This window comes from Schistocerca piceifrons, chromosome 8 (genome assembly GCF_021461385.2).
Source record: "Schistocerca piceifrons isolate TAMUIC-IGC-003096 chromosome 8, iqSchPice1.1, whole genome shotgun sequence".
In the NCBI taxonomy this organism is placed as follows: Eukaryota; Metazoa; Arthropoda; class Insecta; order Orthoptera; family Acrididae; genus Schistocerca; species Schistocerca piceifrons.
Window position 1 is genome coordinate 156,845,616 of NC_060145.1, and position 144,179 is coordinate 156,989,794.

Sequence of the window (144,179 nt, forward strand, 5' to 3'; positions counted from 1 at the left end):
CACTTTTGCTAAAGAAACGTACTGTACAAAGATACACCATTTCTATCATAAAAAAGATAGTCTGAGTTAAAGGAAGATCAAACTGTACTTTTCAGCTCTGTTCAACACCGAACTTTTCCGCTGCTATGGCCAGTTAGAGAATACGTTGCAGTTTCAATTTCTTCTCACCTGTTTTCACCTTTTCCCCTTTTCCCATCTTTTCTCTTACTGCTCCTACCTTGGAATCAGCCTGATTTCAATACTTTCCTTCAGAAAACAGTTCTTTCTGGTAGTTTTCTCGTGTATGTTGTGTATTCCAAATTATTTTTCAACTTCTAAGATCCGGTTAGATGTTAATTTCTTGTTCCAGAGAAACCTGAAGATAGGTTCTGTTACTTATTTACACTATTTCTCTGTGAATGCCCAAAAAATATAATTATTTTCTTTATCGTTTCACAAGGGGAGGCCGCCAATTGTGAAATTCAGATTCGATTCATACTGCGCATAATAAAAGCTCATGCCCAGAGGTGTAATGTGGCAAAGCACCAAGATGCACTTCTCAGCCGTTGTCGAGAAAATCGACAGTTAAAAGAAACCGTTGCGGTGAAATACTCTCTACGGTTAATAAATTTCCACAGCGTCGTGGCGCAGCGGTAAGCGCTCGGGTTCGTAATCCGAAAGTCGGCGGATCGAATCTCGCGCCATGCAACTTTTTTTTTTTAGTATTTGTTGTTTGTAATTCATATATATATATATATATATATATATATATATATATATATATATATATATATATATATATAATTCCCGGCAATCAGTTGCAACAATTATGCATATAATAAGTCGTTTGTCGTGGAAAAACTGACGACTTCGAACATCATTATGTTTTCCGCAAACAAAGTTGTATTTCACAAATGTTATTAATTGTCTTCATAATGTTAACCACGTATAGTTAACGGAAGACGTAGAAACGGTATCCCGAAACGAATACTATAGCGTAAGTCAAACGTTCGAATTAGAATAGAGACCCCACGAACACAAATTTGCTGCGGCAGGTATAAAATATAAACTCCGTTACTCGCTCGTTACACTTGAAGGACAGATGTTGAATGGGCCGAAACGAGCCGCCGCATAACAGCGTAGTTGCCTGCTACCTTCGAAAGAAGGTAGATGCGGTCCCTAGCGCAACTTATAACATCGTCGAATATCAGTGCGAACGGGAGAGCTTTGGTACACCCCGTTAAACAAAAGGAAAAATGGAGGCGGTACAAATGGAGAGCGATCCGCCTTCACCAACATGCATAAGCAATTCATTAATAGTTTATATATATCCCGTTTCTACGTCTTCCGTTGAGTGAAAATAACTTACAGAAATGTTTGATAAATCACTGAAAGCAGTAACAGTCATCTTGGAATCGTATAACGGTGCGGAGCGTGCATAGTGTTGTTCATGGTCTCATGAATCGAAATCCGATACTACAGTTCACAGACAATTCAGGACTAAATATCGCAAGCCACCACATCAAAGACAAACTGTTTTTAATTGGTACTACCATCTCACCGAATCTGACTGTGTGTATCACATAGGACGGTGGGTCAGGGTCAGCCAGCAGTCAGTGATGCAGCAATTGAACCAGTTCGTCAATCTCACATTAGCAGTCCAGTTAATCAACGAGACGTGCCAGCTTAGAACTGAATGTGCCTAGTGTTAAAAGTGCGGGAGGTATTGCGGAAATACCTGCCACTCAAAACCTACAAATTGGAGCGATTGTAAACTTTGAGAAAAAGTGACAATGAAAACTCGCTGATTTTTGTGTAGAAATGTTTAACAAAATGCAGACTGAAGACGAATTTCTTAATAAAACGTGTCCAGTGACGAAGTCACCATCCGCACATGTGGTCAAGTGAATCGGCATAATGTTCTGATATGGTGCGATCAGAAACTATGTCACTTAATCCAACATGTTCGGGACTTGCTTAAGGTAAATGTGTTTTGCACTGCAAACTTTAACGAGATTTGCGGAACTTTCTTTGCTTTCTGAGGCAACTGTTACTAGCATATCGTACTGGGTTATGCTTGAATATTATCTAATGTCTCAGTTACAACAGGATATGAGCACGGAATTTATTTTGCAGCAAGATGACTAGCCACCACATTATCGTCGTGAAGTTGCCACGTGCCTCTGAAGCAATGTTCCGCCTTGGATTGGTCGTGGTGGAACAATATCCTGGCGACCACGATGCCGGCCGCGGTGGTCTCGCGGTTCTAGGCGTGCAGTCCGGAACCGCGCGGCTGCTACGGTCGCAGGCTCGAATCCTGCCTCGGGCATGGATGTGTGTGATGTCCTTAGGTTAGTTAGGTTTAAGTAGTTCTAAGTTCTAGGGGACTGATGACCACAGCTGTTAAGTCCCATAGTGCTCAGAGCCATTTGAACCATTTGAGCGACCACGATCAGCTGATTCCCCAATGGACTTCCTTGTTAGGGGTTACATTAAAAACATGTTTGTTCCTCCATTTCCAGTAAGTGTCGACGATCTGTGACAATGGATAACACAAGCAGTTGCCACCATACATCAAGACTTGCTACATAGGATTTGGCACGAAACTGATTACAAATGGGACATTTATAGTGTTAAAAAATGGTAGTCACAGTGAACATTTGTAGATAAAACTTGAAGATATACTGCATTCAGTGCTTGATCAAACATTTCTGTAACCTATGTATCCTTACATAATTAAGGGTTACTTTTGTATAATTAATTTATAAACACTCTGTAATTTCCAGATGATAATTACAACTTTACGATACCCCCCATAAGTACCGGGTGATCAAAAAGTCAGTATAAATTTGAAAACTTAATAAGCCACTGAATAATGTGGATAGAGAGATAAAAATTGACACACATGCTTGGAATGACATGGGGTTTTATTAGAACAAAAAAAAGTTCACAAAATGTCCGACAGATGGCGCTGGATAGCAAAACGTCAGTTACTCCGCATGACAATCGTGTATAAAAGGAGCTGTAATGAGAGAGAGAATCAGATGCGCCAGCAGTCGCAGCATGTTGACGTTACCTGAAAAGGCGCGTTTAGTGAAGCTGTATTATCAGAATGGGGAATGTGCTGGCTCAGCGTTGCGATCCTATCGCCATAGGAAGGGGATTCGAACGGGCAAAGGTCCGTAGACAAATACAGCTGTGGCAACAATGATTTCGAAGTTCGAAGCCACGGGCCGACCGAGCACAAGGCGTAATGCTGCTGAGACAGTTCAGGAAGAAATGGAGACTGTAGCGGGTTCGTCTATCCACGGGGAAGTCAGCGCTCGTGCAGTCGCTCGTCGCACCGGCATTCCATACACTACTGTTTGGTTGGCACTGAGGTGTACCCTCCGATGCTATCCGTGCAAAATCCATCGGCATCATGAGCTGTTACCTGGCGATTTAGTGAAGCGGAGGGCATTTGCGGTGTGGGCGTTTCAAAAGATGGCGGAAGATGACGATTGGTTGAGTAACGTATTGTGGACCGACGAAGCTCATTTCACTCTCCGAGGGTCTGTCAACGCCCACAACTGCAGAATTTGGGCTACCAAAATCCTAGAACTGACGTGGAATCTCCATTGCATGACGAGAAAGTCACGGTATGGGTTGTATTTACCACACCTACCGTTATCGGGCCTTTTTTCTTCGAGGAAATGCGTGATTCTGGTTTTGTAACTGCTACCGTGACGGGTGAGAGGTACGCCGATATGTTGCAGAATCGCATCATCCCCAGCCTGGCTGATAAACACCTGCTGGAACGTACGATGTTTATGCAGGATGGCGTTCCACCACATATTGCTAGACGCGTGAAAGTTCTCTTGCGCGCGTCGTTTGGTGATGATCGTGTGCTCAGCCGCCACTTTCGTCATGCTTGACCTCCCAGTTCCCCAGACCTCAGTCCGTGCGATTATTGGCTTTGGGGTTACCTGAAGTCGCAAGTGTATCGTGATCGACCGACATCTCTAGGGATGCTGAAAGACAACATCCGACCCCAATGCCTCACCATAACTCCGGACATGCTTTACAGTGCTGTTCACAACATTATTCCTCGACTACAGCTATTGTTGAGGAATGATGGTGGACATATTGAGCATTTCCTGTAAAGAACATCATCTTTTCTCTGTCTTACTTTGCTATGCTAATTATTGCTATTCTGATCAGATGAAGCGCCATCTGTCGGACATTTTTTAAACTTTTGTATTTTTTGGTTCTAATAAAACTCCATATCATTACAAGCATGTATGTCAATTTGTACCTCTCTATCTACATTATTCCGTGATTTATTCAGTTTTCAAATTTATACTGACTTTTTGATCACCCGATGTTATTGCCTCTTTATCACACATCTAGCCCTATTGTGACGAAACAAATATTCGTACCTCGCAAAGACTGTCTTGTAAAACTGAATGAATGTTCTCGAAACACCCTGTACTAAAGCCAAAGAATGCTACCAAAGAACTTGGCCCCGTAAATACGGTACGCTTGCAGGAGATCTATTGGTAGTTTCAGAGGCAGCAGCCTCTGCTGGCGGCCGGACCTCGGCGTTCCGGCCGTACGAAAGGAGACCGTCGGCGTCTGAGTGCGGAGGCAGCGGCTCGTCGCCCGGCGGCGGTGGCGGCGAAGTGGCGGAGCTGCCGGTGATCGGCGGGTTGCTGTCCTCGCAGGGGCGCCCGTCCCTGGCCGACGCAGCGGAGGAGCGACTGCAGCAACACGTTGAGGCGGTCGCCACCAGCCTGGGACGCGCGACGGCCGCGCCGGGACACCTCTGCGTCTACTGCGGGAAGCTCTACTCGCGCAAGTACGGCCTCAAGATACACATCAGGTGAGGCGGGCGTCCCAAATGGTATCTGTAGCTCCCTGAAGTCGTCGACACACGGGGAAAGTTAGCTAGCGCTGACGTGGCGCTCTACGAATTTTCTGACGTCACTTCTTGCTACTTCTCGTTAAGGAGCCATTTCGTCACGTGAAACACAACGTAAGTTCTGCGATATTTCGGCGACTTGCCACGTAAGATAGAAACTATAGGAAGCAAGAGTGCTCTATGTTGTTGTAACTGCGACCGGAACGGTCGCGGGGTGGCCGAGAGAGTTCGGCGGGAGCAAACGGAGAGCGGCCCGCGAACAAACGAACGAACGGAGAAGACGGACGCGAAACAACGACAACGATCGAGAGAGACCTTACGACGACAACGGGGTGACAGAGACAACCAAACGAATCCAAGCCGTCCACTAGTAATGAAAACAAAGAACGGTAAACAAGCTGTCTGTTGTCGAGGCGATATGTCAAGACGCACGCAACGATTAGACTCACTGGCTGAGCTTCCTTTTTTTTTTTTTTTTTTTTTTTTTTTTTTTTTTTTTTTTTTTTTTTTTTTTTTGCCCCGAAGGGGTCGGGCTGGCAGCAGCGTAGTATGCCGCTCTTCAGCCTACAGACTTTGTTTTAAAAAGGCGAAGATAATATACAATAAAAAACAGGCGATAAAATCGAATACTTAAAGGGTAACATGGCGAAAAAAATCGTGGAACTTAAAACATAGAACAAAGGGATGATGATGCTAACAAAAATACATACGAAGCAGACAGGTAAAATAATAGACAGACAATTAAAAAAACACGGCGACAGTCTGTTCGCAAATGACATAAAATTCACACCCAGCAACAGCATGGTTTCTGTTCACAACACAGGAAAAGATGAAACAACACTGAACATTCACAGGACATACCACAGCCGAGAGCACGTGGGGGGAAACTGGACGGATGAGGGGAAGATAAAAAAGGGGGGACAGTGAGGAAAAGCGAAAGGGGGAGGGGGGAAAGGAGCCAATGGAGGATGAGGACCCATAAGAGGGGTGGGGGGTGCTGGGCAGACGCGACAGGGAGTGGGGAAGGCAGAGGACGGGAATACAAAGGGACTCGGGGGGGGGGGGGAGGGGGAGAAGGAAGGTAGGGAGAGGTTAGGCAGGGAGAAATACAGGATGGAAGGGGGGAAGAGGGAGCCCAGGAAAAGGATGGAGGAAAGGAGAGGGGGTGAGGATCAGAGTTGATAGGAGGGATAAATGGAGGGAGAGAGGGCATCATCCGGGAGGGGGAGTTGATGGAAGCCACCTTGGGAAAGGAGATGTAGGGTGTAGAGATGGAGGGTAGGGGGGACACAACAGTGAAGATGTGGCAGGGGGCGGGGATGGGAGAGGAGAGGAGCAACCAGGGGGTGAGGGGGATCATGGCGGCGGGAGGTGTAGAGTATGCGGATATGTTCAAGGCACAGGAGCAGATGGGGGAAATGAATGAGATCATAGAGGATTCGCGTGAGGGACCGGAGGCGTATATGGAAGGTGAGGCGGAGTGCATGACGCTGAAGGATCTGGAGGGACTTATAGAATTTGGGGGGGGGGGGGGGGAAACCGGGCGGGATTGGCATAACAGAGGATGGGATGGATTAAGGATTTGTAGGTGTGGAGGATGGTAGAGGGGTGCAACCCCCACTGGCTGAGCGAGAGGCAGGGGCTTAAATACATGATCGGGGGCGCCGCTATTGGTCGCTGGGGCCACGTGTTCCACTGTGGCGCCCTCACATAACTTGGGCCAGGAGGCACGCGCCGCCACGGCTTAAGGCGCGATGGTGCAGAGACCTCTTGGGGTCTTCCGACGTCCATGCCGTCTGGCGCGTATTCCAAATCCGCGTCGCGCGCTACCAGATATGTCACAAACAGAAACTTAAGGCCAGCAGCAAGCAAGACCCATTTCGTATTTTCGTGCAGTAATAGACGATATGTGATAGTTTTAATGTCATACCTTACACTCCATGGATATGTGCTCTTTCTAAGCACCATTACATTGAATGTCTCGAGAAAGAAATGTTAATGGTACGATTTGCCGCAATCGAACGACGGGAAACGTCATATTTGGTGGTTACAGAATTTTCTTATTAGTTATTATAGTGTTATAACTTCTTGTTGTGAGATTCACGAAAAACGCCTCGTTTTGGTTAGGATTTGTTATAATTAGGTACACTGAAGAGCCAAACAAACGAGCCAAACAAGCTGGTACACCTGCCTAATATCGGTAGGACCCGAGCGAGCACGCAGCAGTGCCGCAACACGACGTGGCATAGCCTCGACTAATGTCTGAAGTAGTGCTGGAGGGAACTGACACCATGAATTCTGCTGTTCTGTCCGTAAGATTACGAGGGGGTGGAGATCTCTTCTGAACAGCTCGTTGCAAGGCATCACAGATATGGTCAATAATGTTCATGTCTGGCGAGTTTGGTGGCCAGCAGAAGTGTCTAACTTCAGAAGACTGTTTAAATTCAAAGTAGTGTTCCTGGAGCCACTCTGTAGCAATTCTGGACGTGTGGGATGTCGCATTGTCCTGCTGGAATTGCCCAAGTCAATCGCAATGCACAATGGATACGAATGAATGCAGATGATCAGACAGGATGCTTACGTACGTGTCACCTGTCAGAGTTGTATCTAGACGTATCAGGGGTCCCATATCACTCCAACTTCACCTGCCCCACACCATTACAGATCCTCCACTAGCTTGAACAGTCCCCTGCTGACATGCAGGGTCATTGGAATCATGAAGTTGTCTCCATACCCGTACACGTCCATCCGCTCGATGGAATTTGAAACGAGACTCGTCCAACCAGGCAACATGTTTCCAGTCATCAACCGCCCAATGTCGTTGTTAACGGGCCCAGGCGAGGAGTAAAGCTTTGTGTCGTACAGTCATCAAGGGTAAACGAGTGGACCTTGCACTCTGAAAGCACATATCGATGATGTTTCGTTGAATTGTTCATACGCTGTTACTTGTTGATGGCCCAGCATTGAACTCTGCAGCAGTTGCGGAAGGGATGCACTTCTGTCATGTTGAACGTTTATCTGCAGTCTTCGTTGGTCTCGTTCTTACAGGATCTTTTCCCGGCCGCAGCGATGCCGGAGATTTGATGTTTTACCGGATTCCTGATATTCATGGTACACTCGTGAAATGGAAAATCCCCACTTCATTCCTCCCTCGGAGGTGCTGTGTCGCATCGCTCGCGCGCCGACTGTAACACCACGTTCGAACTCACTTAAATCTTGATAACCTGCCATTATAGCAGCAGTTACCGATCTAATAACTGCGCCGGACACTTTTTGTCTTAATTAGGCCTTGCCGACCGCAGCGCCTTATTTTGCCTGTTTACATATCTCTGTATTTGAATCCGTATACCTATACCAGTTTCTTTCGCGCTTCAGTGTATAAACTTATAACATTTCGGGGATTAAGCCTTTTAGAAGACTATAGCATAAAACATATAGTCGCTCATGGGGAATGTTTTGTAAACCCTCGTCGCCAGTTTAGTAAAGGCCTCGTAGCTACTGCTGTGGAGGCCGAGTCTGTGCGTGAAACTGCTTCTGGTGCAATACACCGCTAAGACAATTTCTCCCACCCACTATTACACAGCTATGCTCAAGGGTCAGGATAGGAGAAGGAAGGTTCTACAACACTCCAACAAATTAGTAAGAAAGTCACATAAGTGAGTTAAGAGGTTTACTCATCTTTGTGACTTGTTGAATAATGAAGTGTGCAACGCTGCTTGTAATATAACACAAAAATGGCCCTCAATGGCAAAGTGCTAATAGTCTTAGGTAAACTTCACAGTACACAGCAGATGAAATTTACAACAACTGTCTTTTCACTTGTACAGGGTGTTTCAGAAAATGACCGGTATATTTGAAACGGCAATAAAAACTAAACGAGCAGCGATAGAAATACACCGTTTGTTGCAATATGCTTGGGACAACAGTACATTTTCAGGCGGACAAACTTTCGAAATTACAGTAGTTACAATTTTCAACAACAGATGGCGCTGCAAGTGATGTGAAAGATATAGAAGACAACGCAGTCTGTGGGTGCGCCATTCTGTACGTCGTCTTTCTGCTGTAAGCGTGTGCTGTTCACAACGTGTAAGTGTGCTGTGGACAACATGGTTTATTCCTTAGAACAGAGGATTTTTCTGGTGTTGGAATTCCACCGCCTGGAACACAGTGTTGTTGCAACAAGACGAAGTTTTCAACGGAGGTTTAATGTAACCAAAGGACTGAAAAGCGATACAATAAAGGATCTGTTTGAAAAATTTCAACGGACTGGGAACGTGACGGATGAACGTGCTGGAAAGGTAGGGCGACCGCGTACGGTTACCACAGAGGGCAACGCGCAGCTAGTGCAGCAGGTGATCCAACAGCGGCCTCCGGTTTCCGTTCGCCGTGTTGCAGCTGCGGTCCAAATGACGCCAACGTCCACGTATCGTCTCATGCGCCAGAGTTTACACCTCTATCCATACAAAATTCAAACGCGGCAACCCCTCAGCGCCGCTACCATTGCTGCACGAGAGACATTCGCTAACGATATAGTGCACAGGATTGATGACGGCGATATGCATGCGGGCAGCATTTGGTTTACTGACGAAGCTTATTTTTACCTGGACGGCTTCGTCAATAAACAGAACTGGCGCATAAGGGGGACCGAAAAGCCCCATGTTGCAGTCCCATCGTCCCTGCATCCTCAAAAAGTACTGGTCTGGGCCGCCATTTCTTCCAAAGGAATCATTGGCCCATTTTTCAGATCCGAAACGATTACTGCATCACGCTATCTGGACATTCTTCGTGAATATGTGGCGGTACAAACTGCCTTAGACGACGCTGCGAACACCTCGTGGTTTATGCAAGATGGTGCCCGGCCACATCGCACGGCCGACGTCTTTAGTTTCCTGAATGAATATTTCGATGATCGTGTGATTGCTTTGGGCTATCCGAAACATACAGGAGGCGGCGTGGATTGGCCTCCCTATTCGCCAGACATGAACCCCTGTGACTTCTTTCTGTGGGGACACTTGAAAGACCAGGTGTACCGCCAGAATCCAGAAACAATTGAACAGCTGAAGCAGTACATCTCATCTGCATGTGAAGCCATTCCGCCAGACACGTTGTCAAAGGTTTCGGGTAATTTCGTTCAGAGACTACGCCATATTATTGCTACGCATGGTGGATATGTGGAAAATATCGTACTATAGAGTTTCCCAGACCGCAGCGCCATCTGTTGTTGACAATTGTAACTACTGTAATTTCGAAAGTTTGTCTCCCTGAAAATGTACTGTTGTCCCAAGCATATTGCAACAAACGGTGTATTTCTATCGCTGCTCGTTTAGTATTTATTACCGTTTCAAATATACCGGTCATTTTTGAAACACCCTGTAAGAGTTTATGAAACGACGTTCCCTGTCCTAGTCAGCCCTGGACGATGATCTATAACCAAGAGGGCTGGAGGTGCTGTTGTAACTTCCGGGTAGGCTTCTATCCGTTTTCGTCCGGTCATTGACGCTTTGTACTCGGCCGGCAATTGGCCGAGGCGAAGTCGATATCTTCATCCTCAGCGTCGCCCGTGGGGCTGGTTGAACTCGCGCAATTGGCGATTCTCTATGGCACTAGCACCTGCTCGCATTTTTACGCCTTGGTGCTTTTGCACTGGCTGTGTCTTGTTCGGACGACAAAGCAGAAGTTACGGCGAAAAATCAATAAATGAATAAGACGAAGTGAGTAGAGGCACCATGTTACAGAACAGAGCGTAAGACCGTAGCAGGATTTAGCCCTGCTGCGGATGATTTTTTTTTTCACCTTCACATTTTATAAAAGTTTTTGTGACTTTCTTACGAAATTAATAGGAATAATTTAGGTAATTCTTGATGTAATGTAAATAAAAGTGTATTCTGTGTCAGAAGTGAGTTTATTCAAATTGGTGAATTTGTTTAAGCTCATGTCCTTACTGACTGGAGATGTATGTTTCCTTTTTGTCTTATTACATGCTCACAGATATTGAAGTTTTTATGTATGTATCCCACAGATACAACATTATAAGTAGCGCATGAACAAGGAAGGAAATGCGCGTCTTAACGGAGCCAACACAGGAATTTTTCGTGTGCCCATTTCCATGAACAATCTGTATTGTCTGCAATCCATATAAAGCCGACAACTCCCGCTGATGAGCACGAAATCACTTTAACCCTCTGCTGAAAGCGCTCTCTCTCGTAAGGTCAGATGTCCTATTCGTGTGCACCTCAAATATAGCTGCCTCGTCCCGTGTGACGACTGCTTTACGCCCTGTACGCGTAACTCACAACCAAAAGAAATTCAGATCGTCTGTTACAACTGCCAACAGCACCCAAGGAATTTTTAACCTGCAATTCAACTTAACTGCAACAGGTATGGATGTATTACCTAAAGCGACATACGAAAATTTGTTCCTACTGGGACTCGAACCCGCATTTCCCGCTAAATCGTGAGCGGTCGGCTTGCCACTTAGGCTACCCAAGCACGCTCGTCGGACCGACCCAAGTTTCGTATGTCACACACTTATCAATTTTTTTCTCCTATATTATTAATTCAGTTACCTACACTCGCACATCTCATGATTCCTGCGCAGGTTTTAGAAACAGGACAACGAGAAGACATAGACTATCGTTATCACTTTCGTCACAGGCCTGTCTTCGCCTTATACAGGGTGGTCCATTGATAGTGACCGGGCCAAATGTCTCACGAAATAAGCATCAAACGAAAAAACTACAAATAACGAAACTCGTCTAGCTTGAAGTGGGAAACCAGATGGCGCTATGGCTGGCCCGCTAGATGGCGCTGCCATAGGTCAAACGGATATCAACTGCGTTTTTTAAAATAGGAACCCCCATTTTTTATTACATATTCGTGTAGTACGTAAAGAAATATGAATGTTTTAGTTGACCACTTTTTTCGCTTTGTCATAGATTGCGCTGTAATAGTCACAAACATATGACTCACAATTTTAGACGAACAGTTGGTAACAGGTAGCTTTTTTAAATTAAAATACAGAACGTAGGTACGTTTGAACATTTTATTTCGGTTGTTCCAATGTGATACATGTACCTTTGTGAACTTACCATTTCTGAGAACGCATGCTGTTACAGCGTGATTACCTGTAAATACCACATTAATGCAATAAATGCTCAAAATGATGTCCGTCAACCTTAATGCATTTGGCAATACGTGTAACGACATTCCTCTCAACAGCGAGGAGTTCGCCTTCCGTAATGTTCGCACATGCATTAACAATGCACTGACGCATGTTGTCAGGCATTGTCGGTGGATCACGATAGCAAATATCATTCAACATTCCCCACAGAAAGAAATCCGGGGACGTCAGATCCGGTGAACGTGCGGGCCACGGTATAGTGCTTCGACGACCAATCCACCTGTCATGAAACATGCTATTCAATACCGCTTCAACCGCACGCAAGCTATGTGCCGGACATCCATCATGTTGGAAGTACATCGACATTCTGTCATGCAGTGAAACATCTTGTAGTAACATCGGTAGAACATTACGTAGGAAATCTGCATACATTGCACCATTTAGATTAACATCGATAAAATGGGGGCCAATTATCATTCCTCCCATAATGCCGCACCATACATTAACCCGCCAAGGTCGCTGATGTTCCACTTGTCGCAGCCATTGTGGATTTTCCGTTGCCCAATTGTGCATATTATGCCAGTTTACGTTACCACTATTGGTGAATGACGCTTCGTCGCTAAACAGAACACGTGCAAAAAATGTCATCGTCCAGTAATTTCTCTTGTGCCCAGTGGCAGAACTGTACACGACGTTCAAAGTCGTCGCCATGCAATTCGTGGTGCGTAGAAATATGGTACGGTGCAATCGATGTTGATGTAGCATTCTCAACACCGACGTTTTTGGGATTCCCGATTCTCACGCAATTTGTCTGTTACTGATGTACGGATTAGCCACCACAGCAGCTAAAACACCTACCTGGGCATCCTCATTTGTTGCAGGTCGTGGTTGACGTTTCACATGTGGCTGAACACTCCCTGTTTCCTTAAATAACGTAGCTATCCGGCGAACGGTTCGGACACTTGGATAATGTCGTCCAGGATACCGAGCAGCATACATAGCACACGCCCGTTGGACATTTTGATCACAATAGCCATACATCAACTCGATATCGACCTTTTCCGCAATTGGTAAACGGTCCATTTTAATACGGGTAATGTATCACGAAGCAAATACCGTCCGCACTGGCGGAATGTTACGTGATACCATGCACTTGTACGTTTGTGACTATTACAGCGCCATCTATCACAAAGCGAAAAAAGTAGCAGCATGTACACAACGACAAATTTCATCATTGACACGCCATACTCACTCATCTGAAATGATGCTAATCATGAGGTGCACGCCAGTGAACGCTTGCCTCAAAATGGCAGAGGTGGAGAAGCATACAGTCTGCCTCGGGCATGGATGTGTGTGGTGTCCTTAGCTTAGTTAGGTTTAATTAGTTCTAAGTCTAGGGGACTCATGACCTCAGATGTTACGTCCCATAGTGTTTAGAGCCATTTGCACCATTTTGAACGCATACAGTAAACAGACAAGTAACCTCAGTGAATTTGTCAGCATGGTTTCTATAAGAACACAAAGTATTTCCTGCCCCATCCCCATCGTCTCCTAACCTACAGTCTTTCTATTGTTCCAGGACTCACACAGGGTACAAGCCACTCAAATGCAAGGTATGCCTGCGAGCATTCGGTGATCCGAGTAACCTCAATAAGCATGTCAGACTCCACGCCGAAGGCCAGACACCATACAGGTGAGTTGTATTTGTAACTACTTTAGTACACATATTTCGCTTAATCACTCAGACAATCTCTTAATTACATATGAAAGCGATTTCATCAACATAATCATCGTTCCTTTTCCGGTAAATATTAGGCAAAAGATATATGCATGCGCCGAAGTGTCTTTTTTCATGGAGCATAACAATTGTGTTTTGTGTTTTGATTGGTTGGTTGCTGGGAAGGGACCAAACAGCGACATCATTGATCCCATCTTATTAGGGGAGGTTGGTGAAGGAAGTCGGCCGTGCCCTTTCAAAGGAACCATCTCGGCATTTGGCTGAAGCGATTTAGGGAAACCACAGAAAACCTAAATCAGGATGGCCGGACGCGGGTTTGAACCGTTGACCTCGCGAATGCGAGTCCAGTGTGCTAACCACTGCGCCACCCCGCTCGGTGTGTTGATTGTTTTTAGCGTTTGCTCAAAATGGATCAAAAGCACTATGGGACTCAACTTCTGAGGTCATTAGTCCCCTAGAACTTAGAACTAGTTAAACCTAACTAACCTAAGGACATCACACACATCCATGCCCTAGGCAGGATTCGAACCTGCGACCGTAGCGGTCTCGTGGTTCCAGACTGCAGCGCCTAGAACCGCACGGCCACTTCGGCCGGCTTAGCGTTTGTCACCCAATGCTTTGTCATAACAAAGTTCAAGAAGAGACTGCCTGAACAGTAATAAAACAAACAATGATTTACCACTATTTAATATTATAAAAAAGAACTAAGAGCTGGTGACCTGGACAAAATTACAAAAGTTAGTTTTGACTGGTCCCCAGTCACTGTATTAAAGTTTCTTGTAGCCGCGCGGCTTGACGCGTCTTGTCACGGTCCGCGTGGCCCCCATCGCCCCCCCCCCCCCCCCCTCCCCCGGGGGTTTGAGTCCTGCCTCGGGCATGGGAGTGTGTGTCGTCCTTAGCGTAAGTTAGGTTAAACCAAAAAAATGGCTCTGAGAACTATGGGACTTAACATCTTAGGTCATCAGTCCCCTAAAACTTTGAACTACTTAAACCTAAGGACACCACACACATCCATGCCCGAGGCAGGATTCGAACCTGCGACCGTGGCAGTCGCGCGGTTCCGGACTGAAGCGCCTAGAACCGCTCGTCCACCGCGGCCTGCCAGGTTAAATAGTGTGTACGCTTAGGGACCGATGACCTCAGCAGTTTGATCCCATAAGACCTTACCACAAATTTCCAAAAAGTGCCTTGTACGAGGGGCGTTGAGCAAGTAATGCAACACATTTTTTTCCTTAGCCAATTACGATTGAAAAATGCGGAATTTTTTGCGGGACATCGTGCAATATTCCTACTCAGCCCCTACAATTTCATTAAGTTCCAAAAGGGGCGGCGCAACGGAGGTGCGTTCCAAGCAGAGACATGCAATTAAGTTTCTTCTGGCGGAAAACCAGAGCATTGCAAATATTCATAGGCGCTTGCAGAATGTCTACGAAGACATGGCAGTAAACAAAAGCACGGTGAGGCGAGACGTCTGTCATCCTCGCAACAAGGTCGCGCAAACCCGTCTGATCTCACGCGTACCGGCTGGCCGCACACAGCTGTCACTCCTGCAATGTTGGAGCGGGAGGACACACTCGTTCGAGGTTTATTTTATTTTAATCGTATCGTGATTTTATACAATATACATATGATATAAGACAAGATTAATCCTTAAAGTCCGTGTTTTTCAACCAATTAATTAATTAAGCTGGGTGTGAGAGTCAACAAGCCGTCGGGAATTCCAGGGTATGAAGGAAGTGGACAGCGTTGGACAAGATGTTCAATTGTCTGCTCTTCTTGATTACATTCACACATAGGTGAACTGATCCATCCCCATTTGTACCTGAAGTAGCTACAACAACCAGGTCCAGTCCTTAAACTGTTGAGGCGGCACCAGAGGTTCCTCGGTAGGTTAAAACCTTTTGGCTTCTTTGTGGGTCAAGGTGATGGGCTCTTATTCTCATTGTTATTGTTGACCATTCATGCTTCCAGCTTTCATTTAGGTCAAAACCATCCGCCAGGAGTTGCCCTGCAGTAACACCTGCTGGTCTTCTTGATCGCAATCGTTGCTGTGGCGGATAACAGAATTCCTGGTGCGATGGTAGAGAGGGTGATGCAGAGATTTTCTTGGCCTCCCTCAGTAGAGCTTGTTTCCGCCTTAAGTGAGGTGGAGGGATGTGACTCAATACAGGTAACCAGTGGCACTGTGTTGTTTTGATGCAACTAGTAATGCAGCGCATTGTGTCGTTCAGTTTTGTGTCTACCTTCTTCACATGTACACTTTCCAACCAGACAGGTGCACAAGACGGATGCCAGTTAAACGCAGACAGTCAACAGAGGTTCCCCAGGTGGTACCACTGAGCTTATGTAGTATGTTGTTCCTTGCAGCAACTTTATGAGAAAGCTTGGTGATGTGCTCTTTGTAACTCAGGGTTCTATCTAGAGTGATTCCGAGATATTTTGGGAAAGGATTGTACCCCAACATTTGTCCATTGAGCAGAACTCTTGGTCTGTAGTTCGCAGCACGATTCGCTAGATGGAAACAAGATACTTCAGTTTTTGATGTGCTTGGGACCAATCTACAGGTCTTAAAGAAAGTTGACATCTTCTCCAGATCTTCCGTAAGAATTCGTTCACCATCTTCGAAATTACTACTTGTGCTGCCAGTGTGATGTCATCAGCATACATGAATTTAGTTGATGTTGGGGTTGGTAAATCATTAAAGTACAAATTGAATAGTGATGGGGCTAAAACAGATCCCTGTGGTAGTCCATAATTTAGTTTCCGTTTGTGGCTTTTAGAGCTGCCTAGAAACACTTCGAATTGTCTTTCACTAAGCAATCTGGATATTAGATCCACCATTTCTCGACTTGGTACAACTTGCAGTAGCTTGTAGATCAGTCCCTGTCGCCAGACAGTGTCATACGCAGCTATCAGGTCAATGAAGACAGCTGTTGATTTCAGATGGCCTTGAAAACCTGTTTCGATATGGGTAGTTAGGGCAAGAACTTGATTGGTGCAGCTGCATCCTTGTCTGTAGCCAGCTTGTTCAGGAGGGGTAGCAGCCTCGACAAACGGTATTTTCTGGTTAGGATGATTCGTTCCAGAAGTTTGAATGTACAACTTAGCAGTGCTATAGGGCGGTAGCTTTCAGGGCTGTCTTCAGGCTTGCCAGGTTTGAGAGTGGCTATAACTTTCGATAGTTTGAATTGTCTGGGAAGTTTATTCTCTTTGAGTGTGTAAGTGAAGAGCGAAGTGAGCCAGCTTAAGCACTGTGGGCCCATTTTCTTAATAAATTCATTATAGATGTTGTTATGGCCAGTAGCCGTACCGACTTTCAGTTGCTTGACAGCACTTTCTACTTCTGCTATGGAGAAGGGCCTGGAAAGGTGATCAATGTGATCACAGATGACAATCAAACAACTCGCTGCTCAACTGGACATTCTGTTGGTAGTGCTGACACACTCGTCCACCATTTGTGGTACTCAAGAGTGTGAGCCCGTTGGGTTTCTCGCCGCCTACCAGAAGACCATAAAGAGCAGGACTGCTTTTGTGTTACGAGACTGATCTTGAGAATTTTTGGTCAAACTTCGTAACAGGTGATTAAACGTGGATTCATCACTTCAAACTGGAAACAAAACGGCAGTCCATGGAGTGGCGCCAAGTTCAAAGCTGCACCCTCAGCCAGCAAAGTCATGGGGACAATCTTCTGGGACTCTTCCTCCCTCATGTTGCAACGATCAACTCAAGTGTGTTGTGCTACCCTTAGGAAATTGACGAAATGGCTTCAGTGTGTTTGTCACCAGAAAAATGCAAACAAACTTCCCCTTCTCCATGGCCATGGCCATGAAAGGCTTCAAGAATGTCTTTGCACCCAAAGGAGCTCACAAAACTTCGTTGGACTGTTCTTGCTCATCCACCCTACAGCCCAGATCTCGCACCTTTTGACTTCCATCTGTTTGTCCCAAAGAAGGATGCACTCCACAGGTAGCAGTACGTGGAGGTTATTTATGCAGCCAGATGTTGGCCCTGATGTCGACCAGTAAAGTGGTACCATGTTAGCATACAGGCCCGCCCAGTATGGCAGCACAAGGCTGTGGCATTTAACAGGGAGTGTGTTGAAAAATAGGGTTTTGTAGCCAAAAGTGTGGGGAATAATATGGTAAATTGCAATCCTGAACAAAACCAACTTGCTTTCAGACAAAAGTGTGTTGCATTACTTGCTGAACACATCTTGTAATAGTTCTGTACATCATTGGAATAGAGGGAAAATTTCATTGTAGTATGTCTCCTATGGCAAGTAAGAAAAAGAAACTGTTGCAAATTAGCACTGAATCGATCCTCTGCCCCGTTACATAGAAAGCATGCAGGCTGAATATTTACGTAGAATGATAACCAAGAAAATTTCTAATAACAGCAATTTTATTTTCTGAAAGGACTCATCTCCTCTTTGAATAGATCTAAAATACAGACAGAACTCAACATAATTTGGAAAAATGGCATGTTGGATTTCAGCCACATCAGTGCTGTACTTCCACTTTTTTGAGCTGACAAGTGTACATGGCATCCAACATTCAATGATTTTATTGATGGTATTGGTATCACTCCCTCCCACTTGTGGCTGCTTTCATCCCTAGACACTATGCTGTGAGCTATTGCTATGTCTTGCAAACTCTACATGTACCTATGCACAGCTAGGCAAAACTAAGTATGTCCATTGTATTTTCGGATACTATCTGTCACATCCCACTGAGATTACTGTTTAAAGATTATGATACTGAAGCTCTTGTAGAGTTAATTTATTTAATTAGTAACACATCTTCTGGCATTCACACCATTTGTATTATTGTGATAATGTAATAACCATAGTGAAATTTTATTTCAGATGCGACTTGTGTGGGAAAGTCCTAGTTAGACGCAGAGACTTGGAAAGGCATCTTAAATCTAGGCACTGTACCTGGGGCAGACATGACACCTCATGTGATGAAGTAACACAAAGAACACAGTTCAGAGTAGCAGAATTATGCTGACACCACTGCAGCCTATAAATATAGTTAACTATTAGCATTGAACAGAAAGTAATGAAAAAGTAACATCAGCTATAGAGTGACTGTACAATCTCCTGTCTGTATTTCTGAAGCACAATTAAAAACATTTATTGCCATGTGTTGAGAAAAACATCCTTCAAAATAAACCTTTGTATATATTGTAAAAGAACATTAAATTGTTTCATATTTATTTATTGTAATTTTTGTGTTGCACCCTAAAAATAAAACTGACCATCAGCTATCAATAATATAAATTAATGATCTCTGTCCCATATTTAGCCATAGTTACTAAATTTAGTTTCATTTCCCAGAATGGAAACATGAAACCTATCCTTAACATACAGCATTAGTTTCTTTAATCAGCACATATGAAACTTAAACCACTTAAAAGATAAAGTAAAACGTGTTTACTAAAAGTTAATTTGTTAAAATTCCAGCTTAAATTTTCAGAAATAGATGTAAAGTTACAGGAGCTTGCATACTTTCAATACACAATGTCACATGTAGGGACCTGAAAAAACACACATTTGCAATAAATACAAATATAGATGGTAATTCCAATTCAGAAGACTTTGTAGCAAATTGTTCCCAAATGAAATATTTCACCATTAAATGTTTCACATGCCTTTTCTCCTGCACATAAATATCAACTAAGTAACCAACTTTTGGTTGGGTGTTTGCATGAGAGACAGATACTGGCACAACTTCAATGAGCTCCAGGTTATGCTCCAGTGTAAAGTCAACTGTTGGATGGGGTTAAAAGTCTCGTACAAGATATACAACACAGGACTTGGCAGTGGCGTCTGGCATTGTACAACAGAGAAATGTGCAAAATTCACTTTGGTTCTTATCTTACAATTCCCTGATGTGTCTAAATAGGTCCTATTAACCCAAACAATCTTTTACCCAAGTTGCACCACAAACTTGTTTTCTCACCAATTCTATTCAGTTCCTTGTCATTGGCTACCCATCTAATTTTCAGCATTCTTCTGCAGCACCGTATTCCAATTGTTTTTATTCTTTTATTGTCAGAACTGCTTATCAACAATATTTCACTTCTGTACTGACCCACTCTCCAGAGAAATGCCCTCAGAAAAGATTTCCCAACTTTTAAATTTATATTCAATGTCACTAAATTTCTCTTCTTCAGAAACTCTTTCCTTACTATTTATATATTTACTATTTATTACCAGTCTATACTTTATATCCCCCTCCCCCTCCCCCCCACTATGGCCATCATGTTATATTGCTATCCAAATAGCAAAACTCATCTACTATATTTGTGTCTCATTTTCTAATCTAATTCCCCCAGCATCACCTTATTTAATTCGATTGCATTCCACTGCGCTTGTTCTGCTTTTGTTAATGTACACATCACATTATTTCAAGACAATGTTCATTCTGTTCAACTGCACTCCCAATTCCTTTGCTGTCTCTAGCAGAATTACAATATCATTGGCAAACCTTGCACTTCTTTTCTTCTCCCCAAACTTTAAATTCCTTTCCAAATTTCTCCTTGGCTTCCTTCACTGCTTGCTCGATTAACAGACTGAATAACACCGGCGACAGGATACAACCCTGTGTCGCTCCCTTCTCAACCACAGTTTCCCTTTAATGACCTTCAATTCATAATTGCAGTCTGGTTTTTGCACAAGTTGTATATGACCTTTTGCTCCCTATATTTTAGCCCCTATACCTCCAGAATTTCAAATAGAGTATTCCCAGTCAATGCTGTCAAAAGCTTTCTGTAAGTACACAGAAGATATACATGTAGGTGTAACCTTTCAACCATCCAAGTTAAATCACAGGGTCAATATTGCCTCGAATGATCCAACATTTCTCCAAAACCCAAACCACCTTTCCCGAGATTGGTCTATTAGTTTTTCTATCCTTCTGAAAATAATTTGTCTCAGTGTTTTGCAACCACAACTTATTAAATTGACAGTTCCATACTATTCACACTTGTCAGCACTGCTTCCTTTCTTTGAAATTTGTATGTACTTTGAGTCTGAGGGTATTTCCCCATTTCATATCTTGCACACTACATGGAATAGTTCTGTCATTGGCCGCTCTCCAAAAGATATCAATAGTTCTGGGGAAATATCACCTACTCCAGGAACCTTGTTTCAGCTTAGGTCATTCAGTATCTAGCAAATTCTTCCCATAGTATCTTATCTCCCATCTCATCTTCCTCTTCCACTTCTACTTCTTTCTTGCCTTCATTTCCCTTGTCCAGCTCCTCTGTATATTCCTCCTGGCTTTTCCTTCTTCGCTAGAAAGTGGTTTTCCATCTAACACTATTCACTGATGAGAAAATGATGCTGGTTCTTAACAGAAACAATCATCTTCCATGATTAAATAGTATTACAGGAAAGCAAGACCAAGATGGATTTCAGAGAGTGTTAGCTTTTCCAAGAACTTCAAAACCTGAGAAACAACATTATGCCTGTTGATTCCTGAATTATTGAACACAGATATCCATGTGTGAGAACTCAGCATTGGAAATATTTGCAAGCTTGGAAATTTGGGTCTGTCAGCAATAAGAAAAATAGGCCTCAGGTCCAGTTTGGTTACTTGTAGAACCCAAGTTTATTGGAAACAAACAATATCACATTTGCAGACCTTCAGTAGCGAATGAAATTGCTGACTTACTTTGCAGTGATTCTTTAATTCCACAAAAGGAATTATCCAAATAAATACATCAAACTTGCAGGTTTCTACACTTGTGAACACATTAATTTTAGGACAGGTATATCACAGTGATTCTTCTAGTGCCCCATTTTTTAAATTAGTTTCCATAAAAATGAGGACACTTATCAGTACAACAAAGTTTTTGTATATCCTGCCTGGCTAGTATACTAACTTTCAAATTATTTGATGGAAACTTTTTCGGCTGCACCACATTTCACCATGCATTATCTATGAAGTAACACATTGTGCAAAAAAGGCATTTTCCAGAAATACAATTGGTGCCCCCAACATGTCTATTAGAAGGGCTTCTTTTTTTTTTAACAATTTCAGTCTGGAAACATCCCCAAGGCTGTGCCTAACCCATGTCTCCAAAATATCCTTTCTTCCAGGAGTGCTAGTTCTGGAAGGTCTGCAGGAGAGCTTCTGTGGAGTTTGGAAGGTAGTTGATAAGATACTGGCAGAATTATAGCTGTGAGGACGGGTCGTGAGTTGTGCTTGGGTACCTCAGATGATAGAGCACTTGCCTGCGAAAGGCAAAGGTCCAGAGTTAGAGTCTTGGTCCAGCACACAGTTTTAATCTGCCAGGAAGTTTCATATCAGTGCACACGCCACTGCAGAGTGAAAATTTCATTCTAGGTAACAATATTTTGTCCCAGCCAATGCACTATGACCATCATACATAGTGTGAGACACCGGATAGTTGTGACTAATGAAAATATACAAAATTTTACCATTACTATTTGATCTTGCTATACAGATTCTTGCAAATATGAAGGCTATTATACTTACAGAATTTTTAGATGTCTTGTGCAGAACTCATTCTCACACCACCAGCTCTGAAATTCTGTAACTAGAATTATTTGACATATTTGTCATAATCTATGGACACCGGGCATGGTGGTGTAGCAGTTAAGCACACATCTGGAAACCAAGGGGTAACTAGATTGGAAAATTTCAGTTGCTAGAATGAAAATAAATCTGCCTTTAACCTTGCCTTCAACCCTCTAAATCTGAAGACTTAGCACCAGTGATGTGTTTGGATAACACAAACTGCAGGTTTTCGTTCTCTGGTAGGATTATTGGAGTGGAAGCCACTGAGCCACACAGAATCACTACAGGACAATGACAGTCAGGAAAATTTTGCATTTTTACTTTATAGTGAAATTACCGGACTTAATACCTCATACACTGCAAGCAGCAAACTTAAGATCTAAAAATACAACACACTTGAAAGTACCAAATGCTAACCAAAACACCCAAGAATTTCATTCTAAAAACCAGAAAATTATACTTAGTTCAAATGTCCTTCGACGCCTTCAAAGTAGTCACCTTGGCCATGTATGCAACGTTTTTCTAATCTTTGGAAGCACTCAAGCCAGGGTGAAGGGTGTTTGGCACCTGCTGTGATTTCCCTTGCATGTCTTTGATCAAGTCAAAACATCGCCCTTTCAACACGATTTTCATCTTCTGGAACAGGTAATAAGTAACACAGGACGAGATCTGGCGAGTAGAGAGGGTAGAGGACCTTTGCCATGGATCTGGTCAGGAATTCTTTCATAATGAGCAAGGTGTCCACAGGCGCATTGTCATGGTGCACCAACCAGTCTTTTTTCCACAAGGCTGAACATTTTCCCCAAATTGCCTCAGAATGTTGCATTAAAACTGCCCATCGACAGTCTGACCAGGTGTAACAAACTCTTTCTGCACTATTCCACAAAAGTTAAAAAATAAAATCAACACTGACTTCACATTGTTGTGAACCTGTAATGCATTTTTCAGCCTCTGAGAAGATGGCGTTTTCCATCATGATTATTGCTGCTTTGTTTCAAGTTCATAGCTGTAGACCCACGATTCATCACCTGTTATGACTCTAGACAAGAATTTGGGACACACTCTTTGTTGCACCTCAGTGCATATCTGAAACTTGAGGTCTCGTTGATCGATGCTGAGAAAGCGAAAGACATACTTCGCTGCATTTCATATCGTGTTCAGTACATTAGCTACAATTTGTTGACATGTTCAGTACGACAGCCCAAGTCTGTTACAAAAATCATGATTTATATGCCTTCAGTCTTCATTAATAATGCCAAGCATTTTAATGATACTACTAGTGTTGTGTATACTGACAGTCAAAAAGAATATAATGTTCCATAGTCTCAACCTGCCTTGAAACGCTTAACCACTCAAATGTTCTTGCTGGACTATCACTCGCATCAAATACCTCCGTCAGCAAGTACTGCACTTCAGCTGCAGTTTTACTCAACTTGAAATAGAATTTGATGCAAATCCATTTCTCCTTCACATTATTCATTTCACAGTTCACAAGCACTGAAACACTTCCTGACAAGCACCACCACAATTTTCAACTTCATATGTCCCAGATGACGCAACTTTGTACAGCAATACCTGAGACATGTACCTTGAAACATATAGTGACAGAATGTCGTACCAACCAGTACAATGAAATTCTCCGATGCTTTGTGTAGCACCTTTATATAAAAATAATCACAGATTTTACAATTGCAGGCATTCAATTAAATTGTAAAATTTATATCTAAATAATCTACCACTCAAACTAATTTCTAATTGAATCCACTGTGATAAGTCTGACTTATGACAATTATGAATATTTGATTTAGTATCCTGTTGTCTTTGAATGCAAAAAATTCACCAGGTAAGCTATAGCTGGAAGGGAGATAAAGAGTCTTGTACGATGAACACACACACACACACACACACACACACACACACACACACACAGAGAGAGAGAGAGAGAGAGAGAGAGAGAGAGAGAGAGAGAGAACACAATGATTATGATAAGCCTTTTCATGTGCCAGATTCAGGAGAGTGACAGTTATTTCCAGTTGTTGCGAAATTCTTAATATTAAATATATGTCAACAAAAAGGTGTCATATGATTCTGTAATGTGCAAGTAACACTGATCCGTACATTGTACGTCATTACAAAAATTCAGAAGTCATCATTTGGAATCATGTGATCCATATCCTGTGTTCGTTACACATTGTCATTGGAATATGATTGACAACTATTGTCAGATTTAAATGAAGGAATAATTGTAAAGTCAATCTTCTCCAACAGTGGAACTAAATGTAAGCACCAAATGGTTATTATTAAAATGCAGCTATCATATGTCCAATGTGGACTGTGATTATATGGCTGTGAAACTTCATAGATATTCTAATGCATTAATGTGAAATCTAGTCAAGCTAGGAAAAAATTTGTTCCAATTTTGGCCACCAGATGCAAATCTTGCACTGAATGCAAGAAAGTTCTATTGAAATTTTTCCGCATATAATGGATTACGAATGGGACATGGGCAGAGTAGGTTAAACAAGTGAGACAGACAATGTTGATTTTATTATTAACTGCCACACACAATTTGCTCATTGTGGGCACCAGAGACATCAACGAGATGCTGTACAACACCAGATTTGCACCTGGTGGCTAACACTGGAATGAATTCTTTTCCGGCGCAAATATGTTCCCCATTAATGCATTGGCATATCTGCCACATTTCACTGCTGTATGATAATTACAGCCCACACTGGACCTCTGCAAGTAGCTCCAGTTTAATATAAGCACCCAATATACGAGGGTTATTCCAAAAGTAAGGTCCGATCGGTCGCGAAATGGAAACGACTATGAAAATCCGATAAAGCTTTGCACAGATGTGTTGGGTAGTGTCTCTAGTATAACCCCAGTTAGCATCACGTCGCTCTTCTCATTTCTGAGCTCGCAGTGAGTGCGTAAAGATGTCTAGAAAATAGTGTCTGCCGCCAAGTACGAGGGCCTGGTGAGAAATTTCGCCTGAAGCTATGCAGCCAACATTACATAACTGTCGTGCTGTTTCGTCTTCACGACAATTCTCAGCCGCATTCTGCAGGGGCAATGAAGATGCTCCTGCATCGTTTTCAAATGGAAATGTTAGATTACCCACAATACAGTCCGCAATTGTCTCCCCCTAAGTTTCATCTCTGGTCACATGAACCGCTGTCTTTGAAGACAACATTTTGACACAGACAACGAGGTGTAGGCCAGCGTGGAGAATTGGCGGAAAGCACTGGCGGCTGCCTTCTATGATGAGGCTATTGAAAAGTTGGTACAACGCTATGACAAAAGTCTAAGTCAGAACGGCGACTACGTAGAGAAGTAGCTGAAAGGTGTAGCTAATTGTTACAAGTAAAACATTTCTGATGTTCACTGTGGTTTCAATTTGGCAATCAATCGGACCTTACTTTTGGAATAACCCTCGTATTTTATAACTGAACAGAAAGATTTAAAGGACAATTTTTTTTTACCATTGCCTAGAATTAGTTGGTGAAACAGTTGGTTTGAAACTGTTCTATTTGGAGAGTTACTTCCACAATAAATCAAGTTTTAAGTTGCCAAACAGACTAATTACTGTTCTGTTAGTTTGCAACTTAAGACGTGTGAACAGGATTTAAACCCATACAGGTTTTGTGAACGATCCTACCAACCAGCTATCTATCTAATTCTGCAAAGAGCTTGCTATACTGAAAAGGTAGGCTCCCATCTGTAAAGGAATTGTGGCATCAGCTAAGACATTTTATCCAAGGTATGTCATTGTAATGACAAAAAAACAGCACACATTGAGGAACTTGCACGTTTTCTACATGTAACACTGTATGTAGTGTCTACTTATTACTCAATTCAATAATCAAGTTTAAGCACAGCTGAAAGTAAACAAAGTTACTGTGGTAACTGTCTTGCCTCCCTTTCTCACTGAACATTGAGTATTTGACAAACCTTACTTGGGTTTATTGTGCACACCAACAATGTTGAGTCTGCAAATTTTTGCCTCACTGCAATACTGTAAAGATTGGATGAGTACCTTCAAAAATGTAATGCTGAGATGTGCACAATACTATTCATTAACACACTGACTGCCTTGTGGCTAGAGCAGATCCTCTCACCTAGCGCTGTAACAGCCATCACTAAGACTACAGCAAGCAGAATGTTAATGTGAAAGTATATTCCAAAAGTTAGTCCTAAATGATATTTTTGTTTCTTTCATCAAAGAAACACATGAAACTAGTTGTTAATGAAGCAATTGCCAACCACAAGATGTACCATTCACCAGTAACAGGGAGAATTCATGTCATTTTAAATTTATATGCAAGATGCACCAGCACACCTACGCAGGGTGTGTACATGAACAAGAAAAAAGAATTCCCAGATTTTTCCCACATTTCCCGGATAAAAATTCACTTTTTCCCATGTGAACACACACTTCTTCCAAGGTGGAAAACACACTTTTTCCATGATAAGTGACAGTATACTTTCCCCTGGAGGTGTAAAAATATCAATACTTTGAATGGTAAAGGTTTTATACACCAGTGTGGAACTTCAGAGAACAGAAAACTCGCCAAAAAGTTTTGGAAACCTCTGATGTGCAGCAACATTTACACTGCATATTTTCATATTACAATACACTGCATATTTTGGTATTCGTATTACGATAGTACAGGATCGAAACAGCACTTTAGTTACCTAAGCATTGAAATCGAGATTGAAATGCGCTTTTGTAAGCCAGTCGTAGCTCGTGTCAGGTGACCTCGCCAGCCAATGACAGCAGATGTTCAGAGCATAGGACACATGACAGTCAGGTAATAGCAACATCACTGTTAAGTAGAGTGAACACACACATAGGAAAAGTTAATGGTTTAAATTAATGCACATAGTGTATCTACAAGGAAAGTTAAGCTTTCACATACAATATTGGTCTTGAGGATTAACAAGCTACAAGAAAAACTAAGATTTCACACATAATATTGGCCTTGTTTGCATGTGTTATTTTGATACATCACACAAATGTGCCAGCGAAATTTTAAATGATGACAATGTATGGTCTTTTGGGTTCAAAAGTTTTAAATGAAAATCAAACGCTCTTTGATTTCAGAAATTCATTGCACATTCGCAGAAGTAACATAATACATCTTGCGTAACAGGAAATTTACTTCACAATGAAGCAGGCCCCAACCAGATATTAATATTTCAGTGCGGTTCTCAGGATGCAAATTTTCTTGGAGTACTAGTACTGTATTATCTCATGTTTGGTTCTTTCTTTGGTGCAATTGAAATCCAGTGAACAGTTGAAATTAGCCAATAGAGCGGAATGAAACAATTTGTTTCTAATAAATTGATGGCCTCTGGGGAAAGACTAATAAAAGCCACATTTATTTAGCAAACCGACAAAAATAACTTCATTGTTCTGCAAGGCAACTGACTGTCAAAAACATGGAAATAAAATCAGAAAACAAACTAATAACACATTAGCCTTCCGTAATTATGTGAATGTATTTTAATTCACATGATAGCTTCCTACCACATATACCTGTTTTGTTTTCATTTGACGTGAGACGTGTAAACAGAAACAGCAAAAATCACTATATGTAAACACAGCTTACATGGAGACTAACCCCCTCCCCACTACAACCCAGAGTACTACACGCATACGGCTATCTGACAGTCTGGGCACACCAGAAAAAATTTTCCAGATAGCATATGGATGCTTGTTGCTACTGCTGATACAGCTTACAGCCACATGTAAAGTACCCAGAACCTGGAGGAGGTAACTACCCATATGCAAATCCACCGCGCATGCGCGGGAGCCCACGGGCAACAGCTAAAACGAACTTAAACGTAAACAGTTATGACAGCACACTCGTCAGCAGCAGTTAATTGCTATTAAGTATTAAATAGTCTTTGTCCTAAAGCCTTTGACATTTTGCTGTGTATCAGTTCTTACCAGTCAAAATTACAAAAATTTAAAGTAAGTCAATAACAATGAAAAATTCCCAGAATTCTAAAAAATTCTAAGGTTTTTCTCCTGGATGAAAAAAATCCCTGGGTTTTTCCTGGATTTCCCGTAGCATATACATCCTGCTAAGGCACTCTGACCAAAGTGGAACAGAAGCAGTGTTGACTTGTGTACTCTCCGTTACTGGCCTGCACAACCAAGGAAAGAAGCACATGGTCTACAAGGGTGCCTTACACAGCAGAAAGCTTGTGTACTGAAGTTGTGACTGCTGAGCACAGAGGACAGGCCTAAGCTGAGCACACTGAATGCAAGCTGTTTGCCACTTCTTGGTGCCGCACAAGGACAGCATCTACATGGATGTGTGAAGCAAAATGCTTTGGCTGTTGGCCCCTCATTACCTTGATTCTGTTTACTGAATAAGGGCACTAGGGTCACCAGCAAGAAGTGTTAACAGGGTTTATACGCAGACAAGGAAAAAAAATTCCCAGATTTCTCCTGGATTTCCTGGTTAAAAATACACTTTCTCCCGTGTGGGAAAAATAGTTTTTCCCTGTTAATTGACAGTATATTTTCTCTTGGAACTGTGTTAACTTTTCAATCCTTTGCATGGTTATGGTTTTATACATGGGCGTAGAATTTCCCGGCACTTTAGAAAATGAAACTCGGGGGAAAAAACACCTTTTGGAAAGATGTTTGATGTGCAGTAACATGTACACTGCAGATTTTTGTATTACGAATTCCGCCAAACACCGCATGTTACTTTCCGAAGCATTGGAATCGAGATTGCGATGCGTATTTGTAAGCCAGTCATAGCTCATGTCACGTGATCTCACCAGCCGATGACAGCGGATATTCAGAGCTCCAGACATGTGGTGTAGTCAGCCAATTGCAACTTCTCTTAAGTACCGTGAACACACAAACAGGAAAAGTTAATGGTTTAAATTAATATATATAATGTTGCTACAAGGCAAACAAAGCTTTCACACATAACATTGGTCTCTAAGGCCAATACGCTGCAAGAGAAGCTAAGCTTTCACATATAATGTTGGTCTTTTATGCACGTATTACATTTTAAGATATATCACACAAATGTGCCAGTAAATATTTTAACAACATAAAAGTGTGATCTTCTGGACTATAAATTCTTCTACATGGCTCGTCATGAAAGAGCTGATTTTTAAAAGAGTCCCAGATTCCCAGTGAAGTAGGCATCAAACTGATATTAAGCTTTCCAATGTGGTTACAGGATGTAAATTTCCTTGGGTACCAGTACTTTGTCATCTCATGTCTGGTTCTTTGTTATGGCACAATGCCATACGTGCTAGAAGATGAAAACGTACACTGGAAATGCACTGGACAGTTGAAACTAGCCAATAGTTTGAAATTAAACTCTTTGTTTCAAATATATTGACTGCCTCAGCAGAAAAGATTAATAAAAGAAAATTTCTTCAGCAAACCGATAAAAATTATTTCTTTGTTCTGCATGGCAATTAATGTTCAACTGTCAGAAAGGTGGAAAGAAAATAAAATCTGAAACTAATAAACATATTTTAGCCTTCCATAATTATGTGAATGTATTTTAATTCACATGACAGCTCCCAGCCAAAGAAATCAATTTTGTTTTCATTTGACGTGAGTGCAGTAGACAAAGAGGAAACTGCAAAATCACTAAATGTAAACACAGATCACATGTAGACTACCCACTTCCCTATTATAACGCAGACTGCTCTGGGCATCAGACCTGTTTCCGAGGAATTAAAAGACATGTTATTTGATCTTAACCCTAGGATGCCTAAGAGGGGGTTTGTTGAACCCACAATTTTATTTATGTCTCCTGCTTTTGCCCAAGTAGCTTTCATACTACATATTCCCTTTGAGTTATTGTTTGTTCGCTATTTTATGAAACATTAGTGTCAATACATTTTATAGAAAATTCCTGCTTTGAAAGAAAAATAAATAAACTTATTATGGATCCAACAACCCCCCCCCCTCCTAGGCTTCCATGGTATAGAAAATTGCCCTTAGTAGGATTTCATATTTCTCACCTCTACAACAGTGCAAGTTAGTTTCTTGTTTGCTGGTATTCTTGATATTCACAACAATCGGTTTACTTTCAGAGGAAGTGATTGTTGATGTCAGCTGTTATTTATCTTGTAAACTTGCAGTGAGTTAGTGCAGTTCCCTACTGTTCACACCCAGACTTAGAAATGACTAAACGAAAACGTGACTTGTCTATAGAAAGAGTTCTGAATGAAATTTTAGATGAAGATTCTGACTCAGGGCGTGAAAGTGAATATGAGGATGGAAAGTGATGTGGATGTTAGAGAAGATGAAGATAGCACAGCTTCAGGCAGTGACCATAAGGATGTTATTGTGGCCCAGTCTGGATGAAGGTACGTAACCACACAGCCTAGAATTCCTCGGAGGTCTGTTGCTAATATAGTAAGAGAGCAGGCAGGAGTAACTCCAGCTGGTGTTTGCCATTCACCTGGAGAAGCCTTGAAGTTACTTCTTACACCTGACATCATGGAAGTTATAGTAAAACATTCAAATGAAGAGGCAGTTAGGTGAAATGTTACTTTGACTAATGAGAAAGAATTGTATGCTTTTGTAGGAATCCTGATACTTATGGAGGCAAATAAGGACAATTGTACATGATCTTTGGTCAGACCTAGTGCGTCAGCCAATTTGCAAGGGTATTATGGCAAGAGAATGTTTCAAGGAACTTATTGCAATCATAAGGTTTGATGACAAAAGTAGCCGCCAGCTAAGAAGGGAAGAAGACAAGTTCACAGCAATCCGTGATGTTTTCAACAAAGTGAATGATAGGTTTACACTACTGTATAAACCGGGGGTCCACCTCACCATTGATGAGATGCTCAGCTTGTTTTGAGGGCGATACCCCTTCAAAGTATTTGTGATGGATAAACTGGGCAAGTATGGCATCCTTATACGCATGATGTCCAATGCAGTTGACAGATACGTCTAGAATATGGAACCCTATGCAGGTAATGTTCAGAATTTGTCGAAAGAAGAACACCTTTTGCTGCTGGCAGACACTTGTATGAGCACTATGTTTTGTTGCTGTATATGGCGCATTTCCTTTGCAATTAAAGTTTTATTTCAGTTTTTTCTGTCGTTCATGTTTTATTGCTGCAGTATTATTCTGCAGTAGCAGGATACAGTAATATCCTTTGTTAGGGTATTTGTTCTCATGAGTTAAAATTTTGTAATTTTAACTGAGAACAAAAACGATGAAAAATTCCTGGAATTCAAATAAATTCCCAGTTTTCTCCCAGACGAAAAAATTACTGAGTTTTTCCCAGATCACCCGGTTGTCCCGGGTCGTAGACACCCTGGTTAAGCTGTCGTGTGGAGAGGGCAAGAGCGGGACAGCATGGTGATCAGCTGAGGCTGCAAGAGGTCTATGTCAGTCATTAAGGGTCATATGGCACAGTTTTTTCCTGTATCTTATGTCATGCTGATATTGTTCTGGGTTGTGTTAAGTGTTTCCTGCCATGCAAGAGTCATTGTTCTTGTTAAAAGTTGTGAGTTTGCTGGTCTCTTGTATAAGAGAGGGGGCCTGCCGAGCCATGCTTCCTTCTCGTTCCTTCCCATTTGTTAAAATTAGTGTTAAGTATGGGTTGTCATTTGTTTTGTATGCATTTGTTAACCATGCACTTTAAGTGCTACAGAAAAGTCACACTTTACTGAGATATTTGGTTGTGAAGCTTCCGAGTGTTCCAGTACCTTTATTACGCTGACAGTGCTGAGGTTATGTACCATAGTTTGGTACCTGCTGTTGATTCCAGGATGTCACCATTTGATTCTGTGAAGTTTAGTTCATCAGTTGTGCCAATGTATGTAAAGATTGGGATGTGTCTTCAAATTGACTGATATAACTGCAATTTATGTTCTTTCATATAAAATTTTGCATGAATATGATAAAAGAATTTGTTTATCAGCTGTAAAGATCTTTCATGATTCACAGGGAAAAGGTACCACTGATTCCAAAGATGCTGTTATTGAGAATTTAAATATTCATCGTAATATTTTGGGTTTAATATTTGTCATCAGCACTTGTCAACTTTTGTGAATTACTGTGCGTTAATGTTTGTATGTGTGCAAGTTTGTTCGCTTTCTAATACAATGTGCATGAAAGGCTCCCATCATGTATTTTGCTGCCAGCTGCCAGGTCAAAGACTTGTTATATCACAGCCAAATACAGGCTGGGCTGTTATCAACCAGGGTGAATCACAATACCGTATTTACTCAAATCTTAGCTGCACTCGAATCTAAGCCGCACCTGAATAATGAGACTCGAAAACATGGGGAAAAAAATTTCCCGAATCTAAGCCGCACCTGAAATTTGAGACTCGAAATTCAAGGGAAGAGAAAAGTTTTAGCCCGCACCTCCAAATACAAACAAAGTTGGTCGATTGTAATATGAGACACAATTAGGTCGAATGAATGACGATACAGCTACAGTAGTTTGGTTCGAATCGTAAGCTTAGCAGTTAAGCTTTACCAGGTAACCATTGCTATGAGTCAGGCATTCCGTCCATATTTATACCCTTTATACCCTTCCATTTTCACGTGCTTCATCTGGTTTGAATTGATTGCTTCTTTTTCTTTGATCTGGTAAGTGCAGTTCTCTTTATTATAGGTGTTTACGTCACTCTAAGCTGAAAATGCAGTACTGTACTGTCATGCATTGTTTGTCGCATTCTGGTAATGAGTGTTTACGGCCTGTCGACGCTCACGGCATGGCTTGCTTTTGCGCACGCTACCGCCACTTACAATTTAAAAAGAAAGAGTAATCGTCTCATTAGCGAAACAATGGCAAGAGACTGCTATTTGTTGTTACTTACACTGCTGCTTTCTTTGATAATGATCAACAAGAACCAAACAATAGACTGCATATGATAGATGATGTTCTGAATGAGAGTCAAGCGAAAATTTTTCTCCATTTGAAAATCTTTGCAGACACCTCTTTAGTACATTACATTCTGCACAGAAATTACAGTCGTCTTAGATTTAAAAATCTAGTCAATTGCTGTGCTTCATTTCTGACTGTATCACTATCAGGCATAAGAATAATACAAATATAAGCAAGACATGATACGTATATTCTTCAGCGTTTGTTGTTGTCGTCTCACTCTAGTTTGGTAGTTTATTAGGCAGACAGGATTTAAATGAGATAGCAGCAAACACGAAAGAATACATGGCAAAATGTTTATATTCATATTATTCATATGGTGAAGAGAATACTGCATGTGGTTCACAATTCATAAAAATTCCTATTAGCAACCATCTCTTCTCACGGGTAGGAAAGAATTCAGAAAGTAGAGTTGGCCATATTGACAAACATCCCAGTCTTGCCAGTCGGATTTTCGTAGTACATTGAAATGCTGCTACATTCGAAGATGAACAATACGGTATTTGCATTTACTTCGTTGGATAATGTATGAGAATGCACTGGTCAAAACTCGGGGCGGAGAAAAAAGCTCGTCTTCCACCTTTTTTTTTTTTAATTTATTCACTGACGAAGAGGTTTTGGCGCCAGTATTTATCTTTGTAGCTTTGCTTGTGTAGCGCTACACATATTCGACGGCAGAAGTTAGTTCTGGTGGCATCTACCAACATTATTCAGAACATCCGCTTACTTTGCACTCCATTCTAAGCCACAGGCGGTTTTTTGGATCAGCAAAACCGGAAAAAAGTGCAGGTTAGATTCGAGTAAATATGGTAAGTGAAATTCGAATTTTGGTTTCTATTAACAGATGATGAAATGGAATTTGTCGCAAAAACAATTCTCTTAGAACTCATTTCACTGGAATACCCGAGGAAGTGAAATATGTGATTAATTACAAGCTACAAAAAACAACTTTTTTCTGATGGATTTTTATTAATTAAACAGCATTTTCCACAGAACTATTACATTATCCAGATGCTGCCTTTGCAGCTAGTCTCTTATCACGTTCTTCTGCAATACTCAGTTTCACTCCCTTGCCTCTAGGCAATGAGACATATGGCTTGGTTGCCTTTCCAATGATGAATACATTATTCAACCTGAAACAATTAAGTTGGCTGTTACTATGACATATTTGAAAAAATAATTATATTTACACATCACTGTTTTTCACATTTATTCACAAAGATGCAACAGTTTTAGTTTGTTTACGAAAAAATTATATTACATATGTGCGACTATGACATTAGAACATTAAAAGATGTCTTCCCGTTTAATAATTTTACAAATGACTGATACACCCAGCAGAATTACTAAACTCGGAAGGCAGTACCTTTTCTCAGTGATTAACACTTCCTCCTGAAATAAAAGCTGAAGTGCAACTGAATTAATAAATCTAGCTTCAATGGAACAACGTATTCAAGAAAGAGCTTTGGAGCAACACCACCACAAAAAACAAGGCATAGCAGAGAATTTTGGATTAATAGACCACCAGCTGATAGAATACCCTGATTCTCAGAATGAGTTGAAAACTGACCATGTGGGATACTCAACATCACGAGCCACAATTGAATACATGAGAAAAATGGTTTGGTGTGTGTGTGTGTGTGTGTGTGTGTGTGTGTGTGTGTGTGTACCTGTCCTTTTTTCCCCCCTAAGGTAAGTCTTTCTGCTCCCGGAATTGGAATGACTCCTTACCCTCCCCCTTAAAACCCACATCCTTTCGTCTTTTCCTCTCCTTCCCTCTTTCCTGATGAAGCAACCGTTGGTTGCGAAAGCTTGAATTTTGTGTGTATGTTTGTGTGTCTATCAACATGTCAACGCTTTCGTTTGGTAAGTCACATATCCAAAAACAAAGATGATGTGACTTACCAAATGAAAGTGCTGGCAGGTCGATAAACACACAAACACAAACATACACACAAAATTCAAGCTTTCGCAACCAACGGTTGCTTCGTCAGGAAAGAGGGAAGGAGAGGGAAAGACGAAAGGATGTGGGTTTTAAGGGAGAGGGTAAGGAGTCATTCCAATCCCGGGAGCGGAAAGACTTACCTTAGGGGGGAAAAAAGGACAGGTACACACACACACACACACACACACACACACACAAGCAGACATTTGTAAAGGCAAAGAGTTTGGGCAGAGATGTCAGTCGAGGCGGAAGTACAGAGGCAAAGATGTTGAAAGACAGGTGAGGTATGAGCAGCGGCAAATTGAAATTAGCGGAGATTGAGGCCTGGCGGATAACGAGAAGAGAGGATATACTGAAGGGCAAGTTCCCATCTCTGGAGTTCTGACTGGTTGGTGTTAGTGGGAAGTATCCAGATAACCCGGACGGTGTAACACTGTGCCAAGATGTACTGGCCGTGCACCAAGGCATGTTTAGCCACAGGGTGATCCTCGTTACCAACAAACACTGTCTGCCTGTGTCCGTTCACGTGGATGGACAGTTTGTTGCTGGTCATTCCCACATAGAAAGCTTCACAGTGAAGGCAGGTCAGTTGGCTAATCACGTGGGTGCTTTCACACGTGGCTCTGCCTTTGATCGTGTACACCTTCCGGGTTACAGGACTGGAGTAGGTGGTGGTGGGAGGGTGCATGGGACAGGTTTTACACTGGGGGCGGTTACAAGGATAGGAGCCAGAGGGTAGGGAAGGTGGTTTGGGGATTTCATAGGGATGAACTAAGAGTTTACGAAGGTTAGGTGGACGGCGGAAAGACACTCTTGGTGGAGTGGAGAGGATTTCATGAAGGATGGATCTCATTTCAGGGCAGAATTTGAGGAAGTCGTATCCCTGCTGGAGAGCCACATTCAGAGTCTGATCCAGTCCCAGAAGGTATCCTGTCACAAGTGGGGCACTTTTGGGGTTCTTCTGTGGGAGGTTCTGGGTTTGAGGAGATGAGGAAGTGGCTCTGGTTATTTGCTTCTGTACCAGTCGGGAGGGTAGTTGCAGGATGCACACTAAAGAAAAATCATCAATACTTTCAGTAACTGCCTCTTGCCACTCAAGTGATCGCACCTTTAAAACAAGGCATTTCAGAGGTACTATAAAATGCCTGGAAAATTGCAGCAGGTGACAGGAGTGTTATCGGGCACCAAATCTGTAGCCTGAACTACTAGTACTGGTTCATTAGCACAGTAATAAGTAGACAGCTGCTGGAAGGACTTTATTATAGTAGAGTCCTCAAAAAAAGATGCCCAATAGCTGTAGCAGATTTCATGCGGCTGCTTCATACACCTACCTCACGCGGCTGCTTCATGCAATTTTGTATGTGCCTCTACACAACATGTGTAATGGTGTTACAGTTCTAACTCTTTTTCCACCTGCTGCTGTCTGCACTTCATAGGTGGTAGTTGCAGCACTGTTAGCAGTTATCAGAGGTCTTTTGCACACTACTATAGTTGTGTGCATGCATACAGGGCAATTCCTCTTACCGTTCCCTCATTCCTCTCAGCGGGCATCAATGCAACCATAGTAAATATTGGTCATTTATATGCTGCACACAACTCAATACTTCAAATGCAACTCTCAGTAGCATTGCAAAATTTTGGAAGTTTCACTGTATCTAACTGTCAGTTATTCTGACAGTTCAGGTACGGAGGTTTTTCTGATCATTAGCTGTAACTCTACCAGGAAATAATTTAGCCCTGCCCTTTTAAAGGATTCACTTACACTATTCTGTTCCACTACATTCCCTCCACATAAAATAACATGAATGAAATTCTTATTACTGGTCTTACTTTGTTTCTGATACAAACTTAATGCAGTGTCCCAACAAATAACTTGTGTAAAATACTTTGCGTTGCTTGTTAGCAATCTTAAACCTTGTCTGAACTAAGTATCATATAAGGTGTGGTCCCATACAATGGATGTTTTCTTTTTGATTCACCTCAGTCCAATTATAAACAGAACTAGTTATGTTTCAAGTCCAAACTTACTGCTAATTGAGTTTTCAGACATACTATTTTCAAACATGAAAACACAGCTAACCCTTTCACTGCTATGCCCACACACACACACACACACACACACACACACACACACACACACACACACACACACACACGGGTTCACTGTTTAATTTCGTATGTCACGCTCGTTTTAAATCTGTTTCTTATATTGCTTTATCTTGTTAAGTACTGTTCTGCTAGGTCTGTTTACTTCACTTTAAGCTTAAAAATTGTACTGCGTCATTCATGTTGCTTTTTCCAACAGGGCATAAATAGTTTAGTCTACACTTCAGCCACAACATCTGTAATACTACGATTGTGATTGGGCAGGTGTGCCTCTTGCCTGATATTTCCATCTCGGCCTTTCCCACCTGCGGAAATTCTAATTCTGAATCAGCAGATAAACTTCTTCAGGTCTCCATATTATAATCCTTTTTATAATACATTCATTTAAAAACTTTTCCACCAAAGAATACATGTCACAGAAGTTACTCTTACCTGTTCTACATTTAAATAGTCAGATTTGCCTGCCTTCTGTTTATACTGTAGCACTGTTATGAGCCTCGCAGCCTTCAAAATTCAGCAACAAGGCACTTTACAGTGCATTTACCCACTCAGTAATCCCACCAACTATACAAACTACCATTGTAACTTATCATCCTTATATCAATCAAGAAATTTAAATAGCAACCTCCTGCAAAAAAAACTTCAACAAGAACAATTTAGCCAAATAGAAATAGCGAACAGGTTGAGTATTGAGTATAGTAAGTTCAACTGATGACAACATCCTTTAGAGAAAAGAAAAGCTTACCCAATAAATTGCCTACAAACAAGGTAAGTAGAGTGAGACTGATGCTTAGATCACTACATGAAAGAAAAAGACTTATTGTCATTTAGTCGTAGTTTGATAGATGTAACTAAAAAAGTGCAAGCGCACTGTGTGTGTGTGTGTGTGTGTGTGTGTGTGTGTGTGTGTGTGTGTAGAGCATTTTTAGAACAATGGGCATCACAAAACTGGAGGCAGCAAATTCTATCAAGCTGTGTAGTTAATTCCCATCTGGAAATACAGTACAACTTGCTTAAATTGTCATGTGTATGATTCGGAAATCTGCCCAAACCGTACGAGTATTTCAGTCACGACACATTCAGTGCACTTTTATATGCTGATGTTTTGTATGAAGTGGAACGTGCCTAATGTGGAAAATACTTAATAATTCACTGTATAATGTGGAAAAGAGCCTACGCGGTTCTACTGTATTAGAGTTCGTGAGTTATTCATTACTCTACAAGGACGTTATTTCTAACCTCTTAAGCAGCACAAAACCATGGAAAGAGGTCCAGTGCAGCACAGAGCTGCTAGTGGGGACCTAAAACCATGCCACTCTGTACAACAATGGATAAGTTGCCCTCAGTGTCAGTACAGTACAGCACAGGAATCTGTTCGTTCATCACACTCTATCGGCTTTTTCGTTTTCCTCATGATTGACGCACACCGGCACATACAGGAACATTGCTGCAATGTGCGCAGTGAAAGAGGTGGGTATTGTTCCGTTAAACAATGGATTTACCTGGCAAGGTCATTATTTTCTGCCAGTTCCAGTTGACTAGTAGCACTTCAAGAGATACAGTAACATGATGTTGAACAAACGGTGTATGTCGTTAAATGTTAACGAAAAGATTAATGCATTCAAGGCAACTAAGAAAGAAACTCCACACGAAATTAAGTTACGTTTCAACTGCAGTAAAACAAATTTATGAGACTTTAAGAAACAAGGATAAGATTTGGGATGAATGGACAAAATGGGCAGACGGAAAGAAAGGCGTGGAAGACCGGAAATGAAGAAATTAACAAAATACTGTGGGAGCATACTATCTGAAAGAGTGCAGACCAGCTAGTACTTAAGAGGTCATAGTGGTGATTATCAGTACCAAGTGGTCACACACAGCAGACAGGATCTGGAATGACTAGACAATGCATGCCTGTTCTGCCAGTTACTACTGGGGTCCTTTTCATTTATGTTAAAAATTTGTGCACACAATAATATACATACTTAAGTGTAGGGAACAAGTATTTACATTATTACACAGATACACCATCTCTGTGTCTATTTACATGCCTTTTGCGGTCCTACAGAGAAACTGTAGATCTTTACTAAATTTATGTAGGTTACAAGAGTATTTTACAGTACACTATTTATTAGTCCTGTAGTGTGATGTCTCACACCTCTACCAGAGTCCTCAGGAAACATAATGACAATGTTATTGCTGCAATTTACAGCATTGCATTTAACTTTTTGTAGGAACCATGTTATACACCAATATAAAGAATATTATTTACATTCATTGTACACTGCATTTGACATTGTAATACACTAATATAAACAATAAACAATGCTATCCACATTCATTGGTCGCTGTATTTGGCAGTGTAACTTACTGGCTGCTATTGCAGTGTATAACAAAAATGAGTAGGCCGTACTGTGTATTAGGCTGTGGTACTAAAGATTAATGCTCCCCATCCCCAAGCATTCACTTAAATACTTAACATACAATTTGAAAACAGAGGTGTAATAAAACTGAAATGACATGTCAATGGTATTCAGTCAACAAACCGTAACCCAATTCTTAAAATGACCTACTGTGCAACTACTGTAACAAGCAATATTACAATCCCCAGCATACCACTTCTTTTGCAGCTACATCAAATAAAGTGACAGTCCTAACCACATAAAATAACTATTTAACAGCAGAAGTCTGTACATACTAACCTTGTAGCGAAAGTGTGACCATTGGCGTCCTTTATATGCACAATGTCAAAGGATCCTGGATGTCGTTCCCTGTTCACAACAGTCCCAACTCGACCCAAGTTACGGCCTCCAGTGATCATGCACAGATTTCCTGTGTGGCAGGAAATACTTATCTTAAAATAACTGCCACAAGGGTTATTTGAACATTAACTGAGCTTCACAAAGATATTATAAAGGTGTGACACACACACACACACACCTTTCTAAGCATAACTAAGTTTACATGAACATCAGAAGAAAAGTATTCATTTTAAGAACATGAAATAATTAATCAGAAATAATGAGGAAAAAATGTGAACATAAATATAACGGGCACGACATTTCTTCTCACTGAAGGATATAAGACATTGGGCTAGAAATGCATGCTGAATAACGAAGTGTTGGCCAATAAAGTGTTTCAAAAGGAACATAGGTATTACAAAGCACCATGGCTTGGTTATAGTAGAAACAAATACATTGTCTATTTTATATTCATGGCCACTAGATTCTGTTTTCTTGTTTGCTCTGTTACTGCCATGTTGAAAAATGACAACTCCACAGGAGAAATAATTGTTTTCACAAGATTGCAAAATATAATTGCCTCACTGATGTGCAAAGATGTTCTGGGCTGAGGTAGCAAACCAATCCTCCAAATAGATGGAACATTGACAATTTGTAGACACAGGAAGTGTATGTAAGGAAAAGCATACTGGACACCCTCGTGTTTCCAACAAGTGTTATGTGAATTCAAACCATATTTCAACAAAGTCCTACAAAATCAATATGTGCCAGTTGGGAGTTAAAACCCTCAGCAATAATAATTTAACTTGTTTTAAGATGTCAGCTGGTTACATGGCCATGAAAGTTTTAGCCGTCACAGGCCTTACATCATGACAACAAATGTAAACATGCAGCATTTTCTAGAATACTATTGGGGTTGGGGTTGGGTTGTTTGGGGAAGACCGGACAGTGAGGCCATTGGTCTCATCAGATTAGGGAAGGACGGGGAAGGAAGTCGGCTGTGGCCTTTCAAAGGAACCATCCCAGCATTTGCCTGGAACAATTTAGGGAAATCACGGAAGACCTAAATCAGGATGGCCAGACGTGGGAGTGAACTAGAATGCTACTGACAATTATTTTTGCACAACACATGTTCAGTGCTGAGGCGACTTTCCACCTTAAGTAGAAAGTGGGAAGCAGGCAATTTTGAATTTGGGACCAACAAAACACACATGCACACTGAACACGTCCAAGATTCCCCCAAGTTGTGTGTTCTGTGAAATATCCCACTCATCTGTTTATGGACCATTTATCTTTTATGGAAACAGCAGTATCTTTCTATGTCACACAACTGGTTTTTCCGAGGTTGAGCGAAGACGACATTTAACAAAATTGAGCACCCACAACCCCTCACTGCAGTCACTAAGTGCATAAATATCTGAATGAAACTAACAAGCCGCTGCAATTGTTGTCAAATAGCCTGCAGCTTAGCACTAATCAGCTGGCCTCCACAGTCACCGGATATGTCATCCTGTGACTTCTTCTGCAGGATTTCATTAAGGACAATGTTTATGCAGCAATACCACCATGGTAGCTAGAAGAGTTGAACTTGATCCATACTGCCATAACATCAGTGATGATGGACATGCTTACCAGAGTATGGGGAGGAATTCTAGTGCCTGTGCGATATTAATTGTGGCACAGGTGGAAAACATAATTAACATCTTTAGGCTTCAGAGATTCGCAAAGGCATGCCCTATGTTTCATAGGTTTATGTCTTACAGGTTAATAAATATATGCCTTTGAAATACATGTATTTTGGAAATCCGCTGTCTATTGGTAAATGTGACCACAGACTACCAGTTTTACCCCCCCCCCCCCCCCGCCCACACACACACACACACACACACACACACACCACGAAGTTACTAATTTACTTTGTCGTTTTCTGATGAAGCAAATTATTAATAACCAGACAGATTGTGTAACTTCATTGCTACCAAATCCTGGTCTAGTATCTAAGTTGCACTAGCAGGTCATGCCATCACAATGTTCAAAAATCTGAACTTCAGTCTTGCCAATGTGAACAGTAAATACCTCTTTCACCCACCAACTGACTGATATTAGTGGTCTACACATGAACCATGGACTTTGCCATTGGTGGGGAAGCTTGCGTGCCTCAGCAACACAGATGGCCATATCGTAGGTGCAACCACAACGGAGGGGTATTTGTTGAGAGGCCAGATAAACGTGTGGTTCCTGAAGAGGGGCAGCAGCCTTTTCAGTAGTTGCAGGGGCAACAGTCTGGATGATTGACTGATCTGGCCTTTTAACACTAACCAAAATGGCCTTGCTGTGCTGGTACTGTTAACAGCTGAAAGCAATGGGAAACTACAGCCGTAATTTTTCCTGAGGGCATGCAGCTTTACTGTATGGTTAAATGATGAGCATGGAGAGCTGCAACAAACCAGTCTCAGGACTGAAGACCACAACATCCACAACAACAACAACAACACACAGAAATATTAAAAGGTTTACAGTGCCACTGTGGAGGCTTATGACAAAAAGTTGGCAACTGTCGCATTAAAACGGCATCTTCCAAACATGTAATAGAGAATGTGTGTAATCTTTGCACATGTTATTAGTTTTATGCCACACTGGTGCTGCTACTACATGGTTAAGGTTCTATACAAGTATCCGATTATATCATGGGGTTCACTTTGGTACACATCCTATCCAACTGTCTTTCCTTTGCATTAGTCATAACTATGTCTTCAACTCCATTTTTCTGATCCATTTCAGGTCTTTCCTAGAAATTACTAATATTTATCCAATTCACTAATTTCCTGTTTTCTAATAAATCATTTTATGCTTAGTTTCAAACCTGCTCTATTGAATTACACCAACTGAAGTTCAGTGTACAAATAAAAGCAAACGGTAAATTGTTAACATACAAGGAGGGTTCTGGTACATTCCATTGACCAGTATTCCTTTCAGTTTAGGAGCTATGAACACTCCTCTAGCAATCAGAAAAATTGTGGTTCTCAAGGTTTGTTAGCACAGGCTGTTTAAACTGCACAACAGTTCTCAACATGTACAAAACCCAGTCAATGTGAAATTAATAGCCGGCCGATGTGGCCGAGCGGTTCTAGGCGCTACAGTCTGGAACCGCACGACTGCTACGGTCGCAGGTTCGAATCCTGCCTCGGGCATGGATGTGTGTGATGTCCTTAGGTTAGTTAGGTTTAAGTAGTTCTAAGTTCTAGGGGACTGATGACCACAGATGTTAAGTCCCACAGTGCTCACAAGGGAACCGCCCCATCGCACCCCCCTCAGATTTAGTTATACGTTGGCACAGTGGATAGGCCTTGAGAAACTGAACACAGATCAATCGAGAAAACAGGAAGAAGTTGTGTGGAACTATGAAAAAATTAGCAAAATATACAAATTGAGTAGTCCATGTGCAAGATAGGCAACATCAAGGACAATATTATTCCACGTGCACAGTGGTCCCGTGGTTAGCGTGAGCAACTGTGGAACGAGAGGTCCTTGGTTCAAGTCTTCCCTCAAGTGAAAACTTTCATTTTTTATTTTCAGTTTATGTGACAAACTTATGTTTTCATCATTTTTTTGGGAATGATTATCACATCCACAAGAAAACCTAAATCAGGCAAGGCAGAAGAATCTTTATACCCATTCGCCAAGTGTACAAGTTAGGTGGGTCGACAACATATTCCTGTCATGTGACGCACATGCCGCCACCAGTGTCGTATAGAATATATCAGACGTGTTTTCCCGTGGAGGAATCGGTTGACCTATGACCTTGCGATCAAATGTTTTAGGTTCCCATTGGAGACGCACGTCCTTTCGTCTACTAATCGCACGGTTTTGCGGTGCGGTCGCAAAACAGACACTAAACTTATTGCAGTGGACAGAGATGTCAATGAACGAACCGACAGATCTTAACTTTGCGAAAATAAAGAAAGTAAACTTTCAGTTAAGGGAAGACTTGAACCAAGGACCTCTCGTTCTGTAGCTACTCACGCTAACCACGGCGCTCCTGAGCTCACTTTTACCTTTATGTTGCCTTTCTTGCACATGGACTACTCAGTTTGTATATTTTACTAATTTTTTTCACGGTTCCACACAACTTCTTCCTGTTTTCTCGATTGATCTGTTTTCAGTTTTTCAAGGCCTATCCACTGAGCCAACTTATAACTAAATCTGAGGGGGGGGGGGGGGGGGGGGGGGTGCGATGGGGAGGTTCCCTTGTCAGAGCCATTTGAACCATTTGGAATTCATACTTTTCAATCTTTTCTTTAGTTTTGTTTGTGACCTGAAAATGGGCCACTGTGCTACTTGTGAACCCAGACTGTTTGTTTGCTATATTAAAATCCAATGTTTTGTTTCTTAGTGGGTGGTGATATCTTTTGTGAATACTTTTACATTAAAAAGGAAGCAGACATTTTTCTTGCGAAGTAGGAAAATTTCAGAATTTTTGCAGAATGAGAGGTCAATTGCACCGACGAATCTGAGGACTGAAGCTTTTGCCATATTTACTTGCACTTATTTCTTCACATACAGAAAAATTATCCGTGTACTGAATCTGAGCCAGGCACTTTCATCATGGTGTATATTGAAAAACTCTGAAGATTAAACTCTGTAACAAGTCATTACCTGTCACTATTCCGACGAATATTGCTAATCACTGAAGTTACCAAACAATACTGAGTTATATTACTACGATTAATTCTCACCTGAGTCAAATTTTATGAAGTCCATTATTTTTCCTGAAGCAATATCCAGCTGAACTGTGTCATTAACTTTTATAACAGGGTCTGGGTACCTGATGGTACGTCCATCATGGGTCACCAAGAATGGGATACCTTTAGGACCAGTCTGCACCCTCTTCACTTTGCACAATTTATACTGAAAATGAAAATGACATTTAGCAAAAATAATTACTGAAATATTACAAATTTAAGTTCTACTTTTTCTCAGATGAGTAAGTGCACTTTCACAAAAGTTCAAAGCGGTGCCTGTAGTATCCTCATTGATATAACAGGATGGATTAAATGAGCTCATTTTGAGTAGCAGAATCTAAACTGCATACCCATAAGCTTTTGAATTTTTTTTTTTTTTTTTTTTGCACTGCAGGTAGTAAGTTTTACAACAGAAAATTACACTCATTTACTTTTCCTAATTTATTGAACAGTTTATGGCATGTTCTGAAGCAACTAATCACTGAGTAAACTATGTTTCATGCAATAAGGATATTAAATGGCACCCACTCAACCTCAGAACAGCTCTTTAAATGGTTGAACAGCCTCATGATAGATTTACTCCCTTATTAACTTTATTCACAACATCTAATGGAATACTGTCCATCCCCAAGTCCGTATGTGACACAAAAAATAGTAAGGTATTTAGCCATAAAAAACTGACCACTTGCCTAGTGATGAGTTCATTATCTGGAGTTCAGTTCCTAGAGATTTTGTGAAATTTCAAGAATTTTCATCCTGAAGATCTCTGTACCAATAATCCGCCATTTACAATGCCAACAAAGCACACTGAGCACATTTGGTAAGCAGTGAACATGTGTACCTCTTCCCCTGTCAAATTTTTATATGACTGGATTAGAGTCACATGCATAACTTGTTGAAATGATTGGATAGTTAAGGACAATAACTTTCTTCAAAACACATCTAATACAATGTGTACTCCTGACATGCTATATACTACTGCACAGAACATTTAAAACTGGTTTCTTCCTTTCTCTTCTCATACCAGCAGTTTTAATCAGGCAATGAACCTGTCATCTTTTCTTGTACAAATATATTTTTTGAACTATGTGCCTAGAATGAATGGCCAGTCTTAATGGTGCCCACCTATCACCCATCCCTCAAATGAGAGGTTAAACGAAGAAAAGAGGTGTATATCATTTCAGTGATGTCATTAGAGATACAAAATTAGTCTTAAGAATCACATTTAAAATTCTGATTGAGTATTTCTTTCAACCTCTTACTTCAATGCACCACTGCACTTCAAACCTGCACACAATGCATTAAATATTCTTTTATCCTGGGATAATATTTTTAATGTGCTGGAGGATAAAGTGACACTGTTACACTACTTGGTAACTTTCAATGGTAGTTCATTAGGGTAACAGAATCTTAAAATATACTTAGAAACTGGTCAAACAACTGAACTCAATTCTGTTAATAACGTACCTTTGCCTCCTCAGGTGTTATTCTGTGAATTGTGAAACGGCCCTTTACATCATAAATTAGACGGAAAAACTCTCCAGTCTTTTCAATTGTCACCACATCTGAAAACGTTTGAAATCCATGTAAATATAAGTTTATTCAACAATTATTAGCAGTTAAGGCATTATCTCCAGTTAATAACACTGTCGAAGTTGCTACATTATAACTGTCTTTTTAAAGCACTGGTGATAAAGCTAATCAACAATGTGAAGGTAATTCTTAAATACAGGGTGAGCACAAAGTCTTGCCCTGATTATAACAATTTATTACAGAATAACCATTTGACATAATATTTTACATTTGATGCTGCTTTATACGTAGTGTTACTAATTTTTTAAGACCACTTACATTAGTAACCCTCAATGAGTGCTCCCTTGGTAGCTCAGAGGATCTATTCCAGTTCACGCCAGGTGTTTTGTAACGTGTTCTGTCAAAGTACCCACAGCAGCTTGTATCCTAGCCCTCAGTTTGTCAACATCAGCAACTGGTGTGACAAAGACTTTGTCCCTGATATAGCCCCAGAAGGGGCATAATGTCTGGAGACCGGGCTACCCAGGGTGTTGGAGCATTTCTTCCAATCCACCGATGCAGAAATGTTTCAACCAGGAAATCACGCACTATCAAAGCCCAGTGTGTGTGTGTGTGTGTGTGTGTGTGTGTGTGTGTGTGTGTGTGTGTGTGTGTGTGTGGGGGGGGGGGGGGGGAGATAAAGTGACACTGTTACACTAATTGGTAATTTTCAATGGTAGTTCATTAGGGTAACAGAATCTTAAAATATACTGTAGAAACTGGCCAAACAACTGAACTCAATTCTGTTAATAACGTACCTTTGCCTCCTCAGGTGTCGCAATTGATGGAAAATTATCCATGGTCGATATTCTTCTAACTGTGGGCCAATGAACTGTCGCAAAATGTCTAAGTAAATGTTAGCGGTAATGAATTTTTCCGCAAAGAAAAACGGACCAAAAACCTTGCTGTGCATGTGGCTGCACCAAACATTCACTTTTTCGCTGTCTCGCTGTAAGTGTACAGTAGACGTGGAGACTGAACCCTATATATGGACATTACACCTATTTACCATTCCACTGACACAAAAGGTGGACTCATCGGTAAAGCATATGCAATTTAAATAATCGTTAATGCTATCAATCCTGTTGAGAATCTCAGTCACAAATTCAGCATGTGACGGCAAATCATTCAGTTGCAAGCCCTGCACGATTTGCACTTTGTAAGCACGCAACCTAAGACTTTCATGAAGAATCTTCACCACACTTGCTTGCGGTATTTGAAGTTCACGAGTTTATTTAGACTGACTCCATTGAAATGATTACAGAACAAGATTAACAGTTGCATCACTCACACGAGGCCTGCCACTTAGAGGGCAACAAATCCACGCCATCGTCTTCGCTGTCTAACGTAGACTAATCTGACTACGCAAGATTTATGACAAATGGTTCCATAATCAAGTCCCTGCCAATTTCCCTGTTGTAACCTACACATTGCAGCTTTTCTGTGTGTCTTAAGCAAGCTGCCCATGCAGATGTTGAGATGTTGTCTATTGCATCATGCGCAAGTCTCTCACATCTGCAATTTTGTATTTATTATTCTTTTCCGCAATATATGCTTTGAACCGAGCCCATACCAACTTAACTGGGTTGTAATAGCAATGGTCTGGGAGTAATCTAATGATACAGTGTCCATACCACTTTGCAATTTTATCTACCTCAAACTATGTCTGCAGGCTTGCATTGTTAAGAACCAGAAATTCTGCTCAGGCATGTGACAAGTTACAAAGTATTCCATTAGATGACAACCATGCAACAATGTCTGTCTTTTTGGAGTGCATATTTGGAGGTTTGTTCACTTTCACCAAGTGGTTGCTCGCATTGTCCACAACTATAACTGGAGACACAGGAATATGCGGCAACAACTGTTGAGTAAACCACCTTTTGAAGACGCTGTACGGCATTTCAGAGCGGTAATCTTCAGAAGTCTTAGCCTTTAAGACCTTAACAATCAGATTATCCTGGGGAATAAAGCCAGTATCTGCTGATCCGACATGAAGAACTATAATTCTATTACCCTTACCAACAGGAACTTTTACCCCACCATAGCCATCACTCATTTTCCAGCACATAGCCCTGGTGTGGTTCTGATTAACGAAAGTTTTATCTCAGTAATAAATTTGTGATTTGCCACCTTCTCTGATCTCCTGCATTGTTCTAAAAAACACAGTCCCTGCAGCAACAATATCATTTCGTTTCATTAATGATTTCCTACCATCATTGTTTTCTGATACCTGAACCCCCATGTCTTTCAGAATCCTCAACATGGTCCATTTCCTTTTGTTAAAATTTTCAGCTTCTTTCGTATGCGGAACTAGTTTCTCTGCTGTTGGATACTCGTCTTAGCATACATGCAGAACACCATGTGCCACGAAACATTTTTCGCAAAATCGTCTAGCTCACCCACTTCTTTTCTGCAGTTGTGTTGCTTCCCTGGTGATTTGAAAACAGCTGAGCCGCAGGCATGCACAGACGTCTCAGCTTCGCTGGACATTCCCTGGACATTCCCTGAACATTCCTCAAACCAACACCACAGGTCTCAGCTGTCTGCTCCTGGAATTTGGCAACGGCACGACCCATGCCCTGCGCCAGTGTGGATTCAGTGGAAGACTGTCTCAAAGTATCGCTACATAGGGAACACTATTTTTCTTGCTTGTTTGTGCAGCACTTGGCATGATTGCTTACCATCACTCATAATGAACAATATGAAGGCAGTCACCACTCAGCACGCAACACTGACTGCAATGAACAGAACTTCCGAGCACAGCATGACCCACATGCAACGAAGACAAGAATGTCATTGGTGCATGATTGGCCGAGTGTCACATGGTACAACGGTTTTTGCGCATCTGACCCTGACCTGCCTCTAGGTGCTCTCCGCTCAATCTCATGGAACGTGCTTCGCATCGTGATTTGCATAATTAACTATATAAAACAAATGTCTCCACTCAGCTTAAAGTTATTTTAGGTGAAGGCATTTTGTGCTTCACCCCATAAATGTAAAAGAACACACTTTAAAGAGCTTTTTAAGAACAATATAAAATTAAAATATTAATCCAGGGAAGCAGAAAATACTCCCATCCGATTGCACCTACAAGATCTTTTTCCACAGTGAAATTTGGAATGGGATCATATTTACACTTTTTGTCAATTGCAGGCAGGAGGCAGTTTTTAATTTAAAGAACTCTGCTACATACTACATAATTGTAGTCTTTCTGGGATTCTCAGTGAAATTTATGATTTACAAGTTTCTGCATTTGCAGTGAGATCACTTCAATAACTTCCCAAGCTGTCTTGTCAGGCACACTCATTTCTTGCTGTTACAACTAACCAAACACTGATCACCGTGACTTCTCCCTCAATATTTTTCTTGGTGTTGCCCAACAATAAAAGTTTGCAGAAATTCAAATGCATTATTGTTCAACAGCATTGGAAAACTTTGGTGACAATTTACAGTTCTCTATTTGATTGGAGACTGAATAGTGAGTAAGGATATTTGCACTTGACATTTGATCAGCATAACTAGGGAAGTTGTTGAAATTATGTACAGAGAAAGTGACAACTTGTGATATACCTAAAAACCACAACCATATCACAATGAGCACAATTACAACATATACAATGAATCTCCTCAGTCACAGTTTTGTTGCCAAGTGATTTTGGAACAGGAAAGATTATCACATACACTCCTTCCAACATAGGGAAATACAGAAGCGTCCGATCCCACCCGTCTGCTTTGACCCATGACGTCACAAATATGGCGGAAACAAAAACACACACACACACACACACACACACACACACACACTTTCCACAAGACGCCTAATGACACTAACGGGACAAGCGCGGGAAATGGGGTGTTTTGGGTGGGGGGCAAACTAAATATAAACAAATTTAGACGCCTTGCGTAGCTACAACGTGTAAGTGAAGACAGCCATGCATGAATACCCACCCACCTCCCCAGGGGTCCCCCTGCAACCCATAGAAGATAAAGATGCTTCAGTAGCTGATTAGTGTTTTTTGTCTTTAAAAAAAAAAAAATCTCATGGGACAGAATGAACAGATCAGAAAGATAAATATAATAAACTAAAACAGAAATTCGAGGAAACAGATAATTAAAATAAGTAATAAGTGTTTTTAAATTTAAAAAAATCTCACGAGATAGAACGAACAGATCAGAAAAGTAAATAAAATAAGATAAAACAGAACTGGAGACAGCCACACTCAAACCAAACTCCGCGCCGTCATGACGTCACACACGACAACACCCTTACGTCACGGGTCAAAGCCGACGCATGGGATCGGACGCTTCTGTCTACCCCAACATAGCATGTTACATATGAAGAACTATCAAACTGACAGTCACAGGAAACCAATAAATCTTTACAACCTTTGTATTCATAAATGATTAAAAATCACTGAAAATTCAACTGCAGAAGACACTGAAGTTTCCTTAAACTATGAAGAAAACTGCTTGACAAATTAATTTTTGTTTTCATCCCTGGGTAATACTGACATGATACAATCACCAAATCAGTGACCAATGGGAGAAATTTTTATATTGGCCATGTTTTGACTGCCATCTGACATTAAAATTCAAATGCAGCTTCGACCAGGCCTATTGCAACACTTTTTTGCTAACTTGTAACAAGACTTATTTCAACACAGCATACCACACTAAGGCCAGGGGATCTCAAATTGCCAACCAATGGAGTCCATTTTTGACTTCAAAGAAGGCCCAATTTTTGCCCATTTCTGAGAAAACATCAGCTGATGTTCATCATACCCAATTAAATAGGAACTTTTACTCCTAAAAATCAAGCCCCGTTCGAGGAAAGTACTAACAGCCAATGGCTGGGAAGCCGAAAACCTATGCAATTACTACATGCATTCTGTAGGTTTCTTCATATGCTGGCAAAAATAAATTTAGTAATCTATGGCTAAACATTTATGAAAGTGCAAGTTTGTTCTATTTTCAGTACTTACAGTGCACTGCCTTGTGGTATATGCATCAAACCTGTTCCTACAATGTAAATTATCAAGCTATCAAGCAGATAAATTGCTAAAGAAGACTTTCCAAAATAAACACACACACACACACACACACACACACACACACACACACACACACACACACACACAATCCTCAATACGATTAAACTGAGGACTGCTGATTTGATTTTATCAAAGTACAACAGACAGCTGTTATTGAAGGCTTTGTAACAGCAACTTGCTTTTGGAAACCAACAGGAATTGTGTAACCAAGTTGACAATTATAGACCACAGCATCAGTCAAACTTTTAGCACCCATTTTTTCAGCAGCTTATGAAGGGTAGGCATCAAAATTAATTCCCAAAACGAAATTTTAAAATTTAAAGAACTAGTTGCTTAAGAACTGCATTCATTGCATCTTCTTGGTGCTGTACATTTATTTTCTCCTGACATTTACACGCTAAGTACTATTAATCCAGATGTTCGAAGGAATGTGAAGGTATGTTAAGAGCGAGACTGAGAAGCAACCAGGATTAAAATAGTCAATAACTACTGGTGTTTAGAACTTTATCTACCTCCTTGTTATTCTTATAAATAATTTACAAGTCATGGAGACACGTCATCAAATACCAGGTGCAAAAGAAAGAATGAAAACTTTGCTATCTCTCAAAAACAATCCGTGTACCATTGGCAGTGCGTGCGCACATGCATGCACTCTAACACTGATATCTTCAGAAATCTAGCAAAGCTTTCATTCTTTTTTTGTATGCCCGTCAAAAACTACTGTTCATTGTGTGGCCTCATTTACTCCTAAATTATTCACATTCAGCCAGAACTTCCATTACTGTACTTGTTATTCTTCCATATTGAAATCTCTCCTCCTCCTGGTCCCTACAGTGGAAACACTTTTTCACCATCAAACCTACCAATCAGACTCAACCAAAGACCAATGTAGCACCCTGCCTAACACCGTTCACTTCTCCACCCAACTGTGATCTACCCCCACTGCCTCCAAACCACCCCTGTTAACTTTCCAGAATTTCTTAACGACGAACCTTGCCTCACCATCATTCCCCAAGTCCATCAACATGCAAACCAACAAGAATCACAGTCCATCTAAAAACTGATCCCAACCTTATAATCCTACCTGAAGACAAAGGCTCCACCACTTGTTTTGAACCACAAGGATTACCTGGAAGAAGGACTGCCAGTTGTCAGATACATCCACCTACAAACTTTGCCACAGTGACCCCATTCCAGAAGTTCAACAGAATCTCCAGTCACTGCTCAAATCCTTGGGCCCATACCAAAACCTCTCCCCAGAGTCCACCTCTCTACTCATCCCCATCGGCATGCAAGTCGCTGAAGTGGCGTCAAATCTAAAGACTTTCACCAGGCAAGCGGTCTACCCGACGGGAGGCCCTCGTCACACGACATTATTGTTATTATACCGCTATTGAACACAACTTACCACAATGCCCGATGGATTCCAAACCAACAACCTCCTTTCTAGTCGCCATGACCAACTATATCCTCAACCACAATTTCTTCTCCTTTGAAGGCATTACCTACTAACAAACCTGGGGTACAGCTATAGGCACCATCCTATGCTAACCTATTCATGAGCCATCGAGAGGAATCCTTCCCATACACATCGAATCTAAACCACTCACTTAGTTCAGATTCATTGACGACATCTTTGCAATCTGGATTAAGAGTTAGAACACCCATTTACTTCACCTGGTCCTTCTCAACCCAACAAGCCACCTTCCTGGATGTTTACCACCTCAAAGATAGCTACAATAGTACCACCATCCATATCAAATCTAGCCACCAGCAATACCTTCACTTTGATGGCTGCCACCTGCTCCATACAGAGAAGTTCCGTCCATACAGCCTAGCCACCCGTGGTCGTCACATCTGCAGTGACGAGCGGTCTCTCTCGAAATATACCAAGGGTCTTCCTGAGGTCTTCACAGACTAATTATCCTCCTATAGTGAGTTTAAAATAAGTTGCAACCTTTGACAGTTCAGCACAAAGCAAGTGGAGAGAAGCGTAGTTGCTAGTGTGTCCTGGACACATCAGCAAGTGACCACAGTATAATGCCAGGCCTTGCTAGGTGTGGGACCTGTCAGGCTCCCAAGACAGAGTGAACAGAAAGCCGCGCAAGCTGATAAATCTGCAATCTTTCTCAAACTTTTTACAGAAACTATTCGGTAATAAACTGATTCTCGCACATCTTACAGTTTAATTCGCCAGCTTCAGGATGAACTGGCTATCATTTCGTTAATTGTCAAAACTACTGCGAGAACTTCTTAGTTAGCAGCGAAAAATAGGTATTGCTATGAATTGGTGTTTGGTGTGTGATGGGTTACATGTTGCTTCATATTAAGTGTGGATGATATATTGAATTATTCTTTAAACTTTTAAGTAATCACTGCATTTTCAATTTCAAGAAAAATTAATGTATTCAAAGCACCCTGTGACAAACTCCTGAGTCAGGGAAAAAATTATAATAAAATATTCATTACTCCCTCATATCTCATAAATAGTCTGAGATATCCAAACAAGATTTTGTCAAATGATAGCACGCAAAGATGAGAGTGTTTCGCCATATCATTGATATGATAGACTTCCATATCTACCGCAATAAACGACTACAGATCTTTTGAATGAAGTAATGTAATTATTGAGAGCCATTGCTAGCTGGTGAAATGAGAAATGCTATTGGTTTTGTGACAATATAAGTTAAGAAATTAAAATTTTATTTCTATACTAAGAATGGGCTGTTTCATAAGCTACTGACCAGACTAGCACTCACTTGTTAGTGTAATAATACACCATTTCAGGATTATGTTGCAATTTCAAATGCAATGGAGTGTTGACCAGACTAGCACTCACTTGTTAGTGTAATAATACACCATTTCAGGATTATGTTGCAATTTCAAATGCAATGGAGTGTTAATGAGATGAATATTTCTGAACTCTGTTGCATTTGGACAAAAGAAGCAGATTTTAACATGGCAAGAAGAGAAGTTACGTATTCGTCAAAACTCATCAGTCCTCCATGAATCAATGTCTCCTGAACTGTAGACTCGGTATGACTGACATATCAAGACCAGTCCTGTTGTGCAAGATTTACAGTGGCTTCTTTGGTCAGCATTTCAACCTCACTGAGCGTAAACTACTGTTTGTTTTCTGCCACATTACTTTTCACCTAGGCCCATATACTCTGTGGGATTTTAATGAACATGATACAGAGGAAGCCTGATTCAACTATTCCGTTTACTGTTAGCCAGTTCATCTACCCTATAGTGTGATGTTTTGGCTACAGCACTACAAGTTTCATTACCTTCGCCTTATACATGCTAGGTTCACCTTTATCTGCTGGAACATTTCTTTGTACTCACTAATTCTACTGTCCTTCAATGCATTGTAGGAGCTTTATGCATCACAACAGAGCGGTAATGCGTTTTATCCATTACTACCGTAGAATTCCAAGGAATATTTTGCAGCAGAACTTTATCTTCCCAGCCCACGAACCTGTTCTCGGACAATACTCTTATTGAAAACCTCTTATTCAGATGTACTGCACTGTTATTAATGTAATGCCAACACACATTACAACGGGAGCTGACGAACATCGATGCATCTAACGTATGCCGTTTATTCATGGTCTGGCAAAAGGGGCTCGTTACCAGCCGATCCGCTGGCGGCGTGGTAGGGAGATCTGGCTCGCCACTGGTGTTACCTGGGCAACAGGGTCATGTCCCTATCCAGTCAGCAAAACATCAGAAGTCGCAACTAATTTTAAATGCACTATAACCATGTAGAAAAACGAATATCTCGTACCTTGTCTTTCCTATCTCCCACCACCTCCCCAAGCTCCACCGTCCAGCCACAGAGGAGCATTTCTCTTTTAACTCTGTACTCAGTACCATCCAGGATCGGAGCAGCTGAATTACATTCTCCGCCAAGGTTTCAACTACCTCTCATTGTACCCTGAAACGAGATACGTCCTGCCCTCCCACAATGGTATTCCGCTGTCCCCCAAACCTACACAATATATTTGTCCATCTCTACACAATGCCTGCTCCCAACACTGACCTCATGGTTCATACCCTGTAATAGACCTAAATGCAAGACCTGTCTCATACATCCTCCCACCACCACCTACTCCAGTCTGGTCAGGAACATCACCTGTCCCATCAAAGGCAGGGCTACCTGCGAAACCAGTCATGTGATCTACAAGTTAAGCTGCAACGACTGTGGTGCATTCTATGTGGGCGTGACAACCAACAAGCTGTCTGCATGAATGGCCACCAACAAACAGGCCAAGAAACTAGTGGACCACCCGGTTGCTGAGCATGCTGCCAACATGACATTTTACCGACTGTTTCAGAGCCTGAACCATATGGATCTTTCCCACCAACACCAGCTTTCTGAATTGCACAGGTGGGAACTTTCCCTGTAACATATCCTACATTCCTGTAACCCTCCTGGTCTCAATCTTCATTGGTCATCGTCCTCACCCATCCAACCTCCCTGCTCCCATTCCAGCTGTATATAGCCCTCATTCAACTATCACACCCAGTCTATTTCTCTCCTTTTTCCACTGCCCCTCTCCCCTCCCCTCCCCTATGTCTAACCTCCCAACTGGACATAACTGCACTATCCTCTCCACCTCATCCCTGCACACTCCCTAGCAGCACTACACTGTCTGCCACCCCTACACCCTACTATCCCTCCCCCTCCACACCCCAGTCAGTTCCTTACCCCCACTCCAATCACGCACTTGTGCTGCTGCTAGTAGTGTGGCTGGTTGGTTGGTTGGTTTAAAGGCGGGAGAAGGGACCAAACTATACAAGGTCATCGGTCCCTTGTTCCTAATGAAACAATGCCACAAGTGTGAGAATAAAACTGACGAAACATATAACACAAAACGAAAAGAAGGGAAAAACCACAACAACGAACGGAAGGCAACGAACGCTAAAAGGGACAAAAGAGGACAAGAAAACAACAGAGACACTAGAAACATAAAAGAGTAAAACATGAAAGCAGATTATGGTGGTTGGCCAATCACGAGAATAAAAACGGAAAGCCAGCCACTCTGCAACATATTAAAACCTCCACCCCATAAGGACTAGGGTGGAGGACACGGACAAAGGACATGTGCTAAAACCTACAGAGAAGTATAAAACCATCTCTCACAGATAAAAAGTAAAACTAAAGCTGCTGTGGAGGCATTGTCGCCAAACACTGAAGGCAGGGTGCTGGGAAAGTTAAAAAATCTGCCGCAGAGCGGCTAAAAGTGGGCAGTCCAGCAAGAGGTGGACGACTGTCATTTGGGAGCCACAGCAACACCGAGGTGGGTTCTCGCAACTGAGGAGGTAACCATTGTGAGCCACAGATGGCCAAAGCGGAGCAGACAAAGGACAACTGATTCCCTGTGGGAAGCCCACAGGGAAGACTTGCACACATTCGCAGTCTCCTTAATGACATGCAGTTTAGTGTGCATACTGTTATGCCATTCCTTGCTGCGTAAGAAAGAATGCAGGTCAGTTTCAGAGATGCTCATCTCCAGGAGCAGTTTCCATGTATCCTGTTTGGCCAGCCTGCCAGCAAGTTCATTGCCTTGGATTCCAACATGTGGGGTCCAAACGAACACCATTGTATGACAGGACTATTCCAGGGCAGAGATGGATTCCTGGATGTTCGCTACCAAAGGACGGCGATGGTAGCACTGGTCGATAGCTTGTAAGCTGCTCAGGGAGTCAGAACAGAGAAGAAACGACTCACCAGAACAGGAACTGATGTACTGAAGTGCACGAGATATGGCCACAAACTCTGCAGTGAATACACTGCAGGAATGCTGTTCAATATGGCCTCTGTGGACATGGGCGATACCAACATTACCATCAACCATCGAGCCATCAGTCTAAACAACTTCAGAGCCACGGAAAACGTCACGAATCGAGAGAAAGTGACAGCGAAGAGCAGCAGGGTTAACTGAGTCCTTAGGGCCATGTGAAAGGTCAAGGCGAAGCTTTGACCGAGGTGTACGTGAATGGACCTCAAGTAGAGGCGGTAAAGGGAAGGACTTCAGTTCGGAAAGAAGGGATCGCACGCAAACCGCAATCGTGAGCCCTGACCTGGGCTGCCGATGCGGGAGATGAACTGCCATGAGTTGAAAAATGAGACGGTAATTCGGATGCTTCTGAGAACTACGACTGTGTGCAACGTAACTGGCGAGCAGTAGTGCAAGTCGGATCTGCAATGAAGGGACTCTGGCCTCCACCAGGACTCTGGTCACCAGAGTCATTCTAAAAACTCCAGTCGCTAGGCGAATGTCACAGTCGTGCACGGAGTCGAGCAAACACAATGCTGACAGTGCCGCTGAACCATAAACCAGACTCCCATAGTCAAGGCAGGATTAAACAAGGGCTCTGTAGAGCTGCAGCAGTGTAGAGCAATCTGCAGCCCAGTTTGTGTTGCTCAACCAGCAGAGAGCATTGAGGTGCTGCCAGTACATCCGCTTAAGCTGACGAAGGTGAGGTAGCGAACTTAACTGGGCGTCAAAAACCAGTCCTAAGAATCGATATGTCTACATTACAGTGAGTTGATCATCATTAGAGTAAAGTTCAGGTTCCAGATGAACTCTGCGACACCGACAGAAGTGCATGAGAGACAACTTCGCAGCTGAAAACTGTGGGCTAGAGCCTTGTGAATGGCTCCCTGTAGGCACTGCTCCCAACACCAGTACTGGAGGAGCAGTACGAATGGCAGAAGTCATCCGCATACAGAGAAGGGGAGACTGACGGCCCTACAGCTGCTGCTAGGCCGTCAATGGCCACTAAAATTAGAGATGCACTCAATACAGAGCTCTGCAGAATGCCATTCTCCTGCATACAGGAACTATGGGAGGCACCAACTTGGACACAGAAAGTACACAGTGACAGGAAGTTTTGGATAAAAATCGGGAGCAGGCCCTGGAGACCCCACTCATAAGATGTGGCAAGGATATGTCACCAGGGCATGCCGTATGCTTTACACAAGTAAAGAAAGACTGCAATCAGGTGTTGGTGTCTGGAAAAGGCTGTTCGGATGGCAGACTCCAGGGACACAAGATTATCAACGGTAGGGCAATCCTGGCTGAGGCCGCCCTGACATAGAGCCAGTAGGCCATGTGACTCCAGGACCCAACCCATCCAACGCACCAGAAGTTCCAGCAGCTTACAGAGAACGTTGGTGAGGTTAATGGGCCGATAGCTATCCGCATCCAGTGGATTTTTATCAGGTTTTGGCACCAGAATGATGGTGCTCTCCCACCACCGCAATGGAAAGACTCCATCGCACCAGATCCGGTTGAAGATGACAGAGGTATCACTTGTAGTCAGACGAAAGATGTTTAATCATCAGACCGTGGATCGGAACCTTATTTGGAACAGTCTTTTTATTGTGCCTATCTGCGACTCAGCATCTCCACTATTGGTGAGTAGCAACTTTCCTTTTTATAATATTGTTACATTCCATCCTCGATTTTCCATTGTTTGATTTGATTATTCACCACATTAATCCTCCTATTGGAAAAATCATATAAAAATACCAAAACACATGCATAAATGCAGCAGTTCTACCTTCTCTGGCAAGTTAACTGTTGCTCAGCCAGCACAGTTTTCTGCAATGGCTTTAAGCTGATACGTACACGAGTGGCAGTCTTACTTTTTTCTATTTCTCAGGAAAATTAGCATATATGGACCCCATGACTATCAGCCCCATCAAACATGAACTTTAGGGACGGTTTTCACATAAATTAGATAGGGTGTACAGAGGTTAGTTATCTTATTATTAGATTTTAGGTGGTGTGCCAAATTTGAACATAACTGGTTGGCCATGTTTGAGATGCTCCCCTTGTAGGAGTGTTCAAATGTTAGTGCAGAAAACTACTTAACCTACAAGTTCATAAAAGCTATTGCTTAGAACTATGTTTTTCCTAATAATCTAAACAATAATTTCACAGGAAACCAACATTAGTTTTTCAGTAATTTTGACATTTGTGCACAAACTCACAAGCACTCAAAAACTTGTCAGAAGTAACTATGGAAGTCACTATCATGAAAGAAATATTGTATTCTGTAACGAAATCAACATTTTGTCTTCATCCCTGGGTAATACTGATATGGTACAATCACCAAATCAGTGACCAATGAGAGAACTTTAATATTGGCCATGTTTTGACTGCAGTTAAACATTAACAGTGGAACGCAGCTTCGACCAGGCCTTTTTTTTGAAACCTGCGCAGTAATAATTTCTACTGATCTGCAATACAGAAGTAACTTGCACAATTTGTAGTGGAACTACGTACTAAGGTTATAACATTAGAAGCCAGCAAGTTTCTGGATATAAATGTCCTTCCAGCAAAAGGAGCCTAACTACACATTTAGTAAATATTAGTTGCATTAAGTATCTTTATAGCCAATTCTGGAAGAAAAATTTAGCACCTTCTGTCTCCAGACTGCAGTCAACAGTACATCACAGCCAACTTACACATCCACACGTAAATGGTGGAATATAGGCTAAATAATGGAAGGTGGCAGGGGTAAAATACAAGGAGCGAAAGGCTATTTACAATTTGTACAGAAACCAGATGGCAGTTATAAGAGTCGAGGGGCACGAAAGGGAAGCAGTGGTTGGGAAAGGAGTGAGACAGGGTTGTAGCCTCTCCCTGATGTTATTCAACCTGTATATTGAGCAAGCAGTGAAGGAAACAAAAGAAAAATTCGGAGTAGGTATTAAAATGAATGGAGAAGAAATAAAAACTTTGAGGTTCGCCGATGACATTGTAATTCTGTCAGAGACAGCAAAGGACTAGGAAGAGCAGTTGAACGGAATGGACAGTGTCTTGAAAGGAGGATATAAGATGAACATCAACAAAAGCAAAATAAGGACAATGGAATGTGGTCAAATTAAATCGGGTGATGATGAGGGGATTAGATTAGGAAATGGGACACTTAAAGTAGTAAAGGAGTTTTGCTATTTAGGGAGTAAAATAACTGATGATGGTCGAAGTAGAGAGGATATAGAATGTAGACTGGCAATGGCAAGGAAAGCGTTTCTGAAGAAGAGAAATTTGTTAACTTCGAGTATAGATTTAAGTGTCAGGAAGTCATTTCTGAAAGTATTGATATGGAGTGTAGCCATGTATGGAAGTGAAACATGGACGATAACTGGTTTGGAAAGAAGACAATAGAAGCTTTCGAAATGTGGTGCTACAGAAGAATGCTGAAGATAAGGTGGGTAGATCACGTAACTAATGAGGAGGTACTGAATAGGATTGGGGAGAAGAGAAGTTTGTGGCACAACTTGACTAGAAGAAGGGATCGGTTGGTAGGACATGTTTTGAGGCATCAAGGGATCACAAGTTTAGCATTGGAGGGCAGCGTAGAGGGAGACCAAGAGATCAATACACTAAGCAGATTCAGAAGGATGTAGGTTGCAGTAGGTACTGGGAGATGAAGCTTGCACAGGATAGAGTAGCATGGAGAGCTGCATCAAACCAGTCTCAGGACTGAAGACCACAACAACAACAACAACAACAATGGAAGGAGTAAAGTTTGTAACTCTGTATAACTGGGGTGTTTGATCCCTGATAGACACATGAATAAGACTAAACATTCCTAAGCTACCGGACAACCTTAAGTTTTCGTATGATTGCCCTTCAAATCTGAACAGCTGTTTAAAAGCAAGTGGAACTGCTCAAGATTTGAAGTTAGTACATTTCTTTAAAATTATTAAAAGAATGCAAACAAGAATGCCACAGCCAAAGTCCACTTATGGTGTCAGTGGCTCTTGCACTGCATGCTGATGTTAGGAATTTGTTTAGTCATCGCCAACTGTGTAAGTATACAGTAGCCAATTAGGATCACTGAATAATGATTCCTTTTGAGATAAGATACAAGTTGGAGAAAGCTGTTTCCAGTATGACCTGGTTATGATTTTTTAAAGTTTGTTACTAATTTTCATATTTATTCGGCAAATGGAAAAGATTAGATGCACTGACAGACCTGTAATATGGCATGAAGCCTAGATTAGATTGCATTTCAACAATCAGTTTGCAAGTTGGCGATTCCAATGAATCTATGCAAAAATATGATTGCACAAATAGACTAACGCATAGTATAGCCTAAGAAATACATTCATCACTGCACTAAGCCACTTTTATACCTTATTTTTTTCCAATTTTGCCAAAATGTGACAATGTGATTGCATTTTAATCTATTAAAACAGCAAAACTCTAAGAACCATAAAAAATTATGGATCATCATTCTGATTAACTACCAACAACCCATTGCAGATCACATTTCTGAGCTCCATTCGTTAATCGTATGAATTGTTACCAATGATGGCACATTATGCTATAGCCACTAAGTGTTACTTAACCAAATATCACAGAGCATTTCTGAGATACACTCAGGGCCAAATGTACATGGAATCTGACCTTATATTAACAAAAATGACCTCATATCAAGGTTAACTTTGAAATCTTGTCTAAACAGCAATACCAGAGTACATCACCATGAAGTAGGATATTATTTGACAGGCAAAAATTTGAAGATCAAAGACAAGTTCAACTGTAATTGTCAGTTTACGAAGTGATGAGATTCTTAAACAATGCTTTTGTTTTAAGCAAGTACAAATTAGAATACTAAAGAACATGTCTTATGAATAAAAAATTACTAAAATTTGTGAATACACCACTCCCACATTGCTGAAGCTATTTTTCGATCTATACGATAACTTCTTGTTGGCAACTCAATTTATGTAATTCGTTTAAAGGCTTTTTACAGACACTTAGCAGAAGAGTAAGATAGTAAAATCAGCATCAGAATACACTCACCAACATATGAGTGGCACACAGCTGTTCCTCAGTTTGCACTTGAGACAACCAATACGACTGTCTCTACGAAGGATCACACGCTGCTGGTGAAGCTCTTTTACAATAACAGTGACTGTCAGTAGCTCTGAAGAAGTTCCAGACATGTTATGAAAAAGAGCATGGGCCTGATATCACAAAATTCAAAAAGAAAGGTTCTTTTTGAGAGCAATGTGGCAGAGGGAGGAAAGCAGTCTATTCCATATCGGTCAAAGGTGTGGCCACAGCATTACAGGAGGGGTGGAGTGGCAGTTAGCAAACGTGCACTGTGCAGCGAATTGCAAGAATGCTAGTCATTTCTGCAAGAATGGTGCATAAAAATCTACAAAAGTCCTGCAGTGCTGTCTATACATAATCACCTGTGGTCAGGTGTTTCTTACTGCTGACTCGCCAATGAGACAAATGTTCGTTCTGCAATTTCTTGCTCGCATGGAAGTGGACAATGAATGGACAAGGAAAATTCTCTGGACAATTCCCATTTCTATATCTTAGGACATGTCAATACACGTAATTTCAGAATATGGGCAACAGAAAATCCACATGTACATCAAGCAGTACTACATTCTGCAAAGGTGACCGTGTGGTGCAGGTTAATGCCACTGTTTGTTGTATGACCAGAAGATTTTGAAAGGATGAGTCCTGCAGTTCCTGTTGCCTATACAGTCAATGTTAAGCACTATGAGAGTCTTTTGCACACCCAAGTCTTTCCAACCTTTCCACAGGTGGATGTGTAGGTACGACCATTTTTATGCAAGGCTGCATTACTTCACACATTGCACAGCCAATGAAATAGCTACAGCAGTCATTTTGGAAATGCCAGCATTATTTACGATCATTTCCCTACAGCCTGGCTGTCCATATCACATCTTAATCCACTTGACTTATGGCTGTTGGGTGATCTGAAAGGTGTGTTCAACCCTTGAATTACCAACATAGCTGAAATGAAGTCGCACACTGTGCAACATTCTAAACATGACCCTCAAGACACTTCAATCTGTCTTGTGACATGCTGTTTCTCGATTTCAACTTGCAAAAAGTATGAACTGCATACTACACAGGTCTTGCACCAGTCTCTCGATAATTAGAAACCGATGTTTTGCTTTTTATGTGATTTCTGGCCCATGACAAGTAGAAACCAATGTCATTCTTTTTACACAGTTTTTGGCCTCAGGACAATTAAAAACCACTTCTTCCCATCCAACATTGTACAACCTTGGTGGAAAGGCTTACGTAACAGTACCACTACTGTTGATGATCGAACTTTTACACACACACACACACACACACACACACACACACACACACACACACACACACACTAGTAGGAAGGTGTAAAGTGCAATTCAAACCATAGTCATCATATTGCGAATCACCTGTCATTTGTAACTGATCCCCATATACATTAAAGACACTTACAGCATCATCAATTGGTAAAATTTTTATTGAATTTATTTTAGTTCCATGAAGTTTCCCCAGCATCAGTAATATGTCATTCAAATTTGACTTTCTGATCAGCGGTTCAATTTCTAGTGTTTTGAAACTTAACTATGGACACATTGCATATGGATTTTAACAGCATCCAATAATGATTGTACATCCCTCAAATGTTCTCTTGGCTCAACTATAAAATCCGTATCAAATTTTTAACCACCAAACACATGCTTTAGAGATCTAGATATGTGTTTATCAATAAAACATATGCAAGCATTAATGTATCATTTAGCAAAGTGATATTCATCAGAGTGATTATACAATGGTACCGGTTGGTAGGTTCAGGGAGGGGAACAGAGAGGTCATCGGTCTATCAGATCAGAGAAGGATGGGGAAGGAAGTCAGCCATGCTCTTTACAGAAACTGTCCCAGGAAAAAATTGAGGGAATTCATGGAAAACCTAAATCAGGATAGCTGGAAGCGGGTTTGAACCGTTGTCCTCCTGAATGCGCCCCTGTGCTAACCACTGCACCGCATCGCTCGATAATGGTACCAGTAGCTCAGTTGCGTGAAAAACAGGGGACCTCAGATTTGAAAAAAGATCAGTTCTCAGGATTTTTCCATTTGATACTACTTTATGGTATCAGTCATGAAAATACTTACAACAGTACATACTTTCCATTTTCCAAATCATCTGGGTCACTGCAGTGGACAACATTTGTGAGCAAACACCTACATGATGTGACGTACTGTTTCCTTTCTTTTTGAGTAAATCTATGTAAACTGAGGACAACAATTCTAAAGAACTCACCACACATTCCGTGAAAGGGTGAACCAATTCTTCAAATAAAATGATAAATCATTCAAGCTAAGGTTTCACTTGGATACAAATACTGTGCAGCAGTTGAGGTTGAGAATGAATCTGCTGAAATCAACCAGCCACTAAATCCAATGTGCATGTTACTTTTAGCATGCAAATTTTGTGCTACACGACATTTTTCAAGTGGTGGTTGTTTAACGCAGATATAGCAACAGCTTGCACAGATTTGTCCATAAGATATCAGCATGCTTTGCGTCATTGAAGAAAGATTGATCAAAATGTCTATGGAAGAAAATGAAGTAAGAAACAGCACAACTTTTTATCAAGTAGTGCATTTACCTGGTGGTTCAGGCACTACAGACTGTACCCATATACCCACCAAATCATCTTGTGCGAAAAGTGCAACGATTTAGGAGTCATCACTGGTGGTTTTCGTTAAACAAGACATCTCAGATGCTGAGCGGGGACATTTAAATATGGCATAGGTAGGATCTGCCCACCACAGCAACATTTTCAGAAATTCATGTACAAGCCAAGTTGGAAATGGAGAGATTCTAAAAGGTGTCTGTCTAGAAGACAGTGGCTATCAGTATTGGAGGTATCATGGCACTGCTATTTGCATGAGAAACAGCAGCTTAGCAAACCTACAATAGGGTCTGTAAGCCAGATCAGCAGTCTTAAGAATGTTGAGTTCGCAAAAATAATTTCCCTGTTTGAAGTTAAAGGCCAAACTGTGTGGTACTTAGTTGCAAAATTTGTCTTTCACAAATTAGCTGCCAATCCATCTGTGTGGAGGAGAGTATGAAGAAATTCCAGTAGCTGTAATATTTCCAGCAACAAATTATCATATAGAGAGAAGTTTGAAGGTCACTACTTTTTCCTCCCTTATGACATGACACCTATGATAAATACTGTGTATCCAAGATGTACAGCAGAACCTCATCCAGTTGATTCAAGTCTTGATATGCTTGAGTGTGTCAAATTTGACATCCAGTCCATGTTTATAAACAATCTGCCTTCAACAAGTACTACATGAGGTATGAAGGATGTCACTATTGTCAAACAATATAATCAATGTAAATAACCAAAATCATTTACATCACCTATGTACAGTTCATTTACTAAACTAATTCAATGTTTTTCAGACACAATACCCCCGTCTATATACATTGTTTCAATTCAAGATACGCTGCATAGCTAGAAATAAGTAATCACACGCAGACTAATTGCAATTGTATGCGTGCATGAACATTTCTGCACACTACCTGGTGTTCTACATATGGGCTCAACCTAGTCAAAAACCAATCAAAATTTAAAACAATTCTAACCATTACCATTACTTCGCTCTCACCCAGTGACAAGTACCTAGCGATATGTAACAATATCCAGAAACTTTTTGTTAACTGACTGGCTGCAGAAGGAATTATAGTTGACATTAACAGCAAACTCTCAACTACAACGAAAATCAAGCCATTTTATAAAGGATACAATTAAGATTTTCAAGATCTGTGTTTACTAAAGAAGTGTCTAACCATCTCTCACAATTTGGCCACCCCACTAACACACTGAAGATACAAGTTGGAACAGGAAATATACAGTTGCAGTTAGAGTGCGATAATGGACACCACCTGAAGATTCAGCTGTTCTAACAGATCCGATACCGATTGTACATAGTAATGAAGAATTACACTTTAAGGGACTCACCCATGAATCCTGCTGGGTAGTTCGGATCTGTACGGACTTTTCCATCGACTTTTATTAGCCGCTGCATAACTATCTTTGTCACTTCACTGTTTGTCAGCGCATACTTGAGTCTGTTTCGAAGGAAGATGACCAAAGGCAGTGACTCTCTAAGCTTGTGAGGGCCAGTGCTGGGTCTTGGCGCATAAACACCACCAAGTTTGTCCAACATCCATGCCTTCGGTGCATTTAGACGCTTCAAATGTTTCTTGGGCCCGCGAGCCTGAAAATAAAGAGTGCATTATTCTCCATTCACAAATATTTCTACTATGAAATAACATACCATCTGTGCCTCCATCCATAACCTCAAGTGTTTTTCAGCGTCCTCTTATAGGAATAAGCAGTAACGGTACCAAATTGCTACAATAGTCAGGTAATTATATTTCTTCCCAATTCTGAACTCTTTAGAGTTTTCTAGCTTCGCAGTGAGGCGGAAAAAGAAAAATCACAAAACGAGTCCTAAACCAACTCACATGTTAAATAAACTACGATACACAAATTTCGTAAGATTTCGAATCGCAATAATTTCCAAACATTCGGGGAGTTGAAAAACTAAAAATATCAAAATGCAAGCAAATCTTATAACTTCGATGATTATTGATATGTTGCAGTTTAGTTATTTCACACTCACCATTGCTGCTACTGTACCGGAAAAGGATGGCCACTACCAAGGATTGTATAATTGGCTGGGTTACAAAGATTCTTATATCGTCGTGCTGCTGATGTTAACAATCTCTGACTTGATCAAACAAAAACCTAATACCAAAATGCTCTAACTTTAGACATATGATTCAGTTCATAAGTTTTACCAACACTTATTTATCATTTTTACCCCAATATGTACTTGTTCGTAATTCGCGAGTTGCAATATTCATCTGAAGTTAGTTACATTATCGATAGCAAAGGGGGGAGTGTCAGTTAAACATGGCTACATGGGCAGACGACAGGTTTGGAATGGATGATGCAGACAAATCCGATACATCGCTGGATAACATATTATTGTCCGATGACATACAGGAGTGTATTAATGATTTTGACATCCCAGTCATGGGCAAAGTATTTGAACAACTGCCAGTATATACGACTTCCAAACTGTCAGATGAAAATACTCCGGAGTCCTCTACTTACCTCGGCCAGTTACACTCAAACGATGAAAACGCTGGGTATGAAGGGTTGTTTGTTTTTGTTCACGTGTTCCTGCGTGGTGTTTACAGTGATATGGTTCATCTGAATTTACACGTATCATTTTATTCTTTAGTTACATTTGCTGCTGGGACTTGACAATAATTATTCGTGCGAGAATTAACAATTCAAATGAGAGATAATCTGTCTAATTCCTTCTGGATGTACGACACAATCTGTTCATAGACAATGACTAACAACACTGCGTAGTACTAACAACGATTATGTTCGTTAATGTTTGACCAACAACAAAAATCAGGAAACATTGTTAATAGTTTGAAACAATTTATGCAGGTATATTCATCATACCATCAGCTCTGATCAAATATACATGCATATCAACCCAGGAAATTCCGGAAAAATGCCAGAGCATCCATCTCATGCTACTATAACAATAGAATCCACAGATCCTGCCACAAACAGGAGAGAAATTAAAAGGTATCATTGCGAATATGACGGTTGTAGCCGTACATATAGTACTGTTGGGAACCTCCGTACTCATATGAAAACTCACAAAGGTAACCTGTGCAGTTTGACTTGTTAATACGTTAGAACCATAGTGTTGTGTATTGGCACAGATTGACAATGTCTCATTTTTAGGGGAGTACAGATTCAAATGTTCAGAGCCTAGTTGTGGAAAGGCTTTCCTTACATCCTATAGTTTGAAGATACATATTCGTGTACACACAAAGATAAAACCATTTGAATGTAATCATGATGGCTGTGAAAAAGCTTTCAATACTCTATACAGGTAAGCAGACTTGAAGAAGAATACGTTTTATTTATCCATAGCTTGCCATATTTTGAATATTTGTTTCATATTGTATGTAGACTGAAAGCACACCAAAGACTCCACAGTGGAAATACCTTTAATTGTGGCAGTGAAGGTTGCCTAAAATTCTTCACCACCTTAAGCGACCTTAAAAAACATGTACGGACGCATACACAGGAACGGCCATACAAGTAAGTAGTACATAATTCAGGCAATAGCAGTGTGAGTATTTGATGTGAGAGTCAGCTGTCTGAAGTCTCATGATGTCAAGAATTGAATGATAAAATATGGATGTGGTTGACAGTAATGATTATCTGAGATTCGAAATTCTTTCTATGCACTAGGTCGTTTGACTTTTGTTTTTCCTATTGTATGGCTGTTTGAATGTGTGCTGCAGAAAAAACTGTTGTTGGGTTTTCAGTGGCTTCTGTTCTCAAAATCTAAAAGTGGAAAAAACAAAGAAAACATTGTATGGTTTTCTCTGTGAACTCTATGGTAGACACTTTTATGATGTTTGAAAACTATGAACCTAAAGCAGCTTAGGTCACCAACTTTTACTCATTTTTGTTTTTTCTCCCGAAAGCAAGTCAATAAATCATATATTTCAGTCATTTTTGTTTACTAATGCCATATAGAATAATAAAACAATGGTAACCTGCCTCACAGAAATATCATAAAATTTCATGACAGCAGTCATTAGCAGCCTTAATTAATGTAATGAAATCATTCTGAAAAAAATGCTTTAACACACAATCTCTTAATTCCATTGATGAGCCAATAAAAAAATTGAGTTTTTTTGCTACAGTTTTTCATTAACTTTCAGAGATAATTTTCAGTGCACAAAGCAAGTGTGATAAGAATATTGTGTAATGTTCATTCGGGATTGTTTTCTTGGAACGTCTTCATGTGGCAGTTGACAAAAAAAACTTTTCACTGAAAATGACTGTACATTTTGCACAACTGCATGAGATGCAAGCGGATTCTTGGTGATACAGTCCACTGATGTACAGCTGATTTTCGGTGTCTAACACCAACATCAAATGTTCTGACAAAGTGACCAACACAACTTAATTACCTCCCACCTTCCGTCTGTCCTACATCTCTAGAATAAAATTCGGTATGCTATAATGTCTACATGCATATCTGCCAAATCACTGGTAGTGTTTGTTGCAGAGGTAGTTTCACTGGCATAGCTGTTGACAATCCGCCTGTCTTCTGAAAGAAGCTGTCCAAATATGAACCAAGGATCTACTGTTAAATCACGAGTGCACCTAGTCAGTTAGTTAGCTAGCTAGCTAGTTAGTACATTCTCAACAAGGTCGGGGAACGTGTCCTCAGTATGATTTAAGAGAAGAATGTGGTATTCAGCAACCACAATGAGATGAATTCCAATGCTATACAGCTATAGTCTGTAAACTCAAGAGCAAGCAGCGCTCGTGGTGGGGAAAGTGGCCCTCCCTTTAAAAATGCAGCCACTGTCCTACAGGAGCACCCAAAATCAGTTGTCCATTACCTGTCTAGCGGTTAGATCGGCATGTAGTGATAGACATTGTTTCTGTTCGTGGGATCTTAGTTGCCCGTGTCAGTCAGTTAACTTTGTATACTCACTGATATACTTTGGTATCCAGAAGTGATGGATAATCACCCTGCATTGTAAGAAAATGTGCGGAATACGAAGAAGAGGAGGTATTTGTGGAGTAACAAACGTTTGATCGTCTCTAATGTTAAGGAGGCCACACAAAAGAACTGTCTGCTGATATTACCAGTCCCAATCAAAGGGCTGCGATTTATGCAAATGTCAGCCTCGCCACAATAGGACACGTAAGGAAGGATGCAAAAATAAGCTGCATGGTTTATTGGAGTCGCCATGAAGGGAAACTGATAATTTTGGGAGGAAACCCATCATTATAGACAGTTCACAAAATCGGTCATTCGACAAACAATGGAGAACTGTTACATAAACCAAGAAAATAGTGTCAATATTATGGAAATTATTTACTGCCGTGAAACAAAAAATACATTTTCCTTGGCAGTATGTCACCACAGATTTAAAGTGCATTCCGCGGCGGGGATGGCACTACCTTCTGAAACAGCTTATAGTAGTGCCTTGTGACGTAGATGTGTAGGTAGAGTGGAGACTCGCTCGCTCTTCAGTTTACTGACAGACTATATGCTCCCGTTACTGCCTGTACAGCCACTGTGCCAAACATGAACACTGACTTGGCCAGTGCTCTCCTTCAGGCGTGGAAGGTGTACAGAATGCTGACCGAGAAACAAGGAGGGTATATAAGCTACTTGCATCCACTGTCGCCCTCCCCCTCCCCCCCATCATCCCTTTAGGATGTCGTTTTATCAGCTTGATGAAGGCGACAGGTTTGCTCACTTAAATATCTTGCCCATTGAACATGGAGAACTGACTGTACACAAGTGGACTCCCCTCTCAACAATTAGGCTTCAAAAAGTTAAAGTTGGATTTACAATGGTTCCTTCTGTACCACAAAAACATTTCAATATATATACTTTTTTATATTATACATATATATTATTTTATGTTTGTAGCATACACAAACACAAAAAAAATTCTGCTGTTATTGAAATAAAACATTTTTCGCTGTTGTGTGTTTGTAGGTGTAAACCATGTGCCCATTTCTAGAAATGAATTGTGTTAAACTTCATTCCATATAAGTTGAGATCTGTCATGTGATCAATCTGTGGAATATTCAACTCTCAAACTATCAAGAAGTAGTAATTCGCACCCCACCTCATCCCACACTTTATTGCCAGTCAAGTTTCAAAAGACCATTCATGATTGAAGCTGTGAAATGCCTACACCCTGTATTAAAATAGTGATATTATTTGGAGAATTATTAAACAGGGAGTCATCAGTCAAACCTAACACAAATTAAATTCACCAGTTTGACACTATGTGTAAGACATGCGAATATTGAATGAAATCATTGAACAACATATTCAGTAGCTGCTTCATAATTGCAGAAGTCATTGGTCTAAAAATTAAATATGCTTAAGCTTACTCTGATAGTATGCCTATGGCAAAATAGGTTATAGTTGCCAGGGACATGTTCATTCATTCACACATAAGGTTCCAGAAAATCCTATCTTGAAGATCCTTCATGCATGTCAAATGAGTCAAGTTATACTAACAGGTAGAAGCAGCCACTGCTGGCTACTCCTGTAAAATATGCCAACAACAAATTATGACTAGTGTCAGTGCATTGGCACTGATAATTATGAGTTTCTTCAGATCACACAGACACCTTACAAGTCACAGACATCATTAGGTTACCGGTATTTAGTAGTTCTTGTTTCTAAGACAATGGGCCCGCTTTCAAGATGGCTCTTAAACCCCAGTAAGCCTTATTGACACAATCTTTTCTGTTAGTCCACCACACCTGATCCATTTTCTGTATCTAGTCTCACCTGATCCACTACTTTGATTAACTTTCCTATCTGTTCAGGAATTGAGTGCCATGCCCTTTCAAATCCTGTTTGCTGGGCACTGATGACCACGCAGTTGAGCGCCCCACAAACCAATTGTCATCATCAAATCCTGTTTGCTGTAGTGCTACTGATTGCATTTTTAAAATGTGTGTACACAAGCAGAGGTTGAACTGCAGTCAAGACGAATACTCAGTATGCATTGTCGGCTTTGACCGGTGACATAATGTTTGCCTGCTGTCACGTCGTGCGTCGTGTGTGTGTGTGTGTGTGTGTGTGTGTGTGTGTGTGTGTGTGTGTTATAGTCATCATGTTGTTTAAAGCATTTAATAGTTTCTCACGTTTCCTATGCCACTGGTGAAAATCAATGATTCATCATGTAGAATATACATTTTTTCTGTTGAACTGTATATTTAAATGTATGTATTTGTCAGTCCCATTACATTGTTTGTATTCTGGTAGCTGGTAATTGGGTGTGCCTTTTCTGCTATGAATGTTGTTAATAGTCTTTTTATCTACTTTAATTTTGAATGAAAGAAGTTGCTTGTAGATTAATACAGCATGACAGTCCACCTTTTGGAAAAGAAATTGATACCTTTTCTTTATTAATTTCTTATAATGAGCCCTGCACAAACATGAAATAGTGGAATTTGGACATTCCGTTATTTCAATTATAAGTGGTTTAGACTCATGTAGCATGAGTCCTGATTTAGAAGTAGCTCATTTTTTCTTAATTTTTTGTTGATTTGCATGTTTTACATTCAAAACTGTGGAAATTGTTTCTTGCAACTCTGCAAAGTTATTCAGTATTTTTTCTTAGATACCACAGTACAGATGAATAGCTCTCAAAAAGACCTTCATTAGTCACTGTCCTCTCTATCCAGCCTCTTCCCTGTTCCCATTCCAGCACTACACAGCCATCATTCCACCACCACAGCCAGTCTTTTTATTTTTCTCCTTTTCCGCTATTCCCCCCCCCCCCCCTCTCCCCACCTCTCCCCTGTCCTCAGTCTAACCTGCAGCACTTCGCTGTCTGCCATTCCCACCATACTATCCGTTCGCCCGCCCGTTCAGCTTCTTCCTTACCCCCACCCAGTCGCCACTTCCATCTACTCGCAGTGTGGTTTCAGTTGCCTGAGACTGCAGGTGTGTGTGTGTGTGTGTGTGTGTGTGTGTGTGTGTGTGTGTGTTTGTGTGTGTGTGTGTGTTGTTGACAAAGGCCTTAATGGCTGAAAGCTATAATTGTGAGAGTCCTTTTGTTGTGCCTCCCTGCGACTCGGCATCTCCGCTATATGGTGGGTAGCCACTTTCCTTCTCATAATATTGTAACTAAAGAGGTGTGGAGCTCCACAGATTTGAACCACAGCTTTAGATTGTTACAAAATATATTTTGTGTTCTCACGTGAATAACTCAGTTTATTTATAGACCTGCATTTTCTTCCATATAAGATGATACAAATATAACGTGTTTTAAAATTATGTACATTTCTTAGAGTGCCTCTAAATTGATGAGATGAATGGAGATTGCTTATTCATTGCTTGTAAGAGTGGATACCTTGACATTTTGATTGCAGACGTGTAAATTTTATTTATGTACGGTTAAATCATTCCATTGTTACAGGTGCCCTGAGGATGGATGCGGAAAGGCATTCACAGCAAGTCATCACCTTAAAACTCACAGTCGCACCCACAGTGGGGAACGTCCATATGCATGTGAACAGTGGGATTGTGGTCGTGCATTCTCCACTCCGCATAGCCTGAAGTCACATTCTAGGACTCATGTGCAGCAACGATGGGAAATTGACACTGGTGAAGGGAATAGGAACAAAGACTGTAACAACAACCAGGTCAGTGTATGCAGGTGTAGTATTTTGGTGTGAGACAAGGAATAGTTGCGCACATGCTTATGAGTTGAATTGACAAATATCAGTTGTGCCCCCTAACATAATGTTCTTGTATGTAACACCACACGTGGGCAAACAGAGGGAGAACAGAGCACCTTTGATAATTGTTTTGTTTCATTTCTGTATTATTTTCTTAAATGTTGATTTGATGATAGACTTACCTGTAGCTTAGCTCAACCTATAGGCTAGGTTGGAAAGTGACAGTTTTATTGTGAGATGACTTTTATTTACTTACATATTTATTTCACGTTCCATGGATCTTGTTCGCAAGCCAATTGAAAGGATATAGAATGTGTCAGATTGTACATAGTTTAGATGTAACGCGCATAAATAAAATAAGACACAATGTAAATAAAATATACCCAGTTAACAGAAAGTTTTGGTACACTGAGTAAGGATCAATAATACAGACAGTAAGCAAAGTTAAGCTATGCATTACAATCAGTAAATAAATATGTGAATATTGAATACCGAAATTTTGAATGCCTAAAACAGTGCTAAAAATAAGTATTTGTAAAACAGTAGTGGTGGTATTCATTTTCTCTCAAAAATTCATCAGCTACATTAAAAGATTTCTATATTAGGTACTCTTTCAGAATTTGAATGTTGGCAGTTCTTTACGAAGGGATTTGATATGTGGTGGGAATGCTTAATGCTGCAGTAATCAACTCCTTTTCGAACCAGATGTAGACTTTGCATGTCAGTGTGCAAACGGTTTTTGGTACTAGTCTTGTAGCCATATTATTTGCTGTTGTCTTTGTAGAGAGAAAAGTTATTACAGACAAAGGTCAACAGGGAAAAAAAATTACTGTTAGGGGGTGGTAAGGATACCCATCTTTCAAAACAAGTATCTAGAAGAGTGTCTGTGATGGACACAATTCTATATTCTGATAGCTTTTTCAGGCAGTGAATGTATTTATTTATTTTGCAATAGGTTGTTTCCTCCAGAATATAACAGTATATAATAGCCAACGAATGTGATGTGAAGCGAATATGCATAATTCTTGTTATGACGCATATCTTGCCTATAATCTAATTGCATCAAATATTTCTTTTGTTTGTTAATTTGGTAGCTGAATAACTTGTGTAAATATTGCAGGCTACAAACAATGAAAGAAGTAGTGATCTGATGGGAGAAATGTCTACCACAGACGAGAGTAATCAGAATGCAATCTCTGTGGCCAATGAGGCAGAAAGTGATAGTAAGTAAAAAATAAAAAAACTCTGTTATGGTTCTTAGCACTATTTGTATTTCCTTAAAGGTCCTGTAAATTCTGATTTTGTACATAGTTTGCACATACGGTGTAGTAACAAGTCAGTGTTAAGATAGTAAATACAATTCATACATGCACTGAATTTGAAATAATTAGTCAAGTGTATACATGTTGCATATTGGTAACATACATTTGAAAAGTCCGTGCAAAAATGAAACCTACTTACGTGTTTGGGGTAAATCTTTTTTATTTTTCGACATAGTCTCCTTTTAGACTTATACACTTTGTCCAATGCTGTTCTAATTTGTTGATCCCTTCCAAATAATAGGAATTGTCCAAGTCTGCAAAATAGCTATTAGTTGCTGCAATCACCTTGAATAAAATCTTTGTCCCGCCAGCCATTTCTTCAAATTGGGGAACCAAGTCTGGAGAATAGGGGGGATGTGAAAAGCCGATTTGCTACGAAATAATTTCTCCAAAAACATTCGTACTGGTAACATAGGAAAATATAGTTTTGTAAGCGTCCAAAAATTGTCTTAAATAACCTGGTTCTCAGGTAATTATACAGTGTAATTAGAGAATGACTGTTCTGAACAACGATGGGCCTACTTTTCTCAAAAATTTTAAAAGAGCACAACTACGTTTAAGCTAGGGAATGGGATCAGTAATCAGGATATAGAAAATTTAATTCCTGTATATGTCATAGTTCGTACATACTTAACCTGACACTGTGTCCGTACAGAATGAAGTATAACAAAGAAATGACTAAAATAAAGTTAAGATGGAGGCTCGGCAGAGCACTTAGAGTTCACAGATATTAAGTTTCATGGTCGATACAAACTATCGACGCCACAAAGTGCCCCCCCCCCCCCCTTTTCCCTGCAGTACGGAGTACTACAGATGTCCAAGGGTGAGGGCATGCGGGCATCGACGTCTGTGAAAATCGTGCGCGTAGGCAGTGTACCACAGATACTTCCATCTCGAACAAGGTGGGTTGTGCAGGCGGAGCGGCGAGAGGCGGGTCCACTTAGTAGCCAATCAGCTATCATGGGCGGATGAGACATCAGCCGGCCTGGGTGTAAGGGGGCGGGGCAGTCGACGGTGTGGTGGAGGTGTGTGTGGCCCTTAAGTGGATTGAGCCGTCCGTAGTAATGAAACCACATAGAGATGCTCGATCACACTCATGCGAGAGTGTGAGGTTGTGTGCAGTGTTGACGTGTATGGGACCGTCTGATGGTGGGACCTCGGTATCTGACAAAAGAATGAGCACTCGGTCGTCGAACGTCACTATAGAAACGTCGTTCACTCGGTGTGGCGGCACGCTGCAGGACAAACTGATAGTAGGTGTGTGTGTCTCCGACGTTGGAGGTGAGGGTGCGAAATCTATGCAAGGTGAAGCGGGGTGAGGTCGGGAAACCATTGAACAGTCTTCGGTGGAGGAGTTGTGCGGTGAGGTTGATGGTAGCAAGTCTTCATTCTCGATCAAGGATGGATCGTCTGCAGAGTCCTACTGCAGCGGTGTGAGACCATCAGGGTCAATGAGAGCCAGTTTCAGGTGATGCAGAGAAACTGTCTGTGTGCAGTCTTTAATCATGATATTAAAAGTCATGTCCCAGTGCCGCAGGACCTTGTGAGGTCCAAGATAAGGAGGTTGAAGAAGCTGCCTAACCGCATCATTACGTAGCATGACGTGGGAGCAGTCAGAGAGTGCAGTGGGAACATAAGCCTCAGGCGGTGAGTGACTGATGGATGAGCGCAAACGCTTTTGTTGAAAATGCTTGTGCATCCGGCTAATTGAATCTGGCAAGGGAGGAAGATCCTTGCTAACCTGGGGAAGAATAAGTTCCATCAGTAGGAACAGTTTCTCGCCGAAAACAAATTCGGATATAGTCCCTTGTAGGTCAGGTTTATAGGTCGAGCGTAGACTGAGTAGCACCCACGGAAGAGCCTCCAACCAGAGACGAAAGGCGAAAACGGAGGATTCGAACTGTCGAACCTTATCAGTGGTGATAGTGGTCAGGCACCCGAAACGAGCGATCCAGGAGCCAATGAAAGCCTTGGCTACCATCTCGGCAGTAATGTTAGGGAGAGGGACAGCCTCGACCCAGCGAGACAAACGGTCGATAGTTGATAAGATATATCTATGCCCGTCCGAAGGAGGAAGATGCCCGATCAGATCAATATGTACGTGGCGGAATCGTCCTGCGGGACTGTCGAACTTGCCCAGAGGCAAGAGACGCAGCTGCATGCCCAGGTTTGACAGTCCCGTTTGATATTCTTCCAAACAAAACGTTCTGATATGAGATGTTTGGTGGCTCGAACGCCTGGGTTATGCAGGGCGTCGAAAACCTTTCAGCGCAACCCGGGTGGGAGTAAAGGGCATAGGGTGCCGGTCGAAGAATCACACCACACCTCAATGGAAATGCCAGGAAATTTAGCCTTTTTGAAAACAAGTGATGTTTGTGGGTCTCTTAGGAGAGACCGAAACTTCGTCAGAAGCTTGGAGGGAGGCCAGATCAGAAAGCTCAACAATGCGGGAAACAGCACTGATCTGCGAGAAGAAATCCGCAGCAACTTTATCTGCACTCTTGATGTAACGGATATCCGTTGTGAATTGAGAAACCAGGTCAAAGTGGTGGTAACGTCGAAGGGGTGGGTCCTCAGGTGGTTTGCAGAATGCTTCTGCCAGTGGTTTGTGAGGATGAAAAATGAACGTCCCTCGACGTTGGAGTGGAAATGTTTGATTGCCTCGTAAACAGCAAGGAGCTCTCTATCGAATGCAGAATATTTTCTCTGAGCCATAGATAGTTTCTTGGAGAAGAAATGAAGGGAAGAAAACGTGTCACCCTTGCATTGTTGCAACACTGTCCCACCGCGATGTTGCTGGCGTCCATAGTGATAAATAACTCGGCCAAGGGGTCGGGGTGAGCGAGGGTCACAGCATGAGCTAAAGAAGTCTTCAGAGCCTTGAAGGCCACTAGCATCAGAGCAGTCCAAGAGACGGGTTTGATACCGGACGTTTGTTTGCCTGATAGCGCATCCGTCAGGGTGCCTGAACAGCGGCGGCAGAAGGCAGTTGGTGACGATAGTAATTGATGGTGCCAAGGAAGTGGCATAGCTCTTTGCAAGTAGCTGGGGGCGGCAGAGTCGTGATAGCCTGCACACAAGATTTGGGAGGCTATATTCCATCAGCGGAGATGGTGTAACCTAGGAAGGAGACTGGCACTTGGCGCAACTAAAACTTGTCTTTGTTGACCTCGACACCATTGGAGTTAGAGGTATGGAGGACCATAGACAGATGATTTTCATGTTGTTCTGCTAAACTGCTGAAAACGAGAATGTCGTCCAGATAAGCAAAGCAAAACTTGAACTGTTGCAAGATAAAGTCAATGAAACGCTGCCACATTTGCACCGCGTTCTTTAGGCCGAACGGCATGAAGTGGTATTGGAATAAACCGAGCGGCGTGATAATAGCCGTTTTAGGAATGTATTCCGGTGCCATGGGAATCTGGTGGTAAGTGCGTTTACAGTCAATAGCACTGAAAACTGTGGCGCCAGAAAACATATGAGTGAAGTCATTGATGTTTGGCACTGGGTAATCATCCATGACGGTACGAGCGTTTAAGTGTCTGTAATCGCCGCACATTGGAAAAGATCCGTCATGTTTGGGGACGAGGTAGATTGGTAAAGACCAGTTGCTATCTGAAGGTTGCAGAATACCTACTGCCAAAAGTTGATTAATCTGCTGCCAAGCCGCGCGCAACTTGGTAAGTTGAGGCGTCGGACCTTATGCCTAATAGTAGGGCCGGCAGTGGTAACTATCTTGAGTGTCGTTCCATCAGTGACGGAAGAAACTGAGAACTGCACATGAGATTGGTTAACATCCTGGTGCTGAGTGCTCAGACGAGTAGGGCGCAATACGGCAAAGCCGTTAGCGCAAGTGGGGAAAGATAGCACGAAAGTCGCATGTCTCTTATGGGAGAGCGGCAGGCACTTGTGTGGAAGGAGTGGGTGTGCGCGCAGCGCCAAGTAAAGGGGAACGGGTGGCGACTGTCCGCTATTCACCTTGCACATGTGGGGCCTCAATGGCTGCTGTGTCATGTGGTTGGTGAGAGAGAGAGGGGGAATGTTTATTAACACGCGTGGTAGCTGTCAGAGAGGTGGGCATGGTCGCAACACGTGCGTGACTGTCACTAGCAGCACTGTTTGAAACACGTGGCCCTAGATGAGGCGCGCGCGACGTGGGGGGGGGGGGGGGGGGGGTTGGAATTTCACACGCAAGTAAAGTTTGTGGACTAACCTGATGAGAGTTCGAGCTAGGCTCGGTCGAGCAATCTTGTTTAGGTGGCGGCGCCGTGGACTGCAGTTGCAGAAGATAGGTACAAGCCATGATGAGCATGCTGTAAGTGGATGCAATGTGTTGTTTCAGCTTGTCGTTGTCCTGGCAGAGTTGCGTCACCAAGTCGTATTCTGGCAGTAGGTTGGTAATGCAGGTCACAATGTTGCCCTCGAGGGCAGAACACTCGTGTATGATATCATATGTTGCGGTGGAAACAGAGCGTTGGACATATGTGCGGGTGCACGGTATGTGAGTATTCGTAGGATGGTGGAGCACTGAACCCTGTACGACATTCAGAGATAGTTCGTAATGAGCGAAAAAATCCATACCGAGGATCGGTTCATCGATGTTGGAAATGTAGAACATCCACGGAAAACGTAGAGGAGGAGATGGGGTCACCGTAACCTTTACTGAGCCTGAGGTAGGTAACATCGACACATTGACAGCTCGTAGAAGTGGCATCGTCAGAAGAAGCGGGTGGAGCCATCGAAGTAGGTATGATCAATACGTCAGCACCAGTGTCGACCAGAAAAGCTAGACTTGATGTAATGTCAGTCACATAGACACGACCACTCGGCCGGGCAGATAAGTGAACAGAGTGTAATGTAAGAGGACGCCTGTTACGTTCCTCGCAGGACTCGGCGTCTCTTAGTTCCTGCGATCAGTGTTTGGGAGGAGTGGAGACTGCGACAGTGGGGGGGGCTTGTCCTCGCTGATTTGTTCTGGTAAATAGACCAGTACATAAGGTGCATGGGCGATCCTGGAGTGCTCAGACAGCAGAGAGAGTAAGCAGATGCTGCCAGGAGAAGTAGACGAGGTGATGGCGAAGCGAGCCCTGCCTCTACCGGCCAAAGGTCGGTATGCATTGGCTGCTGTTCCGACGAACGGAGTGGAATGAACAGGCTGATGTTGCCGCAGCAGCGAATGCAACTGGTCACCGATGTGTAGGCAGGAGCCAATGGATTCGAACGAATGTGGTAACAAATGGATTTGTAGATCGGTAGGTAGTTAGGCAGATCACACAGCCCATAGCGTGGCATCGTGCATGGTATGCTCATTCACGAGCAATCGGAGGCGGCGCCAGAGTTGTGAGGGGGTGTGTTCCCCCGGGTGCTCCTCGTAGAGAATCTTGATTATTAACTCTTGTGGCAAGCAGGCAAGTTGTTCCATTATAGTCTTCTTTACAAACTGGTATTTTGGTGCACGTGGTGGTGAAAGGAGCAGGTCCCAAATCAAATCCGAATGGTTGTGGAGGTGTGTGACGAGGCAGAGAAACTTTGACTTGTCATCAGACACATGATGTAACTCGAACAGATGCTCGACGAGCACAAACCACCATGCCGGGTTGTCCTCCTATAAGGGAGGTAGTTTCGGCAGGTGGCCAGGAGGGGGGTGATGACAGCGGCTTCGACATCTCCTGGGGTAGAAGCAGAACTGAGGTTATGTCATAGGCTGGCGCAGTAGGCCTGGATGTAAACCAGACGAGTGAATCCGTAGTAGCGGCAGCTGGCATAGTAGACTGCATGTCACAAAAACACGGCGCGGCAGGCACGGACGGTACTGTGGAAACAGGCGGATGAACTGCACATGAAGGGCCCCCAAAAACTGGACCATGAGTGATGAGTGCTGGACGGAAGCAACCCACTTCCGGAACAGGGCTTGAGACCAGTGCGGCAGACACAGGTGGTGCTGTGGGAGTGGCAGGCGGTTGAGCGACAGGAAACAGGGGCCCTCCACAAGTGACGGGGGGGTGGGGGGATTGAGAATGCCACCCGCGTGGAAACTATCTGATGCACAACATGCCTGTAATGCATGTGGCAGGCCGCTGAGGCGAGGTAAGGGGTCCATGTTACGCGAAACACTGAATTGTGCATGTAAATTGGACACAACTGGAACACCACGTGCACGGAATGGATCTGCCGCAGTTTGTAGTAATGGCGGCATTGCACACGGCCTGACAGTAACTGATGTAGCATGCCGATGGGTGGCTAAACACATGGTCGGATGGGGATCACTTTGTTCTTGAAACACTCAATTTGAGGAGAGAGAATTCAAAATATTATTCAGTTCACATTTCACTATCAGACGAGCATAATCCGGTGATGTGAAGTTTGAGTCCATTGTTAGTTCTAACAGCATAGTTGTTGACCGTTGAAAACTAATGAGGTTAGCACACAGCGTTGGTTGAGAACGCGAATCACTGCGCGTAAATGATGAATACGTCGTTGGCGAAGAAACGACGAACCTCGGTGAGCGGAGTTGTGCATCCACATCTTCGAACAAGGCAGTGTTTGGCGTGGTCATTGCATAGTGCATATAATCTATTGCATAAACACCAGCGCAGAAGACACAAAACACAAACGAACTGCCTATGAAGTTTCATGGTCGATACAAACTATCGACGCCTCAAAGCCAACAATAAACAATAACAATAGGAGTTTATCATGCCACTTGTGGATGTTCGAAATTTCACAATATATTGCAATACAAATGGGTATTCATACAGTCAATGAAATATTATGCACAACTGTCGTGAACAGTAATATACACTAATCTAGACTCTCAAATCAGCACATGAATTTTGCACAAGTGGTCTCCCTCAAAGGAAAAGTCTGAAGTCGATTTTTACATATAAACAAACTTGTGAATTGCTTGGATTTTTCATTTAGCTGTTGTTGTGCTAGCTTCTACACTAGTGTGCTGAAGGAGAACACTGCAGCATGAGTTTATCTCTCTCAAAATATATAAAAATTACAGCAACAACAAAGCATGTATTCTGTCTGTTGCAGCTACGAATGTCACGCCTGTCAGCCATTCAACCTGTCAACTATGAGGCCACTTGTTACCATTACTTCCATTATTTATATTCTACTGAGTACTTCCCCTTACTGTAAGAGTCTGATGAAAATAAGACAGGAATTTGTATCAGATACATGCCACTCATGATGATTGTAAGATGGCAGGTTGCATAGTACCTAACAAGAAAGAGAAGATTATAGATGTATTTGACGATTTCTTTAAATTTTTACATTTTTCAGAGATGAATCAGAAATGTAGTTCATTAAAAATTAAAATAGCATGAAAGTTGTACCAGGTGAGGCATGAAAAAAGTTAATGCACCTAAAGGTATTTTAGTGGAACTGGTTATACCTGATGAAAATTTATCCAAAAGGAACTTTAAAAATTGGTTACATGATGTCTGCCAAAGTAGAAAATGTCCGAGGACTGGAACAGTGCTGTTAACATTCAGTTTCACAAGAAAGGAGGCAAATTGATTAATTCCAAGTGAAATAAAAATAAAAATGGTCTAGATTGGTTTATGGTAAACTGTAAATGATCCTCAAAATTAAATTTCCGTATTATCTAAACAGGAATGTTTGCAATCAAAGTGTGTGTGTTTTTGACTTACTACAGGGCGGTGTGAACTTTCAGTACACAAAGCATTGAAAAACAGTGGTTTTCAGTGAGCTATGGATAGATAGATGTTGGGGATAGCTAGGAGAAATGGGAAAACAACAAAATGATCAAGGCACACACAGCTGTGCCCATATCAAAAATTAAAATTGGGTAAGAATAGCTTATAGCCAGGGAGATAGCCGTAAGATACACCAATGAAGTTCTTTGCTGGTTTCAGACTAAGGTGATGAAATAATGGAAGGTTTGTAAATGATATTAGAGAAAATGCAGGAGCATTAAAGAGGCATACACATTTTTTGAGCCAAAACATAATCATGCCCACTGTGAAATGGAATGCCACCTGGTGGCATTGCAGGCATGTGATGCGGTAAGAAAAGTATATTAAGAGAGCAGAGATGAATGAATAATCATTCTAGCAGTAATAGGGCTGGATATGGGGACATCCACTGACAAATATGGCTTTGACAAAGGGCAGATTGTTGTAGTCCTGCACATGGAAACGAGTATCTCAAAAATGGCAAAAGTGGTTGATTGTTAGCTTGCTAGTTTCATCAAGATTGGACCCTGGAATTGTGTCATATGGTTGGATGAATTAGATTTCTTGTTACTAGATCACTGATCGTGTTCGGATACGCAGTTCTTCAGGCAAATGACTGGTCAAAATATACTACGCACTGCAGATGCAAGGCAGTGAGGGCAGGATCATGCTATGGGAGGCAGTCACCTCAGCTTCCATGGGGCCTGTGGTAATAATCAAAGGCACCATGACAGCTGTGGAGTACGCAAACATTATTGCAGACCATTTACATCTCTTCACACTTGATCTACATGTACGTGATTACTCTGCTATTCACAATAAAGTGCCTGGCAGAGGGTTCAAAGAACCACCTTCAAGCTGTCTCTCTACTATTCCACTCTCGAATGGCACGCGGGAAAAACGAGCATTTAAATTTTTCTGTGCGAGCCCTAATTTCTCTTATTTTATCAAGATGATCATTGCCCCCTGTGTAGGTGGGTGTCAACAGAATGTTTTCGCAATCGGAGAAGAAACTGGTGATTGAGATTTCATGAAAAGATCCTGTTGCAAGGAAAAAAGCCTTTGTTTTAATGATTGCCACTCCAATTCACATATCATGTCTGTGGCATTATCTCCCATATTTCGTGATAATACAAAACGAGCCACCCTTCTTTGTACTTTTTCGATGTCATCCATCAGTCCCACCCGATGAGGATCCCACACCGCACAGCAATACTCCAGAATAGGCCGGACAAGCGTGGTGTAAGCAGTCTCTTTAGCAAACCTGTTGCACCTTCTAAGTGTTTTGCCAGTGAATCGTAGTCTTTGGTTTGCTCTACCCACAATATTATCTATGTGATCATTCCAGTTTAGTATAATTGTAATTGTAATCCCTAAGTATTTAGTTGAATTTACAGCCCTCAGATTTGTGTGACTTATCGCGTAATCGAAATTTAGCTGATTTCTTATAGTACTCATGTGAATAACTTCACACTTTTCTTTATTCAGGGTCAATTGCCACTTTTTGCACCATACAGATATCATATGTAAATCATTTTGCAAGTTGTTTTGATCATCTGATGACTTTACATGACGGTAAATGACAGCATCATCTGCAAACAATCTAAGACGCCTACTCAGATTGTCTCCTATGTCGTTAATATAGATCATGAACAATAGATGGCCTATAACACTTCCTTGGGGAACGCCGGATATTACTTCTGTTTTACTTTCCGTCTATTACTACGAGCTGTGACCTTTCTGACAGGAAATCACGAATCCAGTCGCACAACTGAGGCGATACTCCGTAGGCACGCAGTTTGATTAGAAGATGCTTGTGAGGAACGGTGTTGAAAGCCTTCTGGAAATCTAAAAATATGGAATCAATTTGACATCCCCTGTTGATAGCACTTATTACTTCATGAGTATAAAGAACTAGTTGTGTTTCACAAGAGCAATATTTTCTGAAACCGTGCTGACTATGTCTCAATAAATCGTTTTCTTTGAGGTTCTTCATAATGTTTGAATACAATATATGTTCCAAAACCCTATTGCAAATCGACGTTAGTAATATAGGCCTGTAATTCAGTGGATTACTCCTACTTCCCTTTTTGGGTATTGGTGTGACTTAGCACTTTTCCAGTCTTTAGGTATGTATCTTTCTGTGAGGGAGTGGTCATATATAATTGCTAAATATGGAGATATTTTATCAGCATACTCTGAGAGGAACTGGTATACAATCTGGACCGGAGGCCTTGCCTTTATTAAGTGATGTAAGCTGCTTTGTCACACCGAGGATATCTACTTCCATGTTTCTCAACTTGGCTGTTGTTCTTAATTGGAATTCAGGAATATTTACTTCGTCTTCTTTGGTGAAGGAGTTTCGGAAAACCGTGTTTAATAACTCTGCTTTAGTGGTGCTGTCATCAGTTACTTCACCGTTGTTATCACACAGTGAAGGCATTGATTGTGTCTTGGCACTGGTGTGCTTTATGTATGACCAGAATCTCTTTGGGTTTTCTGCCAGATTTTGAGACAGAATTTCGTTGTGGAAATTATTAAAAGCATCTCGCATTGAAGTACGCGCTATATTTGAACTTCTGTAAAACTTGGCCAATCTTGGAGATTTTGCGTTCTTTTAAATTTGGCATGCTTTTTTTGTTGCTTCTGCAACAACGATGTGACCCCTTTTGTGTACTGTGGGGGATCAGTACCATCACTTATTAATTTATGTGGTATATATCTCTCAATTGCTGTTGATACTATCTTTGAAAACATTCCACAACTTTTCTACACTTACATGATCAGATCAGAAGGAGTGAAGACTGTCTCTTAAAAAGATGTTAAGAGCATTTTTATCAGCTTTTTTAAATAGATATACTTTGCGTTTCTTTTTGATGGTTGTAGGTGTTACGGTATTCAGCCTAGCAGCAATTGCCTTGTTGTTGCTAATCCCTGTATTCATCTCAACACTCAGTATTTGTCCAGGATTATTTGTTGCTAAAAGGTCAAGTACGCTTTCACAACCATTTATGCTTCGAGTGGGCTCATCAACTAATTATTCAAAATAATTTTCTGAGAAAGCATTCAGTACAATTTCGGATGATGTTTTATGCCTGACACTGGCTTTAAACGTATAATTTTTCCAGCATATCGAGGGTAGGTTGAAGTCACCAATGACTATAATTGTATGAGTGCAGTACTTATTTAAAATGAGACTCAAGTTTTCTTTGAACTGTTCAGCAACTATGTCTTCTGAGTTGGGGGCCGGTAAAATGATCCAATTAATAGTTTAGTCCGATTGTCAGGTATAATCTGTACCCATACTATTTCACATGACTTATTTACTTCAATTTTGCTACAAGGCAAACTACCTCTGACAGCAGTAAATACTCCACCACCAAATGTATTTAATCTATCCTTTCTGAACACTGTTAGATCGTTTGATAAAATTTTGGCTGAACTTATTTCCGGCTTTAGCCAGCTCCCTGTACCTAAAACTAATGTGGCATCTTTCAGCATGATAATTGTCCAAGTCACCAGGCAAGAATCATGTTACAGTGGTTTGGGGGACATGACAGTGAACTTGCACTGATGTCTTGGTAACCTGTCTGAATCCAAATTAACACATCTAGGACACTGTCAGGCACTAGCTCCCCAGCCACAACCAGCCAGCCCGCAATTTGCCAGTCCATTAATACTTGTTTCTGTGCACCTTATTTTCGCTTCTTTGTAACTATGACTACATTGACATGTTTCTTGGTTAAGCAATTTTGTAACACAAAAGATAGTATCTTTGCCTATTATTATGATCATCATCATCATCATCATCATCTTTTCATCTCTCATTTTTTCCTATGGATAGGAAACACAGAAACTGTGTAAAATATGTTGAAAATTTTGAATTGGTAATGTTACATACTGCCAAGTATTGTCAATTTGACTGAAGTTATTCATAACTACTAGAGCTTAGAATACCACCATGATTTTAACTGTTGTATTGCAATGTAGTTACATGAACTTAAAAAACTGTTCCATACCCTCTTAAAAAGGAGGAGGAGGAAGTGTTAAAACCTTTGCTGCCATCTGCACTGTTCACTGACATTTATTCACAACCTTCTTTGTTCTGTTCATTCTGCTTTTTTAGTGCTTACAATTCAAGTTGCAGTAGAAAACCCCTAACTTCCTCCTATCTTTCTCAATACCACAAATTGTGCCTTATATTCACTAGCTGTTTTACATTTTCATCACACATTGTTTGAAAACTTAATGACATTTCTGTACAGGACTACTCAAGTTCCACCATACTGGCAGTGAGCGAATGGAAATTCAACCTTCTCAGGAATGCAGTAGTAGTACCAGTTCACTAAAAGTACCAGGTGTAATTCACAGTGAAGATCAGACCATACCTGCAATCATCAGTGTGTCGTCTACTGGTCATCTAGAAGGAATACAGCTTACTGGTTGGAGCACAAGTTCTGAACATTTGCGCCAAATGGAGCGTACACAGCAACTGACTGTGTTTCCATTTACCGCATCACAAAATGAAGTGACAGTACTTGATAGTGAAAATGGTGTACCACTAGCAACATTTGAGCCCTGTCCTACAGTTGACAACATTGGCAAACCAGATTCTGCAATAGTCCCTGCAGACACTCTTGAATGCACAGACAACACACCAGCAGTTTCAACATCTTCTCAAAATGACACACAGTGTCAGAATGTTTCTGACTTAAACTCCTCTAAGGATAAAGACAATCCCCAAACTTGGATAGATATTATGGAGTGCTCATCTCTCGTTTCGTCTGTAACAAATAATCCTACAGAAACTGAACAATTTTCAGAAAATTTATCAGGGCCTGTCTGGTCCACAAATGTTGTAACAGAAGCAGACTCATCTGTTAACATGATTGATGTGAATCATAGTACAAATTTTTCTTCAGATGTTGAGAAAACAACAGGTGGTTCAGCCAGAAATATACTGAAAGACATTGCTGCGGGGGCTGATATTTGCAAATGTAACCCCTGTAGGTGTGACCCATCTGTACAGGAATGTCAGAACTGTGCATCTGAAGCTGACAGTTCCAGTTTGAATCCTTGTTGTGATACTGATAAGGAAAATTGGCTTACTGGCGACCTAGGAAACAGCCATTCTGCTGACATTAATCTCACCCCATTTGCCAATAGAACTTCAGATGACAATAGAGTTACATCCGATCTGCCAAATGAGCAAATTACTACTGATGGGAACGAAATATTCCAAGACCCATCCCGAGGTGATTTTGCAAACTTTTTGGAAGGAGCTTCAGAGAATTGTGAAAATGACACAGAAGACAACTGCACACACACGGACGATCATATTGAAAATTCTGAAATTGAGCAATCAGTGTCTGTCAGTGCAGCAGCAACAGACACTTCAGTCCTAAATAGCAACAGTGTTTCTTCAAACTTTGACATAGAGAACATCATCTCTGAAGCCACATCAACAGGAGTTGAAGACTGGCAGACTACGGTGATGCCAGAAAGTCATCCAGCAGTCCTCAGTATTGATGACCTTGTGCCAGACAGTGGGGTCACACATACTGTAGAAAATCAGTGGCAGCATGGACCTGAACAAACAGCCACTTCTAGTGCTGAAGCCAGCAGATTGTTGCCAACCACCAGTAATGAGAAAGATAAAACTCAGCTTGAGAATGACCCTGCTCACTATAATGGTAAGTGTGCTTTACTTGAAGTGTTATTTAAGTGTTTACCAGTAATGAAATTTGATTTTAATACTAATAAATGTATTTATATTCATCTCCTGCTCCTACCTTAACTTATGTTTCAGCTGTTTCTGCTCAGTGTCCATAGTTGATAAGTAGATACTTTAAATAATGTGTCTTGTTCATGTACAACAAATTACTAGTGATCTGAATGACGAAAATTTTTTTGTTAAATAAAACCAGTCTTCACTTCGAAAGTAAAATGTGCTTAAATGTCATTCTAATGACATTGATTTAGAAAACAAGGCGTATCATCTGTTTAAAATAACTTAGTGACTGAGAACTATAGACATAGAGGGAGAAGAATTGTCAGTCATTGTGTAGTATGCTACCATCTACATATTCTCATTGTTGTGTATAGGTATATGAAAAAACAAGTACATGGAAAAACAATTGACAAGCATTTGAACTGGATTGAAGATCCCCCAGTAGATGATGACTAGTCTTCATTACTTGACTCATTGAACTATCACAGGATCATTATAACTGAACTATAAGATGCTAGACTAGTATCTCAGAAAAAATATGTATGAATCACTGTTGTTTCAACCTGATCTAAGATTTCTGTAACTCACTTTCTGAAAGTGTCGGAATGGTTTTATTACTGGCTTTAACCATATGTAATTGAATTAATGCTCCAATTCTAATTAGCTGAATATCAGTGAGAGAGTAAACACTAACAAATATTATGGATGTGGCATATCAAATAATATCATATCATGAAAATTATTTTGAAGTATTGTCATACACATTTCGGCTGTACGAGTTCTTGCATTGCTTTGCATTCAATAACTCAATGTTTTTTGTTAATTGCTGGTGCTCTGAAAGAAAAGTTGCAGCATATTATTAAACTACCTACCAGAAGTTATGGTTTTGTGGAAAAAGATCAGTCCAGTTATTCATGTCGCACTGATTATACTCTACACTCCTGTTTTCACATCATGCATAGGTGCTTGATGTAACTAATGAGGATTTTCAGAACTCCAGCATTTGTTGTTTTAATAGTCCATGTTCCCTGAGAAATGCAACCACACCTCACCATAAAATAAGGGCATTTCAGTATCAGGCTCACCATCATGAACAGATTCCAACAACCAGTTGCAGTATTGATGAGGAACAACAGTATCTGAATTGGTCAGTGTACTGCCATTACTTTGCAAAGTTTCAGAATGAGTGTGTGCAAAGCTCTGTCAGCAGATGCTGCTGACACTCCAGTCAGAAGTGCTAAATTTTCTCAGCCTTCTTTCCAATGCTGTTCCCAGCTCATGTAATTTATTGTTGGATAAAACTGATACAGTGTCTGCCATACTGCAGGAACACAGTCTGAACTGCCGTATGGTAAATGGGAGCTTTCTGCTGGGGTACTAGTTCCCAATCAATGACAGCACTTCAATAATATGTGAAACACTGTATAATTAATATATTAAAAATAACATAGTACACAATTTAAATTTCTAGGAGAAATCACCCAGTTCTCTGGATTAAATTGTGAGGCAAACAAAGAGAGACTCATTAAATTATATAAAAAGCTTTGTCAGGCAAACAAAAAGAGAATCATTAAATTATAAAAAGCTTATAGAATAACTCGAAGTAGGTACAGTGAAAATTAATATCTCATAACATTGCATCAGAGCACTCAGACCTAAAGCATTGTATGTGGCACAGACTGTAATGTTTATCAGTAGATCATTAACTAAAGACTTAGCAAAAGAAGAAGAAAATATTAGGTTGATGAAGTTCATAGTGTTTTTCCATAAGTTTAATAAACACAACTGAAACTTCAATCATCAATAATATATTCTTCTTCACTATTTACAACAGTCTGCCAGTGCTTGGGTAACATTTTGATTCCATGACTGTACAAATAATGTGGTTTTGAGTTGATGAACTCGTCCAGCCATGTTTAGAGCACATTTCGATCTGGAAAGGCAGTCCCATGGAGGTTGTTCGATAGAGTGTGGAAAAGGTGAAAACTGAGGGCACGAGATCACGTGAATAAGGTGAATATGGTATGACTCCCCAACCCAACTCCTGTATAATGTTTTTGTCAATCTAGTAGAATGCAGGCAGGTGTTATCGTGGAGTAGCATCACTTCACACAGTCTTTCTGATCATTGTTCATGGATTATGTCTGCTAGACGTTTCAGCTGTTGACAGTAAATGTTCACAATGATAGTTACACCTCAGAGGAGCAATTTGTAGTACACCACACCATCACCATTTCACTAGATGCATAGCATTATCGTTCGTGGATGTGCACAGTTCTGTATATGGGGAGTTGTGGCTTTGTTTAGGCTCAACCATTCCTTTCTTTTCCCTATGTCAGCATAAAGATATCATTTCTCATCACCAGTAAGGACGCCGGATAAGAATGTCGTTGTTGTTCGCAAGATGACAAGCAAGCAGAGATAGCCACCTGCAAATTTGTATTTTGGCTTAGAGCAAGTGGTACTCATACACCTGATTTTTGAGCTGTCCCTATTGCACAAAAATGTCTCACAATGATGGGATGATCACAGTTCATCACGTTTGCCAGTTTGCAAGTACACTGAGGTGGATCATTGTGGGTTAATGCATTTAAACAATCTTCATCATACCTCAAAGGTCTTCCGGAATGTGGAGAGTCACTAATGTCAAAACAATTATCTTCAAAATGAGAAAACAATTTTCTTGCAGTGGTCTGCCCATTGGAATTATCCCCATACATGGTGCAAATGTTTCTGACTGCCTCCACTACTGTCACTTCTCAATTGAACTCGAACAGAAGAATATGTCAGAAATGTTCTGATTTCTCCACTTTGCTCTCCATTTTCTAGCATCCACAGCTCCACTCACTATTTCCAAATGACAAAATGCAAATGTGTAAATTCAGATAGTAAAAGCAAATACAGATAAAAAATGATAAATGTTAAATAAACCAATTCTGGTTGCTATACCAAAATACCAACATGCGAAATGAAAATGCTATGAACTTGTGCACCAACCTAACACCTAGGAACGTTTTTGGTCAGGTCTGTGTTGAGGGAATCTGTCCACATTCCCAGAGTGAACAATGATAGACCAACCAAAAGGATTTCCTACTGTGCTCTCTCAAGAAAAATTTAAAACAATTGGATACTTGATATTGAAATGGATCTTCAGGAAATAAGAGTTACAAATAAAATTCTGCAGGACAGAGTTGTATTCAGAACTTTAACTGACAAGCATCAGTTTAAAGCTAAACCAAGTTTTAAAGTGTTACATATAAAAGAACATGGACAGAATAACGTAAGAAAAGTCACAGTGAGGAAATGAAGAGATTTTTGGGTAAAGCGGAAGAATCAGTGAAATAAGTTCAGTGGTGCTCCACTGCTGAGTGTAATGATTTAAAAAAATGTACAGATTATCAATGAAGATGTAGAAACCATTGATGAGCTTATGGATGTAGGGCAGTTGAAGACAACTGGCTGGGCAGGAAAAGAAGTAAGCAGAAGAATAAAAATGGCATGGACTGCTTTTGGCAAAGTAAGCAGAGTTTTCTATACTTCTGAAACAGGAATTTTATAATCAGTTTATGTTGGCAGTTGTGACTCATGAAAATGACACATGGACTTTAATGGAAAAATGTTTCAAAAACTGGTTAACTGTAAGAGGTTCAAGAAGAACAAACAGTTGCATTAGGTAATGGCCTGAAGTGGAAGATGTGATTATGATTGCAGTAAATGGAGAGGCCATGCAACCAGGCAAATGGATGTTATGTAGACAAAGAAAGTTGCAAGTTAGATTTTGCGAGATAATAAAAAGCTAAGATGATGCTCTAAGGGAAGGTGAGTAAATAATATGTAAGAGAAGTTCAGGTGCATGTAACTGACTGATTGTATGTGTGTGTGTGTGTGTGTGTGTTTTGTCATGTCAATAAATATTCTAATTTGTTCTTTCCTTCTTCTCAAAGACAATGCAATATTGGTCAGCAGTGACGGGCTGGAAGAATTGAACTTTCTCTTGGAGCATGCTGGTCATAATTTGGGTCTTGATGATGCACATCATCACGTATCATCAACAGCTGAACAATGCAATGCAGAAGCAGTTCAAACAGGTACAAAAAACCTTGAGAATTTTACAGTAAGTTAAAATTTTGAGTTGATGTATACAGTGGCTCTGAAGTTGTTTCTATCAGTCCAGTTCTGGATTAAGATGATGAGTTGGTGAAAGGAAATGTGAATATTGTTCTGTTGTTGTTGTTTTATTGGTTTTGTGTAGTTAAGACTACATGAAGGAGCTTACGTCCTCTTTCTTTTCTTCTTTCATTATTTCCAGCAGTTTTTCATTCTTTCCTTATGTTTTCTCTTCTTCCTTTTGTCCATATTGCACCTTTCTTTTTCTTTGTTTTCAGTTTCTCTCAAAAAAAGTTCTTTTTGTTATTCTATTTTCACCTAACTCTTTTAGATGTGTACAGAATACAAATCTTCTGTTCCTAATTGTCTGATATTGGTTCATTTTTTCATAAACTTCTTTATTGCATCTTAATTTCCATTTCGGGTTCTCATATTTTGATCGCAATACTTTCCTGACTGTTTTTCTTCCCTTCTTTTCTCTTTCACCTTATTGTTTAGCTGTATTTAATGAAAGGCATTCTGAAGTTTAAAGGTATTCTGGTTTAGTACACTGTTGTGCTTGAGCTTTCCATTTATGGAAATAGGTTTCCTGTTATACAGGGTTTTTGTTAGTTGTTAGAAGCTACCTCCATTTTCCTTGTCCCTGCTAAGTTAGCTTCTTTGTCAGAATCATTTGGTTGTATTATTTCACCTGCGTATTTAAATTCTGTAGTCTTTTTTATTCATCAGTAATCAATTTCCATATATTTTGGTGCATCCTGCACATCTCTCATACACTCTTGTTTTTTTCAAAAGGTATACATAGGCCTGCTTTTTAAACTGTCTCTTGTAGGACATTTATTTGCACTACTGCATCGTCTATAGATTCAGCTAAGATGGCAGGATTGTCTGCAAAAGCCACAGTGAAAACTTAGATAATCCTCTTTCTCCTAGTTGTGATTCTTTAAATTCCTTCTCATGTCCTTTTCCTCGATTTCTCTTATTACCTTTTCTAGCACATAATTGAACAGCAGTGGGGACAATTCATCTTCTTATCTTACCCAAATTTTGATCTCAAAAACCTTGGAGGTTTCACCTAAAACTTTAATTTTGGATCCTGTATGTGTTACTGTGTCATATACAATAGCCAATGGTGTATCGTCAGCTCCAAACTCTCTTAAGGTTTTGAATAATATTTTCTTGTCAGTTGGATCACATGCTTTTTTGAAATCTACAAATGCTTTCTTCAGTACCTGATTGTAAATTGTAGATTTAAAATTTATTCCACACAGTATCATCCTTTTCCAAACTCTCATTCATACTGTCCTAACTAGTGATCTAGTTGTCTTTCCAGTCTGTTTTGTAGCACTTTTGAAAGAATTTTGTAAGTTATTGGGGCCAATTTTATCTCCTCCTTTGTGGACTGTATGAATTAATGTTGTTGTTGTTATTATTATTATTGCCAATATTATGAAGAGGATAGTTGCTACTCACCATATAGAGGAGGTGCTGAGTCGCAGATACACACAACAAAAAGACTGTCAAACAAAATTAGACAAAAACCACACACACACACACACACACACACTCCACTCAACTCACACACAACCACAGTCTCTGGCCTCGGCAGCCAGAGACTGTGGTCATTGTGTGTGTGTGTGTGTGTGTGTGGGAGTGTGTGTGTGTGTGTGTGTGTGTGTGTGTGTGTGTGTGTGTGTCAGTCTTTTTCTTGTGCCTATCTGTGACTCAGCACCTTCACTTAAGGATGAGTAGCAACTGCCCTTTTTATAATATTGCCATGATTCCATCCTGGACTTTCGATTGTTTTATTATTATTATTATTATTATTATTAGTAGTAGTAGTAGTAGTAGTAGTAGTAGTAGTAGTATTTAAAGTAATGTAGAAAAATAGACTATCCACAGAAACATTACTGGAGTCGTAGAAGTCAGATATAGACACATCTGAGAGTACAGCAAAGGTACTACGTGAAAATAATATATAAAAATAGAATGTTGGAAGTACTTTTAAGAAATTGCAACCAACCTTGAAAAGTGAAGATGAGTACAGACTTTTTATGAATGTTGTGATTGTTATTTTTCTTCTCTACAATCCCTTTTTGAAATATTATAGTAGTGATTTGTGGATAATTGATTAATAAAAAAGATAATTAGGAAGTGATTAATGTGAGAGATGTTCCACTGCTCCTTTGTCTACAGTGCTATATTTGTTTCCCTACCCAATCTGTTTATAGAAGTTGTGGTTCAATAAGCATGCATGTTAGGAATGAAGAATTGTTTTAGAGAAAAAAAATTGAAACATAATTTCCTTTTAGGGATATATGTTTTATATGTATTTGCCCAATGATGACATGATTTGAGCAGAAATGTTTAATTATGAACTATGACTTCATCTTTGGGAACAAGAAAAAGTAGCTGAGTTAGGGGCTAGAGGTTGGGGGGGTGGGGGGGGGGGTGGAGGTAGCAAATCATAATACAAGCCATGCAGTTTACGCTTTTGTGGATACATTTCCAAATGAATGTGTTGACACATTGCTCTTTAGAAACAGCACAGATGGCATCTCGGGATACATATGTATGTAAGCAACTGGTACCGCCATTTAATAAAATATAAAACTCGCTTAAATTTCTCTAAAAACAGCTTTAAAGTTGAAAGCTACACCCAGCTGCTGTATACCATCAGCAATTGTGGCACTCGGTAGACTATCAGTTATCTTATCAACAACTTATCATTTAAAATATTAATTGTCTTTCCCGTTGATGCACCTATGGGCTCTATTACTTCACACACTTTTGGGCAGCAATCAGTGATATCCATTTTATGGACTCATTCATTAATTTCTACAGTAACGTCATCTGCCAGGCGTCCTGAGCAGTCCCCATCATAATTAGATGTTGCCCATGTTTAAATTCATCAAAATTATTGCTGTTGTCATTGGGAATTGCGTAGCATAACTTACTGAAATGGCTACAAAGTTATGAATCGGAGTCATTTTTATTTCAGCATTGTCTAACAAATTGTGGCAAATTATGGTTAACACTAGCTTGTGTTAGTAATGAAATTTGTCTTCAGACTTGAGTTCTCATTGGACTGATAGATTTTGTGCACAAAGAATGACTGTGTTTATACCTACATCTAATCTACATCTGTACTGCGCAAGCCACCTTATGGTACAGGGCTGAGGATACCTTTTGTACCACTATCAATTCCTCCTTTCCCTGTTCCAGTCGCAGGTGGTTAGCAGGAAGAATGATTACCTGTAAGCCTCCATGTGAGCTTGAATCTCTCTAATTTTATCTTTATGGTCATTTGCAAGATGTACATTGGAGGAAGCAATATATTTGTTGACTCTTCTAGGAATGTACCTTCTCAGAACTTCAACAGTAAACAATGCTGTGATGCAGAATGCCTCTCTTGCAGCATGTGCCACTGGGGTTGGTTTATCATCTCTGTGATGCTTTCATACTTACTAAATGAACTTGCAACAAAATGCACTGCTCTTCATTGGATCTTCTTTCTTTTCTGTATAAATCCTGTGTGGAATGGATCCCATGCTGATGAACAATACTTAAGTATCGGTCAAGTGAAGGTTTTGCAAGCTACCTCCTTCGTTGACAGGCTACATTTCCAGGGCATCTTCCAATTAATCTCTCTGGCTTCTGCCTTTCCTGTGATTAGTTTTATGTGGTCATTCCACTTAAAATTGCTCCTTACTCATACTTCCAGACATTTTATGGAAGTAGCTGCATCTAGTGATTGCTCTGCAGTTGTGTAATCCTCCAGTATGAGTCATTTTGTATATGTGTGTGCAATGCATTACATTTGTTTATGTGGAGGGTCAATTGCCACTCCCTGCACTAAGTGGTGATCCACTATAGGTCTTCCTGCATTTTGTTGCAATTTTCTTACATTGTGACTTATCTGTATACAGCAATGTAATCTGCAAAAAGCCTTATAGAAATTCCATTGTTGTCCACTATGTCATTTACATATGTTGCGATAGGTAATATAGGAGATACAATCCCTTGCAATATTCTCCAAATTATTTTTACATTTGGACGCTTTTTTCTGTTGAGAATGACATGCTGTGTTCTGTTTGCTAGAAATTCTTGTGTTTTATTCATTAGGCAGCAGTGCAGAACTGTATAGAATGCCTTACAGAAGTCAAGGAACACCGCATCTACCTTGCCACCCATATCCTACCAACTTCTGGGTCTCATGGACAAACAGAGCAATCTGTAATTCACATGATAGTTGCTTTCGGAACCCATCTTGATTCCTAAAGAGGAGATTTTTCAGACTCCAAAAATGTCGTACTATGCAAGCATAAAACATGTTCCAAAAATGCACGACAGATTTCTATCAGAGATAGAGGCCTGTAGTTTTGTGTGTCTGTTGGAGGGCATTTTTGAAAATGGGAATGACCTCTTCTTTTTTCCAATCAACAGCAAAAATTTGCTCCACGAGAAACATACGGTTTACTGCTTCTAGAAGAGGGGCAAGTTCTTTTGTATACTCTATGTAGAATCATATTGGTATCCTGTCAGGTCTAGTGGCTCTCCCTTTGTTGAACTATTTCAGATGGGACAGTCAGCAGTCATTTATTTCAATGTCAGCCATTTTGTCATTCATGCGATTATTTAAAGGTTGTGTTTCCTTGGTCTTTATTTCCCTAATGATGGTATTAGGGCTAGGCTGTTGAAACAGTCCAGTAGTCAATCCCTAGCTTCCGTATCTTTCTAGGTTTCTTGCTTTTCTTACTTTTTCTCCTGCCTGCCATTCAATACTAATGTTGCAAGGATACTGCTATTCAGCACCCTTGAACCATGACACAGCTTCTCCCCTTGTGGACTTCGACCCATTGTGAAAGATGCTGAGAGAGACGTTTCTAGTTTCAGTGGAATAACACACTCATCGAAGTTGAACTTAATGTATTTTCTATAATACATAACTCTAATTTTTCTTAATGATCAACTACAGATGCATTACATTCCAGCTAGATGTTGTTAAATGTCTGTATCGCAAGAAACTCAGAACAATAGTACAATAAAATCTGAACATTCCATGATGGTTTCTTCGGCATTATGAAGGTCACCTGTGCTCATTGTCTTTTCCTCATGGCCCCATGGAGGAAACAACTCCACCCAACTGGTAGAAACACCAGTCTGCGGCCCGCTTCGCAGATAGCAAAGGATTGGTACATTTCAGATCTGCACAAGCCATCAAAAACCTCCTGAAAGAGGGGTGCTTTCTACTTGTTAACCACCTTAACACATGAACATCTTTCATCAGCCAGTGGATATCAGGGATGTGGAACATCTCATTCTATCAATGACATGTTACACCTCACTGCATGACAACCTACCTCTGTGAAACAGTTCAGTAAAAAGCTGTTTATGTATGGTATCCTCCATTTCAGTGCTGTTACATCCACAGAGTGCATTCAGCATAAGACCGTAAATTCTTAGGATTTTCCGTCAAATTTGTGGACAGAATTTTATTTTCGACTTCTTGAATTCTTCACACAAAGCTCTCCTTATGCTAATTTTGGCTTCGTTTAGTTTTTGTCTGTGAGGCTTTGGGTATGTTTAAATTTGCAGCGAAGCTCCCTTTACTTTTGTAATACCTTTCTAACATGGATATCAAACCATTGCGGGTCTTAATGTTTCTTGTCATTCTTGTGAAGCAGAAGGATCTTCGTACCTTTCTTTCTATTCCTATTTACAATCTTTTGATCACTGATTTCCTGTTCTACACGAACAGGGCCAAAAAGTTCAGGTCTGTTTTGTCACCAGCAGCTCAAAGGTACTACCATCACAAATCAGTCCTCTGATTAACTGCTCAAGGTCATTTTCAGATAATGACTTTAAAACAATTTTCACATGATTCCCTGTCCCTAATATCCACCCGAATCACTTGAGTCTCCCAGTCTGTTGTTGATAAGCTCAAATCTCCATGTTTGCCCCATCTTTAACGCATGTCACCACCCAAGTTATTTCGCATTTGGAATCTGTATTGAGATGAAATGAATTCATTTCAGTATTAATCTAATCTGTACTAATCTCACTAGATGATGTCATATTTTTATGGCTATAAACACACCTCCACCACTAACGTTCAACCCATCTTTGTGATATACACTCCAGTTGGAATTTCATTGCTATTGACACCTGGTTCCAGACAGTATTCTGATCCTAGTACTGTATGGGAACTGTTAACTGCTTATAAGCAAGCATAGTTCCGGAGCATTTCCATAGATGCCCCTGCACTTAACTAATACTGAATCAACATCTTATTTCTCTGAACTGTTATGACAAATGACTACCCTGTCTGGAATCAGAGCACATCTTATTAATCCTATTGAGGGATTTCTCTATCCTAAAAAACTCACAGGTGCATACCACAGGTACTTCACTGTCACAGTAGCCACTCCTCTGTATAGTGTACACTTGACCTATTAAGGAGGCCCCACAATTATCCACCAGATAGCAAAGATTGAGAAATCTACATTCAAGATCTTCGTGGAATCATCTGAGCCTCTGGCTTAAGCCTTCCCAATAGGCCCCAAACCAGGGGAACACGATCAGTTCTGGGAATGATGCAGCAAAGTAATAGCTCTCCTTCCACCCCAAAAGTGAGGGTAACTGTCTTCACCAAATATGAATTGATAATGGCTCTGAACCCGGGCAGCAGGTGTCATTTGTATCTGTGAGAGCTGTTATTTGCACCTAGTGCACTCAACTGCTGCCAGGAAAGCCTTCTCTGCAACTCAGATGAGATCTCCTGGCACTTAAACAGAAAGGACACTGGCCTTGTTTCCCAACCTGCCCACTCTTTCCCTGAGGTGTTCCATCACTCACTTACCATTGAAGCTCCCAGTGACAAACCATCCCACCCTCTGCTCTTGTCCAGACCTCTCAGGAAGATCAGCGACAGTTCCATCAGGCAAAGCGTCCCCTGCTAGCTCATGTGTACTTCCAGCTGTAGGCAATACTCAAGCCTGTTTTAACACATAATGGGACAGCTGTGTAGCCAGTACCAACTTTCGCCATCTGCCCAGAGATTCACAACCCCACCACCATTCGCCAGTCACAGAAGAAGGTGCAGCACTATCAGGGGACTACCGTATTTACTCGAATCTAAGCCGCACCTGAAAAATGAGACTCGAAATCGAGGAAAAAACTTTTCCCGAATCTAAGCCGCACCTGAAATTTGAGACTCGAAATTCAAGGGGAGAGAAAAGTTTAGGCCGCACCTCCAAATTGAAACAAAGTTGGTCCATTGTAATATGAGACACAATTTAGGTCAAATGAATGATGATATAGCTACAGTAGTTTGGTTCGAGTCATAAACTTAGCAGTTAAGCTTTACCAGGTAGCCATTGCTATGTGTCAGGCGCTCCATCCTTATTTATACGGGTATCCTTCCTTTTTCACGTGCTTCATCTGGTTTGAATTGATTGCTTATTTTTCTTTGATCTGATAAGTGCTGTTCTCTTTGTTATAGGTGTTTACGTCACTCTAAGCTGAAAATTGTACTGTGTCATGCATTGTTTGTCGCATTCTGATAATGAGTGTTTACGGCCTGTCGCCACTCGTGGCATGGCTTGCTTTTGCGCACACTACCGCCGCTTACAACTTGAGAGAGAGAGGGAGAGAGAGAGAGAGAGAGAGAGAGAGAGAGAGAGGGGCATCGTCTCATTAGCTACAATGGCAAGAGACTGCTATTTGTTGTTACTTACACTGCTGCTTTCTTTGATAATGATCAACAAGAATCAAATAATAGACTGTGTATGATAGATGATGTTCTGAATGAGAGTTTAGCGAAAAATTTTCTCCGTTTGAAAATCTTTGCAGACGCCTCTTTAGTACATTACATTCTGCACAGAAATTAGTCATCTTAGATTTAAAAATCTAGTCAATTGCCGTGCTTAATTTCCTGTGTTTGCTGTTGTCTCACTCTAGTTTCGTAGTTTATTAGGCAGACAGGATTTAAATGAGATAGCAGCAAACACGAAAGAATACATGGCAAAATGTTTATATTCGTATTATTCTTATGGTGAAGAGAATACTGCATGTGATTCACAATTCGTAAAAGTTCCTATTAGCAACCATCTCTTCTCACAGGTAGGAAAAATTCAGAATATAGCGTTGGCCATATTGACAAACATCCCAAACAGTCTTGCCATTCAGATTTTCGTAATACATTGAAATGCTGCTACATTCGAAGATGAACAATACGGAATTAGTATTTACTTCATTGAATAATGTATGAAAATGCAGTGATCGAACCTCGGGGCGGAGAAAAAAGCTCATCTTCGACTTTTTTTTTTTTACCGCAGATGGTGTAACACCATCCCAAGAAGTGGAACTCACTCAATACAAATGATCAAAAAGTACACAAGCTGCCTCTTATAATAAAATCTCTACTGTCTCTCATTTCATATGTAGAATATGTTGGTGTAAGAGGTATAGGGAGAGTTCATATTTTAAGAGCAGTATTTCAAATGCTGGATGACTACTTTTTAGTAAGGATTTGAATTTGTGTGCTTAGTTTTATGCACTGATATCACCCAAACACCCCTTTTGCGTAGCAGTTTCTTTGAAATTTATTTTTTCTGCTGACTGGACGCAATACATATCCCAAACTATCAAATGGGGTACCTTCCTTCATGGTGATCTTTTTCCATTTTCCAATCTGTATTTGTGCTGTGAAAGAGGTGATTGAGAGTACCCGTGTTGAAAACCACATACCTTACAAATACAGCTTCAGAAATCTAGAAATTTTTACACTCAGTTCCTAGCACATTTACTTCTCAGTTGAATATGGTATCAGCTATAAAAATCAATTTCAGATGAACTAGAATATACAATACCAAAAAAATAAGAGTGTACTTTCTTGTCTGGAGTCTGAGTGACACTCTGTATCCTGTTGCAGAGTTTTTTAACAAACTGTCCAAAATAGTAAGGAAATAATGTGGAATCCTTCACAGATTAGCAAAAAATTTAAAATGTACCTTATTAGTTGTATGAGGGTTGACTGAAAAGTAATGCCTCCACCTTCATAACTCTTCAGCAGTTGGCAGCATTGGTATGCGACAGGTACTGGCTTGTCCTGTAGTCCCTTCTCTACAGCTCCAGTTGGCGCAAAGCTTTAGCATTGAACGGTTGTGTTGTTACAGTGTAATGTATGGAACCCTGCATAGACGGTCGGTCAATGCGATTTAAGCAATGTGCAGTCGTTGAAATCTTGACAGCAGAAGGTGTCACCCCAAAGGAGATTCATCACAGAATGAAAGCAGCTTATGGTGATTGTATTGATGTGAGTACTGTGTGTCGGTAGGTGAGTAAGTTTAAAGATGTTGATGCGGGAACATCTGTCCTGCTTGACAAGCAAAGAGTTGGACAGCCTGTGACAGCAACCACTGAGTTTCACAAGCAAAATGTTGACAGATTGATTCAAGACTATCGTCGTATCACTCAGAGAGAAATTGCAAGCACAATCGGCATTTCACAAGAATGTGTGGGTCACACTATTGCTTTGCTCGGCAAATCACATACTTCACGTACCACCACAGCAAAACTTCAGAGACTGGATCTCACCACCATATGGCATCCTCCATACAGTCCAGATTTAGCACCATCTGACTTCCATCTGTTCCCAGTAATGAAAGACTATCTGTGGGTACATCATTATGCTTCTGATGAAGTCATTGAGAGAACTATGAGACTGGTTGCGGAAACAGTGTTGACTTCTTCCGTGACGGCTTCAGAAAACTTGTTCATCGTTGGCAGAAATGTATCCAATTGGTTGGTGATTATGTGGGCAAGTGAATATTGGTAATTAACGATCACATTCTAAGTATTATTTCTGCATTTGATTTATTAAAATATTCTCATCCAAACCCCATTAATAAAGGTGGAGGCATTACTTTTCATTCAACCCTCATACATTAATAGCTAACCATGGTATACGGCTAACATCTCGACCATAAAACATTCTGGATCCTCTGACAACCCTACCACAACAAAGGTCAAAAATTAATTGATTGTAGTGTTGCTCACACTGCTAAATATTGCATTTTCGGGCAACAACAAATTTATATTATGTGGCAGGTGTCATTATAGCACAGTTAATAAAGTCATTTCTTGAAATAATGGATAAACTAGGCACTCATCTTTTCGTGTTTCTCACGCTGGTCTCGTTGTGAACTCATGGCTCAATTGTCGAAAATGTAGGTAGTGATGATTCCAAGCACGGATGCAAAGAGGCCTGGGTGTTGTTCTGCGATATTCAAAAGTTTTATAGGTGTGTTTCATAAACCATTCTTGAAGATTAAACTTTTGCAAGTTAGCACAATGGTGGTGTAAAAAAGTAATCAGCACTCCGAATTTAAGTTACACTTCCTTTTTGTTACTTTTGTTGCAACATCACTTCACAATATAAAACATAATTGAAAATATCTTCCTCACTGATAAAGTTCACATTTCATAAACTGACTACAATTTGAGTCTTTTCAACATGATGACCGAGACTTGATTCTCTAATAACCGCTTACGCGCCCATAAATCAGAGTTACAAGTACGTCGAAGATCATAGTGACAAAGAATATTATCACTGCAAAAAAAAGAATAATATCATTGCAATATAAACATATCAATGTATCAAAGTACCTTTACATTAATGAAATCAAATCTGAATGTTGTCACAGAAATATGTTAACTATTTTACAGAAACACAGTAGAATAATTCTGGTATCGAGATGTTGAGGTGAGGTTCCGTAATGGTTACGTAATTCAAGTACCATTACAATCCCAAGATTGATCTGCTGCTTGAACTTTGAATACAAGTAATCAGCAAGGATGGCCCAAGACTTATTTTCTGACAATAATCTTGCCTGAGACTGTGGAGGAGCAGACACAGGTCCAAGGCAATGTCATGAAATAGGGAACCTGTCCTTAAAGGCAAAAGAATCAGCAATGAACATGGCATGAGGACGCAGAAAGTACACAGAACTCCCATGATAAATAATTAAAAATTATTTCCATTTATTAGTGGGCCCACCATTATTTATAGGGATAAACGGTGGCCATATCCCTTGGCCCAATATTATGCAGTCAACTTCTCTCACATACGTGTCATTCACTCAGCCAACAATGCGCCGGACTGTTCAGGCTCTGTAAGGGGCACACAAATACTTGCTTCATACATTTATCTACAGCCCACCTGTACATCTGTAGTCTGCAAACCATTTTAGTGCATGGCAGAGAGTAATCCCATTGTATGACTTATTCGGGTGTCTTCCCATCCCATTCACTTAGAGTGTGGCAAAAATTATTGTTCAAATGCCTCTGTGTTTGTGCAGTTATTAGTCTAATCTTGTCCTCACAAACCCTAGCAATAATTAGGGGGTTGTAGTGTATTCCTAGAACCATCATTGTTCTTGAAACTTTGAAACTAGACTTTCTCTGAATAGTTTACTTCTATCTTCAAGAGCCTTCCAGTTCTATGACGCTCTCCCACAGGCCACACAAACCTGTGACAATTCATGCTACCCTTCTCTGTATAGGTGGATATGTTCAATGTCCACTGTTTAGTCCTATTTGGTACAGGTCCCACTCGCCTGAGCAGTATTCCAGAATGGGTCACACAAGTGATTGTTAGCTGTTGCCTTTGTAGACTGATTGCATTTTCCCAGTATTCTAGCAATAAATAAAAGTCTGCCACCTGCTTTATCCATGACAGCCTACCCAGGTATTTGTAGTAGTTGGCCAATTCCAATGAGAACTCATTTTACATTTCTGTACACATTTATACCAAGTTGCCAATCTTTGCACCACTTTGAAATCTTATCGAGAATGACTGAATATTTATGTAGCTTCTTTCAGACAGTACTTCACTACAGGTGAATACATCGTCTGCAGAAGTCTGATATTACTATTAACATTGTCTACAATGTCATTAATGTACATCATGAACAGCCAATGTCCCAATACACTCCTGGGACATACTTAAAGCCACTTCTACATGTAACAATGATCCCCCATCTGAGATAACATGCTATGTTCCCTCTATTAAAAAACCTCAATCCAGTCACAAATTTTGCTTGTAACTCACATAATCATCCTGTTGACAATAAGTATAGATGTGGTACTTTGCCAAATCCTTTTTGGAATTAAAGAAATACTGCATCTACCTGACTGCCTTGATCCAAAGCTTTCAGTATGTCATGCGAGAAAAGTGCAAGTTGGGTTTCTCGTGATCAGTGATTTCAGAATCCTTGCTGGTTGGCATGGAGGAGGTGTTTCTGTTTGAAATACCTCATTACGTGTGAGCACTGAATATGTTGTAAGATTCTGCAACAAATGCTAGTCAAGGGTTTGAACAGTAGTGTTGTGAATTACTTCTACCTCTCTTCTAATGAATGGGTGTCATCTGTGCTTTCTTTCAGATCTATGATAGATTATAGTTAGGAGAGGGGCTAAGTCAACTGCAAATTCAGTGTAGAATCTGATAGGGATTCCATCAGGTGCTGAAGCTTTGTTCAGATTTAACAATTTCAGCTGTTTCTCAACACCATTGACAGTAAAACTTATTTCACTCATCTCTTCAGTCATACAAAGATTAAATTGTGGCAGTTCTAATGGGATTTCTATCTTAAAACTACATATGGAAACAGTGTTAAGAATTTCATCTTTCACTTTGGCGCCCTCACTTTCAGTTCCTGTCTCATTTGCAAGCCACTGGAAACTAGCTTAGGGGCCACTAACAGCCATTACATATGACCACATTTTGTTTGGGTTTTTGAAAGATCATGTGACAGTATTCTGCTACGGTAGTCATTGAAGACTTAACACTTTGCTATCTTTACAGCCACATGTATTTCATTCAGCACCCCCCCCCCCCCCCCCACACACACACACACACACACACACACACACCTGTCTTGCACCGAAAGTTTCAAGTTTCTCATTGAAATATGTACGCCACTGCCTTTTTTTTTTATCTGGTTTACTGAATATGTTTATCTTTCTACTTGTGTTGTTTGTACTTTGGTAATAATTGTAGGCACAACCATGTCATGGTCACTGACACTAGTTTCAGTGTGAAAATTGTCAAAGAAGCTGGGTCTATTTGTTATACATATCAAAAGTAGCTGCTGATGAATACATCTGTTAGTCACACTAGTGCACAGAGGAAGAACATTCTGTACTGTAAAAACAAAGTTAGATTTCAGCTTGCATATTACTATAACAACATTCCTACAACACTAGTAACTCCTAGAAATTCTTAGCTTCATGTGAATATTTCAGAGTGTCCACTCTTAGCTTTTCAGAGTCTCTAGATCTGAATCTGCATGAAGTATTCGTTGTCTTTGTACCAGAGCTGCACTCGGGTGGAAAATATTTGTCATCTTATGTCATTTCAGAGTTCAAAGATCTTGCTGCATCTCACATTAGAAACAATTAACGGAAAAAAACCTTAGAACTCTTATTTCGTTTCCAAGCATACATTCTACACTCACTTCTGGGTAAAAATGAAAGAGAATGAAAAACTTTAACAGTAGTTGTTACACACGTCATGGCAAAGTATGACCTAACAAAGGTAATGGAAATCACAGTATTAAAGACACATAATGTGTGTCCATAGGAAAATGGTCTGTATTGAAAAATTGTTATCACGATCTATCCCTTGGCAAAAAATTCAAGATTAGTCCCCCATTCAGATCTCAGGAAGAGACTGGCAGGGGGAAGCTGTGTATGAGAAAAATCTGTGAGAAATCTGAATGTGGTAGGGAAGCTAGAAAATCTGAAAAGATAAATGCAAAGCCTCAGTCTAGATATAGTAGGAGTCAGTGAAGTAAAATGGAAAGAAGATAAAGATTTGTGAGCAAACACACATAAGTTAATCCCAACAGCAGCAGAAAATGGTGTAATGTGAGCAAAATGACTTAATTTATTGATAAATTAAGGCTTACTATCATGTATAGATATGGGTGTAGAGGCAGCTATAAGCTAATGGGGTACAACACTGCTATATTTTTTTACCATGTAATATTTTGTTATATGAAACATAATGTACAAATAGCTATAATTCTTCTGACGACATCGATTGCATGTTAATGCTGATAAATTAAGGCTTACTGTTATGTGTAGATATGGGTGTAGAGGCAGTTATAAGCTAATAGGGTACAACATTGCTATGTTTTTACCATGTAATATTTTGTTATGTAAAACATAATGTACAAATAGCTGTAATTCTTCTGACGATATCGATTGCATGTTAATGATGAAAGATGGATTTAAAAAAATAAAAAAAGTAAAGGTCCATTATGAACAGTAGGATTATAAGGTGTACTCAGCAACAGATATATACTCAGATCATGTTTTAGTAAAGATGAAGAGTTGACTGAAGTTTAAGAGAATTGCCAAGAAGAATAAATATGGAAAAAAGTGGAATACTGAAGTTTTGAGAAATGGTGACTGCTTGAAGTTCCCTGGAGTTGTAGATACTGCAGTGATGAATGTCACCATGGGAAGTGCTATTGAAGAGGAATGGACATCTCGAAGGAAAAAAAAAAAAAAAAAAGGCAATCACCGAAGTTGGACAGACAAATAGAGGTGTAAGGTAGGTAACTTACAGAACTTTGGATAATAGAAGAAATACTTCAATTGAAGTTAGACAAAAGAAGAAAGTACAAAAATGCTCTTGAAAAGCAGGAATACAGCAATACAACTTACCGAAGAATGAAATAAATATGAAGTAAAGGGAAGCTAAGTTGAAATGGCTGCAGGAAACGTGCGAAGAAATAAAAAAAGAAATGGTTGCCAGGAGGACTGTTTCAGCATATAGAAAAGTCAAAACAGTCTTCAATGGAACTAAAAGTAAAGGTAACAACATTAAGAGTGCGAGAGGAATTTCACTGTTAAACATAGAGGATAGAATGGATAGGTGGAAAGGGTACATTGGGTTTTCGCATGAGGGAGAGGCACTGTCTGCTGATATGAATGTAGAAGAAAAGGGTATCAGATTGGAAGACAATGGGGATTCACTATTAGTCAGAGTTTAACAGACCTTTGGAAGAATTACTGGTGAATAAGGCAGAAGGCATAGACAACATTCCTTTGGAATTTCTGAAATTACTGCATGTAGTGGAAAACAAATGATTTTTCAGTTTAGTGTGTAGAATCCGTGAGACTGGAACATATAATCAAGCTTTCTGAAGATTATGATCCGCAGAATCCTGAAGATACCATAGATAAATAAATGCGAGAAGTATTGTGCAAGCTTAACAGCTCATTCATCAAAGCTATTGGCAAGAATAATGTATATTACAGTGGAGAAGAAGATTTAGAATATCGTGCTAGATGATGGCCAGAGTGGCTTTAGGATAGGTAAAGACATCAGAATGGCAGTGCTGATGTATTTAATAATTGAGACAAGACTTAAGAAGAATCAAGATACTGTCATAAGGTTTGTCAACCCAGACTCATTATAAGATTATAGTGTAGTTTCATAATTGAAGTAGGGGAAAAAAACCATCCTTCCAGAAAGTGCTAAGCATGAACATAAATGCTAACCAGTTTTTGCAGTCATTGTCCAGTTTGTGTTCCATAATTCCATGGTTCTTTATTGTTTTTGTTCTCATTTCAGGTATGAATGTCATTGCTGGTGCAATTAGTGACAACACTGTTAGTTGTACCTGCTGCAGATCTAGTAAGGATAACTCAAATGAAAATGAAAATCATTCAACACCAGACGTCAGTCACAAAGGATCCTGTTGTGTAATGTTATGTTTAAAAACATTTCATGAGTTTCAAAAGGTAAATATACAGTTACTCAAAATAAAAGCTATCACCTCTGTTGTATTTAAATTCACAATATGAAGGAGAATCACAAGAGATATTAAACTGCTTTTGTAGACAACAATAACTTTTGTGTATCAATAGTGCTAGTCTTCTTGTGTGATGTTAAACACGGGAATTGCTTTACTCAATTTAACAATGAAAAAAGCTCAGAATGAAAATCTACATCAATAAGAGCATTTTGCCATGAATTTTGATATAATAATTACATTTCCAAACACTTACTCATGCCTTATCGTGAAATGTTGCCCTTCAGCATGCAATGTGTGTGTTTCTTGTGTTAACTAAAGTCCTTCACATTGGTCAGTTGCAAGAGTTTGACTGTAGAGTTGTGATGTAGTGGTTAATGAATCACACTATTTCGTCACTTTATTTATAAAACTGATACTTATGACCCATGACACTGAACTAGAAGTGTACATACGTACTCACACACTAAGCAAAACAAGAAACCACATTTATTGTCAGGACACTGACTGGTCTGTTCATGTTGACATACACACTGCATCTCTTAGTTTCTAGTCCTTTACAAAGCTTTTGTGCAGAAATATGCTGTGTCATGGAGACTCCATGATCAGTCTTCAGCATGACAGATTATGTGTTCACTATCAGTATCACAGAAGTGTCACAATACCATGCCGTACAAGATGATCAGTGAATAGACATACCACTCCCCCCTGCGGGTTCGGGGGTTAGAATAGGGCCGCGGTATTCCTGCCTGTCGTAAGAGGCGACTAAAAGGAGTCTCAAACGTTTCGGCCTTATGTGATGGTCCCCTGTCGGGTTTGACCTCCATATCTCAAAATTTTTCCGAAGAGCGAGCCGATTGGGGAAGGGCGCCTTACTTGGTGCACTGTGTCCGTGTTGTGTTGAGAACATTCGCCATCTTATTCGTCGTTGCATTGCAGTCTTGCCCGCTCTCCATCTCTTGGGCATCGATGCGCCCCTGCGTGCACTTTCTGCCAAGCACTGTGCGGTGCCATTTTCTGCACTGACGACGCCCATGGACCACATGTCACCTAACATCCAGCACGGTAGCCAGTCCGTTGTGGTGGGGCCGCCATGTACCCTCTTGGTTGTAGCCCCCTGACAACACAGGGATCGCTCTACTGATGCCTGCGCCGTTCACTCCCCACGTATGCCAAGGAGTAGATGCCCATCTCCCTGGGGCATCAGGACTCCCGGCAATGGCCATCCTGCCAGGTGGCTATTGCTGTGGCTGGGTGGCGCCCGTGGGGAGGGCCCTTGGTCGGAGTAGGTGGCATCAGGGCGGATGACTCGCAATGAAGCGTGGTACATCATCTCTCACTGGCGGCCAGCCGCCAGCAGTCTCTAAGCGTTCTCGGGCTCAATTTAATGCTCAGAAGTATGATCCGAAAACGTTCCCCTCCCTGGCCACGCCGTGGGAAGAGCGTAAGTCTCAGGATGGAGGTAACAGTTATTCGCCCCGATTCTTAGTTTGCACGAGAGCTGATGGGGAGTCTTTTCTCTCCACAAAGCCTCAGTTCTTCATCGAGCATTTAGAGGACAAGTTTGGGGAGGTGGAGGGCTTGTCTAAAATGCGCTCTGGGTCAGTACTGATACAAACGGCATCCTCCGCCCAGTCCCGCAGGTTACTTGCTTGTGACAAGTTGGGGGATGTTAACGTTTCTATTACACCACATAAGAGTTTAAATATGGTCCAGGGTGTTATTTTCCATAGGGATCTCCTTTTGCAGTCTGATGATGAGCTGCGCGCCAACTTAGAACGTAGAGGTGTTCATTTCGTCCGGCGCGTTCATCGGGGTCCGAGGGACAATCAGGTTGCTACCGGAGCCTTCATCTTGGCCTTCGAGGGTGATACGTTACCGGAAAAGGTCAAGGTGATGGTCTACCGATGTGACGTCAAGCCCTATATCCCTCCCCCGATGCGGTGCTTAAAGTGCTGGAAGTTCGGCCATATGTCTTCCCGCTGCACTTCCAGCCTCACATGTCGCGATTGCGGACGCCCATCTCATCCCGATACTCCATGTGCCCCGCCTCCCATCTGCGTCAACTGCGGGGAGCACCATTCACCTTGCTCGCCTGACTGCAAAGTCTTTCAGAAAGAGCGCAAAATCATGGAATATAAGACCCTGGACCGGCTGACCTATACTGAGGCCAAACGGAAATATGACAGACTCCATCCTGTGAGAATGACATCTACTTATGCAGCTGCTACAACAACTGTGCTAGCTCCATCAGTTTCGAGACTTCCAGCCAGCTCGATAAGCAGTAAGACTCCTCCTGCCCCCTTGCCCTTGGGGGCCTCTACCCAACAGGTTGCTCCTGCACCACCTACCTCAGGAGCAACCTCCTCCCACCCGTCGGGGACATCCGTCCCCGCTTCTCAGCCGGAAAAGCGTCTAACTTCTTCGACTACTCTCGCCCGTAAGAGTTCCCTTGGGACCCTCCCTTCCCAGGGTTCCACCAGCGGGAAGGATGACGGCCACCAGTGGCATAAGTCCTCACCAGCGGCCGGGCGTAGGGCTTCACGATCCTCCTCTGTCCCGGAGACTGAATCGGTGAAGCCTACCCAGCCGGTGAAACCCAAGGTTCAGCGAGAGAAGTCCAAGAGAAAGACCTCTAAGGCCAAAGAACTTGCGGTGGCACCAACCCCACCGCACCTTTCGCGCTCTGCGTCTGAGGATGACGTCGAGATTCTAGCGTCCGCTGAGGACCTTGATCTCGCTGGTCCCTCAGACGCCATGGATGCCTCTCGTACGGGTACTGAATCGGTGGCAGTGAGTGAACAAGCGGCGTAAATTGCCTTCCCAGTCCTTTCACGCCTTTCTCAGCCATGGACAATACCATCCTCCAGTGGAACTGCGGCGGTTTTTTCCACCATTTAGCTGAGCTCCGCCAACTTCTCAGCCTTCGCCCTTTCTTCTGCATTGCTCTCCAGGAAACTTGGTTTCCAGCGATGCGAACCCCTGCCCTCCGTGGCTATCGGGGTTATTAAAAGAACCGAGCAGCTTATGAAAGGGTGTCTGGTGGCGTCTGCATATATGTCCTTCACACTCTGCACAGCGAGTCTGTCCCTCTCCAGACGCCTTTAGAGGCTGTCGCTGTACGCGTATGGACGCCACAGGCTATTACCGTCTGCAGTCTTTACATTCCACCGGATGGTGATGTCTCGCAGCATGTCCTGGCTGCACTGGTCGCCCAATTGCCGCCGCCTTTCTTGCTATTGGGCGACTTCAACGCCCATAACCCTCTGTGGGGTGGGTCAGTGGCCACAGGTCGAGGCGCCATCGTTGAACATTTGTTGTCGCAGTTCGATCTCTCGCTGTTAAATGATGGCGCCTTCACACACTTCAGTGTGGCGCATGGCACCTACTCCGCCATTGACCTTTCCATCTGTAGCCCTAGCCTCTTACCGTCTGTCCATTGGAGTGTGCATGACGACCTGTGTGGTAGTGACCACTTTCCGCTCTTTTTGTCACTACCACAGCGTCACTCTTCTGGGCGCCCTAGCAGATGGGCTATGAATAAGGCTGACTGGGATTTGTTCTCCTCCACTGCCGCTTTTGAGCCTCTCTGTACTGATGACATTGATGCGGTGGTTCAATCTGTCACCACCGGCATCGTTACTGCCGCCGAATCTGCCATTCCCCGTTCTTCTGGGTCTGCTCGGCGGAAGGCTGTGCCTTGGTGGCCGCCTGAGATCGCTGAAGCGATTAAAGATCGCCGGCGGGCGCTCCAGCGTCACAAGCGACATCCCTCCTTAGCCCACCTTATCGCCTTCAAACGGCTGCGTGCGCGGGCCCGCCTCCTTATCCGCCAAGGCAAGAAGGAGTGCTGGGAGCGGTATGTGTCCACCATTGGCCTCCATGTCACTCCCTCGCAGGTCTGGGCCAAGATTCGACGCGTCTACGGCTATCGGACCCCTGCCAGCGTCCCTGCGCTCTCACTGAATGGAGCCGTTTGTACCGACTCCGACGTCATTGCAAATCGCTTAGCAGAGCATTTTGCTATGAGTTCCGCTTCTGCGAATTACCCCCAGGCCTTCCGCTCCATTAAAGAGCGGCTGGAACGTCGGAGCCTTTCGTTTCGCAGCAACCACCCGGAATCTTACAATGCTCCATTCAGTGAGTGGGAATTTCGCAGTGCCCTAGCTGCTTGCCCTGATACAGCTCCTGGGCCAGATGGCATCCACTGTCAGATGCTGAAACACCTTTCAGTGGACTGCCGGCGGCGCCTTCTCGATCTTTACAACCGTCTTTGGGTCGAGGGGGAGTTTCCGTCGCAATGGCGGGAAGGCATTGTCATCCCCGTTTTGAAACCTGGGAAGACCCCTCTGGAGGTGGACAGCTACCGTCCCATTAGCCTCACCAACGTTCTTTGTAAGTTGCTTGAACGGATGGTGAGCCGGCGCTTGCATTGGGTACAGGAGTCTCGGGGCCTTCTGGCTCCATCTCAGGGTGGGTTCCGTAAAGGCCGCTCCGCCACCGACAATCTGGTGAGTCTGGAGTCGGCCATCCGTACTGCTTTTGCCCGCCGTCAGCACCTGGTCGCTGTCTTTTTCGACATGCGGAAGGCGTACGATACGACATGGCGTCATCACATTCTTTCTACGCTTCATGGATGGGGTCTTCGGGGTCCTCTGCCGATTTTTATCCGCAATTTTCTGTCGTGTCGTACCTTCCGCGTGCAAGTCGCGGCCTCGTATAGTTCCTCCCACGTCCAGGAGAACGGTGTGCCACAGGGCTCTGTCTTAAGTGTCTGTCTGTTTTTAATAGCCATTAACGGGCTTGCTGCGGCCGTGGGAAATTCTGTCTCTGCTTCCCTGTATGCTGACGACTTCTGCCTTTATTACAGCTCTACTGGCATTGCAGCTGTTGAACGTCAGCTACAGGGCGCTATCCGTAAGGCGCAGTCTTGGGCTGTAGCGCATGGGTTTCAGTTTTCGGCAGCCAAGACCTGCGTTATGCATTTCTGCCGGCGCCGAACAGTCTATCCTGAGCCGCGGCTTTATCTTGCCGACGAACTCCTTGCTGTGGTGGAGACCCACAGGTTTTTGGGGGTGGTTTTCGATGCCCGGTTGACTTGACTGCCTCATATCCGGCAGCTCAAACAGACGTGTTGGCGGCATCTAACCGCTCGGAGATGCTTGAGCAACACCCGCTGGGGCGCCGACCGCTCTACACTGTTGCGGCTCTACCAGGCGTTAATCCAGTCCCGTCTGGATTATGGGAGCCTGGCTTATGGCTCAGCATCCCCATCTGCGTTACGGGTGCTGGACCCGATTCTCCACAGCGGGATACGCCTTGCCACTGGTGCTTTCCGCACCAGCCCTGTGGACAGCGTACTAGTGGAGGCAGGTGTACCTCCACTGCGGTTCCGACGCCAACGTTTGCTGGCCGCTTATGCTGCCCATGTTCTAAGCTCGCCCGGGCATCCAAACTATCGCCTCCTGTTCCCGCGATCGGTCGTCCGTATGCCAGAACGTCGGCCCCGGTCTGGTTGTACAATAGCGGTCCGCGTCAAAGAGCTTCTCTCTGGGCTCCAGGGTTTCGCTGTTCCACCTCCTTTCCGGGCTACTTTGCATACACCCCCATGGTGTGTTCGTCGCCCTAGCCTTCGGCTCGACTTGGCACAGGGCCCTAAGGGCTCAGTCCCTCCAGAGGCCTTCCGCCGCCGCTTTTATTCCATCCTGGCCACGTATCAGGGCTCTGGTGTTGTTTACACTGACGGTTCGATGGTTGCTGGTCGTGTCGGATATGCGCTCACTCTAGGGGACCTTTCCGAACAACGTTCCTTACCGGATGGCTGCAGCGTTTACACTGCTGAACTGGTCGCCATCTTTCGTGCCCTAGAGTATATCCGCTCCTGCTCAGGTGAGTCCTTCGTTATCTGTAGCGATTCCCTGAGCGGTTTACGAGCTCTCAACCAGTGTTTCCCTCGTTCTCGTTTGCTGATGGCTATCCACGAGTCTCTGCATACTCTCGCCTGTTGCGGCCGCTCTGTGGTCTTTGTGTGGACCCCCGGTCATGTCGATATCCCGGGTAACGAACATGTTGACCGCCTGGCGAAAGAGGCCACCAGTAAGCCATCTCTGGACGTTGGCCTCCCAGAGACTGATTTGCGGGCAGTCTTCCGCCGCAAAATCTTGGCGCTATGGGACGATGAATGGCGCGAACTGCCAATGCGCAATAAACTCCGTGCTGTGAAGGAGACGACGGCTGTGTGGCGGTCATCCCTGCGAGCCACTCGCAGGGACTCAGTAGTTCTTTGCCGGCTCCGCATTGGCCACTCCCGGCTGACACACAGTTATTTACTGCGCCGGGAGGACCCTCCTCTATGTCGCTGTGGGGCAGCTTTGACAGTGGCCCACATTTTGCTGGCCTGCCCCCTTTTAGCTGTGGTCAGGCAGACATTTGCGCTGCCTGCTACGCTCCCTGCCCTTTTAACAGACGACTCCACTATGGCTGACTTAGTTTTACGTTTTATTCGGGCAGGGGGATTTTATCATTTACTCTGAGTGTTTCTGTTTTATTTTATTGTTTTGTGTTGATTCTGGCCTTGGGCCTATGGTTTTACACTGATTTTTTAATGTGTTTCTAAGTGGTTGGCCTTTCCTTTTTTATGTCTATGGTCGGCCAACCACCGTCACACTCTGTGTGGTTTTAGTTTGTTTTGTCTTGTCTTTGTCTCAGTATCTCTTGTTCTGTATCGTCTGTGATCTCTTCTGTTCCTTGTTTTTATTCTCTGTGGGTGTTCTTTGTCTTTGGAAAAAGGGACCGATGACCATGGCAGTCTGGTCCCTTTAATCCCCCAAACCAACCAATAGACATACCACTGTTCTAGTGGAAGGAATGATGTGCATTGTCGATTTTTCATTAAAACTTTGGCAGAGAGTTATCGATGGAGAGATGTCACAAACATTTATGGTTCAAGGAGAGCTGCCTTTTCACTTTGTTACATTAGACATTGCTTTATCCCATATTGGTACTGCAAGCAGCCGTAATCAGGAGGAAACTACGACCATTATATTTCTCAAGAATAAGCAGCTTTACACTATTGTTTAATGACGATAGCACTCTGGGTGAAGTATTCCAAAGATGAAAATAGTCCCCCATTCAGATCTCCAGACAGGACTACATATGGAGATTTCATCAGAAAAACAAACATGGCACTCTGCATGTTGGAGGGTGAAATGTGAGAACCCTTAAGGGAACAGGTAGGTTAGACAATTTAAAAGGGAACTGGGTAATTTGAAGTTAGATATAGTTAGAATTAGTGGAATGAGTTGATGAGAAAAATAGAGTTTTTAGTTAAGTGAGTACATCTACATACATACTACACGGCTACTGCATGGTATGTGGTGAGGGTACCTCATACTGCTACTCATCATTTCCTTTCCACTTGCAGTTGCGGGCCTTACGTGAAATATACATTGGCAGCAGTTCTCCAAATTTTCTGAGTTGTGTTCCTTGGAAAGAGTGTAGTCTTCCCTCCAGGGATTCCCATTTGAATTGTTGAAGCATCTCCACAATACTTGTGTGTTGTTCAAACTTACCAGTAACAAATCTAGCATCCTGCTTCTGAGTTGCTCCGATGCCTTCTTTCAATCCCAGATGGTGGAGATTACACGCAATCTAGCAGTATTCAAGAATGCAGCACAATAGTGCTCAGTAGAAGGTCAAATTTTGTAGATGAGTTACACTTTCCTGACATTCTTCCACCAAATGAAAGTCAACTATTCACCTTCCCTATGCAGCCCTTACATGCTCATTCCATTTCATATCAGTTTGCAGTGTTATGCCTAGATATTGAAACAATGTGACCATGCCAAGCAGTACACTCCTGATGTTGAATCTGAACATTCCGGGATTGTTTTCCCTGCTCATCTGCATTAACTGACATTTTTCTACGTTTAGAGCTAGCTGTTATTCATCACACCAACTAGAAATTTTGGCTAAGGCATCTTGTATCCTTCTACAGTCACTTGACGCCTTCCTGTACACCACGGTATCATCAGCAAACAGCAACAGATTGCTGCTTACCCTGTTCATTAGGTCATTTCTGTATATAGACAACAATAGTGGGCCTGTCACACTTCACTAGGGTACTCTTTACGATAACCTTGTCTCAGATTAATACTTGCCATTGAGGACAACATACCGGGTTTCATTATGTAAGTAGTCTTCTTCGAGACTCTGGCATATCTGGGAACCCATTTCTTATGCTCGTACCTTTGATAACTGCCTGCAGTGGGGCAGGATATTGTGTGAGAAAAGGGCAAGCTGTGTTTCACACGAGCGATGCTTTCTAAAACTGTGCTGACTTGTGGACAAAAGCTTTCCCACCTTAGGGGAATTTATTATATTGGAACTCAGATTATTTCAAGAATTCTACAGCAAACAGATATTAAGGATAGTGATCTGTAATTTTATTATGGGTCTGTTCTTTTGCCCTTTTTATACACAGGAGTCACGTGCACTTTTTTCCAGTTTCTTGGTCCATCGAGTGGGGCTAGAGATGCAAGATAAATGCAAGCTAAGAAGGGGCCAGTGCCGTAGAGTACTCTCATGAAACCTAACTTGGATTCTGCCCAGACCTGGTGACTTATTTGTTTTCAACTCTTTCAGTTGTTTCTCTACACCTATTACTATGCACTCCTTACAGAAGTCTGTGCAGTAGTCAAACAAAGGTATGTTTGTATGACTCTTATGTGTGAACGATTTCTTAAATGCAAAATTTAAAACTTCAGCTTTCCATTTGCTATCTACTCTTGCCACGTCAGACAGGTCAACTAGTGACTAAATAAAATCCTACACCAGCTTAGTGATTTAACATAGGACCAGAATTATCTCAGATTCTTGCCAAGATATTTTGCTAAGGTATGACGGTAATGTTGTTGTATGCTTTGCCCATCGATACTTTTTACAGACTTGTGAGTCTCTATTAACTATTGCTAGTCATCATTCACACCTTCTCTTTTGAACCACGATTGCAACAGCCTTTGCTTCCACATTGTTTTTCTGAATGTACTTCTTAAATCACAGTGGGTTTTTCCGTTCTTAATCCATGTAGTCAACTCATAGTTCCGTAGAACAAACACATTTACAGTTCATTTAAACTTTGCCCATAATTTTTCTGTGTCCATCACACTGGAACTAAATGATGCTAATTCATTGTCCAAGTAAGATTCTTACAACATTGTATATGCTCTTTCCAGCAGAAATACTTTCCTACCCTTCTTGATTGGTTTATTAACTTTAGTAATCATCGTTTCTATGAAATCCTCGTGAAGGTTTACCCCTCTCTCTTTACTTACACCATCAGTAAGGTCAGGCCCATTTGTATTTACAAGCTCTAAAATATTTTCATTGCATGTGTGCTGTCAAACTAGCTGCTCAAGACAGTTCTTGAAAAATATTTTCGAAAGGACTTCACAAGGCATTCTGTCCCTACCCCATGCAATGAATCTACACATGTTTCAGTCTATTCTTGTTAGGTCAAAATCACCTGTAAATAACATTGCATGATCTGGGTATTTCCACATGACTGACCATAGACTTTCTTTGAATAACTTCAAAACTGTCACAGTGGAATCGGATGGCTGGTAAAAACATCTAACAATCAACCTGATTTCACCTAGACCTGTTGTACACACCCAGATAACTTCACTGTCTTACTTAAATCCAGCCTCAACAGAGACAATATTTTTGTCAACTGCAGTGAACATTCCCCCTTGTATGGCATGTAACTTTTCGATATATGTTCCATGAGGCACTAAATATCTCGGAGTTTTCTATTTCAGGTTAGGTTTCACCCAGCTGTCGGTCCCAAGAATAGTTTGAGCTTGAGAAATTTCCCAGAAGGCTGTAAATTTGGAAACTTTGTTACAAATAAGAGAGGGGGGGGGGGTTGAAAAGTTTCTAACCTAACAAATAAAGAATGACAGAAATTTCATAATACCAATTTATTTCAAGTAAAAAGTCTAAAATTTCAAGTCCAACCAAGCATCCACATCATCAATCACTGTATCATCATTGTCAAATCACCATCCTTTGAAGTCTCTTTTTAGGTTTGGGAAAAGGAAAAAGTCTGGTAGAGCCAAATCTGGAGAATATGGTGGATGATGTAACAGTTCAAACCTGCAGTAACACAGGGTTTCCAGTATTGTGAGGGCTTTGTGCGCCAGTGAGTTGCCCTGATGCAAAAGAACTCTGCGCGCCAACTTTCCACGCCTTTTTTTCTTTATCTCTTTTCTCAGATAGCACAGGAGGATGTAATAGTATGATGCATTGATAGTTACACCCTTTTGCAAGTAATCTGCCATAATTACCCCTTCTGCATCCCAGAAGACTGACACCATCACCTTATTGGCTGATTTCTGCACCCAGAGTTTTTTTGGGATAGGGGATGAAGTGGGTTTCCATTGTTGTGAATGTTGTTTGGTCTCAGGATCAAAAAGGGGAACCCACATTTCGTCCATTGTCATATACCTTGCAAGAAAGCCGTCTTCATCCACTTCAAATTGGCATAGGATTTCTTCACAACACTGCACTCAAGTCTTTTGGGACCCACTGAGATGAAACTTTCCGCATTCCCACAATATCCACAATGTCATGAGCATGTCCATGAGAGATTCCAAATGTGGTTTTACTGTGCTGCAACATTGTTCGACGATCCTGCAAACTCGTATCATGAATTGCAGTCACTGTTTCATCAGTGGCAATGGTTACAGGTCTTCCGCTCCTTGGCACGTCTTCCACACTCATTCTTCCATGTTTGAAGTTGGACACCCAGTTTTCCACTGTTGCACAAGATGGAGTACTGTCCTTAAGTGTATTCCACATGTCCTCCACAATTTCCTTGGACGTCATTCCCTTCAAATGAAGATATTCAATCACAGGACGGTTCTTAATTCTTTCGATATTGGCCATTTTGCTCACACTATGGTATATAAAGCATCCTAGTGGTAAAACTAAATAAGCTGGAGCCACAAAATTTGACTTGCATGTCCACAAAGGGTCACCATAAAAGTAAATGGTGGTGTTTGTGTGAGACATCCCTGACCTATCAAGGGGAGTCCTACAACTTTCCACCCCATAATGCCATGCCCAGAAATCTGCAGCCAAGACTGTCATAGAGTTTACAGAGGCTTTGGGTGAGACCCTCCACTCGGCTCCAAACCAGAGGACCTTATCAACTCTGGGAACAATGCTCCAATTGCAAATTCTGCTTGAACCATACACATGAGGCCAACAGCCTTCTCCATTTCCACCAGCTACCCATAAGAACTGAAGATAGCCTCAGAATCCAGGCAACAGGCATCATAGGTACCAACATGAGTCTCAACTTTCGGACAACTGCACCCTGCATGCTCGATAGCTACAGGCAAGGCCTCATCCACACAGGATTATGCACACAAAATCAGTATGGGTAACACAAGAGTAGGAAAATACTAGATAAGAAACTAAGAATACGGGGGAACAATTAAAAACAGTGCAGTGAAGATACATTAAAGCCAATATTTACACACAAGAACAAAACTCACCAAATAGTATAAATATATGTGCCTGTATGCTCTGTAGATGGCAGAGAGATTGCAGAAATATATGACAATATAAAGGAAATTATCTAATATATTACTGGAGATGGAAATTTGTGATGAACTGCAATTTAATAGTAGGAAACAGAAGAGAATGAAAAATAGTAGCAGAATGTGAACTGAGAGGAAGAAATGAAAGAGGAAGCCTTCTGATAAAATTTTACACAGAGCTTAATTTAATCTTTGCTAATACTTGGTTCAAGAATCATGGACAAAAGTTGTATACGTGGAAGAGGCCTGGTGGTACTGTACAGTTTCAGGTAGATTACAAACTGATAAGGGAGTGATTTTAAAACCATATTTTAAACTGCAAAACACATCCAAGAGCAGATGCGGACTCTGTGCATAATTTATTGTTTATGAGCTGGAAAAATTGCAGAAAGGCAGAAATTTGAGACCAGGATAAGAAAGGGGGGAAAAGTGTTGAAAGGTTCAGATCAACTGAAATGGGGAAAGGTAACACTGTAGAAGACAACTGGGTGAGTTTGACAGATGGAATAGTGAAATTAGCAAAGGAATGAAAGACAAGGCCCAATTCAAAACCCACGAATAACACTTGATAGTTTGAATTTAAAACAGAAGTTATATCTGGCATTCTCCGTGGAAGCATTATAGACCCTCTACTGTTTCTAATCTAGATAAATGATTTAGGAGTCAATCTGAGCAGCCTTCTTATATTATTTGTCGATGACAATGTCATAGAGGAGGTATTGAATAGAACTGGGGAGAAGAGGAGCTTGTGGCACAACTTGACTAGAAGAAGGGATCGGTTTGTGGGACATGTTCTGAGGCATCAAGGGATCACCAATTTAGTACTGGAGGGCAGCGTGGAGGGTAAAAATCGTAGAGGGAGACAAAGAGATGAATACACTAAGCAGATTCAGAAGGACTTAGGCTGCAGTAGGTACTGGGAGATGAAGAGGCTTGCACAGGATAGACTAGCATGGAGAGCTGCATCAAACCAGTCTCAGGACTGAAGACAACAACAACAACAACAACAACAACAACAACATGATGTCATTTATCATCCAGTAAAATCACTGGAAGATCAAAACCAATTGCAAGTTGATTTAGACATGATATCTGCATGGTGTGAAAAGTGGCGATTGTGCCAAAAAAATGAAAAGTGTGGTGTGCTAAAAGGAATCCGTTGAATTTCTGTTAAACAATAAATCACAGATATTTAAGGGCTGTCAATTCAACTAAATACCTAGAAATTATGAATAACTTAAATTTAAACAATTACATAGATAATGCTGTGAGAAAGACAAACCAAAGACTGCATTTTATTGGCAGAACACTTAGAAGATGTAACAGATCTGCTAAAGAGACTGTCTACACTACACTTGTCTGTCCTTTGCTCGAGTACTACTGTTCAGTACTGGAGCCTCACCAGATAGGACTGACAAGGACACTGAAAAAGTTCAATGAAGGGCAGCTCATTTTGTATTATTGCAAAATAGGGGTGAGAGTGTCACAGATATGACATGCAAGTTAGGGTACAAGTCGTTAAAAATAATGTGTTTTTCTTTGCAGCAAGATCCTTTCACAGGATTTCAATCTTCAACGTTCTCCTCTGAATGTAAAAACTTTCTTTTGGTAGCCACCTACATAAGGAGAAATGATCATTCTAATAAAATAAGAGAAATTAGAGCTTGCATGGAAATATTTAAGTATTTGTTTTACCTGCACGCTGTTTGAGAGTCGAATGGTGGAGAAATAGAGTGACAGTTGTGTAGATGAATTAAGGGAAGGAGAAAATTTAAAAATATGCAGAAGGGAACACAGACATGACATGAAATTGATAGTAAGTGTAAAATAGCAGAGTGGTAATGCAAAACTATAAAAGTATGAATGGTTATGGGTAAGATACAAACTATATACAGGAAAATGAAAGAAACCTAAGGGGGGAAAACAGGAAGCTGTTTGAATATCAAGAGCCCAGACAGCAAACCAGTACTACGCAGAGAAGGAAAGGCTGAAACGTGTAAACAGCTGTATAAAAGAAACAATCATTAAGACTATATTATGGTATGGGAAGGGGGAGCAGATAAAGAGGAGAAGGGAGTTGTGATATCTTGAGAAAAATTTGACAGAACACTGAAAGACCTAAGTCAAAACAAGGCAACTGGGGTAGTTAACATTTCTTGAGAATTATTAATATCGTTGGTAGAAGCAACCATGACAGTACTATTCCACTTGGTATGGAAAAGGTGAAGTACACCCCAAGAAAAATGAATACTCCTAACTGAAAGTAGCAGGTGGTCTCACATGTGTATTTACTGAACAATGAGTTTAATAATACATGGTTGCAAATTATTAACACAAATTATTTACAAACCAATTGAAAGACTGGTAGAAACTAACGTTGAGCAAGATCAGTTTGGATTCTGGAGAAATGTAGGGATACTTCAAACAATATTGACCCTATGACTAACCTTAGAATATAGGTTGAAGGAATGCAAACCTGCATTCATACCATTTGTAGATGTAGGAAAAGCTTGTAACAATTTTCACACTCTTTGAAATTCTGAAGGTAATAGGGATAAAATACTGGGAGCAAAACATTATGTGCAACTTGTGCCAAAACCACACTGCAGTTATATGACTTCAAGAACATGAAAGAGAAGCAAAATGGCATTTCTTTGGATTCAAATGTTGGCATGCAGTCTGAACACACTTCAGCATGGTGTCAGATGGTTTAACATTGAACTCATAGAGGCCATCAGGAGTTATGGAGACAATCTTTTTCCAGCCAGCTTTGTCATCCTCAATTTGCCAATAGCCTGTCTGCAGTTACCTACTTGAGAAACATTTTGCTATTCTCAAGCAGTCTGGGGTGTCATCAATGCGCAGCAGTGGGTAGATAGCTGTTTTCATGACTCCTTTCAGATTGTCAGTAGTGAACACAAAAATGTCATGTGCCATCTTCCTTCACAAAGATTATAGGAGAGGACATAGGACTCTCTGAGTGTCCAGTGATGTCATCATGCAGCATCTTTTCTGCTTCCTCTCAGATTATCCATCATTCAGCCAGCAACACCCTATATGAACACTGGCTAATTGATGGATGATCCTCAGTTTTGATACAATGTTTTACCATGGGCTGCTTGGTCTGCCTCTTCTTACCTCTGGATTTCAAACAATCCAAAGATAAGTGCAGAAAGGCAACACACGCCACCATTGTTCCTTGGTCAGGCTGGATCCTATTGGCATTTAGATAATAGCATAGTTCAATTGATCATCTAGATTGATGACTGGAACTTGTCTCATTGTTGAAAGCAGGATAACAACATCTTTAATGGCAAATAACTGCTCAGAGCAATCTTTGTTATGTGTGCTTATTGGCGTAGCTTAGTCAAACTGGAGCTCTGATGTGCCATAGTCTGGTGTCTACAAGAAGTCCCATCCGAGAATAACATTATGACTACATTCTCCTAAAACGACAAATTCAGAGGGCTGTGTTCTCTCATTGATAGCTGTTCTTCCAATACATAGTCCTGTCAGCTGGATGTCTTTCCCATCTGCAACTTCAGCACAATCACTTCTAGTTCATGGAACATAGTCTTCTTTTTCTGGCAATGATACACATTCTACATTACAGAAAAGGAAACCTCTCAGGTTGACTGGTGCCCAGACAGGTTGGCCATTGATGGTGATGTCAGTGAGATTTCCTGACATGTTGGCAACTGTTGTGCATGGAGGAATTTCTTCTTTTGTGGTCTCACCTTCATAGATGATTGCCTCGCTTAGTTTTCCTGAACTGGGCAGCTAGGTGAGTAGCTGGTACCTCTCTACAGAGACAGAAACAGCTACAGTATGTTGGAAAGTGGCCTTGACCAGCGCACAGTGATAGGCTTCATCTCAGAGGTCAAATTTGTGCAGTTGACTGGCATGAGTAGAACTGTTGTGATAGTTGATGTCTGGCAGTGTAGTAGTCGTCAAGAATTCCTCTTCTTTTTCTACAGTACCATATAATGTGTCCATAGCATCCACAGTGGAAACCACCAGTATGTTGTCCACTGCCCCTCCAAATGTCTGTTCTGTGGCACGTTATACTTGGTGGAGGGATTGGTTGTATCTGCATTGGTAGGCAGCTGGGTTGTCATTTGATGGTTGCATCATAAGTCAGTCGGCCATGCCCATCCTTCCTGGTGTGTTACTGGAGCTTGAGATTTGTGCTCAAGATTGATACACTTCTCCTTTAACATTCTCTGTCTTTCCTGGTGTGTGAACTCCACATTCATAGTTGCTATCTCTTGCGTATTTAGTTCAACAGTTCTGGCTACCATAAAATACTGTATCTCTTCTCCTAAAAACTGTTGTATGAGAGAGGCAAGATCATGGTAGTCTTCCACAACTGCCATAGGGACCATATTCAGAAGCTGGTCATACCTCTTTTGTCTGACTCTTTACTGTTGCATTTTGTCAGTGTGTTGGTACCATGGGATGAATTCTGCTGTTGTTGGGATGACATTTACCAGGAGAACTTGATACATGTCTTCTGTTTCTCCTTAGGTGTGAGATTTTGTCATCTTCTGACTTATTTGAATCACTAAGTGGCATAGGGCCAAAACATTCCGTATGCGTGACTGTGTTGTTTCCCTGTGATGTTGGGCCCTGTTCTTCAGTTGTTCTTCCATTAAGATGACCTGCTCTGCTGATTTCCACCAAACAATTCTCTCTTTCTCTCTCTCTCTCTCTCTCTCTCTCTCTCTCTCTCTCTCTCTCTCTCTCTCTCGAATATGTGGCAGTTATTGAGCATCTTTACATTGTTCTCATACCATTGCTGGACTGTGCCATCCATGTAAGAGTTCACTCATGTCAGGCACATCATGTCTCCCATTTGGTGTATCTGACTACTCGGTTGAATACTTTCAGCCATTTTGCCATTCCCGGCCAGCATCTCCTGAAAACACTGATGGATGCCCGATGTGCAGCTGGTTTATTGCTGGTTTGGAGACCTTTCTCTCTTGAATATACCAAAAGGCAAAGGTCCCAGGTTCAAGTCCCAGTCTAGCATGTAATTTTAATCTGCCTGGAAGTTTCAAATGAGTTCACACTCTGCTGCAGAATGAAAATTCATTCTGGATGTACTGCTTGTGTTCAGATTGCTAACCATATATGTGACGGCTTCTACATTGCCTAATTGGAGCCACAGTGATGTTGATTTTCAAGTACCTGGGATCTCCACCAAACAGAGCCATGGTGTAACCAGAATCAAATCCAAAGTGCTTACCTTATTCGAACACTACTTTCCCCCAAAACTTACCAAGGTTAGAGCAAAGTCTACAAAGAAGCCGTGGATTACTCGAGGAATAGGGGTATCTTGTAAAACAAAAAGAAAACTGTATCTGTCATTCCGAAACATTTCCAATGTTGATGCTATAGCACATTATAAGAAATACTGAAAAATATTAAAGACTGTAATATGGATGTCAAAGCAAATATATTACAAGGAAAAGATAGTCATATAAGATAACAAAATAAAGACAATATGGGATATAGTGAAGGAGGAGGCTGGTGGAACCAGACATGAAGAGGAACAAATAGCATTAAGAATAAATGATACATTGGTGACAGATGTGTATAGTGTTGCAGAACTTTTTAACAAACATTTTATAACTGTTACTGAAAAGATGGGGTTGTCAGGTTCGGTAGATGCCACTATGGATTACCTTAGACCAGACATTTCAAGTAATTTCCATAATATGAATTTGACCCTCACTACCCCAACAGAAATAATGTCCATCATAAAATCTTTAAAATCAAAAACATCTAGTGGGTATGATGAAATATCAACAAAGTTAATTAAAGAATGTGATTCTGAGCTAAGTAACATATTAAGCTATCTGTGTAACCAGTCGTTTATCAGTGGAATATTTCCTGAATGGCTGAAATATGCTGAAGTTAAGCCACTGTTTAGGAAGGGAGATAAAGAAATAGCATCAAATTTCCGTCCAATTTCACTGTTGCCAGCATTCTCAAAAAATTTCAAAAAAGTAATGTACAGTCGTCTTTATAACCATCTTATCTCAAATAACATACTGTCAAAGTCACAGTTTGGATTTCTAAAAGGTTCTGATATTGAGAAGGCTATCTACACTTACAGTGAAAATGTGCTTAATTCATTAGACAAAAAATTGCAGGCAACTGGTATATTTTGTGATCTGTCAAAGGCATTTGAGTGTGTAAATCACAATATCCTTTTAAGTAAACTAGAATATTATAGTGTAACAGGAAATGCTGCAAAATGGTTCAAATCTTATATCTCTGACAGGAAACAAAGGGTGTTACTAGGAAAGAGACATGTATCAAGCTATCAGGCATCATACAACTGGGAACTAATTACATGTGGGGGTCCCACAAGGTTCCATTTTGGGGCCCTTACTTTTTCTTGTGTATATCAATGATCTTTCATCAGTAACATTACCAGATGACAAGTTTGTTTTGTTTGCCGATGATACAAACATTGCAATAAATAGCCAATCAAGTGTAGTCTTAGAAAGATCAGCCAATAAAATATTTGTGGACATTAATCACTGGTTCCTAGCGAATTCTTTGTCACTAAACTTTGAAAAAACACACTACATGCAGTTCAGAACTTGTAAGGGGTGTCCCAAGAGTATATGTCTAACATACGATGACAAGAAGATAGAAGAAGTGGACAGTGTTAAATTCTTGGGATTACAGCTTGATAATAAATTCAACTGGGAGGAGCACACCACAGAACTGCTGAAGCGTCTTAACAAATCTCTGTTTGCAATGCGAATTTTGTCAGACATAGGGGATATAAAAATGAAAAAGCTGGCATACTATGCTTACTTTCATTCCATAATGTCATATGGGATTATTTTTTGGGGTAATTCATCAAGCCAAGCTAAAGTTTTCCAGGCACAAAAACGTGCAGTAAGAGTTATATGTGGTGTGAACTCAAGAACATCCTGCAGAAGCCTGTTTAGGGAACTAGGGATACTAACTACTGCTTCCCAATATATTTATTCCTTAGTGAAATTTGTCATTAAAAATATATCACTTTTTCAAACCAACAGCTCAATTCATGGAATCAATACTAGAAATAAGAATAATCTTCACAAGGATTTAAAGTCACTTAATCTTGTACAAAAAGGTGTGCATTATTCAGGAACACACATTTTCTATAACTTGCCAGCAGCCATAAAAAGCTTAACAACCAATGAAATTCAGTTTAAGAGAAGCCTAAAGGATTTTGTGGGGGCCAACTCCATCTACTCCATTGATGAATTTCTTAGTAAAACGAACTGATTTGTATATAAGTACAACACAACTTCTGCACAATTTCAGTGCAGTAATGTGTTCATTGAAAATTTGTGTGTGTGTGTGTGTGTGTGTGTGTGTGTGTGTGTGTGTGTGTGTGTGTGTGTGTGTGTGTGTGTAACTCCTGCACCATTTCAGTGCAGTAATGTGTTCATTGTAAATAAGCAAAGAGAGCTCCACTCCAAGTTTAAACGCAGCCAAAACCTCTCAGACAAACAGAAGCTAAACGATGTCAAAGTTAGCGTAAAGAGGGCTATGCATGAAGCGTTCATTGAATTCGAAAGTAAAATTCTATGTACCGACTTGACAGAAAATCCCAGGAAGTTCTGGTCTTACGTTAAATCAGTAAGTGGCTCGAAACAGCATATCCAGACACTACGGGATGATGATGGCATTGAAACAGAGGATGACACGCGTAAAGCTGAAATACTAAACACCTTTTTCCAAAGCTGTTTCACAGAGGAAGACCGCACTGCAGTTCCTTCTCTAAATCCTCGCACAAACGAAAAAATGGCTGACATTGAAATAAGTGTCCAAGGAAAAGAAAAGCAACTGGAATCACTCAATAGAGGAAAGTCCACTGGACTTGACGGGATACCAATTCGATTCTACACAGAGTACGCGAAAGAACTTGCCCCCCTTCTAACAGCCGTGTACCGCAAGTCTCTAGAGGAACGGAGGGTTCCAAATGATTGGAAAAGAGCACAGATAGTCCCAGTCTTCAAGAAGGGTCGTCGAGCAGATGCGCAAAACTATAGACCTATATCTCACGTCGATCTCTTGTAGAATTTTAGAACATGTTTTTTGCTCGCGTATCATGTCATTTCTGGAAACCCAGAATCTACTATGTAGGAATCAACATGGATTCCGGAAACAGCGATCGTGTGAGACCCAACTCGCCTTATTTGTTCATGAGACCCAGAAAATATTAGATACAGGCTCCCAGGTAGATGCTATTTTTCTTGACTTCCGGAAGGCGTTCGATACAGTTCCGCACTGTCGCCTGATAAACAAAGTAAGAGCCTACGGAATATCAGACCAGCTGTGTGGCTGGATTGAAGAGTTTTTAGCAAACAGAACACAGCATGTTGTTATCAATGGAGAGACGTCTACAGACGTTAAAGTAACCTCTGGCGTGCCACAGGGGAGTGTTATGGGACCATTGCTTTTCACAATATATATAAATGACTTAGTAGATAGTGTCGGAAGTTCCATGCGGCTTTTCGCGGATGATGCTGTAGTATACAGAGAAGTTGCTGCATTAGAAAATTGTAGCGAAATACAGGAAGATCTGCAGCGGATAGGCACTTGGTGCAGGGAGTGGCAACTGACCCTTAACATAGACAAATGTAATGTATTGCGAATACATAGAAAGAAGGATCCTTTATTGTATGATTATATGATAGCGGAACAAACACTGGTAGCAGTTACTTCTGTAAAATATGTGGGAGTAAGCGTACGGAACGATTTGAAGTGGAATGATCATATAAAACTAATTGTTGGTAAGGCGGGTACCAGGTTGAGATTCATTGGGAGAGTGCTTAGAAAATGTAGTCCATCAACAAAGGAGGTGGCTTACAAAACACTCGTTCGACCTATACTTGAGTATTGCTCATCAGTGTGGGATCCGTACCAGGTCGGGTTGACGGAGGAGATAGAGAAGATCCAAAGAAGAGCGGCGCGTTTCGTCACTGGGTTATTTGGTAACCGTGATAGCGTTACGGAGATGTTTAATAAACTCAAGTGGCAGACTCTGCAAGAGAGGCGCTCTGCATCGCGGTGTAGCTTGCTCGCCAGGTTTCGAGAGGGTGCGTTTCTGGATGAGGTATCGAATATATTGCTTCCCCCTACTTATACTTCCCGAGGAGATCACGAATGTAAAATTAGAGAGATTAGAGCGCGCACGGAGGCTTTCAGACAGTCGTTCTTCCCGCGAACCATACGCGACTGGAACAGGAAAGGGAGGTAATGACAGTGGCACGTAAAGTGCCCTCCGCCACACACCGTTGGGTGGCTTGCGGAGTATCGATGTAGATGTAGATGTAGAAGTATTACAGTAGTTGTATTAAATGTTTATTACCTTATAAATAAATAAAAAACTTTTTTTGTTTTAAATTCAGTGCATTAGTATTTGTAAAATGACTCTTAGTGTTCATTAAAAAATGACGATCATTCCACTTGGGTCCTGTGCAATGGTACATTAGCTTATTTGTTTTAGTTGGAAATATTTGTCATGTATTGTTGTTTTTCTGAGATGTTCCACATCCTGGAGGACCTCCTCACTACAGATCAATTGGAATGAAAGTAAATCTAATCTAATCTAAAACACAAGAATGTGAAGAACAAGACAAGCTACCACTGCCTAACAAGAGTAGTCACATGTGGCTAAGTATAAATGACAGCAGGCATTCTATAGTATATGTGATTTTTTTTCCAAACATGTATGTAAAAAGCACATCAAAGTTATCTGCATGTCCTGTAAAGAGGACAACAAAGAATGAACATTTTATGCCATGTGATGTGTAAAATATTATGCCTCTGTCTTTAGAAGGTTACCTAAACTTCAAGTTCAAAAATCAGGCACTTGGGAATAAAAGACGATCAAAATAACACTGAAATCATTTTTATCCTTTAGAAGGGAAGAAAAAGTATGTTTTAAAAAATTATCTTATGGAGTGATGAATTACGTATTGTGTTCTTTGTGTTTTATGTTTGGGTCAGATAGACCCAAAGTGAGAGTTCGTGTATTAAAATATGTGAATACTTGATGCTTAAGGGAGGTTTAAGACAGTGTGTCACAATAAATAAATGAATCTGATATAATCTAAACAAACCAATTTATTTTATGGCATATAATATACAAATATAACCACAATAAAATTTAACAAATTTGCACATGTATATGTCTACTGTACAAGGACTCAATTACAGAAGCTGCAGAATTCTGCAATTTTTTATTAACCTATACAAATTTTAAAAAATTATTTGCAGTTTGAATCAAAATTTATTTCAATCATAACCTCTGACTCAGTCAGCTCTACCCTGATGCTGTTTCTCTGTTTAGTCCATTTATTGTCCATAAGAGAAAAAGCTCTTTCTGTGAGAGCATGTGATCCTGCGGCTATTGGTACAAAGCCTCTCATTTTACTGTGCTGTAGCACATCAATTTCTTTGTGTTTTAAAATTTTAATCCTACTTTCTTCTGTACCTGTTTTCTCCATATTCACAGCTGCTGATCGGTATGAGGAGAGCACTTCCAAAGTTTGCCAATGCTGGACAAGAAACAAATGACATTCCCATTCTCATGACCCCTCAAAACGCGTAGAGATGTCATTCTTTCGCCACTTCTCACATTCCATTGAGCCAGACAACTTCTTTCTCCAAAAACACAAACAGAAAAAAGACTGTATGTAGACGATAATATCGATTATTATTCTAAAACTTTTCGAGATCTGTCAATCGGGGAAATTGAACTATCGATAGTACTTCATGGGATTAATCTTTATAACAGTGATCACTGACAAAATATATGGGAGAAACAGTCAGTCAGTAAGCGAGTCTGCAGGTTTATTTAAAAAAAAAAAAAAGAGAGAGAGAGAGAGAGAGAGAGAGAGAGAGAGAGAGAGAGAGAGAGAGGCTATAATGCAGGAGATCCTGGGAAATACAGGAGAGTTGATCACCCTACTAAAATCAGACTAAATGTATATAGTACATCTGTAATGTTTATTTCTCATATAAGATGACAGATGTGACTTAAAAAGCTAAAAAGAGAATATGAACTGAAAATTTTAATTTGAGCTCTGCAAAGGCTCGTGGCAGAAAATTACCTTTATTATGCAATATTGTAGTTGGACATGTTAAAAACATGGCAAGTTTAGCTGTTTTATGGCAATTATCGTATCTTTCCTTATGGGCATGTTGATGAATACAAAGACAGTCATTAACTGATCTGCCTCATGCTAAATATCAGACGGACATTTTAAAAAAGTAAAATATAGGGACGTCACTGTGAGAATAAAGTTGGAAAATAATTCAGGGTTGCCACAAGTTCTGGAAATCAGGGAACTTCAAATGTGTCAGAGAAATTTAGAAAAAAAAAAATCTCGTTTTTGTCTCAGTAGATGAAATATTTCGTTTACTGAGATGTCATGCATTCTTGATGGCTGGGTGCAGGTGAGTATGTGTGCTGCTTTCCTACTCCCTCATTCTTACTGCTTTTCCCCTTTCTACCACTCACCTCAGCTTGCAGTCAGTGCTGCCACCACTGTTGCCACCTAGCTGAGCAGCTGCTGATCAGAGGCAGGGAGGCATGAGCAGTGGGTTGTTTCAATCTGATTCTCAGAGACAGTTGATGCAGTGGCTGGAGATGGCAGTCATGTGTGCATGAGATGTGTGTGTGTGATTGTGTAAATATGTGTGTGCTCTCATTTTCTGGCAACCTCTTTGCCTTTACATATGTTTACCTGTGTCTGTATATGTATGGATGTGTGTGTGTGTGTGTGTGTGTCATTTTCTGGCAACCTCTTTGCCTTTACATGTGTTTACCTGTGTCTGTATATGTGTGTGTGTGTGTGTGTGTGTGTGTGTGTGTGTGTGTGTGTGTGTGTGTGTGTGTGTACCTGTCATTTTTTCCCCCTAAGGTAAGTCTTTCCGCTCCCAGGATTGGAATGACTCTTTACACTCTCCCTTAAAACCCACATCCTTTCGTCTTTCCCTCTCCTTCCCTCTTTCTTGATGAAGCAACCTTGGGTTGCGAAAGCTTGAAATTTGTGTGTGTGTTTGTGTGTTTTTTATTGTGTCTATCTACCAGTGCTTTCTTGTTTGGTAAGTCACAGCATCTTTGTTTTTTTTATATATATTTTTCCCACGTGGAATGTTTCCTTCTATTATATTCATATATATACACTGTGTGATAAATAAGTGAAGCGCTCAGTAGACATGGTCAAATGTCAATGTAACTTCATACACATACACACCATCAGTGGGTATGTAAATGATTAGTCGCAATTCTCTGACAGGTACAATGGCCACAAGAGTGCATGAGTGCTGTTCATGTTTAGTGTTGGTATCGGGTGTGCTAAAGCGCATGAGGAAGATGAACAATCTAATAGTCATGGTTTTTTTTTTAGATTAGGTTCCTCCCCATGGGAAACAAACTGTGGGCCTGAAAAATTACCAGTTCATGTCACTGATGTGGTTGTGCCAACTGTAAAAATTGTTAGTTCGTCTAAACAGGTCATTTCAAAGGATTTAAATATGCTTAATCTCATGTTAGTAAATTGTCAAAGTGTCTGTAGCAAGATTCCCGAGTTACTCTCCGAAATAAACAGTAGCAATGCCAATGTTGTATTAGGTACCGAAAGCTGGTTGAAACCAGGCATAAAAAGCAGTGACATTTTAAACTCTGGTTGGACAAGGTTTAGGAAGGATAGGACTGATGCTATGGGAGGTGGTGTGTTCATTGCAGTTAAAAGCTGTTTAAACACAGTTGAGATCGATACTGGGTCAGACTGTGAAATAGTCTGGATAAAGCTGTCAATCAGACAAGGATTGACCATTGTATTAGGCTGTTTTTATAGACCGCCAGCATCTGCAACAAATGTCGCAGAACGCTTCAGGGAAAGTCTTGAGTACATAGGAAATAAATATCCAAATTATCCGTTAGTTATAGGTGAAGACTTTAACTGGCATCCATTGACTGGGAAAATTACATGTTTATCACAGGGGGCAGAAGCAAAGATTTGTGTGAGGTTATTCTAGGAGCACTCTCAACATACAACCTTGAGCAATTGGATAGAAAACCAACTCGAGATAGGAACACATTAGATATCTTTGCAACAAACAGACCCGATCTTTTTGAGGAAGTTAATCTAGAAGAAGGTATTAGCGACCATAATGTCATTGTGGCTTCTATGTCAGTGGAAGTTGCAAAATAACCAAAGAAACAGCATTAAGTGTCATTAATGAATATCTTCGTAGTCAGCTCCAAGCATCCACCGTGGGAACAAAGACATTGAGCATCTTTGGTCGGAGTTTAAAGGTATTGTCCATCATGTGCTAGAGAAGTATGTGCCTAGCAAAAGTATAGGGTGGGGGGGAGGATCCACCTTGGTACAACAAACATATTAGGAAGTTGCTGAGAAAGCAGAGAATTTTGCACAGTCATTTTAAACGTAGTCACTGCCCCGCTGACAAACAGAAATTATGCAAAATGAAAGCAGCTGTCAGAAGGAAAATGAGAGATTCTTTTAACGAATTTGAAAGCAATATTTTATATGCAGATTCTAAAAATAACCGCAAAAAATTTTGGTTGTATGTAAAATCTATGAACGCTACAAATAATTCCATACCTTCTATTGTTGACGGTACGGGTAATGTAACTGATGATGATAAACAGAAGGCCAAAATTCAAAACCTAGCTTTCAAAAACTTGTTTACGGCAGAGGACTGCAGCACCATTCCCCCTTTCAATTCTCGAGCAAACGCAAGGATGGATGTCATAGTGTTTAGTGTATCTGCAATTGTAAAACATTTAAGATCCTTAGACACCAGGAAGGCATCTGGCCCTGACAGTATCCCCATAAGATTATATGTTGACTATGCTACAAATATAGCACCATTCTTATCCATCATCTATCAGAGACCATTGGAACAGCAGAAAGTTTCACAGGACTGGAAGGAGGCCCAGGTCATAGCAATCTATAAAAAGGGTAGAAAATGGGATGCACAAAATTACTTGCCAATTTCACCGACATCAATTTGTTGTAGAATCATGGAACATATTTTGTGTTCAGACATAATGACCTTTCTAGACTCTGAGAAGCTCATCTGCAGAAACCAGCATGGTTTTAGGAAACAGCATTCATGCGAGACACAGCTGGCCCTCTTTGTACATGATATACAACAGGCTCTAGATACCGGCTCCCAGGTTTATGCCATATTTCTTGACTTTCGAAAGACTGTCGACTCAGTTCTGCACTGTCGCTTGCTCCAAAAAGTGCACGCTTACGGTCTATCCAATGACATATGCGGTTGGATAGAAAGTTTTCTAACAATCCTGAACGGGGTGACTTCAACAGAAACAAGCAGTCAGTGTGGTCCTTATATCTCTTCTCTCTCCAGTTAGTCATTCTGTCTGTCATCTGTGCCTGTCATCTCTCTCCTGCTGACACATTGCTCTGTCCTAGATTCACAACCTAGAAACCGTGCTCGTGGCACCTCTGCTGTTGCTCTGCCTGTCCTCGAAGTCAGTTCATTGTGAGGTATCTCTTGCTTCTTCTTAATCAGACTAACTGCGGGTCCTCAGGACTTACTAAGGACAAAGCTGCTATCATGATTGATCAGCGGTTACCTTAATTGAATTATGATAAAATTCTTTAATGGTGTAGTTCCAGAAGTTAGTAATGCATTCTGAGTCATTCCGATTGGCATTGTTCCAGGACTGTTTCTAGGGTCTTGCAATCTGATGTGTTGTTGGTGTTCTCAGCAACAATCTTCAACAATAAGTACCATCTGACCTATATAAATCTTGCCACGTTGGCAGGGTATGCTATACACCCCAGATTTACATAGTTTGAAGTTGTCTTTGACACTACCAAGTGCTGTTTGTGTTTTAGCTGGTGGGCATAAGACCATCTTCACTTGGTGTTTCAGGATAGTACATCCTATCTTTCCAGGTATGCACTACAAAAAGAATAAATGCATTGGCCACACCCTCCTTATGAAAGAGACAAGTTGAATGATACCTCGTACATCTCAGTTTCATACACAAGAACATCAATTTTAGCATGGAAGTCAAAGTGGATGGAGTGCTCTGCTTTCCGAATGCAGCCTATATGTACTTGTGGACAGCTGCCATCACCCATTGCAGAGGAATGATATGCTCAAAACATTGGTATGTAGGGCTTGCACCCTCTCTAACAGTGAAAGTCTCCACCAAGAACTTAAACATCAGAGAATGGTGTTTCAGCAGAACGGCTACAAGGAGTGGCAAATTCAGAGAGTCTATGTCCTACACCCACTATATGGCAGGCAGAAACAGAAGAGGACCCTTGGAAGGAGATGCCCAGTGCATTTATTCCTTTTTTTGGGCATTAATTGCAAATATAATGTGAGTTCTCTGAGAACATTAAGTGAAGACACTCTTCTGCCCACCAGTTAAAACACAGGCACTGCTTGGTTATGTCAAAAAAAGACCTAGGACTACAGTCATACTCAAATTTTGACAGTCATCTAACTTATGGGATTGTGTCATTAAAGAATCTACTGGAATCTGATTAAGAGAAGTGCTGGTCAATTGTAATTGCAGCTACATCCTTAGTAAGGCCTGGAACCCAAAATTAGTGTGGTTATGAAAAGGAAGGAGATACTCCAAAATAAATTGATTTCTGGGACAGGTGGAGGAATAGCAGTGGTGCCAGCACCACATGTACATTGGCGTGGATGTAGGATACAACAGTGTATATTGGTGGGAGGAATGGTGCAGAAGATTCTCAGCAGGGACAGGAGATACAACAGCAGATCTGAGTAAAGGGGCTGGCCCCAAGTGGTCAGATAATCAGCACACCTGAAGACGGCAGTGTGGTCACTTGCCAAAATATTGTACCTGTTGGACATTGACAGCTGATCTTTCAGCCGTGAACTATTTCATCATGAAGTGTGCCAGGATAAGCCGAAGAGTCAGCTGCTAGAATTTTTTTACAGTGTGGCTATAACTAAACAAGCCCACCTGTGTATCTGCATGTGCTATTGTCATACACGTGAATTTACCATGATTTTTTTATTTCGGTGTTTTTTACATATTCATAATGTAATTACAATTAGTGTCTGCAGTACAAACATGGCTGTTGCACATGCTGAGAGATTTAGTTTTCAGTTAATGAAATACACAAAGTTTTTGTAGCAGAGTGGACTGAAACTGAAAATGTAAAAAAGAGAGAGGTAGCACCATGGGTTGCATTTTGGTGTTTTGTTATAGGTTCTACAAAGTGGGTGTACAGGTGCAAGAAACTCCTTACGTGCTGCACTCTCTCTGCACTTGGATGCTGCTGGTGATGGTGATTGTAATTCCAGTGGTAATGGAAACAGCTGCTGTTCAACACAGAAATCCAAGTTTCAGTGAGTGATGTTGGTACTGTTAATTAGTCATATGACTCTGTGTCCAGCACATGTAGATGACCATTTTGTAACTGTGTCAAGCTGGATTCGAAAGATTTTTTATATGTGGAGAGAGAAAAGAAATATCAGTGACATGCCATATTATTTAAGATTAAGGTATGAGAAAGAACTCGAATAAACTCGCAGCAGGATTTTTGTTATTCATGTCTCACATCCAGCATGTTCATAGCTTCAGTGCTGATATTTCTGGTATTGCAATTGTGATCTCAGTACTAGCACACAGGTGACCAAGGTGAAAACAGTGCTGCTACCGATTTAAGCCAGAAGCTAAGACAGTACCCTAATAGTATTTCACACAATGATGACCATGAGTTTAATGTCTTAATGTATATATTTCTGGCACATTTCTCATTTCACGTGACCAGGTTATTGTTTCATAAATTACTTACACAGTGTATGTACTTCACAAACTAATTTATTCTTCATTTGCAGAATATGTTTCATGACCATACTGCATAAGAGAAACCTATAATGGTGGTACAAAGGAAATAATAGAGGCTTACATCAAGAATCAAAAGTGTTAGCAATTTTTTTCATAAAGAGAAGTGTAATAGTCACAACAGTGCTGTTTGACTTCATTTCTGGTATACTTTTCGCACATTCATGTTTCTTCATATTTTTAACAGAACAGAAGGGAGACAGCATTTTAATGAATATTTTTATCAGTTGCATTTCATGAAACATATTACAGCATCATGTATATTACAACTCTATATCGTTATTTTTTCCTCTGCATTATTTGTAGTTTACCAGAACCAAGTTATTTGTGTAGTTATTATTTTATTGGCATCTTCAACATTTCTCTGGCAAAAATTATTGAATTCAGCCTCTTTGCATGTATTACATCCTATTCCTTCTCACTTTCCTACTACTTGTTCCCCTTGTTTACCTTTTTCCACATCATCTGCAAGTGAGCAGATAAAAAAAAAAGAAGTGTAATGTAATCTTTAGTGCAAGAACTGTTAGTTCATGAACACCTACCACAGCACCAAGGCTGTGATAAACTGTCTGTATTAAGCAATTTATTTTTGGGCAATTTGGGTGCATGATACACTTACAGACAGATAAAATAATTAATGCTATTGTAGGATTGTTCAAGAAGAGATTTTTTTTTTTTTTTTGATAGATCTGTGCCTCTTAGTTACTGTACAAACTTCTGAAAGACATTTCTGTTGCCACAGATTTTAATTGAGCTTTATATAACTGATTAAGATTGAACTAGTCATTGTGCCAAATTTAAATCAGAATTCTAGTCTTGAGAATGTCTCAGTTAAATGTGGCAGTATCAATGTATCTATCATTATTTGCTTCCTTTTTCTGAACCAGTTTCTTTGTAGTATCATTTACCGCAGACTACATTTTGGAAACTAAGAGAGATTTTAAATTACTAGCAAAGGACTAATTCATTTATTCAGAGTGAAGTAAACAAATGTTAAGACATTGGAGTTTCAACTCAGAGGAAGGCAGTTCAAATCCCCATTTGCCCTTCCATATTTAGGTTTCCTGGGGATTTTCCTAAATTGCATAAGACAAATTCAAGAATGTTCCCCTCGAAAAGGGAAGGTCAGTTTCTTCTCCCATTCAAGCTTGTACTCCATCTGTGCTTGCAACAGGATACTAAGCCCTAATTTTGCTTCCTTCCTCATTGTATTACTTGGTGACTCTTTTCTTCATTGTAGATCAGATATTAAAATTCTTGTTTGTGGGTGGTTAAGCAGACTAAATTACTATAGTTCACTCACAATGTCATGAATTCAAAGGGCAATAGTGTATTATAAGATCCATGAAGAGATTATGCTGTGATAATATAGGTGTACATCTCACCACCATAGGGCAAAAGTCAGCTGATGAGCAGTGAGCAAGCATTGTCAAGAAACCCAAATGCAACCTTCTATTTGACCTATTCTATTTCTTTGTGATTCCATATATTTACATCCCAGATATTATTCCCATATTTGAAGCATTAGTAAAATATTTGCACATTTTCTGATTTTATCATTTGGTGTTCCAGATGATCATAACTACTTAACAACCATTGTTGTTAATTACTGTAATCAGAAATAAAAAGAATGAACTTGTACTCCTGTAGAGCTACACAGTTAAAGAGTATAACTTTGCTATCATCACTAAAATCATACTAAGAGATAAATGTTGTATACAGTGCATTTAACATCTTACTATTTAATTAGGGAGAGAATGTAGTACTATTTCTGTGCATTTGGTACATATGTGGAGCAAAGGAGAATATTTAATTCATCTTTTTTACAGAAATGCCATAAAAAACCATGTGAGTGAGTCATCAGTTCATAATAGCTATTCAGACTTTAGAGAGAGCGTCAGAAATACAATGCATTTAGGACAGTAAACAATGGAAAGAAGGTTGCTAATGCTGTTTACTGTCCTCCTACATGTGTGATACTTTTGACACCAGTTGTCATAGAAATGGATGCTTGTTAAAGTATCATAACTTTCGCCTTTTGATTTGCAATTAGGAAACTGACATATTTTCCATTTATTCTGCTTACTATTGGTTTTTTCCATGACATGGAGTTGATAAACTCCCTGTTTCCATCTTGTACTCCATAAAATTAACTATAATAGCTAACATTTCAGGTAATCAGTGTGATACAACTTTGTTGAAGGTTTTTTTAATGAATGTTAGACAGTGGTACCCTTCATGAAGAAGATGATTTAACTCTGTTTCATATATTAATTGATTGGTACTACTTATAACAATTCATTTAGCGTGCAATGAATTATGTCTCCATAACTGTTCTTTATTGCTTGTTACAGCTTCAGGTTAGCTCACACTAAGGTCTCAGTGATTGTAATGGAAGAAAACTCTTCCCAATACCACATTTTTGCTTTACTCTGAAATGCTGGAAAGTTGTGTGCTACTTGTGTACAGCTTGTGAAAGTTGTGTTCCATATGTTCCAAAATTTTCACTTGTGTTTAAGTGCTTGAAGGAGAAGTGTAAACCAACATGGAATTGGTTGATGTGTGTGAAAAAGCACTCAAAATATTCTAAAAATCTTTGTATTGTGCCACAGTAGTGGCAACTAATGTAAGAAGAAATTCACAGTCGTATTCACATCTGTAATTTAAAGGAGAGTGCTTAATACATCCACTAACTGACATATGTACTTTTCTAATTTTTTTGTTCTTGTTTAATAGTGTGTTGGCATACTTTTTTCATATTATAGTTTTAAGACTCTTATAGAACATAGTTATCAGATTTACAGGAAATGTCAGAACAATTATTTTAAAGACAGTATTATGAAAGGGACAGTGTGTTACTCACCATATAGAGGAGATATGCACAATAAAAAGGCTGAAACTTCCTAGCAGATTAAAACTGTGTGCCAGACTGACAATCGAACTCAGGACCTTTGTCTTTCGTAGGCAAGTGCTCAGTAGAAGGCAAAGCACCCGAGTTCGAGTCTCAGTCTCGCTCACAGTTTTAATCTGCCAGAAAGTTTCATATCAGTGTACACTCTGCTGCAGAGTGAAGATTTCATTCTGGAAACATCCCCCAGGCAGACGAGGTACTGGCAGAATTAAAGCTGTGGGGACAGGGTGCGCGTCGTGCTTGTGTAGCTCTGTCAGTAGATTTGAGGGGAGAGGTTGGGGTGGGGAAGGGGAGAAGTGGAGGAGGGGGAAAAGACTAGTGGGTGTGTTGGAGGAATAGAAAGAAGGTCGTTTAGTGTTGGAGTGAAAGCAAAGGAGGGGATAGGTGAGTGAAGGACAGTGACTAGTGTTGTGCAGCATGTTCAGCAGTTGGGTGGTCCAGCTGTCACATGGCCCTAGTTTGTCAGTGGCCATTAGTGCGGACAGACAGCTTGTTGGTTGTCATGCCCATGTGGAAAGCAATGCAGTGATTGCAGCTTAGTTTGTAGGTCAGATGACTGCTGTCATAGGTAACACTGCCTTTGATGGGATAGATGATGCCTGTGACCAGCCAGGAGGAGGTGATGATAGGAGGGTGTATGGGACAGATACTGCATCTAGATCTGTTGCGTATGAGCCATGAAACAAGGAGTTGGGAGCAGGGGTGGAGCAGATATCGACTAGGATATTGGGTACATTGGGTGGACAGTGGTTTTGTTCTTGTGTGGGAGGAGTGGAGATGATAGTGGGTTTGGTATTCCTCATTTCAGGGCACGATGAGAAGTAGTCAAAACATGGTGGAAAATATCATTCAGTTGCCCCAGTCATGGGTGGTACTGAGTCATGAGGGGAGCGTTTTTGTAGCTAGACAGTGGGAATGTGGTAGGTGGTAAGGGATTGGAGAGACAAGGCATGGGAGATCTGTATCTGTACAAAGTTGAGAGGGTAATTTCTGTTTGTGAAGGCCTCAGTGAGATACTTAGTGTATTTGGTGAGGGGCTGCTCATCATTACAGATGCAATGGCCATTGGTTGCTAGGATATATGGCAGGGAGTTCTTGGTATAGAATGGATGGCAGGTGTCAAAGTGGGGGTATTGCTGATGGTTGGTAGGTTTGATATGGACGGAGATACTGACATAGCTATCTTTCGTTGTGCCTGTCTGCAACTCAGTCTCCTCTGTAAGGTCAGTAGCAGTCTGTCCATTTCATAAAATTGTCGTTATTCCATCCTGGATTGCATTGTTCACTTATGTTAAAGGGTGTATAAACAAAGCTTTTATTGTATTTACAGTTTTCAAGAAGGATGTTAGAAACTGTGAATAACTGTAGAGTCCAATTGAGACGCATAGGTTTTTAGAGTTGATTTCAAGTGTGTATTGCATTATTAGTTAGAAATATACAAATAGTGACTGCTGGAAAGGAGAACACAGCCTTATCCAAGCTTAATTGGTCGTTACTAACTAATGCCATCTGAGTGAAAATAAGACATCTGTAATCATGAAAATGTTGTTGTAAGTTGCACCATTGAAAAACATCACCATGTGTCTTTTGATATAGAGGGAATAATTCAGCAAATATGTTATACTTGAATTAGTCACAAAATTAAAAATATTCCATATCATATTTGTGGCACCATTCAGTGATCACAGTTCACAAGGTATTTAATTTTAAAATGCAATCCAAATTTCATAATTTTCAAATAAAAGTTACTGGTTTCAAATTCAAAAGTCATACACATACTTGTTACTGGTGCCATTAGGTAAGACATTGCTTTATCAAGGCACAAAGAAATTAAAGAAGTTTGCTGCCAGTGGGCATTGATTTATAGCAGTGGGGTATATGGAAAGTTGGTGCTGGACCAGGATTTGAACTAAAGTCCCCCGCTACTAGGCAGATGCACTGACCATTGTGCCAACTGGGCACATGTATCACAACAACAACATGGGCTACCCTATCACACCTCCTGTCAGACCCAAATTCTCAATTTATACCACACACTACTGATGTGGTTCTCCTCCTCATTAGTCTCATTACTTGCAGCATCTTGCCAATTTCCCCAAGAGTCTGAGCCTCGTGTGCGTCTGCACTGAAGAGTTCATTGGCTTAATTATACATGTGGTGTCCATTCTTTCAGATATGACACCACAAATATAATGCATTATGTATTTACCATTGGAATGTCTCCTGTACCCAGGCACTGCTGCAACATATGGAAGTAATACTAATGTGGGAAGTATTTATATCCAGATCAGCATGTGCAAGCTACAATAAATGGAAGCTACATTTACTGGTTCACAGGACTCAAATTTAAATTATAATCTGTACTTTCTTAGTTGTTCTGTTTTTCTTTTTTTCTATTTGTGTTTTCTCAGACTATCCTGTGCTATGCTACACACACACACGCACACACACACACACACACACACACACACACACACACACACACCATGCTAATGGTTTTCACTCCCTAGATAGAAAAAATTTTTACATCATTTCATATGTCTGCATAGTGCTTTCTAGTCTTTTGCTGGTAATCAGCAACATATAAATTAGTTTGTAGCAAAACAACTTACTCCTGTTACCATTTGGTGTTTCCGGCTCCTTTTTATCCAAGATACTGCATTTTGAGAGGTGATACAGCAGAGCATTTTCTGTGTTTTTGTGTATTGTTGAACTTAACTATGTATTAATGCACAATAGTGTTGTGGATTCAGATTGTGTTTATAATGCATTATGTGTTTCAAATGATAAATTATTGATCTCGATGAAACAGGCAATTTTCAGCTACATGTGCATATGTTAGCTGTGAACTGCTGGCAACCATCACTTGGTTAGTAATAGGTCCTGTTGTTTGTGATCTGTATAAGCAGAGGACTCTCTAAACTAAAACTGCAATAAGTAAACATAGAAACAACTTCTAGTTACCAAGTGGCAGCAGAGAAAGTAGCAAGCACAGAAATGACACATATGCAAACTTTCACAACCAAAGGCTACATCATCCAAGAAAACAAAGTAATTGGTGGGAGGAAATGAGACCATTCAGGATTTTTGCTCAGATTTCTCTCATGTTCCTTTCCTTCCTCTCCCCCTGCACTTACAGCACTTGGCAATGTTCCTATCAAATTTATGAATAGTTCAGTTTCATCTAACCCATTCATCTTTTTTTGTTCGCTGTTGTAACCTTCAGTACTGAAAGCTAGAGTTTATCAACCCATTTTGTTTATTGTTTTATGGCATGTTTATTCAATGTAAAAGACTGTTGTTTTTTTTTAGTATAAGAGTAAAATAGACAGGGTCCTCATTGTCTTTTGTGTATTTATTATGAAATGTAGTAAATACTCTGCTAATATTCATTATAAAGTCTTGAGGGGGGGGGGGGTGTATATTTAGGACATGATAAGGCTTTCAATATTATTTATTCACGAGGTTCTCAACAAATATGCCAGTTCCTATTATTTAATTGACAAGATAAACAAATGTTTCATTTCTTTCACTGCAAACTTCACTCTAATCAAATGTACTAATTTTCATCATATATTGTGTCTTATACTTGAAAAAACATTTGTTCTGTTCAAAGTAACAGTAAAAACTGTTAGAATTATGGGATTGTCAGCTTTTGCATGCGTCACAAATAAAGTGAAATACATTGTTGACTTCATCTGACTGTAGGTAATGACTGATTGTTAACTTGGTATTAAGTCTGAGACTGAGTAATGTAATATTAAACGATGTTTCCACTCACTAGAGATTCCAAAAAGTGATCAAAATTATTGTGATTCATGTGCTTTTGTTATGCCATCTTCAAAGAGCCTTGCCTTGTATAATGGCACATATAGTGCCAAAAAATTTTAAGCATTTGTAGAAAGTAACCTCTTTTACATGCTGCTGCTGTATCTAAGAATTTTGAGCTCGTGAAAAAGTTACCAAAACGAAAATGCAATCTGGTAGATGTTGCACGTACATAATAAATCAAACACTTGGATCTAGTCAGTCTTTGTTTCCATTCAAGTGTTGTTCAAAGAAAGCATGTTACCTTCATTTGGTTGTGTTGGAGTGTTACACTCTTTTCTACACATTACATGTAACCAGCTAAACTTTCATTTGCTCTAAATGATTAGTTTTGTGAATTACCGTATGGTCCGGTAACTACCACCTCCAATTTCAAATGAGCAAGAATACAGTTCTTGCAATAATTTGGCTTCATACAGTTATGTATTCAGTCTTTTATTTATTTTTTTTTTGTGTTGGTAAACATGTGATGTGTCAGTCTCACAGTCACTTGCAAAAGGATGTGTCTCCAATGTAAGTTGGACAAAGAGGGCCATTGGAAATGAAACTTTTACTTCGAACAAAAATGAGGGTTGCAACCATATAATTTACAGCTGATGGATGGAATGTTCATAGACACATGACAGCTTACAACTATGCAATCAATGCGATGTATGTAAATCGTTGTTATCCCTCTTGTTTTTTGATTCCATCTTGGAATTTCCAT

General features: G+C 40.9%; 2 protein-coding genes and 2 non-coding genes across 4 annotated transcripts; 1 reads left to right on the plus strand and 3 right to left on the minus strand.

The window, feature by feature from the left end:
- Nucleotides 1-34,148: 34,148 nt before the first annotated feature.
- On the minus strand, nt 34,149-66,968 carry LOC124711956 (40S ribosomal protein S4). Its single transcript, XM_047242226.1, has 6 exons — nt 66,847-66,968; nt 66,180-66,438; nt 46,198-46,295; nt 44,725-44,896; nt 39,950-40,079; nt 34,149-34,329 (listed from the first exon to the last, which is right to left on the minus strand). The coding sequence occupies exons 1-6, from the start codon at nt 66,847-66,849 to the stop codon at nt 34,200-34,202; spliced, it is 792 nt and encodes a 263-aa protein (XP_047098182.1). The 5' UTR covers nt 66,850-66,968; the 3' UTR covers nt 34,149-34,199.
- On the minus strand, nt 50,786-50,921 carry LOC124712812. The gene has a single exon (XR_007005627.1). It is a non-coding gene; the product is annotated as a small nucleolar RNA SNORA16B/SNORA16A family (small nucleolar RNA).
- LOC124712813 lies at nt 59,442-59,576 on the minus strand. Its single transcript, XR_007005628.1, has one exon. It is a non-coding gene; the product is annotated as a small nucleolar RNA SNORA16B/SNORA16A family (small nucleolar RNA).
- A 171-nt stretch (nt 66,969-67,139) lies between the features above and the next one.
- LOC124711859 lies at nt 67,140-108,305 on the plus strand. Its single transcript, XM_047242098.1, has 9 exons — nt 67,140-67,378; nt 67,692-67,915; nt 67,998-68,148; nt 68,229-68,360; nt 73,247-73,472; nt 74,629-74,731; nt 86,802-88,229; nt 92,212-92,355; nt 108,027-108,305. Exons 1-9 carry the CDS (start codon nt 67,140-67,142, stop codon nt 108,257-108,259), a joined length of 2,880 nt encoding a protein of 959 aa, XP_047098054.1. The 3' UTR covers nt 108,260-108,305.
- Nucleotides 108,306-144,179: the final 35,874 nt, after the last annotated feature.

Excerpts from the sequence above, each read along its gene's own strand:
- LOC124711859 (XM_047242098.1), top strand. The coding sequence starts at position 67,140 with ATGGCTACATGGGCAGACGACAGGTTTGGAATGGATGATGCAGACAAA. Across the intron at positions 68,361-73,246 it reads ACACAGGAACGGCCATACAA|GTGCCCTGAGGATGGATGCG; the intron begins GTAAGTAGTACA and ends CCATTGTTACAG. Across the intron at positions 74,732-86,801 it reads CAATGAGGCAGAAAGTGATA|GACTACTCAAGTTCCACCAT; the intron begins GTAAGTAAAAAA and ends ATTTCTGTACAG.
- LOC124711956 (XM_047242226.1), bottom strand. Across the intron at positions 46,296-66,179 it reads CTACCCAGCAGGATTCATGG|ATGTGGTGACAATTGAAAAG; the intron begins GTGAGTCCCTTA and ends AAACGTTTTCAG. Across the intron at positions 34,330-39,949 it reads GGTCACACTTTCGCTACAAG|GTTGAATAATGTATTCATCA; the intron begins GTTAGTATGTAC and ends TAATTGTTTCAG.